The sequence below is a fragment of the Falco punctatus genome (genome assembly GCF_963210335.1).
Source record: "Falco punctatus genome assembly, chromosome: 4".
NCBI classification, from domain to species: domain Eukaryota; kingdom Metazoa; phylum Chordata; class Aves; order Falconiformes; family Falconidae; genus Falco; species Falco punctatus.
Window position 1 is genome coordinate 4,642,111 of NC_137583.1, and position 106,819 is coordinate 4,748,929.

Sequence of the window (106,819 nt, forward strand, 5' to 3'; positions counted from 1 at the left end):
AGGAGTGGTGGCAGTAGCTGGGAAGGATAGGTGGTGTTGGCTCCCCGTGTCGGGGACAGATAGGGAGAGGTCTCCTTTCACCAGGTGGGGACTGCCGTTTACATGGGCCGCCTGACCTCAGTCTTTTGAACATTGTCCTGCCATTGCTCCTGCTCCACCAGATGCAGAGCTGGAAGCATCAACATTAGCGCAGAGGTCGCTGTGATGCAGTTACTGTGTGACAGAAGGTGTGAAAGCCAGCGTCGCTGCAGCGAGGCTCCAATCCATCCCTTCCCGCTTTGTAGGCTACAGCGTGGCCAGACGTGCATCTAAAACCTCTGGCTGCCGAGTCTCATGGCTAAGGCAGAGTGAAATACGGGATCATGGAATGTTTGGGGTTGGAAGGGACCTTTACAGGTTATTGAGTCCAACCCCCCTGCAACGAGCAGAGCCACCTTCAACGGGATCACTTTGCTCAGCTGAGCTTGAATGTTTCCAGGGATGGGGCATCCACCACCTCTCTGGGCAACCTGTTCCAGTGTTTCACCACCCTCAGCATAAAAAAAAACCACCTGCTGTCCTTGTGTCTAGTCTTAACCTGCCCACTTCCAGCTTCAAACCATTGCCCCTTCTCCCTAGGGCTGCAGGCCCTGCTCAAATCTCTGTCCCCGTCTCTCTGATAAGCGCCCATTAAGTATTGGAAGACCAGAATCAGGTCTCCCCAGAGCCTCCTCTTCGCCAGGCTGAACAACCCCACCTCTCTCTGCCTTTTTTTCAGAGCAGAGGAGTTCCATCCCTTCGATCATTTTGGTGGCTTCTTTTGATGCAGCCCAGGACACGGTTGGCTTTCTGGCCTGCGAGCGCACATTGCTGGTTCATGCCCAGCTGTTCATCCACCAGTACCCCCAAGTCCTTCCTGGCAGGGCGGCTCTCAGTGGTACCGGGCGTTGCCCTGAGCCTGGTGCAGGACCTTGCACGTGGCCTTCTTGAGCCTCATGAGGTTCACATGGGCCGCTTCTCCAGCCTGTCCAGGTCCCTCTGGACAGCAGCCCATCGCTCAGGCGCATCAGCTGCACCACTCAGCTTCGTGTCATCTGCAAACTTGCTGAGGGTGCACCCGATCCCACTGTCTTATGTCATTGATGAAGCTATTAAACAGTACTGCTCCCAAGAGGGGCCCCTGAGGGACACACTCGTCCCCAGTCTCCATCCGCACACTGAGCTGTTCACCACTGCCTTCAGGATGGCACTGTCCAGCCAATTCCTTATCCACCAAGCAGTCCACGCATCAGATCCACATTTCTCCAATTGATGGAGAAGGATGTTGTGAGAGACAATATCAAAGGCCAAAGAAGCCTGGAGAGATGACACCTGTAGCTCTTCCCTTGCCCACCGAGGTACTCACCCTACCACTGAAGGCCACTGGGTTGTTCAGGGAACATACACCCACCGTGTGCTCTCTCAAGGTTTCCTTTTGCACGTCAAATACTTTAAGAGAATATTTTTTCTGTTTTATTGACTGACTTTGCCCTTTGAGGACCCCAACAGAAAGTATTCCCTTAAGTTTCACGTGAAGGAGAAAGGGAAGAGTGAAGGCTTCATCTTTCCCGTCAAACAAACGTGACTTGTTAGCCCTGGGGTCCCCCAAGGCGCAAACCAGGCTCCAGCCGGGAAGCTGCCCACAGGAGGGGATCTGGCACTTGTCTTGAGGCTGAAATCATTCACTCCTCAGCCTCGTGAGCTGTTGCTAACAGCACCTGAGGAGGTCAGAAATGCCCTGGCTGCGCTCCCCAGGTCACCTGGGGCACTGTGAGCTCCGCGCTGCCCCTGTGACAGTGCCCGGAAAAGAGGGCAGAGCTGCGGGCTCAGCCCCAGGTGGGACCGTGTGCCAGCCCTTGGACGGAGCTGCCCAACGGGGCATGCTCCCCAGCCTGGGAGGGCAGCTGCCCCGGCTGTGCTCCAGCGGCTCTCCCCCTGAGCACCGTTGCCATGCGGCCTGGGCCGGCCGTGAGGTCACAGTGGGGCTGTGAGGTCACGGAGCTCCACGGCGATGCACCAGCTACAAGTACCCATGCCTCAGCCCCCAGCCGCAACTGCACCAGATGCAGCAGCAGCGGTGACAGCAGCACAGGATCATGTGGCTGAAGGGAGCCATGGCCCTCATTCAGCACTGCCTCCTCCTCCTCCTCCTCCTGGAGGCCCTACCTGCCAGGGCTGCACCTTGGCAAGAGCAGGAAGCAGGTAAGCACTCGGCACACTTGCGACCTTTCACGGGCCAGCGGGCTCCTCTCCCCGAGAAGCGTGGATGTGGCTTTTCCCTCGAGCGCTTTAGCGAGGGCTTCCCCTGCGTGTGTGAGAGCTGTGCGGGTACGAAAGCCCCCAGGGGCCCTATGTTGGCCCACGCGCTCCCTGAGGGGTCTTGTTCATGGCATGGCTTGAAGAGCGTGTTAGAGAGCTGCCAGGTGCCGGCCAAGAGGTCACCAGGCCCCTCTGCAGCGCTGGCAATCTCCCCTGGGTCTGGCTCCCACGCTGTTACCTGAGCCCCTTCCGGTGCCTGCGGTTCACTAAGGCAGAAGTGGATGCCAACAGGCAATGGCAACATTTCCCCTCTGTGCTTGCTTCTAGGAGAGGATGTTGCCAAAGTTTATCGAGATGCATGGAAGGCTGTTGGTTTGGAGCCCTTGGGGCATCCTGGAGGTAAGCGCTCAATGTCCCTTTCCTTGAAAGAAGAAACAGTGCCAATGTGACAAGAGCTGACTCATGTGCAATTCTCCTGAAGAGCCTCCCAAGGGTTACACCATTCCGAATTCGTAGCCTGTTGCTGTCCTCGAGCCTGAGAGCCATCCCACGGGTAAATCAGTGGGAGGAAGCTGCATCTACCTTCTAGGCTTCTTTCCGCCTGAAGAGCAAGTTGCTCCGTCCGTGGCCCATGCGCAGACATGGAGGAGAGCAGAGAGGGAACGGGCCGGGCTCAGAGATGCGCCCTGTGGAGCTTTGCCTTGCAAAGCTGTCTCCTGGCCCCTGGGAGCCTGAGCTGCTCCCAGTGCTGGCTGCCAAGCCAGCGGGCTCGTTGGGGTTGAGCTGGGAGCTGGTGTGAGCTCCAGGGAGTCCTTTGTCCCACCAGCTCCGCACGTGGTACGTTCCGTGCCAGCACGGTGCCAGTGCAGGCGCACGGTAACTCTTGGCACCATGCTCCTGAGCGGAAGGCAGAGATGAGTGCCGTGGAGGAAGCCCACCTTTGAGTGGCACTCGCTGCCACTCTGATCTGAAGAAGTAACTTGAACTGTGTCACGGCAGCCGTTCTGTCCTGTGCTTTTTGCAGCCGTGGCTGTCGGCAAAGGTGCTGCAGATTCCCAGCTGGGTTCCAGGACTGAGCTTCTGGGAGATCGCACCATGGGTACGTCATGGCTTTCTCCTCCCTTTGAGATCCGCCAGCTCAAAGCCCAAAGGTCAGCCCGCTGGGCGCCTCTGCAGCTGTGGGGACAGAGATCTGCACGTGTGTGCCGTCTCCTTGCGCGGTCCCCTTACCGCTTCTGCGATCCAGTTCTGCCATTGTAGACCGCAGTAGATGACGGAAGCTGCTCTGGCTGTTCTGTTACAGGTGTGCCTGTAGGAAGGACTCGTCCAGCTCCTCGGCAGTGGGATGCTGCACGAGGCTGGCATCGCAGGGGTGAGTAGTCTGTCCGTGCTGACCTCACAGGCTAAGCACTGGTTTTCTGTAATTTATTTGGGTGAAACTGAATCGGGTCCTTTCTGTTAAGGTTCTGCAATAGAAAAGTACCGAGCTGAAGGAGAAAACGAGTCCTCGGAGCTAGTTGGGCACCTAAGGCATGTGCTGGAGGAATGGAAGAGAGGACGCGGTGGGTACATTTCACTGTGCCTCAGCTGTGAGACCCGGCAAGTGGAGGCGTGAGGTGCACGTCGGGGCACGCTGTAGCCTGCGCAGTGGGAAGGGATCGCTCAGAGCCTCGCTGCAGCGATGCTGGGTTTCCCACCTTGCAGGTGCTGGTGAGCCACAGAGATGGTGCAGAGCCTCTGCTGCCAGTTGTGCTTCAAGCGGAGGGCCAGGGGCGGCTGCTGCCCCAGTTTTGCCGTTACGGCTCGGAGCTGGTTTGTGCAGGCATCTGCTGGCAGGCAGATTTGAGGGCCTGGCGAGCGCTGAACTTGTGTTCAGCTCACGGGCAGCACTGCTTGCCCACTGGCCCAGTTCCAGGCAGGAGCGAGGTCCCAGGCGACGCCGGCTGCCCTTTCCTCATGCTGGAGGTCGGTGGGGATGCTGGTTCGGCAGGCTTCTTGGGCTGTGCTGCATCTCCCGTCTACCGACCGATAGCTGGGATGGGGCAACCGTGACCGTTGCTGGTGCTTACAGGGAAGGGCGGAGGAGCCCTTCTCGAAAGGGCTGTTTCCCTGGCCGGACTGGCTGCAGCTTCTTCCCGTCCTCTTTGAAGGAAGGCATTTTGCATCGCTTTACGCGCTGCCAAAAGTGCAATGCAAACCAAAAGATGGCCTGCAATTTCCTGGTCCCCCAGCAGGTCAGGCGTGGCTGTTGCTTGGAGTAGGAACCAGGCGCAGGCTCCTCCCCCAGTGCCCACTCTGGCAAGTCACAGCAGCAGCCAAAGCTGAAAGTGTTTTGGGTTCCAGGCATCGGGACCAGTTCCGCAGATATGGGAAATGTGCCAAATGTCCCTCCCGCCCTAGCTGCATCCCCGAGCTTGCTGTGACCGCCGAGAGGCACAGGAGCAGCACAGAGCGGGATCCCTCCCTGAGCCGAGGTCCACAGCGATGCCCTGACTCCCAGACTAGGCAGAGGCTTAGGGGGAACCTCCCCGTCCTCCTGTGTCCTCTGTGCCTGAGACTCGCTGAGGCTTTACCTGCCCTCTCTGCTTTTTGGCAGTGCCGTCAAAGCCTGGAGAAGACCAGCACAGCAAGATAAATCAGGCTCATGAACCGGGCTCAGGTACGGAGCAGTCTTGCTGGGGTCCCCAAGTGGGAGACACATCCTGAAACCTGGGAGGTGCTGCAGGCGGTGCCTGTGCTGGAGCAAAGGCACTAGGGGGAGGGCAAGGCTTCAGTGCCACTTGAGAAGGCCTGAGTCTGTCCCCTCGGGGTGTGGGAACTGTCTCACGGGGAGGGAGAGTTGGGGTGGCACTGCCTGCTGCAGGGACGGTTTCTGTCCGTGTCCCTCCAAGGGTCAAGCAGCTGCGCCCCCCCTGTGCTCCCCTTCTGGCCTTCTGGGTTTGGTTGGGTGGGACACCCTGCCCCAAAGGGTGGGAACGTGCCTCCAGGCACCAGTACTGGGGGGAAACAGAGAATGTCCTGGCCGGATCAATCGTGCTGCACGCTTACCAGTGGTGCGCAGGACGGGCTAACGTTCCTAATTGCTCCTGCAGACATGATCAGCGAGAGAACCACAGAGTTTTATGATCCCCCGAGCACCTCAAATGTTCCGGGTCCCAGAGATCCTGGGAAGTACTCTATTAAAGGTGCAGTAGCAGCTATTATTTCTCTGCAAGTTCAGTTTTTATTGGGCTGTGTCTGGATCTGCTGGCGAAGGAAGAAGAAAGAGTGAGTACATTTCCCTCCGTCCTCTTCCTCTGATGGCTGCTCAGAGCCACGAAGCATTTCTAGTCAGGCTGCTGCAGAGTGGCAGCCTGGTGGCTGCCCAAAAGCAAGGGCAGGACGAGAAAGAGCGGGGCAAGAGATTGCCCCAGCCAGGGAGGCGCCCAGTAGCGCTGGCTGATGGCCACCAAACCTGCCCTGAGGAGTCCCCCTGCTCGGGGCTGCCATGCGGTGCGGGTGTCCACGTCGGCCAAGGCGTGCCAGCGGCTCTGCCCGTGCTGGGGAGCCTTGCCAGCTCTGGGCCGTGCTGTGGGGGACAGTCCGTGCGCCCCCTCTGCAGCTGAGCGCCTCAGCGGCCTCCTCTCTCCACAGGCCCGGCGCTGGCACTTCAAGAATCCAGCAGGAAACCCATGGCTCTCGCTTGCACCCGGACAGCCAGAGCAGCCACCCTGGCAGCCCTCAGAGCTGGACCCAAAGACAGCAGAGGACACTGCCACCTAAACAAGGAGCGTGCTCAGCCTCTCCATGGCCCGGGTGCCCCCCGAGCCCGTTCACAGCCACCCTGGAGCAGAGGAGACAGACCAGCATCCTCCAGCCCCCCACCAAACAGGAATGGCCCTCACAGCCCCCGAGCCCGTTCCCAGACTCCGCACATCAGAGGAACCAGGAAAGTGTCTCTCAGCTGCAGCAGTACCCACGTCCTCCAAGCCCTCCACCGCTACCGACACCTCCGAGCCCTCCGAGCCCACTACCGAGAACTCCGAACCCTCTGAACCCACCGCCACTACTGAGACCTCCGAGCCCTCCAAGCACCCTGCTGCTACCGAGCCCTCCAAGCCCTGCGAGCCCCTTACCGCTACCGAGCCCTCCGAGCCCCTCACTGCTACCGACACCTTCGAGCACTCCGAGTCCACCACCGTTACCGAGCCCTCCAAGCCCTGCAAGCCCCCTGCCACTACCGAGCCCTCCGAGCCCCTCACTGCTACAGAGATTTTCGAGCACTCCGAGTCCACCACCGCTACCGAGCCCTCCGAGCCCCTCACTGCTACCGACAACTTCGAGCACTCCGAGTCCACCACCGCTACCGAGCCCTCCGAGCCCTGCGAGCCCCCTGCAACTACCGAGCCCTCCGAGCCCCTCACTGCTACCGAGACCTCCGAGCACTGTAAGCCCTCCACTACTACCGAGCCCTCCGAGCCCCTCTCTGCTACCGAGACCTCCGAGCTCTCCGAGCCCCCCGCTGCTACCGAGCACCCACCACTTTTGAGCCCTCCAAGGCCTCCGACCTCCCACTGCTGCCAAGCCCTCTGAGAACCCTGAGGGCCCTGAGCCTCCTGAGACCCCTGAGCTCACTGCTCCAGCTGCACAGCAGGGGCTGAAGGCAGCCACACCAGGGTAGGAGTTGGGGGTGCACTGACAGAGCACCAACCGACAGCTTCGCGGCTCAGCCACTGAACACAAAAGACAGTGTGACACAGAGCTGTCACACAAGTGTCCAGGGGGTACCAACAGCAAACCAAGCGAGGCACCAGCACCGTCTGGGCTCCACGGCTGGGCGCAGCCGTGGATGCCCACTATGTCGGCAGGCAGGAGCTGGGAACGGGATCATGGGGAAAGCCCCAATGGCGGCACTACGCGCTCTGCTCCACAGCTCACCACGTATCAACGCATCCCTGACTGCCAACCTGCTGCAAACAGGTCATTAGCCTGAGGGGCAGGTCCTGTGCCTTTCTCCTACAACGCAAGGCACCCTCTGATGCCATCCGGGCTGCTCCTGAAGTGATTAAAGAGCTGGGAGAACAGGAAGCATGGTCAGGTCTCCTTCTCAATACAGTTCTCCTGCGTGGATCGCAGAGAAACCTCATGGCAAGTGGTGACTAGCGGTAGATGACAGAGCCCTGAGCACTGCCGCTGAACAGCGCCCTGCGGCTGCTCCCGGTCCGAGTGGTAGAGTCCCTTGTGTCAACGAAGAAGCCCTGCCAGGAGTGGTGGCAGTAGCTGGGAAGGATAGGTGGTGTTGGCTCCCCGTGTCGGGGACAGATAGGGAGAGGTCTCCTTTCACCAGGCGGGGACTGCCGTTTACATGGACCGCCTGACCTCAGTCTTTTGAACATTGTCCTGCCATTGCTCCTGCTTCACCAGGTGCAGAGCTGGAAGCATCAACATTAGCACAGAGGTCGCTGTGATGCAGTTACTGTGTGACAGAAGTTGTGAAAGCCAGCGTCGCTGCAGCGAGGCTCCAATCCATCCCTTCCCGCTTTGTAGGCTACAGCGTGGCCAGACGTGCATCTAAAACCTCTGGCTGCCGAGTCTCATGGCTAAGGCAGAGTGAAATACGGGATCATGGAATGTTTGGGTTGGAAGGGACCTTTACAGGTCATTGAGTCCAACCCCCATGCAATGAGCGGAGCCATCTTCAATGGGATCACTTGTTGGGGTCTGCAGCGGGTCTACAGACAAATTAGTTGACTTCAAAGGCTTAGTCGTGTACCTTGAAGACAGCCACAAATTGCCAGGTACGTAAACAGGATGTGAAGAACCGTAACTCAGAACCACAGCACACGGGCACCTACAGCAACAGCAAATAGCAAGCAAGAAGAAGAACACAAAAACCTTTCAGGGTCTGACACATGTACTGTCTAAGATATATAAATAATTTGTATAAGCAATAAAGGCCATTTTGTCCGATCCCAGCCATGCAGCCATAGTGTTTTTTCAGTCTGCCTCGACTTGGATCACCACAATCACTTTGCTCAGCTGAGCTTGAATGTTTCCTGGGATGGGGCATCCACCACCTCTCTGGGCAACCTGTTCCAGTGTTTCACCACCCTCAGCATAAAAAAAAACCACCTGCTGTCCTTGTGTCTAGTCTTAATCTGCCCACTTCCAGCTTCAAACCATTGCCCCTTCTCCCTAGGGCTGCAGCTTTACTTGCTGCTGCTGAGGTTTAGAAAAGCATGACAGCCACGTGGGCTACAACAAGCTGAGGAGGTACATGAAGGTGTCTCAGAGTGAGCTACAGTAGCAAGGCGACTTTCACTACACTGTGAAACTCTGCAGCCAACCCGTGGCTCTTCCTATATATTTATTCCAGCAGGAACCCACGGTTTCTTCTTCTAAGAGGAAAACAGAAACTGGGTATACTTGAGTAATACCAAGTATCGGTAGGCATGGCATGGGAGGGCAGCGGCAGCCTTGTACCTTTTCTCAGCACTTTTTTGCTCAGCTCAAGTCCCCATCACTGATGGCAGGCTTTCTCTACTACCTACACCAGACCACTCTCAAAAGGTAATAGACGCTTCACTGTTAGATTATAGTGACCTTTTTTTTTTCAGGAGGATAGACGAAGTCCATATCCTCTTCTCTGTGACAGGATTTTATGATCATTTGTTGTCCCTAAGGCCCTAAAGTCTACAGCAGGCTGCAGGCCAGACCAGATGTGCCCATAGCACAGCCACCACAGAACAGCCCAGGTTCTGGACATAACCCTGGGAGCATAAAACTCTGTGAAACCAGTTTCCTTAAGCCAGCCTGGGAAGGAGAGCGAGACAGCCCCCACAGAGCTCCTGGCCACCAAACCAGGTCACTCCCAGCTTCTGAGCATTTCATTTTCTCTTGGGCAGCCAGACACTACCATGCAGCTTACAACAGAGGGTCCCCAGCAGTCCCCCATATTCCGTGCAAACAAAATAATGTGAGCAAAGGAGAACAAAGCCCTCTGGCTGCCTTTGCCTGCAGACATGTTAAGCAGCGCTGGTCCCAGTGTCAATGCCTGTGAGGAATGCCCCTTGGCACTGGTCGCCACTTGGCCATCGAGCTTTTGATTGCAACTCTTTCAGCACGACCATCCAGCAAATTGCTTATACACCACATCACTGATCTACATTTGGATGACTGGATCTGTAGTCTCAATTTGCATCGTATCATAAATTTGCTACCATGACTTTTGTCTCTATCTTCACTATTTTTGATATGGAAAGCTATCGTGCTTCAACATTCCTCGTGTTTAAGTATGTTTAAGTATGAAACTACATGTTTAAGTAGTTTCACCATCATGGAACATCAGAACTAAGAAGACATTTTCTATTCTATGGAAGTTTGAGAAGCTGATGAAAGGCTTTTGCCTAATATCCTCATTCTACCAAAGAATTAATGTGCAACAGATTACTTGAAGAGATTTAATAAACTGGGACAATACTGGCTGGTCTGACAGGCCAGTTTCTTTCATATGGTACATTAGTCAGAGTTCGGTTTCTGTCTTCTGGAAGTTGATTTTGCTTGCAATTCAGACTCTGGGACCCATCTTCAAATGTATCTGCACTAGTGGATACTGGACCTTTAAAGAGCCCAATCGCATGAACAGCCTGGAAAGAGTCCCCTGGAAGAACAAGGCCATTATCTGATTCAGTTTCAAACTGGAGCCCCATTATAAAAAAGTATTACTCTTTGGAACATAGTCTGTCCTCCTAGAGGTGCTTTTTACCATTTTCAACATGAGATAAATGATCTGGAAGACCAAGAGCATGGTAAACAGGCCAAAATTTGAGAGTTAATACGTTGTTGGTTATTTATTATAACAATTATATTATGCCTGTGCTTTCAAGGATGCAGCAATTAATAAATGTCCCTTAACACACGACCCCAGTGTTATCCACAATATTGCCAAAACCATTCCAGTTACACTTTGTCTTGACAAGCAAAATGGCATAAGGAGAAAACATTTCCTTTGTCTTAGGGAAATAGAGCTATCAGTTGAGAAATAACATCAGTACTCTATACCAGCTCGATTGTAATTCATCTATTTTCTCACTTTTATGGTGTATTTGGGGTCTAATTTTGAAGGATTCCAAGAAGTTTAGAGAAGGCAGAGTTCCGTATTGTCTGTATTTTTTCCTTGTTATAAGTATGTGCTTTTATTCTATGAGACTTAGGTCATCTTCTCAAATTTGCTGCTGACTTATGCTTGTTGCCTTGCTTTTTGAATTTGTAAAGAGAAGATTAAAACTTGGCAGAACTTTTAAAAGTATCTTTCAGCCAAAAGTATGGGTTCAGCTATTCAAGTACATCTTGTGAAGTTATAGTAATTGAAAAGTTTATTATTTGTTTGAGTCTGATTTTTTTTAATCAAAATATTTCAGTTTGTTTAAAATGCTGAAAAATGTATTTGAACCCCAAACTGTCTTCAAAAAAGTTTTTTTTCAGAGTGGCTAGTGAACCAAAAATGTCATTATTTGCTTAGCTCTGTATCTTCTACTATGTTGTAAGGTTTCCTAATCCATTTGCCTTGAAAAAAACTGCTGGCAGAAAACTGGAGCTCCGAGAACGTCCAAAATCCAGCACTGGTCATTCTCTTGCATATCTTGGGCCTAACTTGCACACCTAGTTGTACTCACAATACATATTTATAAGTGAAGTTGGTTAGTTCTGGCCAAAGTCTACACCTACTAACTAATTATTGGTTAGTTGCTTTCTCACTTCGATTTAAAGGTACAGTTCATTTTAAATTTACTGAGCATGCTCCCCGAGTTCGAGGGCGGGGGGGCATTTGTTATCTACCACTTCCACAATTATTTTATCCTAGTGTCCTTGAGTCTTATCACTTCAGTAGTTTTTCTTTCAGCAGTTAGCACATCCTTTGCCAGAAGGCTACTGATTTACATTCTTGTGGAGCCCATCTGCACCTGTACTGATTGTCCCTTCTGAAGTGCTGAGCGGCCCGAGCCTCAGACCTTCTCTCGCAGCCAGTGAGGCTCCTGCCTGTCTCTTGATGGTTCCTGTTATCTATACACCTCCTGCCTGTAGAGTTTTAGGTTTTTCACTGTATTTTCTCGCATCACCCGCCTCCTCTGCCCCCTCCGGGTGGCGCCGGGGAAGTGGGGGGCTGCTCAGCTCATGGCAGCGCCTCGCTGCCGCTCCTTCCCGCCCGCGCTTCTCCCCGGCTCCAGCGCCAGCGCCCGCCGCGGGCTGCGATCCCTCGGGGGCACAGGCCTCCCCTCCGGGGGCTGCAGGGCAATCCCCCGCCCGCAGCTCCCTACTTCCCTGCCCTCCGTGCTCGCAGGGCTCTGCCTCACATTTTTTTCCCTCACAACTCTTGTCTCCGTGGTGTTTCACCCTTCCTGAAGCAGGTTTTCCCCAGGTTGCTGCGGCCGAGGGGCTGGGCCGGGCCCTGTGGCGGGCGGCTGCTGGGCGGGACTCGCCTCACAGGGACCTCACATCAACTTTTGTCTGGAACTCTGATAAACAGACGACATTACTCCTCAGAGAAAAAGAGTGCTTCTCAGTACACTTCTGTACATTTATCCTTGGTGTGATAGATACTGCTGCTATTAATGGACCATTTTTCATTATGGTTTATTGATTTAGGTGTATGACTGCATAAGAAATGCTTTTTTGTATGTATTCAGGCAGGATTAGTAAAGTACACTTAGATATTAGCTCTTGGCTTGAAACTAGCTGATTTTTCTGGTGTGCCTGAATTTAGGGATCATGTTCCTTGGGGAAATCCAGACCTGACATAATCAGCAGGTGTTCTGTTGCTCAGCTCGGTAACAGCACAGTTTCACCTTAATTTTCCTCATTCTGCTGCTGACATGCCATGTCTCTGCACCTACCCACAGCTTGTTGATTTATTTTATAATAAGAATCGTATTTTCCTGTCCAATTTTTTTTTTTTTGTGTGTGTGTGTGTGGAATCGCTTTGAGGCCCTTGATATAAAATCACGGCAATAGCTGATGCAAAAACTGAACACTGGGGTCGAGTCTTTCTAAATCCCACGTCAGACCCACGGCCCTTCCCGAGACACCTCGGATCCCCTACCAAACGCCCGCTTGGTCTTGCACCATCCTCGGTGCCCACGTATAACATGGCGGCAAAAACTTTTCCCGCAGCCGTTACAGCACAACCCTGGATTCTTCCACAGGCGAGAGCTGTCCCCACCCCTCGCCCTGCCGCCCGCTCAGGAGCTCCGCAGGGCCCCCTCGCCCCACCCCCCACAGGGCCCCGCCCCCCCGGGCAGCAGCGCTCCGCCCCCGCAGAGGCTCCGCACGGGCCCCGCCGCCCGGCCGGCTCTGGGGGCGGCCGCCAACGCCACGGCCCGCCCGGCCCTCCGTGTGTCACCGGCCAGCGGCGGGGCGGGGCCGGGCCGTGGGGTTGGCGGTGCCGGCCCGCCGGGCCTGCGGTTCGCTGCGCGGAGTGCCCTGCCGTGGTCAGCGCGGCCGCGGAAGGCGGGGGGATGTGAGTACCGCCGGGCCAGGGGGGTTGCTTGCTTGGTGGGAGGCGGTTCTCGAGGCGGCGGGCAGGGCCTGTCCGAGGCCTGCCGGACTCAGGTGCCCGCGGCCCGCCCCTTCCTACGGGCAGGGCCGCCGGGTGCGCCCACGGAGCCCCAGGGACAGCGGCAGCGCCGCTTCGCCGCCGCGGGCCCAGCCTCCCTCTGCCCGCGTCGGCATCGGCCGGCTTGGGCCACCTGAGAGCAGCGGCGGAAAGCCAGGGGGAGCCGCCGCGCTGCCGGCAGGCCGGCCGCCTCCCACTGGGGCTTCCCTTTGTCAGCCGGGGAGGGGGTCGGGAACGTCCCCTGCCCGCGGGGCCGCGGCCCGGTGGTAGGCGGGGGGAGGAAGGGGCCGGGGGCGCGTAGCGGCCCGTGCGTGGACGCGGGAAGGGGCCGAGGAGCCGGGCTCGGGCTTCGGGAGGCGTGCGAGCTGCAGGGCTCTGGAGAAAAACCTCTTTTGTTTTCGTGTTTGGTTAATGTGTTCCGTTTTGTTTTTAACGAGATTTTAAAAGGGTGTTTTTGAGCATGTTTACGCTGGCAGTAAGGGTGTTTCTGTCAGTATTGTTCACCTGACAAAGGGCCCTTCTGTCTTGCTCAGTGAGCATGGAAATCTTTTGCAAAGTTCAGCTAATTCCGAGGGAGGGAGAGCGGGCAGGGCAGGGCGGCCTCAGCTGCTGGGACAGGCTGAGCGGTCAGCGCGCAGGTGTTCCTGGGGTGCTGGCGTGTGCCTCTGTGAGCGCAGGGCATGGCGCTGGCAGCCCCTTCCTTTAACGGCTTGTCAAAGAGGGCTCTGAGCTGGCTGTGCCTTCTCTCCTCGTGTTTGGAGAATACAAGACTTTGGGCTGGGGGTAAAGAGAAACATCGGTTAAGGGTCACTGGCATGAGTTCTAGAGCTGAGACCCTGTCCTGTGGTTGCACTCTACATAAATACAAAATTCTTTACTGGTGCTGAGCTGGTCACAAAAGGATCTCTTGCTCCTAGGAAGGGATCCTAGAAATCTTTCCAATCTAGTGGTGTTAAAGTGTCGTGTCTATGAGCAGCGTACTTTGTTTTTTTCAATTGTGTTTTGATACAGACTTTAAAATGTGGGTCTAGTAACACATTTGTTGAAGGTGATGTTTGTAAAACTGGATTCACTTTCTAAGGTAGAGGTGCTGCTTGATGAACTTGGACACATGAGGGGAGTGAATCCCATGTTTCCATTAATTAAAGTCTGCGATGATCTTTATGTGCATAACTCACTAGTATGTTCTTCAGCCTTCAGTTACTCTTTTTTTTCCCCCCACTACTGGTCAGGTCAAGAGTTTAACTGTAATGGTTGGAAGTGAGGGATGTTACTCTCCCTGACCCTGCTGCTGAGGAGCAGTTAACCAAATTTTTCCTTCAGTAACCATTGGAGATAGCATCCTTGGGAACCATTCCTAATACAAAGTTGGTATTAATAAGGATTCTAATTTTTAATTTAGGTTTGCAGTGAAGAAAAAAAAATCAGCTTTGTAAACAGTTGCTAAAAATGGTGACTAGTTTCTTTTTGGCTTTTCAAGGCCTCACAGAACTGAGTTGTATGAGGATCCTCCATCGGCATGCTGGCCTATCGTATATTCTCCAGACTACAACATCACGTTTATGGGACTTGAGAAACTGCATCCATTCGATGCAGGGAAATGGGGAAAAGTAATCAACTTCTTGAAAGGTAAAATAACAGAAGATACCTCTCTGACCAACATTTGCACAAAAGCTAATAGGAATTATGTAATTAGTGCAGACATTAATAATTGCCACTATAATAGTGACTTTACATCTTCATTGCTCATTCTGTAGATTTAAGCCATGTCCTTTAATCATATCTGGAGTGCTTTAGTATTCTTATATATTTGCAGACTTAAATATTAACAAGTTAAATTGATTGTGGGATTTCTGAGGTTGTTTGGATGTTGTGTTACACGGTGGTGAAGATCTTGTCTGTGAAGGATTTAAATGATGAAATTATAATGTTAGAGCAAACATACCACACCAGGGCTTTTTAATACAAAGTTTTGTTTCACAGTCCTTTGAAAATGTATTTTGTAGCGTGCTCCATTAAATGAACCCACAATTTTGGTTTCAGCTTTGTCATGCTGTTTATGAAGACTAAAATGTGATTCAAAATTCAAGTTCATGAAATTATTTTTCTCCCCAGAGGCAGAATAGTACTGGTCAGAGTAACTAGTTTGTTTCATTTAGATCTGGCCCAGAGTTTTACAAGACTGAGTAAAAAGGAGGAGGGAAAAATATGAGCATAGCGATGTTTTAGACCATCTTGAAATATTTCTGGTCTTTGTGATTTGAATGAAAGCATGAAGTAAGCAGAATTTCATTGCTTGGCCTTTACAAGAAACATTCATACAGGACATCTGAGAATTATTTCCACCTCTGAAGTAAGCACCAGAATCTTGACTTGCAGCCTAGCCTGTTAGGTGCAGAATGCTAGAGCCTTATGGACGTAGCACAGGGTGCCATGTTTTAATACTTAACAGGTTTTTAATGATTCAGAGACTTTCAGTTCTAAATTGATGTATGAGAGCAATATTTCCTTTTAAGTTTCCTCTTGAGGATAGCTGCTGTTTGCAGTTACAGTTTTTTCTTTCTTTAGAGGACCAAGCCTGGCTCTAAAACAGGACGTGGACTTCAGTTTTGTATCAGTGAATGGAAAATCCTTCCTGTGTTGGCTGCAAGCTTACAAATGGTATAGCTTGCAAGATCTGAATTGCAGTTTGGGAGTACTTTGCATAGCTTGCTATAGCCTTGTGCTGCCATTGCTTAACACCTGGTGTAACAAGAGCAGGGTCATTCCTTGTGGCTTGTGAAACTACAGGTGTTAAGTAACTCAGTTATTCAACTTGGACTGCAGACAGTGTGTTGGCGGCAAATGGCACTTTCCAGGCTGAAAGATAAGTGCAGCTTGTATAAATCCATTCTTTATCAACCTTATGATATTACTCTGATAATGTTTGGGAAGAGCTTTGAAACGCCTCTGGTGACAGGCAGAACACTTTGTGATGGTGCTCATTGCTGTTGGAAGATAAAGGCAGAAACACATTAAGGAAATACAAATGTAAGAACCAAGATTGGGATCAGGGCCTATAAAATCTTGGAATCTCTTCTTCTAAAGTTTAAGCTTGTGATCAAGTTAAAAAAAAAAAAAAGGGCTTTTTCTCTGGCCAAGGCAAAGGTGGTCCAAGAGCCAGGCCTCTTCCATTTATGTGGTTGATGACTCCTTCAACTGATGGTCTTTTGCAGTTGGAAGTATTGCCCTTCTGGCTTTAGGCTGTCTTGTGTTAATTTAGCCAAGGCTAAACAAATTCTAACACTCCATTTAGTAGCTGAGTTTTGGATCTTCCCTGTCAACCTTAATTAAGTCTTGGGTTCGATGACTGTTTTCTTAACTAATCAAAACCTTTGCCTTTCTGCTCCTGCTTGGTGTCATCTTTTCCTCTAGCTCTTTTCTGTGTGGTGTCCACTCTTTACTCTCTTTCACAAAAAAATCAGTTTTCCCAATTGTTTTACTCTCCTTGCTTTGTGAAGGAGAGAGAAGCCACAGGATACCTTAAGGTGCTCTTGGTTTTCTCTGGCTCTTTGACAACTCTTGGCAACAGCTGACGTACACTGTTCCCTATCATCTTCTAGCAAATTACCAGTGAAAGTCTTTCTACAGTTACCTTCTCCTTCGTCAAGAATGAAACTGTTAGCAGTTTGGCTTTCTGTCTGACACCAGTGAATGAAATGTTTCTCAAGGCTCAGTCAGGAGAGATGTAAGCCTGCCAAAACAAATATTGTTGCAGGTACCATTCTTGTATAACACTTCAGAACAAAATCTCTCACATTTGTGAGTTGCTTTCTTCCTCCTCCAAGTATAAAGTTAGAAAAAAGTTACGGTCTTAGAAGACTGCAGCCATGCAGCAGTTAAATATCAAAATTTGTCTGGGAAGATCAGCATGATGCCTTGTATTTGTTGTTTGTAGTGATCATATGCACTGCTTGGCTTTTGTAGTTGACCCTAATTTGAACTTTCTGGCGAGTATGCCCAGATGTATGTGTTCAAATGTATTGTCTATAATCACATTCTGAATTCTTGGAGTGATATTTTGTACCTTGTTCTTATAAAACTAGGTTTTAAAATAAACTACCTTTTGCTCTCTAAGGGGAAGAAATAATTGCTGTCATTAGTATTTCTTGAAATCAAATGGAGGTAGGGGTGTGACAGAAATACCCTAATTAAGCATGTTTGCTTCTATGAACATCCAAGCAATTATTTTGTTTGGGTTTGGTTTTTTTTTTTTTAATTCTACTCTGATGTAGGGAATTAAGTACTAGTGTCATCTGTGGAATTTCTTAAAGCATGTTTAAAAATGATGAGTATTTGATGGTATGAGCACCAACGTTTCCCCAGTATGTCATGCCCTAGACTGTAAGGAGTCTTGTGATTCTTTTGTGTCTGTCCATCTGCTGTGACTACCTGTCTCTTCTTTCAGTTTAAACAAGAAGTTACCATGTTTACAGAAAGCTTTCAGAGTGTATCAGAATTTAGGATATACATGCTACTTTAATAGCTTAATATGTATAGAGGATATGTATTTGGGAAATTAGTAAACTCTGAGTAAACAAATTCATCTGTAATGTAAAGCACTGAAACAACTTTTATCACGTAAAGGTCAAAGCAGCTTCTTTGGCAGGGTGGAATATGGGAAGTTAAGCAGTGGTATACAATGCCAATTGTTATTTCTCTCCTGTTTCAGAAGAAAAACTAATTGCAGATGACTTGATTGTACAGGCACGGGAAGCTACTGATGAAGATCTCTTGGTTGTTCACACAAGGCGCTACCTTAATAAATTAAAGGTGCTGTACATATTAAAGTGTTTTTCAAGCAAACTGTCTGGAATTAGTGTCAAAGGCAACAGATATCCTACTGGATTTGTTATAGAGTCAAGATTACAGATTATGGGATGGTGTATTTTGATATCGATAACATTGTCATTGAGAATACTGAAAGAAAAACATAGAAATGGTAGGCAATTCATAGTGTAGAGGGTCTACCATGCTCCACAGGTGACCTGAAATGATATTTCAGGAAGGTTAAATGAACATAAGGAAGATTTTAATGTTTGAGATGTAGATAATATTCTCCTTTGTACCAGGGTTTTAGTTTCAAAAATGTAAATCTTGATTCACTCTGGTAAAATGCAGTTCTGCAATTGAAAAAACATTGGAGAGCACTAAAAAGGAGTACTTAATCTGATGTTTTATAAAGCAAGTATTGTTTTATGGGTTTGGGCTTTATGTAATCTCAAAGGAGCATCTGTGCAGGGATTCTGTTGTGCGGGGAAGTACTGGCTTCATACTTAGACACTGCCAGTGTAGGGGAGTGTGGAGAGAGTAGAAGGATCAGTGTAGGGGCATAACCTTGCATGTTACCTGTGTGTGAAGGTTTCCAATACCAGTTCATACAGGATTACATATTCACAGGGGATAAAGAGCTTTCATTGGCTATTTCTAAATGAAACATCCATTTGTTAAACTTCAGTGTAACTTTAAAACATAAACATGTGAGATCTCTGTTTCTGAATATATTCAGTTGTCTGTAGGTGGAATTGGATGATAGATGAGCACAGGTGATGTTGCTTTTATTTTGAAACTCTATTTAGAGGGCAGAGAAGGGATTTGTGTGAAAAATAGTCTTCCAGTTCATATTCAGAATAAGTTATTTTGAGTCACCTTTGCCCTTCCACAGTGAAAGAGTCCTTGTACTTCTATTTCTGGAATATTTTATTTTTGTGTGTAAGAGACCTATTATTTGTGTGAACTTTTTACACTCTTACTCTTTTTCTGACTTCTCTTATGGTTCCTCATTCAGTGCTATAAAGTTAGTGCAATTTCGTACATCCTTAGATGTGAACTTATTGCAGCTATTCTTGATACTGAGCTTTTAATTCCACAGAGCCACCCACCTCTTTTTACTGAATCACTTCTTTGAAGCAGGGTGTAGTAATGTGCATAGCTCACTTTGGAATACCATAATAATATTTTTAGTACCTGCAGGATGGCTTCATAGGGAATTGTCTATATAGTTTGTGTCTTGGTGCATTCAGATGTGTTTAATTGTGTATCTCCCCTTCCCCTTTTCTTGAGAGAGTATTTCCTGCAACTGCAAAAACCGGAGGATGTTGTACTAGTCACGCCAGTAAATTCCTGCCAAGAAGCGAAGATAAAAATCCTTAGTTGCAAATGAAAAATAATGTGGCTTGACATGAAAAGGCTGTGGGTACCATCCATGTTGCCTCATCCGAAGTCGTCTTTGTTATTTGTTTTGGTTTTCTTTTAAATCCAGAAAAATACAAATTTACCAATAAATGGCATAGTTCTGTGTTAGATCAGCTCTGAAGACAACAAAGGTGCTTGTGTTTCTGGGAATGCCTAGGTCTCTTAAAATAATTAATTACTTGAGTATTCTCCATTTAAAATTTGAGCATGAATTTGGTAGGAAATTCCATACGCTTGTAAGAAGAGGTGGTGTGTAGTATCTTAGCAGCAGCAGCAGCTGGCTGGGGGCTGGCTGAAGAGAAACAGAAGGGTGTGCACAAAGTAGATCAAACTGTACTGGAAATCAGTCCTGTGTTGGAAGGAAGATCTCCTGTTTCCCTGCTATAGGTAATATGACTAGTCCTTACAACAAAATTTGACCTTTTGAATTGAGGTGATTCCCCCTCAGTTATTCCTTTGAAGAATCTGGATCTCTAAGGAAATGACTGGACTTTGGATAATATGCTTGCAGTACTTTCCCACTTTCCTGCCTTTTTCTAGTGTTATGTAAAATAATGAATTTCCAGCGTATCAAAGTTCTGAAACTTTTAAGGAGATAGGCAGTGAGGTTAAAGCTAGTTTCAGACCATGTGATCAATCAATTAAGTTTTTACATTTTAATGTTTTATAGATTTGAAAATTATGTGGGTTTACAAATAAAAAGTTAATCATTTTAATATAAGTGTAATTTTTTATGCCTAGTGAACAGTGGAGTGATGTGATTATAGGGAATATTTTCTGGTGCTTGTGTGCTTTGACACTTGCCCGGTCATGTGAGCACATCTGCCAAGAGACCAGAGGTCCCTGCCTGTTTGTCACAATGTGGTACTGGCAGCCTGCCTGGGAAGGTGTTAGGGCTCTCAGGAATGAAGGAAGTAGAAGCAGGCTAGTAAATTAGTTGGTTCAGCCTGTGATACTTGTGACTTTCAGGTGTGCAGCCAGCACAGAATGCATCCTGGGCTGTGTGCATTGCAATAGTAACCACAGGTGGCTTGGCAGCTGGAAACATGGTTTTGGTTTGGATAAGATGGGCATCTTCAGAAGCGCTTAAACTTTTTCTGTCCAGTTCCTCAGTTCATGCAGTTCTTGTGCTGTTGTTTGTTGTCTCTGTTTCCTCCCTACATTGTTTTTTCCTTGCTCAATTTTTTTCAAACGTCATTAATGACAGGTTTATTAGGCAAGCGGTGCTTTGCTGTAAAACATTAATTTAAAAGGTCATGAGGGCAGATACATGTATTTGATCCTTTTAACCTAAATTTTCATGTAACTGTTAATGTGTCAGTAAAGGTCTTTAAGAATATACAAAAATATTTTGTCAAGATAATAATATTTGAGTATATTTGGAGAAAACACTGAACAAGAATAGTCACAGGGTACAAGTCTGACATGTTTCAGTATTTAAACAGCTGTGCAAATGCTGTAGGGCATTCTTTGCAGCTAAAGCAACTAGCAAACCTCTCTCTTAAGAATAAGGTCGCATTTGGTTAACAGTTGTTTGTTTCTTTTTAGTGTTATCAACTCTTTGGTTGGGAGACTGATGCACCAAAATTTTTTGTCTGCTTCATTTTCTTGGGTGTGTCACCTGGTTGTCATCAGCTTCTACTAATCTTAGTGCGTTCATAACTTGCCCTGGAAATTTTTGTGGAAATTACAAGCTTCCTACTCTCCTTTATGATTTTATCTTACGTTAATTCAAGCTAAAACCATACTTTCTTTATATGAAGATAGACTCAGGCAAGCTTCTAAATATATAATCATGTTAATTGCTTGGTGTTAGACTTCTAGGTCTGTGAATTTTCCCTTGAAGCTGGAACTAGCTGCAGGAGCATATCAAAGATTTAAACACAGTGTAAATCTAGATACTAAAGAACAAAATTTCATTATTTTCTTTTTTAAAAAAATTGAGAGGTTGGCTATTTTATAATATTGAAATGAAATGAATGCATAACAAAAGGCAACACACCAGAGGTTGGTTTTGATCATTAATGTGCTGCTTGTATTAACTCAGAATGTATCAGCACAAAAGCCAACTACTTTAGCTTTATCTTCCTAATAATAGTTTTTCAGTTTAACTTTTAGGCCTTGAACACTAACAATTTGAAATAATTTGTCAGGTCATTTAACCTCACTAAAAAGAGTTCTCATAGTTAAGGAATTAAAGTTAATAGTAGTAATACTTTATAAGTAAAGTCCTGCTAGAATAGCCTCATTAAATGTGTATGTTGTTACAGAGTTTGGGTTTAAGCAAGGAAAATTAAGAATACTTGAAGTTGTTTGGGTTTTTTTGGTTTTGTTTCGTTGTGGTTTTGGGGTAACATCTTGGTTTAGTGTTACACTTCGACACAATTAATGATACTGCCTAGTAGTTAATACAGTACAAGGCATGTGTTAAAGCAAAATGTACCTGGTAAAGGGTTAACCTGACTTCTTCATTCCTTCTAAGAAATAAGGGAGTGAATTTTTTTTGAAAACTGAAACTTAAATTCATACATTGAATTATTTATCCAGAACACAGGAGGGTGAATAATTTAAAAAGTCTTATGATATTAGCAAATGAAATGAAGAAGTTAAATGGAGTTGATAACTAAAAAGAGTAAGTGAAGGCATGTTATCGAATAGTGTTTATCTGTGATTATTTTTCTTCCCTGAATCCAGACCAAGTTTTAATTTCTGTTAAGTTAAATAATTATATGTCTACAAAACTGTCTTAAGAGATTCAGTAATTTGATGATGGCTGAGAGCAAGTATCTACCAAAAGAAATAGTAACTGATATTTTTCTGGTATATGCAATTAGAATACAAAAAATGATTGTAAATAAAAAAAAATGAAGGGTTTGTTCTCTTTCAAGGAATTACATAAACACAGTAAAGGACCAAGTCTGTAGCAGTGAATGTCTTTGGGCTTGGTACTGTTCTGTAAATGTTCTCAGCTGTAAAGAGATGGCTTTGCTTACTCTTCTACCATGTGTGGTTTTCTTGCTTTCACTTAAAAACCTGCAGCAGCTTATGTGTTAATTTGGGTCTTTGTTGTTTCCCCTTCTTCCTGTTGAGATTAAATTTTTTTTAAAACTGTTAAAACTTTCTGAAATTTTGTTTTTGTTTGATTATTGTTTGCATTTGAGGTCAAAATTTATTTTATCCAAATGTGACCTTTCCAATTCCATTTTAGAACAACAGGATTGAATCTAGGGTTTTTTTTTCATTGTGCTTGTTTAAAAGTGAAAAGATACTATAAAAGGACCTTTATCAAGGTTGACTGTATTACAAAATATTTAAAGTGCTTTGTTAATGATGTAGAGCTGATAGTATGGTAACAGAATAATGTCTTTACAAATATAAAAGTAGTAAGAGCTTAAAATGAACTGTTGACAAAATATGGTTAGTAATTAAGAACATTATGAATGATGCCGCCCCTCCACCCCACCCAACAGTATTTTGTACTTGAAACTTTGATAACAGGGAAGCCAAAGTATCTTAAGGTATTTTTCGAATATCAGAGGACTCTGAAATTGGCATGTGATTGTTGTTGGTTAAAATTGACCACTTGTACATCCTGTCATTTGTAAACAGACAGCTAGTGGTAATCAGGCAATGAATGTACTGAATCTAGTTAAATTTCCTAGTGTTGAAGAAAATAGGATCTATTCAGAATCCTTGTACAGGGTGTCAAATTCTCTGTACCTGAATGTTTCAGTATTGGTTGAAGAGGTATATTCTTGTTTGTGAGTTATGTTTTGATATATATTTAGAAGTGTTATCGCTGGTAGCAATGTTTGTAGAAGTTCTTTGAATAATCTCTATGTGTTTGCAAAAAAAGCATTTACATATTGCAAATATTTTGTGTTTTAACCTTCAAATTGTGTCCTTGATGATACGACTTCTTAACAAAACGTTTCCTTGAAACATTTTCCAGAAGTTTTTAATATGCTAAATAAATTTTAATCAGTTCTCAATGCTAAAATTGGCACTGTGTGTTCACTAAAGTATTTGAACTTCTTAGTTGAGTTGTCTGTTTTTCCTTTCTCCTTGGTGTATCCTTTTGACTTGACACAGGAAAAGATATTTTAGGTTTGAACAATGTATCAAGCGTAGCTTGCTGTTAGTACTGCTGAAGGACGCTTTACAGTTCTTCCTCCCAATCCTAGGGGTATTAGATTTTCTGAAGTACTAGCTTGCTGAAAAATTGCTGATTTCTTACCACTTGATGCTAAAATCTGAAAAACTTAGTGGTGGTGATTGAAAGGGATGGTTCTCGTAGTTAACGACTCGAGGGCAAACCTATTTGGAAGTTACTAATAAGGACTGTTGTGGTCACCTCTATCTAAAAATATTAAAAATCTTGCTAAGGACCAGTGAGCTCCTTTTCAGGAAATAGCAACCGATGAAAGATCTAAACATTGTCATTAAATTAGGCTACATTAATTGGAACCTTTTTCCCTTCCTTGTAGTGGTCATTTGTTGTGGCTACAATCACAGAAATTCCACCAGTTGCCTTTCTTCCCAATTTCGTTGTTCAAAGAAAAGTTTTGAAGCCTCTACGAACCCAGACAGGAGGAACAATAATGGTAAGGTGCTCTTGATTCACTTCGTTCATATTTAAACTTGTTGATCAAAACTATAAACCTGTGAGTTGTAATATTTTGTATAGCTCAAAGGCTTCAGCCCTGGAGGCCTGTCAAGGGAAGTGAGCTAGTGTGCAGTCCTAAACATGAGCAAAGTTTGCTGCTTGTTAGCCACTGCCAAGGTGAAGGACATACTCGGTTTAATGGTCTGTAATTTGCAGAAGCGTAAGAGACAATGAGGGGCGGCTTGGGCAAGCAGTGATAGGTATGGCAGGACTTTGGCAAATGCAGAAACTGAATTAGTTTTGCACAGCATTCAAATACAGGCAAATTCTAGGAATGGGAAGCTTCAAAACTGGTAATATAGAACCAATTTGTAAAGCACGTATTTACCAAACCGCTCAATACTGTCTGGGAAGAGATGCATGGTTTGGTGCTCTTGAGGCTAGGTGAGTGTTTATATTTAAAAATCATGCCACCTTGCTCATTTTAATGATTAAAGTTAAGTTCATCTATTTTTTTCTATTGTAAACACTACATAAGCAGCTCAGCTGAACTCAAATGAGATGTAGCCCATTTCACCTTATCAGAATTGTTTTCTAATTTAGTTATATTAGTGCTGTGGTCAGAAGAGCTGTGCAAGTGTTGCCAGACATTTAATTTTGCATGAGGATTGCCATTAGAGATACTGAGGAAGTAGGAGGAAAGAAAATGGGTAATAGATGGAGCCAAGAAGGAGAAGATGCCTTCATAATTGTAAGCTGGTAATTAATGGAACCTTTTCTGCCCTTTTTATCATTCATTGTGGTACTAGAGCTAGAGTTCAGAAACAATACAGCGTGATGCTGCAGGAAGGTGGTAGCAGTTCTGATCTCTCTTCGCAGGCACTGAGCTGTAAATGTTATGTAAATGGAAGACAAAGAAACCTATCTGAAATCATTAATATTATGGTGCAAATAGATCTTTGCTGCATTTTAGCTCTTCTTCCTGAAGGGAGCTGTTACAGTGGGTGCATGTGAAAAGGATGGAAGCCCATGTTGCTTTTTTGGTATCTGTTTGAAGCCAGTTATTGAAGAACAGTATTCTGTGAGTTGGCAAACCTTTCAGAGCAGGTCTGTGCCAGATGTGAGAATACAATTTCTTGCATCCACTAGATATTAAAGGTGAGCGAGACTGGGAAGGCATAAATGAATAGTAATGGCATTATTTTCAGAAATAGGCTAATAGGTAGCTTCCCATTTCTGTCAACAGAAATGTAGGTACTTAGTCATCTGCACTGGAATCAAGGTTTCATATTTTTAAATGCTTACCTTCGTGGATGTATCAAGAATTTATTAAAGATAATAACGCAGAGTTCTTCTGTGACTAGTGCATAAAATGCAGCACAGCGTGGTTTTCAGAAACAAGGAAAAGGTTGAATCTGAGTCTGACCTATTAGAATGATGTGAGTGAGCCCAAACGTTTAGTGAAGCAGTTCTCCATGTTTTCTTTAATTTTGTGGGGCTGCCATGAGATTAACTGTTGTTACTATCGTTTGTGTGTATAACTGGATTTGGGCACTGTTAAGTTTCAGCCCTCTTGGGTTTTACTATGTGAAATGAAAATAGAGAGCCAGTTGTTAGTAGTTTATTTTATTTTTTCTAAGGCAAGATGAAGTAGACTGCTTTTCTGTTGTATTTACTTTTTCAATGATAGAGCTACTCAGTGTCTGATTCTTTATAGGGAAAAAAAGGCAGTTTCTTTCAGTATTGTAGTACTCTGTTGTTAAATCTGTGTCCCATCCAGCTGATGTGTTTACAAGTGCCTATGGAAAAGTAACTCTGCCAGTTGTGGGGGTTTTGTTACCGAAAGGTAGTAGAGAAGGGAATAGAATGGACTGGACAACTTGTGACTGGTTATCTACTGTTAAGATTCAGAAACATCTTTTAACAGTGCCATTTAATTGTTTTAAGCATGTCATTGTAACTCCCTGTGTAATATCCAAAATTCTGGTCACAGGTATTTAAAAATCTGGAGCTCTTAAAGAGTACGTCCTCATGGTAGAGCTGTGTTGCAGACTGGTGCATTTTATTGTTTGTAATGGGGAATGTTATGTTTACATGAAGTAGTTCTTTGTGACAGTGTGAAGTACTCAGGGTAGCTGCAAAATATGCATGTGTTCAGAAAAATCCTGTTTATGATGGGAAGCGTAGGTGAGAATTTTAATAGTAGCAAAGGAAGATTTCTAGCAAGCTTTTGAACACGGGGATAGTAGAGGGAAAGATGAAAAAGTCACTTTCTTGATGCTGAAATTGTAATGAAATGAGTATGCTGCTTATTGCTCTGAGCTGTTAAATGAAAATGGCCAGTGGTTTCTTCCTAGATCATTAGAACAATAGTAAATCCTGTGACATTTACCATGTTCAAGTATCCTTACAGGTTGCTGAGTCTGGTTTTAATTCAGGCTTGTGAGTGGCAAGTGTCTTTTTATAAAATAAAAATTGTATATATCTTGCCCAACTTGGACTCCTTCTCCATCTATTGTTGTTCTTGCCTCTTAAATCCTATTTGCTAGTTCTGCTTTAATTCTCTTGTGTTGCTTTGTCTTCATGGATGTACATGTTATTTAAAGTCAGAGAATAGTGAGGTAAGGAAATACATGGAAGTATTTGTACGGTGTAACAATGTCTGCTTTTGTTGAAGCCTAAAAGCCTGCATAAGCATGAGAAAACCAGATAAACTACTGAAAATGTTAAAACAACCTTTAAGGACAGTTTAAGTATATGAGTTTGCAAAGAGCATGCTAGGTTCTGGATAAATCTTTAGATTTACTGGGTTATGGTAATAGACTAGATAACAAAAAGCACTAACCACTTTAGTAGGTGTTAACTGGCAAAACCAGAGATAATAAAGCAGAACACAGTGAGTCTCCCTAATGCAAACTTGAATAAACCACCTGGAATACTTTCTCTTGGCAGTTTATCAGCAGGAGCTGGAGACACCAGCAAAACCAGTTTGGTGCTGCCTCCGTAGTCCTCTTGTTTTCAGTGGACTACTGGGAAGTTCGGGGCTGGTTTGACTTGTTTTTTTAAAAACAAACAAAACCACACCAAACCAAGCCTGATGTTACAGACTGGATAGCAGCAGAGAGAAAGAATTCTGGTTTCATGTGGTTCATGTAGTTCAGGGTGCTTAAAAATTCTTGGTTGTCACTCACAGCCAAAGAAGCAGCTCCGTTCTGTCTCCATTTAGTCCTTCAGCATCACTTCAGACTCTGGTCAGTCCTCTCTTCTATGCTGTATTTCTGACTGCAGTCAGTAGTGGTTATTGAGATATACAGGGTTTTGGTCTGCAAGGTCCTGTCCGAATAGGAATGTGCATAGTCTTATTATAGCTACCCTGTCTGTCTCTGCAATAGTTATGAGGAATGAAGGAAATGGTAGAAAAGTAATTGGGAAGGGTCTAGAGTTTCCTAGTATTGTAACTCGTATTTCTAGAGGGTTGGTCTTTACAGTACCTGTGTATGAAATTTAAAAAACTCTATTTCAACTTGGTTCTAACTAGTCAATGCTCTCTTATAGTTTTGTGATGTTTTTCATTGTGCTTGTGTTATGTTTAATTCATAAATGTTTGTTCACTAGTATTATAAATGTGGTCATGTAACAGAGAGAGACAATAGTGGTCTGTTATGTCTGTGTATCATGCCTCCTAAAATATGGATGACATCACTGATCACTTTTGGATTGATCTTGATGCCACACACTGTTATTTTTTCCTTTTTTATTTTTCATTATGGGATAATGGATACGTACTTTACAAGCAGTTTTGATTCATTAGATAATAACACTTGTGCAGTACAAGTCAGAAGTACAATCTTCTGCTATTCCTGATGGTCCCATTTATCATGAAAATTCCTGTTGAGTTTCTGTGCTTTTTAATGATTCTTTAGTGATATGGTGTTGTGGCTTAATCCTGGCTGGTAATTAAATACCACACAGCCGCTTGCTCACTTCCCCCTCACCCAGAGGGATGGGGAGGAGAACTGGAATGTAAAACTTGAGGGTTGAGCTAAGAACAGTTTAGTAATTGAAATAGAGTAAAAATGAAAGAACAATAATAACAACGATGACAATAACAATTAGAATGAAAAGGCGGAGGGAAAGAATAAAATCGAGAGGGAGAGGAGGAAGGAAAACCGATGCCCAGCCAGTCCCCGAGCAGCGACCCCCGCCCCGGCCACCCCCAGGTACCTATGCCAGGCTGCTGTCCCATGGTATGGAATGCTGCTTGGGCTGGTTGGGGTCAGCTGGCCTGGCCGTGTCCCCTCCCAGTTCCTAGTGCCCCTCCAGCCTTTTTGCTGGCATAGCTCCTAAGAAGATAATTAACTCCATCCCAGCTGCAACCAGGACATGTGGGAAGATTTGATTATTGGTGAGGAATTTCTAGGAAGTATACTAAATCACAGATAATATGTTTTCTTTTCTTGTATGATGTGTAATACGTTATTTCCATGATTATGGAAAAGAATAATCTGTTTTTCCTTTTTTTTTTTAGTTGCATCTCTAGTAATATCTTTTTTTTTTTTTTAACATGACACGTAGGGAATACTGCAGTGAAGCACTTGGTTGACTCTTCCTGGCCAAAATAGGTTAGGTTCTTCAATTAAAATTTAATCATTTAAGCCCTGTGTATTTCTTCTCTGTCAATACCTTCCCTTCCCTGAATGTCACCTGAGGTCAAAGAAAAGATACAGGCACAATTTTTCTGTATCGGGGGGGGAAAAGGATCGGTAATATTCTATACTAAGCATGTTATATATTTTTCAAAGTAAGTCACAGGACACTTCATACTGTAGTGTTTTTCTGTCCCCTCTCCCAGCTTGAAACTATGTTAATCTGTATTTTCAGGATTTCTACTTAAGTGTTTCTCCTGTTTTTACATGAACAGGAAGGATATTAGGAGATTCTTGCTAATTTTTTACTTGTACCAACAATTGTACTTGCCCTTTTTCCTTTGTCTGCTAGAGGTCGATGTTCATCTCTGTAAAGTGCAGTTGTAGATCTGTTCAACTGCCGGAGAACTAAATGCAGATGAAATATCAAAATTTTTTTCAACCAATTAGGCTGAGGATAGTTTTGTATGGTTTGTATTCAGCAATCTGATTCAATGACTTGCAGCGGTAAACCACACAAAAATTCAGTGGGCATATTCAAATGCCAAGTGTTCCATTTTGGAGGGGGGGGAAGCAGACAGTGTTAAATGCTTGCCTCGTTAATTCATGAAGTTCTCACTGTAATTTTCTGAAGGCAGGAAAACTTGCTGTTGATAGAGGCTGGGCGATCAATGTGGGTAAGTACAAATAGTAGTGCCTTAAATGATACTTGAAATAGCGTGTTTAAAATCATGTTATTTCCATTTAGCATGATGTGTAATCTGTTTATAATAATAAAAAGTGACTGGGTTGTGTTTAACTAAAATCAGCTCTCAAGCAAAAAACATGGAATATGTACTGGATTTGTTTTCTCATGCACAGTCACCCATACTGAGATTTTATAATCAAATAAAATTTTTTTTGAAAGAAAAAAAAGTTACCCAATAGTGATACAATATCATATATAAGGAAAAGTGTTTGGATCAAAGTAGTGGGGAAAAAATGAAGAAAAAAATGTTTAGATTAAATGTAAATATTTCAATAACTATATTATTGTAATTATTAAATTATAAAATAATTTTCATAGAACTTCTCGTCAGCTAATTTATTTATTACTCCAGATCAAAGGATTGGTCCATAGGCTGGAGAGTGGGGCTGAACCTGTTAGTGTCTATTTTTGGCTGTGCACTTTTTCCTGATAAAGACTTGATTGAACAAATTATGAAGAATATAGTGAATGTGAATCTGCTGTGCTGCTCATTAACACACAGCAGTGCAAAATCAGCAAACTGTTGAAGCAATATTTTGTGTCATTTAAGACTTGACTTGTTGTTTTCATACAGCTCAAATTCTGGGATTTTTCCATTTTTTGTTACACACATCTTTTACAAAATTAATATCCAATATTAAAAATTAAAAGGACATTTAAAAAAAACCTAAAAGCCTGTCATATTTACTGGTATGTAAACTGAGCTTGTTAAGTTTCTTCCTTAGATATTTGTAGTGGGTTTCTCAGTAAAAATTTCTGATTTATTATATAAAAAAAATGTTTTGGGAGGGGGAGGTCTAAGTACTTTTTTTGTTAGGCGTATGTCTGTGTTTTAAATAGGAATTCTTAAAGTTTCTTCTGGTCTGAGTGTTTGCAGAAGGCAATGGCATGTGCAGATAATGACAACACCAGACTACTTGGTTTGGGTTTTTTTTGATCTGGTGTTCAGTACAGACAGGAACTTTGTACAACTCCAGCATGCCTGGGGGAAGCTGAACTTCCAAAGCGTTGTTACAGGGTACCATGTGTGACATGTACAGCTCTCAGTTCTTAGGGTGGTTGCTAGATGAAAGGGACAGTTCCCTTTAAGCTGGGCATCTGCAGATCCTTTGCCTGATGGTCTGATAGGCTATACTTAAGAAGATACGTACAGAAACAGAGTGAGGTGTTTTGTGTTGCTAGGTAAGGGTTTAACAGCTCTAGGTGTGGTATTTGCTAAGGGGGGAAAAAAAAAGTGCCAGACACGCAAGTGATCTCTGTCTCTGTGCAAAGACTGTCTATGTTTAGTATCTAGATTTTCACGTCTTCAACGTTTTTATGTTTAGGGGGTGGTTTTCATCATTGTTCAAGTGACAAAGGTGGAGGATTTTGTGCATATGCTGATATCACACTGGCTATAAAGGTAAGAAGTATTCTTAAACCAGTATTTTCTACTGTTTGTGCAAACAGAAAAAAATCCACATACTAATCTGCATCTTAATAGGAGAAAATAAAGCCATCTATAGATTGGTAGGAATAGGACAGTGGTGTGGTACTTGATGCTGTAGAACATAATGCATATGCAGTATTGTTAAGTGGAAGGGAAGAGTTGCAGGGGTCAGAATTATGAATGCAAATGAGAGCCACTACAGTTGCATTAGTAATGTCGCCTTGCAAAAAACCCACTCAAAATCAAACCAGATTGACTTTTAATATCCTCAGTGATAATTATCCTAGCTTTACAGTTGAACGTGAAAATTCCACAGTAGTTTCAATGGTTACAATCAAGATGAATGCAGAGACAGAAATCCTCTCCCTGAATCAAGCTGCACTGTGCAGTGCTCAGAGTGGTTCAAATTCATGAATAAAAATGTGAGTGTATCCATAATAATCACTCAATGTGAGTGAATACATTTGGTATTTAGCTGTTGAGAGGCTGAAGCAAGAGCCTTCTGCAATTTGGGCTTATTTTTATCAAATGTACTGTGGTATATTTGTATACTAGAATATTTATAAAGTATCAGTAATAATCAAACATTAAAAAGCTGTAATGATTGCAGCACACTAGATGACATAACATCTAATTTCTGTTCCTGGTAATTTGCAGAAAAGTAATCCACAGTGTTCTATTTTCCCTACCATTAAAACGCAGACTAAGAAATTATAGTGGGTGACAGTTCATACAAAATCTATATTAAAGATAGTAGCTTGTCCAAGTTAAGATTCAAAGAATTAAAATATGTTTTTTTCGTCGCAGATGTGGAATAAGAAACGAATTATGTTACTAAAAGTGGCTTTAATGCGTACAATCCCTACAGCAGCTTTTCCTAAATGGTGGATTTTATGCTTATTCAGTTGGATGCAATCACAGTGGACTGTTTCTCCCTTCCTGCACTTGTGCTGTCGTTTGTGTCTCATGAAGTTAGCTCTTTGCTGGTTTGGGGGTCTGTGCAGCTCTTGCTTCACCCTGTCCCAAGCCACAGTTGTTGCTGTTGCTTTCTCAATGCTGTCACTGGTTCTGCTGCAGCCTCTGACAGCACCAATGCCACAGTCAGCTTTATAATCCCTAGTTGGACCTGTCCTTTTCTGTCTGACTGGTGTGGGATGCTGAGATGTGCCGGCCACACTTGCGTAGAGCCAGTATGGCTACAACAGGGCTCCTTACCCTGGGCTCTGTTGTGTGACTCAGTGCCATTGGGCTTATGCCTCATTTGTGGAGCCTGTTATACAAATTAGCGTGGAATTCTGTAGAAGGATAGGTCCTTGATCCTATGTTGTGTCTGATACTTTGTGGGAGAAAGAGAAGGTAAGTGTCTTTATTCCCTCTCTTCACCGACTTTCTCTGCCGGTAAGCAGATAGACCTGCACAGATGACTGAAATGCATTTTTCATGCATATCATCTGGTGGAAATGTATAGGGTTTTTTACTGTATAACCACAAAAATTGTCTTTTTATGTCAAATAACTAGAGCTTTTGTAATTAAATATATTAGAATAATTTAGCCATTTATTTGGTGAATGAAATGAATAGACATGCACTACATCCAAATCAGAACAGTAATATGCTGTGCAAGCTTCAAGCCTGCAGTTTAATCTGGCATTTAACTTTGTAACTTTCTCCATCTTTTTATTTGTTTCTATATCCAGTTCCTATTTGAAAGAGTACAAGGGGTGTCTAAAGCCACAATTATTGATCTGGATGCTCATCAGGTGAGTAGCTTACCTATATTTCAAGCAAAACGTCTGCAGAATAGAAGTGTATGGCAAGTACCATTTTCTTCTAATAGTCGTATAAACTGTCAACTGACAGAATACGAAGGTAGTCCTGGATGATGGAAACTGTGAACAGTTCAGTTTAATTACTTTATGGTCCAAAAGGCTGTTAAACCAGTTTAATGAAATTAAACTGAGTTCTAGCGCCATCATGTGGCTGGATGTAAAAATATTACATACACAATCTCCAGTCAATCCCAGAAGAAACAAGAATCTCTTAAGACGGAATTGTGGTTGGTTAGTTCAGCATGCGTGATCGTTGCAGCAACCTTTGCAGGGATGAATTTGACTTTCGGAGTTTTAATGGAAAGTCTGGCTTCAAGCTAGTGAAGTAAAGAATACATCACTCTTCACCTGGTAAAGTGACTTATTGTGGTCACTTTATTTTGGTAGGATTTCCAAAATAAATCCTGAAAGGAGGGAAGTAGTATTTTTAGAAAAGCAGTTAATGCACCATAACTATGTCCTGTCTGAAGTGTTGAAGATAATTTACTATGTGTAAATTAACCATTTTTAAGAAGCTCCATGGCAGTGAGGAAGCCTAATGGCTGCAAGGTTTTCATCTTCTATCGTTTCTCTTATCTGCAAGTTAAAGCATCTGCAAGTTAAAGCATCATAAAATTACCATGAAATAAGGACATAGATTATGCAACAGAAAGATGTTTGTGTTCATGATTCCCTTCAGCAGTCTCTGTCAGGCTGTGGATTTTTTTGGGGTGATTTTCTGTTTTTTAAAAACTTCTTGGAATGTATTTTGGTTTTGAGGTATCTGCTGCTAATCTGTCTGCACTAAACACCCCTTTGTTTCCCTTGTTTGGGGAGTGAGAGGTCTGTGACATGGTAGCTCAGCAGATCCTTTTAAATGCACAGATACTCTCATCTTGTAAACATTCCAGTTCTTAGTGCCTTGGCACTTTCACCTCTCATAAGAAAATGGTTCGCCCAGAGGCTCTCATTTTCCTAGATTTCTGTTCCTGAACTGTTTATTTGTGGGCTAAAGGTGCTGAAGAATTAACTAGGAGTTGCAGTTTTTTAGCATTAAATTAAATTAAAAAATGCAATTCTGGTGCTTCCCATTCCCTTTCACACACATTGGCTACCTTTAGCTCAGTAATTCTTACTTTCTTTCTCCTTTTTTTTGGTTTTTTTTTGTTTTTTGTTTTGTTTCCAGGAGGGGAAGACATGAATTATGTAACTGAATTACAGAAGATGTATCTGTGGAAATGTCTGTTTCTACAGTTTGAATGAAATTCTTTTGGGGCTAGGGGCTGTAGTCCTGTATGATACACTGATTTCCACAAAATTATCTTAGTGATTGCTGTGAAAGGATTATTTTTATACTAGTGGACAAAAGTCTAAATGAGAGCCAAAAGAATACTGTTTCAATTCAGAAATGTGGGGCGGGTGAAATACATAGAATCTGAATTTTCACTTGAGCATTCATCTTTACAACCAGTAGGGTCTTTTTGTAGGGAATTCCTGAAGTTAAACTATATGTAAAACTGTGGGTCTTTAATGTTTGTAATTTTCCCAGGGATTACTTATCTCACCAAGGCTTGAATTATCAGAAGAGCTGTAGTCTGCTGTATTTATTTATTAATCCTTGTATAAGAATATGAGTATCTCTGCAGCAGTTGAAAGTGACTTTTTTTTTTTTTTTTGGACAGTTGGAAGATGAGAGATCTGTTAGATGCTCACAGTTGCTGTTGTGATGCTGCTGAAAACAATTAGCTTGTAATTTTTTATTATTTCCTTGCCTGTGCAATGAGATCTGTGACAGTTGCCTTCACAGAGATACAAAGATGTTGATCTTGGTAATACTAGCAGTCTTCAGAGTGGTGTTTGTCAAAGCCCCCAAAACTTTATACTTCAAAATAACTTTCAAAGGTATAAATAAGAGAATGACACAGTAGTTTTAAGTATTAGATTTTTGTAGTCTTAATTACTCTAGGATTTGCAGATTATTTAATTCTTTGTTGGTATGATAGGTATAGCTGACTGTAAATTTCCTTCAGGGAAATGGCCATGAGAGGGACTTCATGGATGATCCTCGAGTATATATTATGGACGTGTACAATAGATATATTTATCCAGGGGATGGATTTGCTAAACGTAAGTATAACTGAAATGGATATTCCAAAATGGGAAAGACACTGTGGTGTTAAGTAACTTTATCTACTAATAAGCTTCCTTGCAACAATGTTAGCTAGATTTTTTTAAAATTTCATATTGAACATACGATTTTCAATGATCGCTCTGATATGTCACAATAGTATCACTGTAGTGTTTTCCTTCACCTCTGGAATGAATTTCTGGAATGCAAGATGTGGGTGTTGCAAAAGCTCATGCCACCCTTAGAACAGTGAGTTAAATAATCCTTTTGATTTGAAGATAACTCTTAGAACTTAATCTTTCCCTTACACTAAATTTATAAAAGAATTCACTAAGGATTAGGTAATACTGTGTAAAGAGGTTTCATGTTCTTTTGAAAGTTACAAGTGCATGCAGAAAACAGGATGCATCTGAACGTGAAACAAGTTGGGAAGTAAAAGGAAGTCATACAAATGTGGAGAGCTGGTGCTTGATTTTTTTGTTATTTATCCCTATTCTGATGTGCCTGTTGTGTCTGGTGACCTGTCACAATTGGTGGGGTTTTGGTTAACAGTTATATTGCAATACAGAAGCCCAAAGCTTATTTGATCTTTTCTGTTACGCTGTCATTTATTACAGCCTTAAACTATGATTCAGTTCACAAATTATTGGGGGAGATACTCCTCTGATGTTGAATTTCTTCAGTTACAGTGTCTTTCTGAAAAGCCTACTTGATTTGGATTCTTGGCAAGAATTAGGTGCAGTGCACTGTACCTCTTTTATTTTTTGACTAGTAAAGATTTTGAAAATTGTAGTGTATGTATTTCAGGGTATTAAACTAAAAAAATGACCATTTAAAGCACATCATGTCTGTAAGACTTAATTGCAAGCAAATGAAGATAGGGTTTTTTTTCTTAAGCATCCCTTTATTCTTACATCAAATAGCAACGTTTTGAACAGATGGATTAAGACCAAAGCAGAGTATGCCCTTGTTAGCAAATCCGAAATACTGAGCTCCCCTCTCCAGTGGAGCTGGGAATACTAGCATTCCCTTTCTGCAGATGGAGCATGAGATGCAGAAGGCTGTGGCCAAAGGCGTATGAATGTGTAGTTCCTTGTAGTTTGCATAAGGGTGTCTAAATAATAGGAGTGCCTAAATCCTCTAAATTCTTTCCTGGTAGGTGACCAGACAAAGAGGAGGTCAGACAGGGCATCTTCTTGAAGGGAGGTAGAAACTGAGAGTTTGAATCCTTAGAGTAAATTCTCACTGATCACTGTCACGCTGGACTTCCTACTCATTTTCTCCATGTTTTATTACAAGAGTCTCTTCTGTACGTGGTGGTTTTTTTTTTCCACATACACTTCATCAGAAAACAAAGAAAAGACAACTAGCTAACATTGCCTAATGCTTAGCCGTAAGCATATTGACTTTCTAAGGGGATGTAGTTTGGAATTGCATAGAATTTTAGGAAGAGAAAGGAGAAGATGGATGGAGAAAAGGACTAGTTCATTGAAAAGGGAGCATAAAAACTTCACAGCTGCAACTCAAAGTTCAGGCCTTAAAGCGTTGCTGTTGGTCAGTGTCATTTTGCAGTTTTCAAAGCTGTATAAGAACATCCACTAATCTGCAAGAGATGGACAAAAGGCTATTGAATGCAAAAGCTGTGTTCATTCTAACCTACAGATCCATCTTTGTGTACATTGGTATTCCCTGATCTGAATAGTAACTAATCACTGTAATTCTGTGTTTTGTGGTGGAGATGAAGACAAGAGACCTGCAGAGGCATGGAATCTTATTCGCATCTCAACTTGTTAATGGTTTCATCAGAACAGTACTTACTTGTTCCCCACACTGACGTGTTTACCTCCTCTTCTAAAGCACTATCCAGCTAGCTGATTCTGACACTGAAGAGGGTCTAAGGGCTGTTCAGAAGAGCACAGCTGTGCAGACCTATGTGAACATTTATACAACAATAAGAAGTTAATTTAGGAAAAATATCGTAAAGAAACAAAAATCTTTGAAGCTAACGTTGATGCAGTAAAATAAAGGAAAGTAAAAGAATGCTTCGTTAATGTTGAACAAGGATGGAAAGCAGAAAAAAAACCCTACCCAGCAATCATGAGGATAAATAAGTATCATTGTGTTGTTGAAAGCATTCATGCACACTTTGTGCATGCTGAATCCACACTTAAGATGTAAGACTCCCAGGTCATTTAATTCAAGTCATAGGGTATGGTGAGGTTAGAAGTCATACCGTGAAACACCTCTGACATAATTTGATTAATTCAGATTTGGAGTTACACATAGCTCCATAAAAGCGCCCCAAACTAGGCTGCATAACCTTGGGTTTCTTTCCTCTACTTTCTCAGCCCTCCTGTTCTACTTCTAATGCTTTATTGAAAGCATTAGAAATAATTTGATTTAAATTAAGAATAGATATTTGCTCTTCTGGTAGGATTACAGGGTAAGAACACTAAATTGAAACTGCTTGGGGCAAAGCTGAAGCTTGTTACACATTCATAAAGCAGTTCACATAAATTCATGATCCCTTGCTGTGAAGTTTTGAGTGTTGTGATAAGAATAAAACATCTTAATTTCTCAGTAATATTTATCTTGGGTTTTTGTCCCCCAACTGTTTCCTTTTCAGTAGCAATTCAGTGTTTTCTTCTGCTTATGCTTTTTTAGGTTACTTTTAAGTTGTTAATTTTCTTTGTTTTCTTTTCTGATTGGTAAATAGACAAGTAGGTCAATGTAGGTCAGCTGCTTTTCAATAACATTTTCCACTTGTGTACCAGAGATTGTTTTTCTTGTGCCCCACCCCACCCCCCACCCCGGCCTGCATCTAATTGTTTCTCTTCAATGGAAAATGGAGTTTTTTCAAGGTCGTTGTGCTTATGTTTGCTGGGAAAACAAGTAGTTGAATAATTTTCATAAAGTTCTGTGAAAATGCAGTGTATTTACAAAATTTCCAGAAACATTGTCTTTCCGTGTTGCTTACCTAAATGTTGCATTTTCTTTCAAACCAATGCTTTGTTTATTGAGTAATGTGGAAATGTACTCTTTTTTTTAATTTATTTATTTTTATTTTTAGGTGCTATAAAACGCAAGGTGGAATTAGAATGGGGTACAGAGGACACAGAGTATCTTCAGAAGGTACATACTCACGTGGAAGGAGCATTAAATGAATTGAAACCTGACATCATTGTTTATAATGCCGGGACTGATATTCTGGATGGCGATCCGTTGGGAGGACTTGCTGTTTCCCCTCAGGTTTGTGCAATACTAAAATACCTACAGACTTTCAGTTCTCAGTAGATGCTGAAGGCAGTCCTCAGAGTGACTTGTAGCAATTTTTTAGATGAAGGTAAGGTGCCTACTTTACCCTAAACCAGAGCATTTTCCTGTTACAGATACATCTCCCTTGCTCTCTCACTATATGTTTTGTTGTCTCTTCCTGACTCTAAATATTTTTGTTCTTCAGGTGCCTGTTACAGTATTATTAATCATCTCTCTAAAATATGCTGATCTTGAACATCCAGACAGTAACCAGAGGGACATATAGTTTCACACCTCACCTGCCTTTATTTTTTCCGTTTGGTTTGTTCTTTCTTTTCTCCTCGCATAACTCATATTGCAGTATGGTTTTTTGTCACCTGCCCCCAGTATCTATCTTACACTTAATTTTCTCTGTAGCACTCCCAGCTGTTTTAAACTGCTCTTCTGGTATCGTCTAGTTCTAGCAGTTTTGTGCAGCTTGTCTGTGTATTCTTAGCAAATGAAGAGATTTTTTTTTTTCCCTTTCCATGTTCTTTTCTGTACAGAAGTTGTTACCCTTGTTCAGTTTACCTTCTCTCCCCAGTTTGGTACCAGATTTAAATTTTTATTTGTTCTGTTTAAATTCACAGAAGTCTTCACCTTCCAGATATAACAGATCTGCTTTTCTCAAAATAAAGAAAAATTTACTTTATCTCATACTTCCTTCATTTTTGTTTTTTTTTTTAATGATTCCTTCTCTGATAGTTCTTCAGTGCTGTCTCTCTCCTGTTTGCACATTTGGTTCTCTTTTAGTGTCCACCAGTTCAATATAGAAAAGTGCTTTCTTGATTTGTGAGCTCTTAGATTCCCTTCTATCCAAGTCATCACTTGATCTGTTCGGTTTTTGTTCTGTTTTGCCATACTTCAGTTGTCTTGCACAGAGCTCTAGTTACTTGCTGGTTTTTATTGGCTTCCTGATGTATTTTCTCATTCTTGCTGTCTCTCTCACTGAGCAGCCTTTTCATTGCTGACTGCCTTGCAAACTCCTTGAGGAGCCCAAGGTGGAGTGACTTGGGAGCTGCTCTGAATCTCCAGGTTTGGTTTCCTCACGGTGTAGAAGGCTCTCTAAGGAGGAAGGAAGAGCTGAGGTGCTTGGACTTGTTTGGTTTTGACCTTGGAGAGGATATGACCTGAGGTGTAAGATCTGAGATCCTCATTTGGAGGAACGGAGCTTTTTGGAAAGCAGTGGCCATCAAGAAAAATGGAGGCTTAGTGATGGATGGAGAATACTTTAAAAAAATATTTATAAAAGAGATTAAAAATTCTGCCTTTGAGAAGGAGCAGTGTTAATTGCCAAGGAAAATGAGTTGCTGTAGCTTGATGGGTGCCGTGTGGAGAAAGACAGATGGGGAAGGAAAGCTGAGATGACTCTCCTGGTCATAAGTAGAGATGAAAAGGTAGAGCACCTTTTCTCTGCACAGCCTGATGGAGAAAAGGTTTCTGTAGCTCAGGCCTTTTCCTGAATTGAGGGCAGTGTTGTCTCTCTGATCTTGTTGGCTTAGGTGGTGAATGGTGTGTTTCACCAAGCTTGAAATCCCAGGCTACTGGGAATGCCAAAACTGAAGGTATTGAGTCTGGATGATTCGTCTGTTCAAGGCTGATGAGTCCAGTCTTCAGTTGTACGGTGCAGATGTTATTCATCTTTTGAAATCTTGCTGCAGAGTTAATTCTACTGAAAAGTATGCTTCCTCTGAGTGCTGTGAGTGATAGTTTCTTGGTGCTTGAGGCTATAGCCAGGAAGCTTCAGGTATAACAGGCAAGCCCATCTTACCTTTGTTTGTAAGTGGGAACTGTCTCAGGCTGTAGTCTTCAGTTGATGTATTTTTTCCCCTGGTAACATGCAAATGGTGGAATAAGCCCGTATCTTTTTCCCTTAGTTCTTCAGGCTCAGCCACTAGCGGTGCTGGAGCAGGGATTGGGACCATTAGGCTCCTCTGAATAGTGGCTGCTTGCAGTTCTTGTGTGGTATAAGGTTCGCTGCATCCAGTCATGGTTCCCTAGGGATGTACAGCTCCTTCTGTAATTCTGTTACTTCCTTTAAGGATTTGTTTCTAGCATAATTCTTCAGTTTCCTTTGTCTTTTCAGTTATTATTCCTTGCTCCCATTGTCCTTTTACAGGGTTGTGTCAAACTGTACAAAACCCATTACTGTTGTATGGTTTTACAAAGTATTTTTTCAGCTACATTTGAACTTCATTCTTTCCTTTTACCATTTGTTTGTGGTCTAATTTCTTTTTAATGGCAGGGTAATATTTCTTGATGTATTTACAGTCTTCCTGTAACCAGTCTGAGTAGTGCATATTCATTTTATAGCACTTTTGCTGCTGTTCCCTTAATTTTCTGTATTTGATGGCCTTTTAATCCCTTTTTCCGTTCTCCAGCTTTTGCAGTTATTTAAATTTTGAGCTGTCCGTTGTAAGCTGTGTCTATGATGTTAGGGGTTTTTTCCCTTTTTTGAGGAGTTGTAATGGATTATTTATGCATTCTATGTATCTCTGACACTCTGCTTTTACTACTTAATGCAAAAGTAGATTGTAATTCTCTTCTCACTTATTTCTGAATTCCTTCTCTTTTCCCACACATGTACGTACTTGAAACCCAGGAGAATCAAACTCTTGTTATACGTGTTCAGTGACAGTACAGTACCTCTTGGTCAGTATCTTTGTTATTTTTTTAGTTTCATACCCTTCTCTGTTAGTAAGAAATTATTTAGAATTTATTTTCCTTTTTAAGGATTTACCATTATGTACATTTTGCAACTCCTTCTTCAGCCATAGATTTTTCTAGTATTAACTATAGGCTTTTACGAAAAGAAACTGGAAGCCTGTAATTCAGCTGGTGATTGTGAACATGTAAAATCTGATTTGAATTTTTGGTGGTTCTGTAGGTTTGTGAAATCTTGATCATCAAGTTGCTAAATTTTTGTCATTATGCTATGCATAATGAGCACAAACTGAAGTACTTAAAATTCAGACATTCTTACTCTCACCCTGTAAAATAGACTGAACATTTCTAAACTTTGTAGTCACTTTAGACTTTATGGCCTTTCGGCTGGAACTCTTCTAGGAATTAATACTAAAAACTTTCATCTGTTGTGTCCTCTAAAACCAAGATAAGGAAATTTTTTATTTGCTGTTTTTCCCTTTTTAAAATGTTATGCATGTAAACCAGCTAACAGGACTCTTAAATGAATTTTTTTTATTCCTGTTGTAAAATGTAAGGCTTAATCACTTATCAGACACCCAGTACTAGATATCCATAAGTCATAGGCTAGAACTAAAATACCATATTCATAGCATTTTTTTTCTTTTAACTGTTGTAAACTTGCAGGGAATTGTGAAGAGAGATGAAGTAGTGTTCAAGGCTGCCAGAAGCCGCAGAATCCCAATCCTGATGGTGACATCTGGAGGCTACCAGAAGAGGACAGCGCGGATTATTGCCGATTCCATCCTCAATTTGCACAACCTGGGCCTTATTGACAAAGAGCAGGCAACCTGTGGAGTTCAAAGTCCCAAGTTGGAACAGATGATTAGAGACTCTGCTAAAGACTTAACCAACTTGTCGCTGCAATGACAAGTTACTAAATTTTAGGAAAGAACTTCCTGTTTTAGGAGCAGGAAGTCTCCACATCATTATCAGGGTTAATATAATGTATTCCAGAAGACTCAACTTGCCTGTAAAATAATACAGTAGAGGTAATATGCAGTCACAGAGTAAGTGTGTCTAACTTCTGAAGCTATCTTGAGCAAAGGCAACAAGTCCTTATAAGCTAATTGAGACATATACTCGTGTACTATCTTTAAGTTTATAATATTACTGTAGAAAGCTTTAATTGCTTCTCTTATTGTTATGAGTAGTCATATTACGTTGAAAGAACTATGCAGTTGGTATCCAAACACTGTCCCAGACCTATTTCAGATGATGCAGTTCAGACTGTGGTGGGAGAAATATGGGCTAAACCGACTGGCTTTTTTTTTTTTTTAGATACTGCATTTTATTTATTGCTTTTTTAATTGAAATATTATAAAACAAGTTCTGTGCAGGCTTCTGTGCTCTTTAATACTGAAGTGCAATACTATACAAAATCTGTTCAGTTAGTAGGCTTTTAAGCCATAGACTATTAGAACAAAAGCTCATTAATTTATATTTTATTCCTGTTGTTGATAGTGACTTAAATCCTAGTTATAAACACCTTGCAAAATAGAATATGAAATGCCTTTGGCTCCATATGCAAATGAGCCATAAGGGCTCAGCGTTGATGGTCTGTTTTCGGCCTCTCTTGAGGCCTGCATATAAAAGGCAATAGTTACTATGCATCTTAAATCACAGAGTAAAGTAACTACAATAACAATAAAACAAATTTTAGAATTCTTGCAGAAAATATTATGTAGAAACATGCGTAATCTTTTATTGTTGCCAGCATGTCATGTATAAAACAGTGAATGAGTACATTTTGATTTTTCTTTTTCCTCAACTATTGCTGTGGTTTTTCATTTGCTCAGAGAGTAATCGTACTCATAGTTGCATCGTAGTTGGTAACCAAATTGTTTATATTTACACATAAAAATACAGTGAAATTTCTACACTTAAGTTAACGTGCTAACTTCATACAGGAGCTTTTAGGAGGATTTCAGAACTAAGGAGTTTATTCAAAAGGGAATTCAGTACCTTAACTGTAAAGTTTGATTTTATTTAAATTGGTATATTTTGCATTAGGTACTGTTTGTAGCATTGGGTTGTAAACATACTAAACTGTATATTTTGCAAGAGCTTTTTTCACTTGCAAGCATTCACTGATTTGTAGTACAAGTTGCACATTGTGTTCAGTTTGAGTCTTTCTGTGAAGGGACACTAATATTTTCCTTGTAATAGAATCAGTGTGTAAGCTATTTAAGGAATGTTTAATTAGAATACTTACCTCACTTAATGTTAATTTCTAGATTGATAGGGTTTGTTAATTGTAAGAACTTGCACAATTGCTGTAAATATCTGCTTTAAAAAAATTTGACATATTGCACTAATCTTGAGTTGCAACACTGTTATTAAAAAGCACTTTTAAATTTCTTACTAGAAGGACCATCAGAATACAACTAATGTTGAGATTTATTTTTTCTATACTGTCTGATGTTACTGAAAGATGTTGTTATTCTTTCATATAATTTTTTATAAAATTATAAATTACATTTCTATAAATTAAACCCCTGTCCTAGTACCATATGGTCTTTTCCAAAACGTTTTCTGTTTGTGTTAACACATTTATATTTTCCCGTGGTCGAGATTAAAATGATGTTGAACTGTGCTGACTGACTTTTCTTTTCACTTCACATGTATCTTGGCTATCAAAAACTTTGCATGGAACAGTTTATTGAAAAGACAAGACAACATGTTTTTCATACTTAAAAAATAAACTGAAACTGCAGAGAGTCTTAAGCATGAAATAGTACAAGGTCTGTCAACAGTGGATGACTTCTCAGAGTTAATGTGTGTCATGATCTCTTGAAGTGGGCTTGGAAGTTTTATATCCAGGTACTTTTAAGATCAAGGTAAGGGGTTAAAGTCACTTTCTAATTCCAAGTTACCTTGAAAATAACTCCTATTTTAAGTATTAAAACTGTAAACTAAGCTTCTGTTAAGGCTGCAGTGTGCTTTGTTAGAGGTCCTTTTATAAATGACTGTCTTTTCAAAGAACTAAATGTTTGCAGAAGAGCCTGTTGGCTTTCAGACTCGTGTGTAAAATTTGTGATTGGTAAACAATGGACATATTGACTGCGTTTTCATTACAAAACCAGAATTGGTAAACAAGTCTATATTTTGTAATGAACTTAATATTCATGTGCATAATGAACATGCAACTCCTTCATATTTTTCAAAAATTCCAGTTTAGTGTAATATTTGACTTGGTTGTTAAAAGCAGAAGTTTAATTTCTCCACATTAAGAAACTAGTCCATGAAAAATGTCTCCTGTTTTTTGAAAAAGCAGTGAAACTGTTTTTAAGTTGGATTTAGACAACAGATACTATATTGTTATTAGTTAATACCCTATTATCATTAGGCAGAGTTCACTGAAAACTTCATTGTGGAAACCTTATCTTGACCTACCACCATCAAAACCTTTTAACTTTGACAAAAGCTTTTGTGGAACATAGGGAGTTCAAAGTAGCAAGTCTGCTAGGAGAATGCCATGCAGTTGCAGATTTTATGGGGGAAAAGTGTGGAGCTTTTTGCTTCTGTTTGTTTTGGGTTTTCTTAATTGCAGTTGTGACTATAAAATTCTCCCGTAATACAAAAAGCTATCTTGAAGAAAGACCTAGGAGGTCTTGTCTTTCATAACAAGACATTAGTTTTGACTCAAGTTATGTAAGAAGGAAGTAGTGAGGATTGTTCAATAGCTTATAGTTAATGCATGGACGTGCATTTCTTGCTAGTCATCCATGTGTGAAATTATTTAAAAAAAATAAACTGACGAGTTGGTGTTTTCATCTATTTGACAGTTGGCGCGTCGAGCGCCAGCCCCCCTTGCCTATCTGGCAGTCAATGCACTGTATAGAACTTGGCATTAAAAACACCGGGTGTTGTGGTTGTAGTCTTTTAGATGGTAATATCAGTCTCTTTCACATTGAAGGTATGACTTGTTTGTTTGACTTTGATTTTATTTTAAACACTGCATGGTGAACTCCCAGACTTGTATCATGAATACAAGGAAGAATTTGAGAAATGCTGTAGGCAGACAGCTGGGATTTAAAAAAAAAAAAAAAATTGTACAAAAATTAATTGGTAGACAGCTTATTGTTTGGGGGGTAGGTAATGCTTATGTTTGGTGAATAGGAAATGTTCATGCTCCTGGGTTCTCTACTCCTTGCTGCTCCTCACAGCTTGAGGAACCTAATGACCCTGAAACCATTCCCTGCTACCCTCTGGTCTTGCTACCAAGAGTAATTTGTTGAACAGTGTTTCTGCCTCTTGCACATACAATAGGGCCCACAATGCTTGTCAGTGCTGGCTGCACATGTGTGTTGTGGTCTGTGAAGTGACACTTGGGAATTTCTTGTACTTAAAAAAATCGTACGACATGTTTGTACTCTACATGCAACATAGCTGCTTTGGGGATAACGCTGACAGATCCAGAAGTCAGGAAGTTAGTAATTGTGGATCTCAACGTCACTCACCCTGTGCTGCTGGGGCTGGAGGAGCTTGCCAAGTTCAGAAAGCTGCAGGGTGTAAGGTCTTGGTGCTGTGCCAGTTTCTGAATAACTGAAAACATTCTTCTTTCAAGGTAACAGCTGTCCCTTGGTGAAGAAGAAAGTTCCCTCACTCCCTTCACCTGGCGGAAGGTCATCTCCCTTACACACCCGGGCTGATCCTGAACGCGCATGCAGAGGGGAACCTGGTCCCAGGTGATGCTCTGTCCTGAGCCTGACTTGGATTTAACACGGGCTTTGTATTCCCCACCATTATGGAGGCAAGCTTGCAAACCGTTTGGTATGTGCCAGCCTTTGGCTTGGACTTCAAGTAGGTGTGATTTTTCAGGTTTTTTTAGTCTTTCTTTGCTCATGATGCTTTTGGTAATCTCTTAGATTTCCCATCCAGTGCTCATCCAACTTTCCCTACTTAAGCTTATCCTTTACACAGGCCGTTTTGCTACAGCCAGTCACTTTTTACCAAAGATAAATAGAATTAATTCCTTCTAAAAAGAGATGATGTTTTAGTAGGCTGTATGAAGCATGTTCCTGTTACTAGGTCTGACGCTCTCCGGGGCTGGCGGTGGCGGTGAGCACGGGAGGGTGGCTGTGCTCAGTGCTGCCAGATGCCAGCATGTCCTGACCTGCAGATGGGCCTTAGCACAAAGCCAGTGACCCCTGCCCTGCCTGCCTGCAGTATTTTCAGCGTGCAAGAATGCAACGTGCTGCATATAGTGCTGACTCCCTGAAACTCAATACAGAATTCTGTGGCAAGGCAAAAATGCCGTTTGATTGAGTAGGTTGGATACGTAGGAAATAACTGTGGTGGGGCCGTGGTTCTGACTGACCAGCCTGGTGCAGTTCTGACCTCCCTCCCAACAGCTTACCTGAGGTTAAACCTCTGGTTGGAGATGAATTAAGTACAAAAATTACGAAAAGATTGCCAGGCACATCTTGTATTACCGTTCCTGCGGTATTATGTTTTGCCAGTGCAGCGGTTTGTGGAGCCATGGCACACTTCCATAAATCATTTCTTCCTTCAAAAGTAACATTACAGACAATAAGTTAGACGACTTTGTTGTCAGATAGAAGGCTGGTTACATATTTCACTAATAAGATCCAAACCCTTGTTTTATTTTGCAGTTGAGAGTAGATGTCCTTTGAGCTTGACTGGGACTGCTTATTTTTATTCTGGAAATGCATGTTTGATTTGTTTACAAAAAAAAAGGGAAAAAATGTGTTTAAGGCCAACCTAAAACAATGTATCTAGTCTTTATAGTGTCTTAAACTTAATCCTTGATAGAGTTACAATAGATTGCAATGCTTTGTAAATAAAGGAGATATCTTCTTGCTCTTTGCTTTTGACACTTAAGAAAAACAGTAATTAATCCTGTTAGCCAAAAGGTTGTTATTTTTGCTGTGATTTTTTTGCCCTTGTATTTGCTACAGGTACAGAAGAGGGCAAAATAGACTTTAGATCTGTTTAGGTCTGTAGCAGAGATGAGACAAGGAAACTGATAATTTTCTGAATGAAAAGCTGCAGCCTGCTCTCCGGTTCCCGTGCATCGGATGCTGGAGCTGCAGCCCGTGAGAGCTCTTGCTGCTTTTTGTGTGAACCAAGTATAATTTTCCCTGGTATATGCAGGTATCAGCATATTTATTTGCTTCTTCTAGCTATTGTATGCTACCTTCTCTCTTCATTGTTTGCTAATTTTCCTGGGACAAACATCCACCAAGCGTGTCACCAAGAACACTTCACTTTTGTGTGCTGTGAGCAGGACTTGCTTTGGGTGCCTGCTGTTCTCAGCTTCCCGCTGATGAATTTTCATTTCATAGAGGCCTCCAGCCACTTAGAAATTCTCATTGTAAGGGCTTAGTGGCATTTGGGCTTGCTCGTTTTGCTCCACAGCTACACCAGGGTTTGAGTCTTGCTTAGCATACGAGATTCTCAGGAATGGGGGTGTTGGGGCAGGGCAGGCTCTGCCTGAGGATCGGAGCCAGTGGCAGGGACACACAGTGACTTCTGTTGAATGTTGTTGGTGGTTTAGGATAAGCAGCTCCACATGGTCCCAGATCAGAAAGAGATGTTTGATTGCTGCCTGAGTAGAAGTAATTAATAATAGGTTGTTCAAGAATGGAAACTGAATCAGACTTTAATTTGATAACTTTACAAATCAAAACATGTTGACAAATACCAGAAGTAGATGAGGGCTTTTTTGTGGGGGGTGTGCAAAAGCCTGGTGTCTGGTGGTTCTTAATTTCGAGACACTATGATTGTCTTGGAGTAATATTGAAAATTAGATGAGTTAGTCCTCGTCAAGACTACATCCTGTGACAATCATGGAAGTGCAGGCTAGTGGAGAGCAGAGGGGAGAGGGCATAGCTGCAGGTGATCCGATGCAGCTGCTGCCATCATTCTCCATGTCATGATAGCACTGCTTTGACTTAGCAGAGGAAATAATGGCATCATAGAAGCAGCCCTGCTTGTTGCTCTGTGGACATAAGCGAGAGAGTGATGTTCTGAAGCAGGTAACTGGTTCTAAAAATTCTAATTCCAATTTGCTTACCTTTCCTAGAACAGTTCAAATGTAATTATTTGAGCATTGTGAGATTCAAGTGCTCTTTAAAAAAAAAAAAGTGTTAATTCATACAGATTCTGTAAGAAGTTTTAAAAATGGCATCATAAGTAATGGCCGCAGCTCAGCTATGGCCTAACGGGGAGCTTGAGCAGAGGCTGTAGCTCAGGCATGCCAAGGAGCGATGTGAGCTGTGTCTGGCTGCCTGAGGCAGCTCCAGCAGTGGCCCGTAGGAAGGGCTGGTTGGTAGCACCTTTGAACACCAGGCACCTGGTTCTGACCTCAGTAATATCTTGTCTCCATTTTCAGGTAGCCCTGTGAGATCACACAACACACTGCTTTAACTGAGTTTATAAGAATTTCCTAAAATACTGTTAGGGGAAGTCCTTAGATTATTGGAGTTGCAAGCAGAAGTATTGATGAAATCTTTTCTGGACAAATTGTTTCAGCTTCATGGTATGCTGTCTCTGAAATGTATTCTGAGATTAATTGTATTTACCTTGGCTACTATTTCGCAAAGTCACCCTTTGTTAATTAAAAAAACCCAACAACAAAATCCACCCACCCAGAACCCCCAAACAAAACCACAAGCCAAAAAAAACCACAAGCCAAAAAAACAAAAATCCAAACCCCAAACTTATGGGCAACTTTGTATTAACAGTGCTAAATGTATCACAGGAGGTATGAGAAGGTTTTTTACTTAGGCATGCAATTAAATAATACACTTAAAGCTATTGATAACATGTTAAAAGCAGAGAACAAAATTCTACAAACAGAAATGAGATGTATTTGCAGCTCAAAGAAATATCCTGTGATGAGACTATGAATGCAGACTAGAGCTTGATATCCTGCTATTGGACAGATTTGGCAACCAATAAGTACCGAATATCAATTATTTTTGGTGGTAAAAAATCTAAACAAGACTATGAAACAAAGAAGTTTGAAAAGGCAAAAAAACAAACCTGGGCTTTCATTCTTTCTAGTATGCAGTATCATCAGCTCTGTAGATGATGATAATCTCATCTCTCTCTTCCCTTCCCCCTGCACCTCCCCAACACTGTTACTGTTTCTGGATGTAAACATGATGTCACAAACATGCAATTTTGGAGTGGAAGCCATAGTAAAACAGCCGTGTTTTGATTTCTGGAGGTAAAATCACCCTTGATTTGCTCACAGGTGATGCCTTCAGATTCCTCCTTAGCTTACATACACTGATTTATAAACATGTCAAGTCGTAACTCAAGTAATAGGCAAACCAACCCATGTATCTCAAGGCAACTTTCCTTGTGATTTCATAGAATTATAGAGTGATTTGGGCTGGAAGGGACCTTAAAGATCATCTAGTCTTCTATTTACTGTTGATAGTATTAGAAAGCTTTAAGAGTTCCTAGGTAAAAATTATGTTTTTAATGCTATTAGCAAGTTGGAAACACCTTGAGTGTTTCAAGCTTAGCTCTTTAACTGATCTGTAGAGTAGATGAATGTTTTACCCAATCCTTAATTAAGCACAAGTTTTACAAATAACACAGTAAAAACTGTATGATGACAGAAAAATAAGTACAATGTGCAGTGGCTACATTAATAGGCAAGAGAAGTCTTTTGTATTTTCTCTAGCCTGCATTCATTTACTCCTTAGGGAGCAGGATATTGAAGCAAACCTGGTGTGATAGAGCTATAGAGGTTCCATGGTCTTATCAAGATTTCACACTGTTTGTTGCAATTAGTTACAAGACCATATGCTGATAAATTAATTTGAAAACTGTATGTAACTGTAACTATGAACACAACTCCATATAATTCCTAATGCTTCATCAGCTGTATCTGCTGCTAGGGACAATTTTCCCTATATTGATATAAAAATCCAGTAAGCTACTAAATGCTCTATAGTCTGGTTCATTTGGTTAATCAAAATATGAACCGTATTTCTATGCTGTCTAACTAGAAAAACTAGTTCAAAGAAGGATATGCGGTGGAAAAACAAGAGCTGTCTGAAGAAAGATGACATTTTTCTGAATGTACAGTTTGCAAAGCTGTAAGACAAGGATGAAAAGCAAAACTTGATTTAATGCTATTTTACAACTCTTTCCAGAATTCTTGCTTTCTCGCAGAAGCTGTGTGTTGGTAGCAGTTATAGCATGCTGTCTCTAGATGTTGAGAATCCGTGCATGGCTATATGGAAAGGACTTGATCGTTAATGAAGCTACAGTACATTTCCTGAAGTGCTACAGCAGGAGAGAACTTCTGCTAAATTTTACACGGCAAGCAGCGTAAGGCCCACTTCCCCACTCAGTATGCAAAGAATCTTGGTGACCTAGTCCCGAAAGCAGGCTCTTTTTTTAGAGAGCAGTTTCTCCTGTATCCATTCATTCATGTGTTATGCCACTCGTGGAATTTGAGTTCTGGGATACCATAAATAATGGTCAGAATGGAACAGCAGCCATAAAGTAGAGTCTCCTACTGTACTGATGCATCAGACTACCTCACTATTTTTTTGTGAATTAATCTGGTTTTATACCGTATTACTAGACAGATGCTTTCTTACCAGCCAGAAGGCAGTGGAGCTATCAGTCTGAATGCTGGAGCTCGGGGAACAGTGTTGAGGGGACTGAACGTATTTCAGGTTGTGCTAGAGTAAATAGACAGCTCAGTTCGCTGCAGTACAAAAACAGTGATGGTTACTAACAACTCTCCCAACAGTAACAGTACTTTAAGCAACAGTGAACTGTCTGAGCTAGCAATTAAGATATTTTGTTGGATTTGCAGAAAGAAAGACTAAGTAGCATCATTTTACAGAAAATATTGGTTTATTGAGAAAGAGGTAGCACAAATAACCAATTGGCCTTTTCATTTCAGTGCTGCTTGTTTAATACGTGCAAACTGTTGTTTGTCCTGTGTGCTGGTGAAAATGTTGCTTGCACAGAGCAGCAGCATAGGCAAAGCGGGAATGTGAAAGGCGAGAGCAGCAATGCGAGTGTGCAGCCTCCCGTGCCAGCACCCTGGTTGAATTAAAGGGTTTCACGAAGTGCGGCGGCAGCAGTGCTGATGAAGTGCAGACGTGGTTTGTTAGAGCTGGCTGCATATGCTTGAGAACAATATTAAGAATTCAAAAAGTCTACCTTCTTTTGGCCTCAGAAAAGTAAACCTGTATGTCTGAACGTTAACAAGTTATAACAGAGATTAGTCCTTCATGGTGTAGTCACAGTAATTCTATCTTATTTTTAAACACCTGAGGCTCTTGATGTAATGGGTCTACACAGCTTGAGAAGTAAAGCTGAGTCACCAAATGAAGAATGCAATAAACTGCATTCAAAACAATTGCCATCTGGCTTTTTTTATATTCTTCCTCATTAAAACTGGAGGGCTGATTTTTTCCAAATGCTGCAATGAAAATGGGGCATTCCAGTGTTGTAGCATGGATGCTTTAATGTTGTTCACAACTAGAGAATTATACAGGCTGTCTACCTTTCATAATCTTAAGCAGATAACTTGAGGAAATTTAAAAGAAGTATTTCCAGGGTACAGGTAAAACAAAAGACTTTTAAAGTAGTGTTGGTTGTTTTTTGTTTTTTTTTTTCCCATGGAGATGACCAATCCTTACTTAAGCCCCACCTAACATTGTTTAAATCAAATAACTACATGGTGGACTGTTATATGAATGATTTGTTATTAAAGTCAACTTTCTTTTTCTTTTTTTTTTTTTTTTTTTAATAAAAAGATGGGGGCAAGAGATGATAGTTGTTAAGAAGCATGGTATATAAGCTTTAGTTGACATACAAGTCCTTTCCCAGCTAAGGACAAGGAATGTTTCAACTTAATGTGGACAGTATAAACCTATGAAGAATTGTCAAGGTCAGCAGTAATGAAGCTGGTCCTGATTTATTGTGTATTTCTACAAGGACAGTGTTCAGAGGGCTGGATTTGATTTAGTTTTTTTCACCACTGAGGTATCACCAGGGGGAAAAACACCAACCCCACAACTCAACAAATGACCATGTGATGAAATCAATAGTGCTCACACAACAGAGAGAGACTTCTTGTTTCTTTTTTTGAGGCGTGCTCAAGGACCTTGAAATTTTACAGGCTGTGGGAAATTCAGTCTTTTAGCGCATCTCAGTGAGATGCTAAGGTGCACGCCACTTCCATACTGGGTGATGTTACTGTCCTTGCAAAACGCACGGACCTCTTCTCCTTACCGCTGTGCACACAGCATGTGAGGAGAGCGCCCAGTGGTGACTGGGAGGTGGACGGCATCTCTTGGGGACACACAATACGGCTCTTTGGGAGATATTTGGAAATGTGGAAGCAGACTTTTTTTTTTTTAAATGCTCAGCAGTGTTTTAAATAAGTGTACAGGGAGTCATGGGGTCACTTTAGACATCAGGGACAATTCAAGGTTTGATGCAGCAGTAAATTTTGATGGTAGTTCACCTTGGGGCAAAGAAGAATAACACTGTTTCTCACCCTTGACCTGCGAGTGCTCATCAGTGCTGCCTGGAGGTGGAAGGTCCATCCATGGTCCTCCACACAGGTGAGGCAAGATCCAGAGACTGACAGCTACTGAAGCATATTTTAGACTTGAGGTTGGTTGTTTAAATGCTTAGAAATGTTTTAATTTTTGTTTGTTTTTAATATTTTCCTTCCATAGTTGGTAGCAGCTTGAGTTTACCAAACTGGACTCTTGGTGTATCTAATACTGAGGTCTCTGCTTGTGTTTCACCTCTCTCTTCCTCTCTGTAGCTGTTTTGCAGTTCATCTGCTTAAAAGGAGATGGGAAAGATTTTTGCAAATCGAAAGGCTGGCTCAGTTCTTCCTTTGACTATTTGGAAGAATTCCATTGAGAATAAGAGCGTAGATCTGAAGAAAATTAAGCTGCTTTCATAATGATACTTCCCCTGCTTCTATGGAAAGGATTTGTTTTCTTTTGCGCACTATATGGGTGGTTTTCAAGCTGTTCTTCAGTGGGAGGAGGGGAGGGTGCAATCTCTGTGTCATCAACCAGAAGTCACGTTATTTTTGGTGACTTAATATATAAATGGAAGAGTACTATGTGTGGAAGTTTCTCTTGGAAAGTTCCTGTGTGCTACCAGGTCTGTGGTACTCTGCTCAGCTTTGAGTTCCTCTGCTGCACATAATCTGTGTGTTAGATGAATAAATCAGCGCACAATTCTTTCAAAAGATATAATTATTAGTCTTCAGCTCTTTATAAATAGTGTGAAAATATGACTAGTAACGTGGAGTATCACAAAAATGATAGAAAAGGTATAGGCATTGCAGGGGCTGAGAAGTTTGAGTGTGACAGCTGGCAAGGATTTGTCCTGTCAATAAGAGAGCTTTTTGAGGGAGAGTGGTGGGGCCACAAATCCTAGACATTAATTATTTTTTTTTTTGCCAGAGGTCTTTCCAGAGGAGGATTGATCTCACCTGTATAAATAATGTACAAATTTCAACAAGGTATTTTAGTGTTAAAATGACAGGAGGCATGAAGTGTCATCTTCGTGAAGTGTCATTTAGTGTCATCTATGTACATTTATTTGAATAGTTTCTTATTAAACATAGAGCTGTGTAGCAGATTACCAAGATGCACAAGACTCTTTCAGTATTTCTTTACAAACGTAAGCAGAGGTAGCAAGGCTTTGGTTAAGTTTTGACTGCGTGGAAGCTGAGGAAGCTGTCGTTGCTGCTGGTATGTGTACATATATTTATTTTGCACTATGTGATGACTGTGTAACAAGCTGCTGCTGCCACCAAGGATTGTATAACTCCTCCTCCCTTGCAAAGAGGGGCCGGCTGGGAAACTCTTGAGCTGGCCTTTTTGTTACCAAGATAACCTCCTACACAGCGATCCCAAGGCCAGCTCACAGCTGTAAATTACTAACGTGTAAGCAAGCCACTGAATTTAGATATTAATATAGGCTTCTTTCTTCTCCAGGTTTCAAGAACTCGCCTTGTTTTTTGCCAGTTCAAGGACCTGTGGTGGAAAACAATAGCCGTTATTGTCATGAAGATAAAATCTGAGAGAAGGTGTCTGATGGGAGTAGAGCTCCTCATTAAGTATGTGATGGTTGAGTTGTAGTCTAATTATCTTTTCCATCTGTTATCTAATAGAATTTTGTAGTGCTGGGATTTAAGGTTTGTCAATTTTTGCTATCTTTCATTCTGAAGCTGGACATCTCTGCCAAGGCCAACAATGGAATGAGTGCATTGAGATAATAAATCTTCAGCGAACAGACAAAGTTATTTATTTTGGATGAAGGAGGCTACATGAAGAACTGGGGTATGTTTTAGGTTGACTGGTTACTGGAGGTGGGAGTGCTTTAAGAGTTGAATGCAATTATAATAAGCTTTAGTTGTGGGAACATTTGAGACTAAAACATGAAAGAATGCAGACCTTTCAAAATATGGTATGTGAGAAAAATGTATGATTTAGTGTTTCCATTTCCATAGAGGAAATAGCAATACTTTGCTTGAACAAAATGATAAACTTCCTTTAAACTTAGTCATACGATGATTGGAGAAATAAATTCCCTTAACTTTTGTAAAGCAGTCAAGAGAAACGTTAGGTGTCTTAAAGTAACCTGCTATCTACAAGGACTTGGTTATATTAGTCAACAAGTGGAAGATTGCTTTTTCCCTCTCTTTAAGATGTTTTATAACAGCCCTAGAAAAAGAAAGAGAAGTGTTTATCAGAATCTGAATTGGGTTTGTCGTCACTGCACCGTCAGACCAATTGTAAACATCACTTATTCCTTGACAAAACCACGCTTATTCCTTCAAGCAATAGAGATAACTGGGGGGCAGTGCTCTATCATCAGTGTTTCTGCATTCGAGCTTTTTGACAGCATATGGTTTTTGGAATGTATGTTCTTCAGCATAGAACACACCTTTCCAACTGCATCTTGTACCGCAGGAAAAAGCCTTGGTACATCTTGGTACTTATTACAATAAAATGCATCTGTGTAGCATTAAAAATAGATAAAACCAGGAAAAGCTTTTGGTGTGTGTCACAGAGAATAGTGCAGAATCATGACTGGGTGCAATAAGGATTTAGAATATATACAGCTAAACATCTATAATGATCATTGCTGCCTTCATGTCTCCTGTCATTTTTACTATTTGAGCCAGAGTTTTAAAAAAAATCTTTTGGTGCTGCATAGGGTGTTCAAAATTTTGAGAGTGGGTACAAAGTGAGTTTGTAGGCCACTCCGGTGCTCAGTGCTGGAGATCGCTGAGTCTTGGTGCGCTGCTCAGGAGTGGCATCTGCAGCGCTGGTGTCCGCCAAGATGGAAGCAGCCAATTCTCTGAGCATACAAGCAAGATTCATGCTTATAGTAATCTGCCGGGAGTTAATATGACTGGTCTCAGGCAGGATTCCGCCTGGTGTTGTACGAGGGATGGTTCGGTCCAGTTTGATTTTGAATTTGGGAGACTTAGTTACATCATGTCGAAGCAAATGTGCTATTTCCAGTGACACACCTAAAACCTGCTCCCACAGAAGTGTTCCCTGTTCCTCAGCTCAGTGGGGTTATCTCTGTGTTGAGAGTCAAAAATGTCTTTGTTATGGCAGGAGCAGTCAAAGTTTATAGGATTGAGCCTGTCAGAAGCGTACAGTCTTGGCCCGGCATCGCTTCACAGCACAGATGTTGCAGGTCTATTGAACAGGTAGAATTACGTAAGAGGCATATTATTAAAAGTAAGGTATTTACCTTTTATTGCATTTAAAACAAATTAAGTACTTTGTAATTAAAAAACCAAAAGCGCTCAGTTTAACAAGTGTTGAGCTACTGTGTAAATCTTTTCATGAGCTGCTTCTTGGTCCATCTTATTATGCAACGTAGTTGTGCGCCCTGGCTTGCTTCCAGCAAACGGCCTCTCTGGCCCCATGGCAATCTCACTGCCATCCCTTATTCAGTCTTTTCCCCCCAGGGAGGAGTCTGGAAAGCCACGGTAATAGGGAAGATGTTTACAATAAACTAATGGGAACCCCAGCTGGTTTGATAGGTTGCGTAATGATGGGGAGGAAAATCCAGTGCCTTGAAGAGAAGCAACACCAATTACCCTCTTTATGGTAACACATTAGAAGATGTGTTTGCGTCTGTGTGCGTGGTCATATTTAAACCCTCCGATCTGTCTTTTCTAAGCTCCTTGCTTATTGCAGAAGGGCCTAGCGGTTTTTTATTCTAACGGGAGGAAATATCTCTTGAATGCATGTTGAATTTGGAAGGCTGATTTGGCTCAATTAAAATGTGATTAGGCTTTCTGTCTCCATTGTAGAGGCTGTAAGGGCTCTGGAGAAACATTTAACGTTGAAGGCTGGCCTGCTGGTTTTGGCTGCAATGTAGATAGAAATATGCAATGCTCTTAAGAAATTTCAGGACTCCCACTAGGTCAAAAATTTTTCTCTCAACTATAGCATTTCATTAAGTTCCCTAGTAACATGTCTCCATGTATCATGATCATTATTGCTTGGAAATCCACCAACTTTGCAATGAACTGCGAGTATTTATTTATATGTGCTGAATGGCATTCTCTTAGGAGAGAGGTCTGATTAAAATAATTACTATCCCTTCTGGTTGCAGACTGCGTTTGTGTTACATACTGTTGTTTTACTGTATGGTACATGCTTTGAATGAGATCAATGTAGTTACAGGAGCGTTTACCTGGTCTAATTATTAATTACAACATTTTAAATCAAACTGACCTGGTGTAATATGTTCAGATTCCAGTCACTTAAATCTGGGCTAAAGCAGTAATTAGCTGCACTTTCAGAAGTGTACTTGGAGTAATTCAGAATATTATATAGGAGACCTTAAAAATCCTGAGCTAGTCATCTTGGTATAACTGTAGAAATTGGGAACTCTGTGATAACAGCTCACTTCAGTATATCTAATCTTTAGATCTTTGTAGTAACTGTATCTAGCTAGACTTTTTATGGACTGTCACTTTTCTGGGTGAAAATACAGAGCTTGACTTAATCAAAGTTAAGATTTGCAGTGCAGTGGTTCTCTGGTCTAATGCTTAACTCTCACAATAGACCTTTCCTGGCTTTGGCATGGTGTCTTTGAGCAAGTTAAGTAGTAGTCCAACAAATTATTTAATTAATAATTTTCAACTGAAAGAACAGTGTGATTTGCATATGGAACCAAAAAGCTGCTCTTTTGTTACCGCTCCATTCTAACAATGTTGATAATACAGTGATTTTGTAGTAAAATGACGCACTAATGTTCCATGGAGTCTCAGTGTATTCAGTATTTTTGATCCTATGGTGTACTGGATCCCCTACAGACACCCCTTCTTATCTAGGATGTGCATGATTCAAGCTGATTTCGTGACTCTTCACAGCGAGTGGATTGATGTCCATTTTTAAAAATGCAAAATATGGGATGCAGAGATGGATACTGTGGGCTTCCCAGCAGCTTCTCCATGTGGCCCCATATGTTGTCCATGCCCTTCCTAATATCCTGCCTATTCTGTCCTTGCATAAGTGCTACGGTAGCCCTGGGAGGTGTCTCTGTGTCTTCATGACTTAAAGAAATAAAAGGTCCTAAACCATCCTAAACTTTGCAAGTAGGGCATCAGTTAAGTGTTGGCTGGGACCCAAGTTCCTGTAAATATTTGGTCACGCTGGGCTCCTTTGGTTCCTCATTCCCATTGAATCAAAGGCATGTTAAGCACCTTAAGCACCCCAGTGGTTTTACAGAACTCATCTGATGCAAGTTGCCAAAGGCTACGCAGAAGTTTCCTGCAGAGTGAAGAGTGGACTGCTGGGCTCCTAACTCCATGTCCAGTGCTTTAACCACTAGAGGACACTGCCTCATTATTATTAGGGAGATTAATCATTACACATCTAAAATGCCACATTACAGGGGTTGTCTTTCTGTTGGCTTAAATGCCAAATTACAAGGGTTGTCTTTCTCTTGGGTTAAATTAATCCCAGATACGGTGCAAAATAAATAAATAAACTGTAACTATCCACAGTGCTGTCATATGCTCAGATTCTGCTTTGGGCTGAGTCGGTGCCCAAGGACAGATGGCTATGCTGCCCTTCCTCGGATGGAAGCAAATACCTGATCTTATTGCCCAGTGCCTCAAAGAAAGCAGAGCAACACTAGAAGACTGCAATATTAAGAGCCATGTGTTGGTTGGGTGAGCTCATCTGTGAGCTATCGGTCAGGCTCACACTTATTGTTACGGTTTCTTTTGTAACAAGTGTTGGCCTTTGCTCTGAAGCCCGCTGACAAGGGCTGTCCAAGAAGGGAGGTCCCATGCCTGTCCTGTGCGCAGCTCCACAGGGAGGCAGGGGGCAGCTGGCTGGGAGGGAGTGTGAAAGACCTGTCTTCCTGGTTTGGGATTCTCCCGAAAGGGTAGAGTGGTGATGGCAGAGTCAGTGTGATGTTCTCATGTTCTACCAGCCCATGATGCTCTTGGGCTCTGGCTGCAGCAGAATGAGGAGGCCAGTGAGTGAATTGTGCTCTGGACTTGAGTGCAGGTCTGGCATGCGAAGGCATCGGGAGGAGAGCTCTGCTCCTTCCGGGAAGAGAAGGAATGAAGTACAACTCTTTTTCTGTCTTCATCTCAGAGGAGCTTTAAATGTACACTGATCATCAAAAAGCATTTTTTCTTTAGTTGGATCCAAACAGGAGAATATGGAGATGCTTCAGGGTAAATTGATAGAATTTGCTGCTGCTTTTGCTGATCAGAGTATTTAATTGTAACTTAGTGTCATGTTGGTAGCAGGAGTATACCTAGATTTTTTAAGTATTGTGATTACATTTACAGAGTGACTATAATCATGACGAGTATCTGAATGTAGTAGTAGATATTCTTGTGCTAAATCCCACAACTCATTTCCATTGCATCGTGAATGTACTGAGTCGGGAAGTCGTCCCTCATGAATCAGATAAATGCACCTTCTTGAAGAGCTGCTTATTTTCTTGTACCTTGTGCATCACATGCCCCCACGGATCCGAAAGAGGTAATTTGCTGGGTTAAGTTACAGAACTGGCTCTGTTAAGTTGCTGTGAATCACTGAGGTGTCTAAGAGTGAATTCAGCTTTGATAAAGTGGTGTTATAACCATGAGGAGATATGCTAGTCTTGAAGTATTCATCAGTCAGTTCCTATGCCGTGTCAATACTGGTGTACCCATGTGTGTTGTATGAAAACTACTTTTATCTGCAGCACATCTTGCTGGTTTTCAGCAGCTCCCTCTGTGATGAATATTTATGCTGGTGTCCGCTTCCCATAAATACAAGCTTCCCCAAATACCCCTTTTATGTGGAAAATCTGGTGCTGTTACATTAATAATGGAGATGCAAAGAACCTCATGGAACTTGAAAGAGAGTAAAAATAGTAAATTCTCTACAGGTAGATGAATGTTGCAGTAAACACCACTGGCAGGGTCTTTATCTGGAAGGCAAACTGGCACATTTTTCACTTCCTAGGAAGCATTTCAGTACTTTAGACAAAGCATCTATGCAGATTTCTTGCTAAATGCTGCCAGCAAGCACTATTTCACTTAAAAATGTATGACAGCTTTATTAATGTCCATTCTTATAATTGCAGTAAACTCTTTTCTTGTACACTGCATGCCTTTTCTGTTCTTTTGAGAATCGTCTTAGTGCAAAGGTTCTTGACAGCCAGATGGGAAACATATTTTTTGACTGACAGATGCCTGAGATTTGCAGCCCTAAAGTTTCTGGTAAAACTAGGGGGGAGCTCAGAACACAATGCCACTCGGAAAAAGGGAACGTGGAGAATGGGTAGCTAAATTGTTTTGTGTATGTGAATATAGAGAGCTTGATCACTTTGATACAGCTGGAGGCCCAAATCAATTAGATAAGCAATGATAAATGTAAATTGCTTTGTTTTCATTTTATTAGGAGAGCATTTGGGTTTGCCTTTACAGCTTGCTATAGGACTGCATCAAACTCTTCTGTGTCAAACCAGAAAATGGGTGATTTTTGCTGAGTCTAGCATTCGCTGCCAGTTTACCTCTAGTTGCACCTCTCGGGCCTGTCTACACGTGCAAACACTTATTTGTGTTTTTGAACTTGAGCTGGCTCCTCTCTCTGGGGATGTTGCTTACAGCCTGAGCAAGTGCAGCTCCCCAGCTGCTAACACAATCTCTGTGCAGTTTGAATAATATTTAGTGCCGTATCTGCTCTCATTTAAGTGCAGCTAATGCAAGGGGAGTTAACTTGAGTGCAGCAAACTCGAGTTAAATCTGTGAGGAAAACAGCCTTATATGGATATGTTCAATAGGTTCTGCATACGTTCACAAAATTAAAAGAAAACCAATAAAATCGCCCCACAAACACAAATGGGCAAATTGCCCAGATCAGCACAATTTAACGGATGAGCTGTAAAATGCCGACATGCCACCCCTGAAGCAAAGCAAGCGAAGTGAGGGATGCCCTCGGCCAGGCCATGGTGCAGCAGCTGGGCTGCTCAGGGAGCACCCTCCCCCACCACTGGCCAGCCTCCAGCACGAGGGTCCCCTGGCACAGGTACCCCCAGCACAGGGTCCTGCCACGCAGCCCCAGGGCTGGGGAGGGTCTGACTTCACGGTTAAGAGACTCTTTCCCTTTATGCTCCCTCTCAAAGCAGTTTCTTCATGGTTCTCTCTTTTTCTGTGTAACCGAACATTTTCTTGCCCCAATTTGAGTCGAGGAAATGCGTCATTCTCTTAACCACAGCCCTGGCTTCTCTCACGTACATTTTACCAAGGGATGCCAGCCCGCTGCAGATGAGCAAACCGGGTGGATGCAGCATGTAAGTGAAAATCCCCTATGCCATGTGTGACAAAAACTTGTAAGGCAAATTTAATAATCTTCTTGTCTACAAGCAGTGTCCTTCATAACAGCACTATCAGCAGTGAATGCTTTAAAAAGCATGTCAATGATTTGATGCGTTATGGTTCACCGAAGTCTTATTATTTCTTTCTGTTCTTTAAGCAGACACTGTCACCAAGTCACTGGCTAATGGCCTCAGCACTGTAACATTTGCGTCTTTTAACCAAGGTCCGTTGTCGTCAGTGTTAACAAAGATGGTTATAGGTGTGTCAGAGTTCGGTGGTGGGCTGGGTAGCACAGAAACACCCAAGGTTGGGCAGTTCTGCTCGGGATGCCAGCGAGAGTTGGCTGGGTCATGCCTTGGTACCTGACGGACCCCCATACATGAGAGCCAAACCAAGGAGAGTCTTCAGGGCTTTGGTCTATCCAGTTTTTCCAATGGATGTTTCACCTGCATTCCTGTGGTGAGGGATGGCTGAGCAGCGTTGTGGGTGAGGTGTCCAGCAGAAAACCCCATGGCAGCAGCACCATTTCTTGGAAAGACCAGATACACAGTGTCTGCTCTTTTACTCCCTGCACAGTCAGCTGTTGTCTGGGGTTGAAAAAAGCCAAATTCTTAGTTCTAAATGCTCAGCAGTTCACCTGTTGTTGGTGTGTTCAGATGTCTTAGTGGAGCTCAGTGTCCTGCCTGCTCTTGGCTCCCTTTGGAGATCAGCCCTGGTAGGACAGTATGTTGGCTCTGTTTGGGCTTGAGTTGCAGCCCACAGGCAGTGAGCACGGGGCTCCCACCACCTGAAGGTGTTTAGGCAGTGGAATTGGGGAGCAGGTGGACAGGCCAGGAAAAGGAAGTTGTCAACGGGGTCTCTGGGCAAGAGCTGTCACAGAAAATTTGTTCTGGACAACTCCATAGCCAGAGCCAGATTTCAGCAGTGGTGTAACCTTTGATACCAAGAATTACTGCCCTGTCTGGTTGAGAGTATTGAAGTAGCTCAAAGCAGGTGGGGACAGAGAGAGAAAAGAGCCTGGATGATTTTTAAAATGTTTTGTTAGTGAAACTCTGTGATGTTTGCTGTTATTTGCATTGTCTCTTTTGAATTTCACCCTGTTGCGGAGTCAGATTATCTAAAGGAATTAAACTCTGATTAAATTCCATGTTAAAATGAGTAAACGTATTGGATCCTTTAGCACTAAATCATAGTGATATTATATTAGACACTGAAAAGGTAATAAAAAACTACTGGCTTAGTAATATTTTAGAAATTATTTTAGGTGCCTGTCTCTTAGTGTCTTCTGAAATGTACTTTTAAAGTGATTTATCCATGCATTTATAAATTTCTCTTTTGCTTGGAATACAGCAGATCTAGGTCTTTGATATTTAGATCCTCGTAATTGTTCTTGGAATTTTTCTTTGGATGAAGATTTTGGCATGGATGATACTTTGTGAAACAGTCCTGTATCTGGATCTCATTCATCACAGATCTTGAAAAGAAATGTCTCTTGGCTTTCAGATAGGGCCGTGGAGTTTGTTTCAAAGGATGAATTTGATCTATGAAGTATATATATATATTTAAATATAGGTTCCTTTAAATATGCAGAGCTTATGTAAGGATCAGAATTGTATATATTCCATTAACGGTAAGTGTAAACTTTAAATGTGTTATAGGCAATGGAATATGCACCTTTATATTAAGCTGGGTTTAAATGTGACAACATTTGACAAACAAAAGTATTTTCTTGAATGAATTCTGTTCTGATCAGCCATTATGAATGGAAACCAAAGTTATTCCTGGTGGGTTTTTTGTTCTGTTGTTTTGATTTTTTGTTTGGGTTTTTTTGTCAGCTTGCATGTGCTATTTCTCCTTACAGTGTTTTGCACTGGGGTGTTCAGCAGCTGCCCCGCAGAGAGCATTGAGCAGACCCTGTCTGGATCTGGGATCCTGGCATTTGGACTAAGTGGTGGGCAAGAGTGAACTGCAAAGGCAGTCTGTGCCAGCTCACAAATTGCCAAAGTGCAGCAAAAAAAAAAAAAAAGTAGTGAGGGTGGGGGGAGGGCAAAGAGGGGTCCTGGACTATGCTGTGTAATTGGGGGGGGGGTTCTGTCTCTGATCTTGATGCCTCTAGTTCTGAAAAGCTGTTTGAGCTGTGCTCTCTCCTGCCGCCCTTCAATAGAACTACTTCTAGTGTATAAAATTAAGCTCATACATTATCATGTCAGGATCAGGGCTTATCACTTCAACTAGAGTGTGGTTATTGGGGCCAATATTTGCTTTAGATGGGTCACTGGAATTATAAAGTAGAGTATTGGGTTGTATTAAAGCAACTGAACTCATATTAGCAAAGCCTGGCAGTTCTGATGTGGAGCCTTTAGATTTACATGGTCTTTTGGGCCTGACCTAAATAACAAGCGCTTAGGGAGAAGGAATGAATTAAGTCTTGTCTCCGTACAGACTAAATCCCTGGCCTCTGTTGAGCATACCATTAACAGAGCCAGCAATGGTCGTGTCTTTCCTTGAGACGATCATAAATTGCATTTATTAATGGCAGATTATATAATTTTCAGCCAAGTCTTTATCAGCACTTAGGCCAGACACCAGATAAACAGTTGGCTGCAATTCTGCCCTCTTATAAAATGGTACATGAAACTTGAACTCAGTTTTGCAGTTTAAACACTCTTAAAAAATGAGCTGGTTACTTAGCGGTGTAAACCGGTGATGCTGCCTGAAGCCAAAGCAAGCCCACTGCAATACATCCAGTGAGGATCCAGCCCTTTTCTCTGGGTGGGAGAGCCCTGGCTCCTGCCGTGGCCCCCACCGTGCTTGCGGAAGGGAGGGTGAGGATGAACGATACTGGGGAGGCTGCCCGAAGCCCATGTGTGAGGTCGACAGCACAGGCAAGAGGGCCCCCATCCCTGGCACACTGGGTGCATCCCTGCTCCGCATCGCCGGGGCTTGGTTATGCCTCTCACTCATATTCTTTGAGATTAATTTCTCTTCATGCCTGGCTCACAGGTTCCCCTCAGAAGGATGGGCTGTTTGCTGCCAGTTGCACTAAGGAAAATTTCCCACTGCTGGGAGGAGATTCCCCACTTGTGACCTGCCCGTGTGGTGGAAGGGGTGGATGAGCACAAGACCGCATGTGCCGGAGCTCCCAGGGACTATGTGCTCAAATTAAAGCAAAGTGACAACACATGTAGTGTCAGTGTTTGTAAGGGAGACTAGAGCAGCTCCAGCGACGTTAGCAAGTGCAGCCTTCGTGTTGTTTTTCTACATACTTTTTTCAAGCCTTTGAAATACTTTTTGACATCTGCTCTTCATTACACAACAATATAGCTGTCCTCTTAGGAAGAGACATATTTTATTATTCATTTCAAAGTTAACAAACACGTTTTAAAGTGCCCGCAATAACTGTGAGGGATTTGCTTTCAGGTGATTTGGCTGTACAGCTCAGTCCAACTACAACACTGTTCTCTGTTCCACATCTGCATTTACCTTGGTCACAACTAAACCCAGGTTTTTATCAGAGTTCCTGGGTTTGTTTTTTATTAAAGAAATGCTTCGACTTTGGATGGATGGGTGACATGAAACTCTAGCAGGAAATCTGAACTTTGCGGTACTTCATGTGCTGAGTTCATCAGCAGAAGCATTTTGTTTGTTCTTTGCAGGAACAACATGGTTGTGTAGGGGCTTTTCTGTTTCCCATCAAAGGTATCATGTCTAGTTTTCTTCTTTTACACCCAACTTGAAATATATGTAAACTTTGAAGAGTTTTTAAGCAAAAGTAATATGTAAGAATTTTAAAGCAGGCTGTATGGAAAAGCTGACCTCTGTTTCTCCTTTCATGCCACATCGCATTTGCTGTATTTCTTTCTCAGAAATGCCAGAGCTGAGTGTAGGAGTTGGGCTGCTTTCAGAAAGTAAGGATGCTTGGAAGGAGAGGCCAAGGGTGCAGTGGCTGCAAGGATGAGCATGCACAAATATCTTGACTTGTGTCTTCAGTAATTACTGCTATGCCACCGGCACTTTCACGTTGGGGAATGTGTTGCACGCACCTGTTGTTGTTTTCTGTGACTTGCACAGGAACCCCAAGTCTGTTGGGAGTCAGAAATGCAAAGCGGGGAGAGATCTCAGGCTGAGGGATGCTCTGAAGGATGAAGAGGGGTCTCTGAGGTCAGTAGGTCCTGCTTCTGTAAGAGAAAGTTGGGGTTTTTTTTGTTTTGGTTCTGTATGTTTTAGGAAATTGCTACACTTTTAGTGAACCAAGAAGGGGAAACACTTTTTTTCAACAGAAAATACTTGTCCTCTTGGCATTTCAGTTTTTTGAATCTTACAGTTCCTCACTTTTGGTTTTGTGCATGTAGGAAGAGATTGTCTGATCTCTGGGAGAGATGAGATTTTAACTTCTAAGATACTAATTCTGGTTTTAGCGGTGCTAAAAGTTTATTAAGAAAAAGCTCTATTTATTAGCAATAATGTAGTTTCCTAAAGCACATAACTTCTTTTGATCAGGTTAGCTAACCTGGAGCTGTGCATGGGAGTTGATGAGGGTGGAGCTGAGAAGTTAACACAGATTTTTCTATATCCCTGACAACTTCTGAAAGTGTGATCCCAGGGCTTCCAACCTGGGTTTCTCTGTCTTTTTGGAAGAGAAAAAGAAATCAAAGGAGCAAGAACAAAAAGACCGGGGGTTACCTGTAAAGATATATGGAGGACAATCTGTAGCTAACCAACATCCTGCAAACTTCAAAAACCTGAACAGCAGTGTAAATGTCTCTTAGATTTGCATGAGACATCTTGATTTTCAGCCGTGCGTGGAGTCTGAGCCTTATTCTATATTCCTGACCAGAGAGCAGGAATTGCATATTTGTATCCATAACGTGTGTGTTCTGTTTCTCATTCTGGAGAGCAGCCAGGTGAAGTGTTGGAGCTGGGGACTTGCTGCAGGCTGTTGGTATTCTGCGATACAGGGAAACAGCCGAGGTGAGTTTTCCAAAAACTGTTGTTAATTGGAGGTACAGCAGTCGGCTCATAGCTCAGATACAGAAGACACCCAATAGATCTGTTCCCTCTTGTCTTTTCCAGTGTAAAGCAAATGTCAGAAAAACAAAGAGAAAGCTCCCGTCCTCACAGGGCAGAAGAGCTTTAGCTATAAAGCCTGTGGCTTCCATCCAAAGCACTTTGATAAAATGAGAGACAGTGTGGCCCTGGACTTTTTTTCCTTCTCTCAGGGTTGCAAATCTGTATTCTCAAAATACCTGAAGGTTATCTTCCAGGCACAGGCCTCTGTGTTTGCTCCGTGAAGCAGGGCTACCGCTGTCTGCTCACACTGATTTACTTTCTGAGAGTTTTGGTGTCATGACCCTAACGCATCCAACAGAAAATGAGAGCAGTTTAAATTTAGAGCACAGCAGGGTGCAGCTGGGATAATGCAGGACAGTGACCAGAGCATCGAGGCTACAAACTAGCTCAGTTTGACTTGTTCCCAATATTTGAATAGATCTTGCTTTGTTTTATTGTGTTGACTGCTGCAGTTCTGGAAGAAAGCTTGATCTCTGGACTCATTCAGATCCAGAGTGGCTCTGAGAGCGGTGGGCTCAGAAGAGCTCTGATCTGGGCAGCCCTTATGGGTGGACTTTTTGGCTGCATCCCAACCTGCCTGCGTGCGGGGAGGCACCTCCTTGTTCAGCCTGACAGGGGGACTCCAGGGACCTATCTTGCCTTGTTTTCCTTTTTTCAGATACTGTTTCTGGTCTCCATCGAAGCACAATCCTAATGCCAGATAGTGCTACGGCCGAGCATGACAGGTTGCCTGCAGCCAGAGCCCCGCTCCAGCCTGTACTCCTCCGTGTGCTGCTTCTCCGTTCAGGTATGAAATGGTTTGGTACAGTTTGCTTCAGATGTGAGAGACACAGCGGTGTCACTTTAGGCCTTATCACTGAAGCTTTCGTATTGCTGTGACCGATGCCAGAGTTATGGCTGCAGGCTACAGCATTGCATCGAACCGCTTTTAAAGACCCCAGCACTTCTACAATTTCAAGGGTTGATATAGCCTGTTTTATAACCATTTACAGAAATCCTTTAGACACTGTGGTAGTCTGGGGAAATAACTCCACAGTCTTGAGTTTTTAATGTATTCTCATTAAGCAGCTCATTCTGATGATGATGAGAACATACAACAGGTTTAGTTTTTTCCCCGAATAAAAACAGGCAGTTGAGTTTCTGGGGAAAAGAACTATGTCAAACACGCTGCTCATGAGTCATGGAGGGGAGGGAGGAAAGGAGAAAGATTTGCCATTGACTAATTTAAGGGATGCTCTAATCGGCTCCAACATTTAAACAAGCTCCTTTTCATACATATATTGGGCCATTTTCAGTACTAAATGGCTCCATTAAATGGTTTTCCAGGTCTTACACTGGCCAGACAGCTACTAAAGTCAATGGGAGTTTAGCCTCTGTAAGGAATGGAGCATCAGTTCTTCTGCCAGGTGAAATATATCATTCAAAAGCTAAACTCTTGTTCAGAGAATCCAACAAGCTAATGTAAACAAGGATATAAAGCTTCTCAAATCCTGCTGAGCTGTTTTTTGCAGAGGTAATGTCTTTTACAGCACTAAAATAAGTTCCATGGGAAAGCGAGCCAGGAATCGTGTCGCTGCTGCATCTCCAGCTGGAGAAGTGGGGATGGCTCAACAGGGACAGCCCTGAAATGGAGTGACAGAAAGCGAGAGCAATGCCCCAGCTCTAGAAGAGGGAGGGAGTTCTTCCAGAAGCAAAGCAAGATAGTGTCTTTGAGAGCTTCCTGGAGCCTGCTGTGCTTAAAGCTTGTCTCTAGAGACTCACAGGTTACCTTGTCAGAAATGCCCTATACATGAAGAATTTTTGCAAACAAAAGAACAAAAATCCTCAAAAATATCTTGAAAAGGACTGGACTTGCTAAGGCTGTAGGTTATTTGGTTGTGATCAGGTATGATCTCCAATCAGAAAAGAGCCTCTCCAGCAGGCTGGTTCTTGCTAGGGTATCTTAGTGCTTTCTGGAGTAAAGATTAAGAATTATTCTTGATTCTTAATTTACATCATGCTCTTAATAATCTATTTTTTCCTGCAGGAATATAAAAATATTTTTTGGTTTCACAGAAATGTAAAAATAGTTTGAGAATTAAACACTGAACTGGTGGGGGAAAAGGGGGGTTTTCCTTACTGTGAAAAATATTTTTTTTATGTTCCCATTTCTTAGAAAACACAAAGATAGTGGCTAAACCCATCTATTTCAAAGATTATTCTTTTTTTCATGGATAGTTTGTGTTTTCAGGAAACAAAAACAACCCAGGAACACGTTTCTTGAGATGTAAATGATCTTGGAATGTGTTGCTGTTAGTGAAGCTACACACACAGAAAACAATAATTTGATTAAAAGCTACTGAGTTGTGATAGGGATGTGTCCTGAAACCAGCAGTGCAGGGTGTGAGGGGCCTGGCTCTGGCCAGGACATGCACTTGTGAAATGCAGGGTGCATTCCAGTCTCCCTGTGTGACTCCCGGAAGGTAAATAGAAGGTAACAGCCAGTGTTTGCCCTGCCATGGGCTGGAACTTGCTCACACTCTCATCAGGATATTTATTTTTTTCTTTTCCTCTGTCAGCACAGGTTTCAAACCAGTTACAGAAGATGATTGATCATATTACTTTTTGGAAGAGAAAACGTTATTGATTCAAAGACAGGCTTCCCTGCACAAATGGTTACTAAAGAAAAAGGACATGAATATTTCCTTTTCAGCTAATGACTTAAGGGCACCAATTCACTTCACTTTGCCATACACTTAACCTGCGCTGCTGTCTACTGGCATGTCCCTGTCATCTTGTGTGTTCCCGAAAAGAGTACGACTGGCACGGCAAGGCAAATAAACACACCTGCCACTCTTAAATGAATATAATTAATGGTACTGCAATCAATGCACCGTAGGGGTTTGCAAGCAAAGGCAGCCCAGAGGGCTTTGTTCTCCTTTGCTCACATTATTTTGTTTGCACGGAATATGGGGGACTGCTGGGGACCCTCTGTTGTAAGCTGCATGGTAGTGTCTGGCTGCCCAAGAGAAAATGAAATGCTCAGAAGCTGGGAGTGACCTGGTTTGGTGGCCAGGAGCTCTGTGGGGGCTATCTCGCTTTCCTTCCCAGGCTGGCTTAAGGAAACTGGTTTCACAGAGTTTTATGCTCCCAGGGTTATGTCCAGAACCTGGGCTGTTCTGTGGTGGCTGTGCTATGGGCACATCTGGTCTGGCCTGCAGCCTGCTGTAGACTTTAGGGCCTTAGGGACAACAAATGATCATAAAATCCTGTCACAGAGAAGAGGATATGGACTACGTCTATCCTCCTGAAAAAAAAAGGTCACTATAATCTAACAGTGAAGCGTCTATTACCTTTTGAGAGTGGTCTGGTGTAGGTAGTAGAGAAACCCTGCCATCAGTGATGGGGACTTGAGCTGAGCAAAAAAGTGCTGAGAAAAAGTACAAGGCTGCCGCTGCCCTCCCATGCCATGCCTACCGATACTTGGTATTACTCAAGTATACCCAGTTTCTGTTTTCCTCTTAGAAGAAGAAACCGTGGGTTCCTGCTGGAATAAATATATAGGAAGAGCCACGGGTTGGCTGCAGAGTTTCACAGTGTAGTGAAAGTCGCCTTGCTACTGTAGCTCACTCTGAGACACCTTCATGTACCTCCTCAGCTTGTTGTAGCCCACGTGGCTGTCATGTTTTTCTAAACCTCAGCAGCAGCAAGTAAAGCTGCAGCCCTAGGGAGAAGGGGCAATGGTTTGAAGCTGGAAGTGGGCAGATTAAGACTAGACACAAGGACAGCAGGTGGGGTTTTTTTATGCTGAGGGTGGTGAAACACTGGAACAAGTTGCCCAGAGAGGTGGTGGATGCCCCATCCCTGGAAACATTCAAGCTCAGCTGAGCAAAGTGATTGTGGTGATCCAGGTCGAGGCGGACTGAAAAAACACTATGGCTGCATGGCTGGGATCGGACAAAATGGCCTTTATTGCTTATACAAATTATTTATATATCTTAGACAGTACATGTGTCAGACCCTGAAAGGTTTTTGTGTTCTTCTTCTTGCTTGCTATTTGCTGTTGCTGTAGGTGCCCGTGTGCTGTGGTTCTGAGTTACGGTTCTTCACATCCTGTTTACGTACCTGGCAATTTGTGGCTGTCTTCAAGGTACACGACTAAGCCTTTGAAGTCAACTAATTTGTCTGTAGACCCGCTGCAGACCCCAACAAGTGATCCCATTGAAGATGGCTCCGCTCATTGCAGGGGGGTTGGACTCAATGACCTGTAAAGGTCCCTTCCAACCCCAAACATTCCATGATCCCGTATTTCACTCTGCCTTAGCCATGAGACGCGGCAGCCAGAGGTTTTAGATGCACGTCTGGCCACGCTGTAGCCTACAAAGCGGGAAGGGATGGATTGGAGCCTCGCTGCAGCGACGCTGGCTTTCACACCTTCTGTCTCACAGTAACTGCATCACAGCGACCTCTGCGCTAATGTTGATGCTTCCAGCTCTGGTGTAGGTAGTAGAGACAGCCTGCCATCAGTGATGGGGACCTGAGCTGAGCAAAAAAGTGCTGAGAAAAGGTACAAGGCTGCCGCTGCCCTCCCATGCCATGCCTACTGATACTTGGTATTACTCAAGTATACCCAGTTTCTGTTTTCCTCTTAGAAGAAGAAACCGTGGGTTCCTGCTGGAATAAATATATAGGAAGAGCCACGGGTTGGCTGCAGAGTTTCACAGTGTAGTGAAAGTCGCCTTGCTACTGTAGCTCACTCTGAGACACCTTCATGTACCTCCTCAGCTTGTTGTAGCCCACGTGGCTGTCATGCTTTTCTAAACCTCAGCAGCAGCAAGTAAAGCTAGGGCCTTGTAGTAGACCCTGCTGTGGTAATAGCACATCGGGTTTTCATCTAAAAGAGGGCACACTGAGACTAGACATGAGGACAGCAGTTTATTTTTTTATGCTGAGGGGGGTAAAACACATTGGGGCTTTCCCCACGCGCCCGTGCCCAGCTCCTGCCTGCCGACATAGTGGGCATCCACGGCTGCGCCCAGGCGTGGAGCCCAGACGGTGCTGGTGCCTCGCTTGGTTTGCTGTTGGTACCCCCTGGACACTTGTGTGACAGCCCTGTGTCACACTGTCTTTGGCGGGCAGCGGCTGAGCCCCGAAGCTGTCGGCTGGGGCTCTGTCAGTGCGCCCCCAACTCCTACCCTGCTGTGCGGCTGGAGCAGTGAGCTCAGGGGTGTGTGGGAGTCGTCAGGAGGCTCAGAGGGCTTGAAATCCTTGGGGGTTGAGGTCCTTGGAGGGCTGGGGAGCGATGCGGGGCTCTGGGGCTGTGGAGGCTCCTGCGGTTCGTAGATACTCTCCTGGCTCCTCTGCATCATGGTACCTGGGTATGGGCTTGAGCAAGGCGAGTAGTTTGGTGTTTCAGGTGGCACTGGCATCTGCTGGCGTGGGATCCAGATCTCAGAGGTGCGGGGGCACCTGCTCTGACTGCTCAGGCACTGGTAGAAGCAGCTCTTTATATGCTGGAGTCTTGAAGCGCCAGCGCCGGGCCTGTGGAGAGAGGAGGCCGCTGAGGCGCTCAGCTGCAGAGGGGGCGCACGGACTGTCCCCCACAGCACGGCCCAGAGCTGGCAAGGCTCCCCAGCACGGGCAGAGCCGCTGGCACGCCTTGGCCAACGTGGACACCCGCACCGCATGGCAGCCCCGAGCAGGGGGACTCCTCAGGGCAGGTTCGGTGGCCATCAGCCAGCGCTACTGGGCGCCTCCCTGGCTGGGGCAATCTCTTGCCCCGCTCTTTCTCGTCCTGCCCTTGCTTTTGGGCAGCCACCAGGCTGCCACTCCGCAGCAGCCTGACTAGAAATGCTTCGTGGCTCTGAGCTGCCATCAGAGGAAGAGGAGGGAGGGAAATGTACTCACGCTTTCTCCTTCCTTCGCCACCAGACCACGACACAGCCCAACACAATTGCAACTTGCAGAAAAACGACAGCTGCTACTGCAGCTATAGTGTACAACTTTCCAGGATCTCTGGGACCGGAAACAGCTGGGGGGCTCAGTGGATTGTAAAGCTCTGTGGGTCTCTCGGTGACATCATCTGCAGGAGCAATTAGGAACGTTAGCCCGTCCTGCGCGCCACTGGTAAGCGTGCAGCACGATTGATCCGGCCAGGACATTCTCTGTTTCCCCCCAGTACTGGTGCCTGGAGGCACGTTCCCACCCTTTGGGGCAGGGTGTCCCACCCAACCAAACCCAGAAGGCCAGAAGGGGAGCACAGGGGGGGCGCAGCTGCTTGACCCTTCGAGGGACACGGACAGAAACCGTCCCTGCAGCAGGCAGTGCCACCCCAGCTCTCCCTCCCCGTGAGACAGTTCCCACACCCCGAGGGGACAGACTCAGGCCTTCTCAAGTGGCACTGAAGCCTTGCCCTCCCCCTAGTGCCTTTGCTCCAGCACAGGCACCGCCTGCAGCACCTCCCAGGTTTCAGGATGTGTCTCCCACTTGGGGACCCCAGCAAGACTGCTCCGTACCTGAGCCCCGTTCATAAGCCTGATTTATCTTGCTGTGGTGGTCTTCTCCAGGCTTTGACGGCACTGCCAAAAAGCAGAGAGGGCAGGTAAAGCCTCAGCGAGTCTCAGGCACAGAGGACACAGGAGGACGGGGAGGTTCCCCCTAAGCCTCTGCCTAGTCTGGGAGTCAGGGCATCGCTGTGGACCTCGGCTCAGGGAGGGATCCCGCTCTGTGCTGCTCCTGTGCCTCTCGGCGGTCACAGCAAGCTCGGGGATGCAGCTAGGGTGGGAGGGACATTTGGCACATTTCCCATATCTGCGGAACTGGTCCCGATGCCTGGAACCCAAAACACTTTCAGCTTTGGCTGCTGCTGTGACTTGCCAGAGTGGGCACTGGGGGAGGAGCCTGCGCCTGGTTCCTACTCCAAGCAACAGCCACGCCTGACCTGCTGGGGGACCAGGAAATTGCAGGCCATCTTTTGGTTTGCATTGCACTTTTGGCAGCGCGTAAAGCGATGCAAAATGCCTTCCTTCAAAGAGGACGGGAAGAAGCTGCAGCCAGTCCGGCCAGGGAAACAGCCCTTTCGAGAAGGGCTCCTTCGCCCTTCCCTGTAAGCACCAGCAACGGTCACGGTTGCCCCATCCCAGCTATCGGTCGGTAGACGGGAGATGCAGCACAGCCCAAGAAGCCTGCCGAACCAGCATCCCCACCGACCTCCAGCATGAGGAAAGGGCAGCCGGCGTCGCCTGGGACCTCGCTCCTGCCTGGAACTGGGCCAGTGGGCAAGCAGTGCTGCCCGTGAGCTGAACACAAGTTCAGCGCTCGCCAGGCCCTCAAATCTGCCTGCCAGCAGACGCCTGCACAAACCAGCTCCGAGCCGTAACGGCAAAACTGGGGCAGCAGCCGCCCCTGGCCCTCCGCTTGAAGCACAACTGGCAGCAGAGGCTCTGCACCATCTCTGTGGCTCAGCTGCCAAATTTCACAGCTAAGGCAGAGTGAAATGTGCCCACTGTGTCCTCTCTCCTGTTCCTCCAACATCTGCCTTAAGAACTCAGATGACTCCCAGGGACAGCAGACAGCTTTGCAAGGCAAAGCTCCACAGGGCGCATCTCTGAGCCCAGCCCGTTCCCTCTCTGCTCTCCTCCATGTCTGCGCATGGGCCACGGACGGAGCAACTTGCTCTTCAGGCGGAAAGAAGCCTAGAAGGTAGATGCAGCTTCCTCCCACTGATTTACCCGTGGGATGGCTCTCAGGCTCGAGGACAGCAACAGGCTACGAATTCGGGATGGTGTAACCCTTGGGAGGCTCTTCAGGAGAATTGCACATGAGTCAGCTCTTGTCACATTGGCACTGTTTCTTCTTTCAAGGAAAGGGACATTGAGCGCTTACCTCCAGGATGCCCCAAGGGCTCCAAACCAACAGCCTGCCATGCATCTCGATAAACTTTGGCAACATCCTCACCGAGAAGCAAGCACAGAGGGGAAATGTTGCCATTGCCTGTTGGCATCCGCTTCTGCCTTAGTGAACCGCAGGCACCGGAAGGGGCTCAGGTAACAGCGTGGGAGCCAGACCCAGGGGAGATTGCCAGCGCTGCAGAGGGGCCTGGTGACCTCTTGGCCGGCACCTGGCAGCTCTCTAACACGCTCTTCAAGCCATGCCATGAACAAGACCCCTCAGGGAGCGCATGGGCCAACATAGGGCCCCTGGGGGCTTTCGTACCCGCACAGCTCTCACACACGCAGGGGAAGCCCTCGCTAAAGCGCTCGAGGGAAAAGCCACATCCACGCTTCTCGGGGAGAGGAGCCCGCTGGCCCGTGAAAGGTCGCAAGTGTGCCGAGTGCTTACCTGCTTCCTGCTCTTGCCAAGGTGCAGCCCTGGCAGGTAGGGCCTCCAGGAGGAGGAGGAGGAGGAGGCAGTGCTGAATGAGGGCCATGGCTCCCTTCAGCCACATGATCCTGTGCTGCTGTCACCGCTGCTGCTGCATCTGGTGCAGTTGCGGCTGGGGGCTGAGGCATGGGTACTTGTAGCTGGTGCATCGCCGTGGAGCTCCGTGACCTCACAGCCCCACTGTGACCTCACGGCCGGCCCAGGCCGCGTGGCAACGGTGCTCAGGGGGAGAGCCGCTGGAGCACAGCCGGGGCAGCTGCCCTCCCAGGCTGGGGAGCACGCCCCGTCGGGCAGCTCCGTCCAAGGGCTGGCACACGGTCCCACCTGGGGCTGAGCCCGCAGCTCTGCCCTCTTTTCCGGGCACTGTCACAGGGGCAGCGCGGAGCTCACAGTGCCCCAGATGACCTGGGGAGCGCAGCCAGGGCATTTCTGACCTCCTCAGGTGCTGTTAGCAACAGCTCACGAGGCTGAGGAGTGAATGATTTCAGCCTCAAGACAAGTGCCAGATCCCCTCCTGTGGGCAGCTTCCCGGCTGGAGCCCGGTTTGGTGCCTTGGGGGACCCCAGGGCTAACAAGTCACGTTTGTTTGACGGGAAAGATGAAGGCTTCACTCTTCCCTTTCTCCTTCACGTGAAACTTAAGGGAATACTTTCTGTTGGGGTCCTCAAAGGGCAAAGTCAGTCAATAAAACAGAAAAAATATTCTCTTAAAGTATTTGACGTGCAAAAGGAAACCTTGAGAGAGCACACGGTGGGTGTATGTTCCCTGAACAACCCAGTGGCCTTCAGTGGTAGGGTGAGTACCTCGGTGGGCAAGGGAAGAGCTACAGGTGTCATCTCTCCAGGCTTCTTTGGCCTTTGATATTGTCTCTCACAACATCCTTCTCCATCAATTGGAGAAATGCGGATCTGATGCGTGGACTGCTTGGTGGATAAGGAATTGGCTGGACAGTGCCATCCTGACGGCAGTGATGAACAGCTCAGTGTGCGGACGGAGACTGGGGATGAGTGTGTCCCTCAGGGGCCCCTCTTGGGAGCAGTACTGTTTAATAGCTTCATCAATGACATAAGACAGTGGGATCGGGTGCACCCTCAGCAAGTTTGCAGATGACACCAAGCTGAGTGGTGCAGCTGATGCGCCTGAGCGATGGGCTGCTGTCCAGAGGGACCTGGACAAGCTGGAGAAGCGGCCCATGTGAACCTCATGAGGCTCAAGAAGGCCACGTGCAAGGTCCTGCACCAGGCTCAGGGCAACGCCCGGTACCACTGAGAGCCGCCCTGCCAGGAAGGACTTGGGGGTACTGGTGGAAGAACAGCTGGGCATGAACCAGCAATGTGCGCTCGCAGGCCAGAAAGCCAACCGTGTCCTGGGCTGCATCAAAAGAAGCCACCAAAATGATCGAAGGGATGGAACTCCTCTGCTCTGAAAAAAAGGCAGAGAGAGGTGGGGTTGTTCAGCCTGGCAAAGAGAAGGCTCTGGGGAGACCTGATTCTGGTCTTCCAATACTCAATGGGCGCTTATCAGAGAGACGGGGACAGAGATTTGGGCAGGGCCTGCAGCCCTAGGGAGAAGGGGCAATGGTTTGAAGCTGGAAGTGGGCAGGTTAAGACTAGACACAAGGACAGCAGGTGGGGTTTTTTTATGCTGAGGGTGGTGAAACACTGGAACAAGTTGCCCAGAGAGGTGGTGGATGCCCCATCCCTGGAAACATTCAAGCTCAGCTGAGCAAAGTGATTGTGGTGATCCAGGTCGAGGCGGACTGAAAAAACACTATGGCTGCATGGCTGGGATCGGACAAAATGGCCTTTATTGCTTATACAAATTATTTATATATCTTAGACAGTACATGTGTCAGACCCTGAAAGGTTTTTGTGTTCTTCTTCTTGCTTGCTATTTGCTGTTGCTGTAGGTGCCCGTGTGCTGTGGTTCTGAGTTACGGTTCTTCACATCCTGTTTACGTACCTGGCAATTTGTGGCTGTCTTCAAGGTACACGACTAAGCCTTTGAAGTCAACTAATTTGTCTGTAGACCTGCTGCAGACCCCAACAAGTGATCCCATTGAAGATGGCTCCGCTCATTGCAGGGGGGTTGGACTCAATGACCTGTAAAGGTCCCTTCCAACCCCAAACATTCCATGATCCCGTATTTCACTCTGCCTTAGCCATGAGACGCGGCAGCCAGAGGTTTTAGATGCACGTCTGGCCACGCTGTAGCCTACAAAGCGGGAAGGGATGGATTGGAGCCTCGCTGCAGCGACGCTGGCTTTCACACCTTCTGTCTCACAGTAACTGCATCACAGCGACCTCTGCGCTAATGTTGATGCTTCCAGCTCTGGTGTAGGTAGTAGAGACAGCCTGCCATCAGTGATGGGGACCTGAGCTGAGCAAAAAAGTGCTGAGAAAAGGTACAAGGCTGCCGCTGCCCTCCCATGCCATGCCTACTGATACTTGGTATTACTCAAGTATACCCAGTTTCTGTTTTCCTCTTAGAAGAAGAAACCGTGGGTTCCTGCTGGAATAAATATATAGGAAGAGCCACGGGTTGGCTGCAGAGTTTCACAGTGTAGTGAAAGTCGCCTTGCTACTGTAGCTCACTCTGAGACACCTTCATGTACCTCCTCAGCTTGTTGTAGCCCACGTGGCTGTCATGCTTTTCTAAACCTCAGCAGCAGCAAGTAAAGCTAGGGCCTTGTAGTAGACCCTGCTGTGGTAATAGCACATCGGGTTTTCATCTAAAAGAGGGCACACTGAGACTAGACATGAGGACAGCAGTTTATTTTTTTATGCTGAGGGGGGTAAAACACATTGGGGCTTTCCCCACGCGCCCGTGCCCAGCTCCTGCCTGCCGACATAGCGGGCATCCACGGCTGCGCCCAGGCGTGGAGCCCAGACGGTGCTGGTGCCTCGCTTGGTTTGCTGTTGGTACCCCCTGGACACTTGTGTGACAGCCCTGTGTCACACTGTCTTTGGCGGGCAGCGGCTGAGCCCCGAAGCTGTCGGCTGGGGCTCTGTCAGTGCGCCCCCAACTCCTACCCTGCTGTGCGGCTGGAGCAGTGAGCTCAGGGGTGTGTGGGAGTCGTCAGGAGGCTCAGAGGGCTTGAAATCCTTGGGGGTTGAGGTCCTTGGAGGGCTGGGGAGCGATGCGGGGCTCTGGGGCTGTGGAGGCTCCTGCGGTTCGTAGATACTCTCCTGGCTCCTCTGCATCATGGTACCTGGGTATGGGCTTGAGCAAGGCGAGTAGTTTGGTGTTTCAGGTGGCACTGGCATCTGCTGGCGTGGGATCCAGATCTCAGAGGTGCGGGGGCACCTGCTCTGACTGCTCAGGCACTGGTAGAAGCAGCTCTTTATATGCTGGCGTCTTGAAGCGCCAGCGCCGGGCCTGTGGAGAGAGGAGGCCGCTGAGGCGCTCAGCTGCAGAGGGGGCGCACGGACTGTCCCCCACAGCACGGCCCAGAGCTGGCAAGGCTCCCCAGCACGGGCAGAGCCGCTGGCACGCCTTGGCCGACGTGGACACCCGCACCGCATGGCAGCCCCGAGCAGGGGGACTCCTCAGGGCAGGTTCGGTGGCCATCAGCCAGCGCTACTGGGCGCCTCCCTGGCTGGGGCAATCTCTTGCCCCGCTCTTTCTCGTCCTGCCCTTGCTTTTGGGCAGCCACCAGGCTGCCACTCCGCAGCAGCCTGACTAGAAATGCTTCGTGGCTCTGAGCTGCCATCAGAGGAAGAGGAGGGAGGGAAATGTACTCACGCTTTCTCCTTCCTTCGCCACCAGACCACGACACAGCCCAACACAATTGCAACTTGCAGAAAAACGACAGCTGCTACTGCAGCTATAGTGTACAACTTTCCAGGATCTCTGGGACCGGAAACAGCTGGGGGGCTCAGTGGATTGTAAAGCTCTGTGGGTCTCTCGGTGACATCATCTGCAGGAGCAATTAGGAACGTTAGCCCGTCCTGCGCGCCACTGGTAAGCGTGCAGCACGATTGATCCGGCCAGGACATTCTCTGTTTCCCCCCAGTACTGGTGCCTGGAGGCACGTTCCCACCCTTTGGGGCAGGGTGTCCCACCCAACCAAACCCAGAAGGCCAGAAGGGGAGCACAGGGGGGGCGCAGCTGCTTGACCCTTGGAGGGACACGGACAGAAACCGTCCCTGCAGCAGGCAGTGCCACCCCAGCTCTCCCTCCCCGTGAGACAGTTCCCACACCCCGAGGGGACAGACTCAGGCCTTCTCAAGTGGCACTGAAGCCTTGCCCTCCCCCTAGTGCCTTTGCTCCAGCACAGGCACCGCCTGCAGCACCTCCCAGGTTTCAGGATGTGTCTCCCACTTGGGGACCCCAGCAAGACTGCTCCGTACCTGAGCCCCGTTCATGAGCCTGATTTATCTTGCTGTGCTGGTCTTCTCCAGGCTTTGACGGCACTGCCAAAAAGCAGAGAGGGCAGGTAAAGCCTCAGCGAGTCTCAGGCACAGAGGACACAGGAGGACGGGGAGGTTCCCCCTAAGCCTCTGCCTAGTCTGGGAGTCAGGGCATCGCTGTGGACCTCGGCTCAGGGAGGGATCCCGCTCTGTGCTGCTCCTGTGCCTCTCGGCGGTCACAGCAAGCTCGGGGATGCAGCTAGGGCGGGAGGGACATTTGGCACATTTCCCATATCTGCGGAACATGGTCCCGATGTCTGGAACCCAAAACACTTTCAGCTTTGGCTGCTGCTGTGACTTGCCAGAGTGGGCACTGGGGGAGGAGCCTGCGCCTGGTTCCTACTCCAAGCAACAGCCACGCCTGACCTGCTGGGGGACCAGGAAATTGCAGGCCATCTTTTGGTTTGCATTGCACTTTTGGCAGCGCGTAAAGCGATGCAAAATGCCTTCCTTCAAAGAGGACGGGAAGAAGCTGCAGCCAGTCCGGCCAGGGAAACAGCCCTTTCGAGAAGGGCTCCTTCGCCCTTCCCTGTAAGCACCAGCAACGGTCACGGTTGCCCCATCCCAGCTATCGGTCGGTAGACGGGAGATGCAGCACAGCCCAAGAAGCCTGCCGAACCAGCATCCCCACCGACCTCCAGCATGAGGAAAGGGCAGCCGGCGTCGCCTGGGACCTCGCTCCTGCCTGGAACTGGGCCAGTGGGCAAGCAGTGCTGCCCGTGAGCTGAACACAAGTTCAGCGCTCGCCAGGCCCTCAAATCTGCCTGCCAGCAGACGCCTGCACAAACCAGCTCCGAGCCGTAACGGCAAAACTGGGGCAGCAGCCGCCCCTGGCCCTCCGCTTGAAGCACAACTGGCAGCAGAGGCTCTGCACCATCTCTGTGGCTCAGCTGCCAAATTTCACAGCTAAGGCAGAGTGAAATGTGCCCACTGTGTCCTCTCTCCTGTTCCTCCAACATCTGCCTTAAGAACTCAGATGACTCCCAGGGACAGCAGACAGCTTTGCAAGGCAAAGCTCCACAGGGCGCATCTCTGAGCCCAGCCCGTTCCCTCTCTGCTCTCCTCCATGTCTGCGCATGGGCCACGGACGGAGCAACTTGCTCTTCAGGCGGAAAGAAGCCTAGAAGGTAGATGCAGCTTCCTCCCACTGATTTACGCGTGGGATGGCTCTCAGGCTCGAGGACAGCAACAGGCTACGAATTCGGGATGGTGTAACCCTTGGGAGGCTCTTCAGGAGAATTGCACATGAGTCAGCTCTTGTCACATTGGCACTGTTTCTTCTTTCAAGGAAAGGGACATTGAGCGCTTACCTCCAGGATGCCCCAAGGGCTCCAAACCAACAGCCTGCCATGCATCTCGATAAACTTTGGCAACATCCTCACCGAGAAGCAAGCACAGAGGGGAAATGTTGCCATTGCCTGTTGGCATCCGCTTCTGCCTTAGTGAACCGCAGGCACCGGAAGGGGCTCAGGTAACAGCGTGGGAGCCAGACCCAGGGGAGATTGCCAGCGCTGCAGAGGGGCCTGGTGACCTCTTGGCCGGCACCTGGCAGCTCTCTAACACGCTCTTCAAGCCATGCCATGAACAAGACCCCTCAGGGAGCGCATGGGCCAACATAGGGCCCCTGGGGGCTTTCGTACCCGCACAGCTCTCACACACGCAGGGGAAGCCCTCGCTAAAGCGCTCGAGGGAAAAGCCACATCCACGCTTCTCGGGGAGAGGAGCCCGCTGGCCCGTGAAAGGTCGCAAGTGTGCCGAGTGCTTACCTGCTTCCTGCTCTTGCCAAGGTGCAGCCCTGGCAGGTAGGGCCTCCAGGAGGAGGAGGAGGAGGAGGCAGTGCTGAATGAGGGCCATGGCTCCCTTCAGCCACATGATCCTGTGCTGCTGTCACCGCTGCTGCTGCATCTGGTGCAGTTGCGGCTGGGGGCTGAGGCATGGGTACTTGTAGCTGGTGCATCGCCGTGGAGCTCCGTGACCTCACAGCCCCACTGTGACCTCACGGCCGGCCCAGGCCGCGTGGCAACGGTGCTCAGGGGGAGAGCCGCTGGAGCACAGCCGGGGCAGCTGCCCTCCCAGGCTGGGGAGCACGCCCCGTCGGGCAGCTCCGTCCAAGGGCTGGCACACGGTCCCACCTGGGGCTGAGCCCGCAGCTCTGCCCTCTTTTCCGGGCACTGTCACAGGGGCAGCGCGGAGCTCACAGTGCCCCAGATGACCTGGGGAGCGCAGCCAGGGCCTTTCTGACCTCCTCAGGTGCTGTTAGCAACAGCTCACGAGGCTGAGGAGTGAATGATTTCAGCCTCAAGACAAGTGCCAGATCCCCTCCTGTGGGCAGCTTCCCGGCTGGAGCCCGGTTTGGTGCCTTGGGGGACCCCAGGGCTAACAGGTCACGTTTGTTTGACGGGAAAGATGAAGCCTTCACTCTTCCCTTTCTCCTTCACGTGAAACTTAAGGGAATACTTTCTGTTGGGGTCCTCAAAGGGCAAAGTCAGTCAATAAAACAGAAAAAATATTCTCTTAAAGTATTTGACATGCAAAAGGAAACCTTGAGAGAGCACACGGTGGGTGTATGTTCCCTGAACAACCCAGTGGCCTTCAGTGGTAGGGTGAGTACCTCGGTGGGCAAGGGAAGAGCTACAGGTGTCATCTCTCCAGGCTTCTTTGGCCTTTGATATTGTCTCTCACAACATCCTTCTCCATCAATTGGAGAAATGTGGATCTGATGCGTGGACTGCTTGGTGGATAAGGAATTGGCTGGACAGTGCCATCCTGACGGAGTGATGAACAGCTCAGTGTGTGGACGGAGACTGGTGACGAGTGGTGTCCCTCAGGGGCCCCTCTTGGGAGCAGTACTGTTTAATAGCTTCATCAATGACATAAGACAGTGGGATCGGGTGCACCCTCAGCAAGTTTGCAGATGACACCAAGCTGAGTGGTGCAGCTGATGCGCCTGAGCGATGGGCTGCTGTCCAGAGGGACCTGAACAAGCTGGAGAAGCGGCCCATGTGAACCTCATGAGGCTCAAGAAGGCCACGTGCAAGGTCCTGCACCAGGCTCAGGGCAACGCCCGGTACCACTGAGAGCCGCCCTGCCAGGAAGGACTTGGGGGTACTGGTGGATGAACAGCTGGGCATGAACCAGCAATGTGCGCTCGCAGGCCAGAAAGCCAACCGTGTCCTGGGCTGCATCAAAAGAAGCCACCAAAATGATCGAAGGGATGGAACTCCTCTGCTCTGAAAAAAAGGCAGAGAGAGGTGGGGTTGTTCAGCCTGGCAAAGAGAAGGCTCTGGGGAGACCTGATTCTGGTCTTCCAATACTCAATGGGCGCTTATCAGAGAGACGGGGACAGAGATTTGGGCAGGGCCTGCAGCCCTAGGGAGAAGGGGCAATGGTTTGAAGCTGGAAGTGGGCAGGTTAAGACTAGACACAAGGACAGCAGGTGGGGTTTTTTTATGCTGAGGGTGGTGAAACACTGGAACAAGTTGCCCAGAGAGGTGGTGGATGCCCCATCCCTGGAAACATTCAAGCTCAGCTGAGCAAAGTGATTGTGGTGATCCAGGTCGAGGCGGACTGAAAAAACACTATGGCTGCATGGCTGGGATCGGACAAAATGGCCTTTATTGCTTATACAAATTATTTATATATCTTAGACAGTACATGTGTCAGACCCTGAAAGGTTTTTGTGTTCTTCTTCTTGCTTGCTATTTGCTGTTGCTGTAGGTGCCCGTGTGCTGTGGTTCTGAGTTACGGTTCTTCACATCCTGTTTACGTACCTGGCAATTTGTGGCTGTCTTCAAGGTACACGACTAAGCCTTTGAAGTCAACTAATTTGTCTGTAGACCTGCTGCAGACCCCAACAAGTGATCCCATTGAAGATGGCTCCGCTCATTGCAGGGGGGTTGGACTCAATGACCTGTAAAGGTCCCTTCCAACCCCAAACATTCCATGATCCCGTATTTCACTCTGCCTTAGCCATGAGACGCGGCAGCCAGAGGTTTTAGATGCACGTCTGGCCACGCTGTAGCCTACAAAGCGGGAAGGGATGGATTGGAGCCTCGCTGCAGCGACGCTGGCTTTCACACCTTCTGTCTCACAGTAACTGCATCACAGCGACCTCTGCGCTAATGTTGATGCTTCCAGCTCTGGTGTAGGTAGTAGAGACAGCCTGCCATCAGTGATGGGGACCTGAGCTGAGCAAAAAAGTGCTGAGAAAAGGTACAAGGCTGCCGCTGCCCTCCCATGCCATGCCTACTGATACTTGGTATTACTCAAGTATACCCAGTTTCTGTTTTCCTCTTAGAAGAAGAAACCGTGGGTTCCTGCTGGAATAAATATATAGGAAGAGCCACGGGTTGGCTGCAGAGTTTCACAGTGTAGTGAAAGTCGCCTTGCTACTGTAGCTCACTCTGAGACACCTTCATGTACCTCCTCAGCTTGTTGTAGCCCACGTGGCTGTCATGCTTTTCTAAACCTCAGCAGCAGCAAGTAAAGCTAGGGCCTTGTAGTAGACCCTGCTGTGGTAATAGCACATCGGGTTTTCATCTAAAAGAGGGCACACTGAGACTAGACATGAGGACAGCAGTTTATTTTTTTATGCTGAGGGGGGTAAAACACATTGGGGCTTTCCCCACGCGCCCGTGCCCAGCTCCTGCCTGCCGACATAGTGGGCATCCACGGCTGCGCCCAGGCGTGGAGCCCAGACGGTGCTGGTGCCTCGCTTGGTTTGCTGTTGGTACCCCCTGGACACTTGTGTGACAGCCCTGTGTCACACTGTCTTTGGCGGGCAGCGGCTGAGCCCCGAAGCTGTCGGCTGGGGCTCTGTCAGTGCGCCCCCAACTCCTACCCTGCTGTGCGGCTGGAGCAGTGAGCTCAGGGGTGTGTGGGAGTCGTCAGGAGGCTCAGAGGGCTTGAAATCCTTGGGGGTTGAGGTCCTTGGAGGGCTGGGGAGCGATGCGGGGCTCTGGGGCTGTGGAGGCTCCTGCGGTTCGTAGATACTCTCCTGGCTCCTCTGCATCATGGTACCTGGGTACGGGCTTGAGCAAGGCGAGTAGTTTGGTGTTTCAGGTGGCACTGGCATCTGCTGGCGTGGGATCCAGATCTCAGAGGTGCGGGGGCACCTGCTCTGACTGCTCAGGCACTGGTAGAAGCAGCTCTTTATATGCTGGAGTCTTGAAGCGCCAGCGCCGGGCCTGTGGAGAGAGGAGGCCGCTGAGGCGCTCAGCTGCAGAGGGGGCGCACGGACTGTCCCCCACAGCACGGCCCAGAGCTGGCAAGGCTCCCCAGCACGGGCAGAGCCGCTGGCACGCCTTGGCCGACGTGGACACCCGCACCGCATGGCAGCCCCGAGCAGGGGGACTCCTCAGGGCAGGTTCGGTGGCCATCAGCCAGCGCTACTGGGCGCCTCCCTGGCTGGGGCAATCTCTTGCCCCGCTCTTTCTCGTCCTGCCCTTGCTTTTGGGCAGCCACCAGGCTGCCACTCCGCAGCAGCCTGACTAGAAATGCTTCGTGGCTCTGAGCTGCCATCAGAGGAAGAGGAGGGAGGGAAATGTACTCACGCTTTCTCCTTCCTTCGCCACCAGACCACGACACAGCCCAACACAATTGCAACTTGCAGAAAAACGACAGCTGCTACTGCAGCTATAGTGTACAACTTTCCAGGATCTCTGGGACCGGAAACAGCTGGGGGGCTCAGTGGATTGTAAAGCTCTGTGGGTCTCTCGGTGACATCATCTGCAGGAGCAATTAGGAACGTTAGCCCGTCCTGCGCGCCACTGGTAAGCGTGCAGCACGATTGATCCGGCCAGGACATTCTCTGTTTCCCCCCAGTACTGGTGCCTGGAGGCACGTTCCCACCCTTTGGGGCAGGGTGTCCCACCCAACCAAACCCAGAAGGCCAGAAGGGGAGCACAGGGGGGGCGCAGCTGCTTGACCCTTCGAGGGACACGGACAGAAACCGTCCCTGCAGCAGGCAGTGCCACCCCAGCTCTCCCTCCCCGTGAGACAGTTCCCACACCCCGAGGGGACAGACTCAGGCCTTCTCAAGTGGCACTGAAGCCTTGCCCTCCCCCTAGTGCCTTTGCTCCAGCACAGGCACCGCCTGCAGCACCTCCCAGGTTTCAGGATGTGTCTCCCACTTGGGGACCCCAGCAAGACTGCTCCGTACCTGAGCCCCGTTCATAAGCCTGATTTATCTTGCTGTGGTGGTCTTCTCCAGGCTTTGACGGCACTGCCAAAAAGCAGAGAGGGCAGGTAAAGCCTCAGCGAGTCTCAGGCACAGAGGACACAGGAGGACGGGGAGGTTCCCCCTAAGCCTCTGCCTAGTCTGGGAGTCAGGGCATCGCTGTGGACCTCGGCTCAGGGAGGGATCCCGCTCTGTGCTGCTCCTGTGCCTCTCGGCGGTCACAGCAAGCTCGGGGATGCAGCTAGGGCGGGAGGGACATTTGGCACATTTCCCATATCTGCGGAACTGGTCCCGATGCCTGGAACCCAAAACACTTTCAGCTTTGGCTGCTGCTGTGACTTGCCAGAGTGGGCACTGGGGGAGGAGCCTGCGCCTGGTTCCTACTCCAAGCAACAGCCACGCCTGACCTGCTGGGGGACCAGGAAATTGCAGGCCATCTTTTGGTTTGCATTGCACTTTTGGCAGCGCGTAAAGCGATGCAAAATGCCTTCCTTCAAAGAGGACGGGAAGAAGCTGCAGCCAGTCCGGCCAGGGAAACAGCCCTTTCGAGAAGGGCTCCTTCGCCCTTCCCTGTAAGCACCAGCAACGGTCACGGTTGCCCCATCCCAGCTATCGGTCGGTAGACGGGAGATGCAGCACAGCCCAAGAAGCCTGCCGAACCAGCATCCCCACCGACCTCCAGCATGAGGAAAGGGCAGCCGGCATCGCCTGGGACCTCGCTCCTGCCTGGAACTGGGCCAGTGGGCAAGCAGTGCTGCCCGTGAGCTGAACACAAGTTCAGCGCTCGCCAGGCCCTCAAATCTGCCTGCTAGCAGACGCCTGCACAAACCAGCTCCGAGCCGTAACGGCAAAACTGGGGCAGCAGCCGCCCCTGGCCCTCCGCTTGAAGCACAACTGGCAGCAGAGGCTCTGCACCATCTCTGTGGCTCAGCTGCCAAATTTCACAGCTAAGGCAGAGTGAAATGTGCCCACTGTGTCCTCTCTCCTGTTCCTCCAACATCTGCCTTAAGAACTCAGATGACTCCCAGGGACAGCAGACAGCTTTGCAAGGCAAAGCTCCACAGGGCGCATCTCTGAGCCCAGCCCATTCCCTCTCTGCTCTCCTCCATGTCTGCGCATGGGCCACGGACGGAGCAACTTGCTCTTCAGGCGGAAAGAAGCCTAGAAGGTAGATGCAGCTTCCTCCCACTGATTTACCCGTGGGATGGCTCTCAGGCTCGAGGACAGCAACAGGCTACGAATTCGGGATGGTGTAACCCTTGGGAGGCTCTTCAGGAGAATTGCACATGAGTCAGCTCTTGTCACATTGGCACTGTTTCTTCTTTCAAGGAAAGGGACATTGAGCGCTTACCTCCAGGATGCCCCAAGGGCTCCAAACCAACAGCCTGCCATGCATCTCGATAAACTTTGGCAACATCCTCACCGAGAAGCAAGCACAGAGGGGAAATGTTGCCATTGCCTGTTGGCATCCGCTTCTGCCTTAGTGAACCGCAGGCACCGGAAGGGGCTCAGGTAACAGCGTGGGAGCCAGACCCAGGGGAGATTGCCAGCGCTGCAGAGGGGCCTGGTGACCTCTTGGCCGGCACCTGGCAGCTCTCTAACACGCTCTTCAAGCCATGCCATGAACAAGACCCCTCAGGGAGCGCATGGGCCAACATAGGGCCCCTGGGGGCTTTCGTACCCGCACAGCTCTCACACACGCAGGGGAAGCCCTCGCTAAAGCGCTCGAGGGAAAAGCCACATCCACGCTTCTCGGGGAGAGGAGCCCGCTGGCCCGTGAAAGGTCGCAAGTGTGCCGAGTGCTTACCTGCTTCCTGCTCTTGCCAAGGTGCAGCCCTGGCAGGTAGGGCCTCCAGGAGGAGGAGGAGGAGGAGGCAGTGCTGAATGAGGGCCATGGCTCCCTTCAGCCACATGATCCTGTGCTGCTGTCACCGCTGCTGCTGCATCTGGTGCAGTTGCGGCTGGGGGCTGAGGCATGGGTACTTGTAGCTGGTGCATCGCCGTGGAGCTCCGTGACCTCACAGCCCCACTGTGACCTCACGGCCGGCCCAGGCCGCGTGGCAACGGTGCTCAGGGGGAGAGCCGCTGGAGCACAGCCGGGGCAGCTGCCCTCCCAGGCTGGGGAGCACGCCCCGTCGGGCAGCTCCGTCCAAGGGCTGGCACACGGTCCCACCTGGGGCTGAGCCCGCAGCTCTGCCCTCTTTTCCGGGCACTGTCACAGGGGCAGCGCGGAGCTCACAGTGCCCCAGATGACCTGGGGAGCGCAGCCAGGGCATTTCTGACCTCCTCAGGTGCTGTTAGCAACAGCTCACGAGGCTGAGGAGTGAATGATTTCAGCCTCAAGACAAGTGCCAGATCCCCTCCTGTGGGCAGCTTCCCGGCTGGAGCCCGGTTTGGTGCCTTGGGGGACCCCAGGGCTAACAAGTCACGTTTGTTTGACGGGAAAGATGAAGCCTTCACTCTTCCCTTTCTCCTTCACGTGAAACTTAAGGGAATACTTTCTGTTGGGGTCCTCAAAGGGCAAAGTCAGTCAATAAAACAGAAAAAATATTCTCTTAAAGTATTTGACGTGCAAAAGGAAACCTTGAGAGAGCACACGGTGGGTGTATGTTCCCTGAACAACCCAGTGGCCTTCAGTGGTAGGGTGAGTACCTCGGTGGGCAAGGGAAGAGCTACAGGTGTCATCTCTCCAGGCTTCTTTGGCCTTTGATATTGTCTCTCACAACATCCTTCTCCATCAATTGGAGAAATGTGGATCTGATGCGTGGACTGCTTGGTGGATAAGGAATTGGCTGGACAGTGCCATCCTGACGGCAGTGATGAACAGCTCAGTGTGCGGACGGAGACTGGGGATGAGTGTGTCCCTCAGGGGCCCCTCTTGGGAGCAGTACTGTTTAATAGCTTCATCAATGACATAAGACAGTGGGATCGGGTGCACCCTCAGCAAGTTTGCAGATGACACCAAGCTGAGTGGTGCAGCTGATGCGCCTGAGCGATGGGCTGCTGTCCAGAGGGACCTGGACAAGCTGGAGAAGCGGCCCATGTGAACCTCATGAGGCTCAAGAAGGCCACGTGCAAGGTCCTGCACCAGGCTCAGGGCAACGCCCGGTACCACTGAGAGCCGCCCTGCCAGGAAGGACTTGGGGGTACTGGTGGAAGAACAGCTGGGCATGAACCAGCAATGTGCGCTCGCAGGCCAGAAAGCCAACCGTGTCCTGGGCTGCATCAAAAGAAGCCACCAAAATGATCGAAGGGATGGAACTCCTCTGCTCTGAAAAAAAGGCAGAGAGAGGTGGGGTTGTTCAGCCTGGCAAAGAGAAGGCTCTGGGGAGACCTGATTCTGGTCTTCCAATACTCAATGGGCGCTTATCAGAGAGACGGGGACAGAGATTTGGGCAGGGCCTGCAGCCCTAGGGAGAAGGGGCAATGGTTTGAAGCTGGAAGTGGGCAGGTTAAGACTAGACACAAGGACAGCAGGTGGGGTTTTTTTATGCTGAGGGTGGTGAAACACTGGAACAAGTTGCCCAGAGAGGTGGTGGATGCCCCATCCCTGGAAACATTCAAGCTCAGCTGAGCAAAGTGATTGTGGTGATCCAGGTCGAGGCGGACTGAAAAAACACTATGGCTGCATGGCTGGGATCGGACAAAATGGCCTTTATTGCTTATACAAATTATTTATATATCTTAGACAGTACATGTGTCAGACCCTGAAAGGTTTTTGTGTTCTTCTTCTTGCTTGCTATTTGCTGTTGCTGTAGGTGCCCGTGTGCTGTGGTTCTGAGTTACGGTTCTTCACATCCTGTTTACGTACCTGGCAATTTGTGGCTGTCTTCAAGGTACACGACTAAGCCTTTGAAGTCAACTAATTTGTCTGTAGACCTGCTGCAGACCCCAACAAGTGATCCCATTGAAGATGGCTCCGCTCATTGCAGGGGGGTTGGACTCAATGACCTGTAAAGGTCCCTTCCAACCCCAAACATTCCATGATCCCGTATTTCACTCTGCCTTAGCCATGAGACGCGGCAGCCAGAGGTTTTAGATGCACGTCTGGCCACGCTGTAGCCTACAAAGCGGGAAGGGATGGATTGGAGCCTCGCTGCAGCGACGCTGGCTTTCACACCTTCTGTCTCACAGTAACTGCATCACAGCGACCTCTGCGCTAATGTTGATGCTTCCAGCTCTGGTGTAGGTAGTAGAGACAGCCTGCCATCAGTGATGGGGACCTGAGCTGAGCAAAAAAGTGCTGAGAAAAGGTACAAGGCTGCCGCTGCCCTCCCATGCCATGCCTACTGATACTTGGTATTACTCAAGTATACCCAGTTTCTGTTTTCCTCTTAGAAGAAGAAACCGTGGGTTCCTGCTGGAATAAATATATAGGAAGAGCCACGGGTTGGCTGCAGAGTTTCACAGTGTAGTGAAAGTCGCCTTGCTACTGTAGCTCACTCTGAGACACCTTCATGTACCTCCTCAGCTTGTTGTAGCCCACGTGGCTGTCATGCTTTTCTAAACCTCAGCAGCAGCAAGTAAAGCTAGGGCCTTGTAGTAGACCCTGCTGTGGTAATAGCACATCGGGTTTTCATCTAAAAGAGGGCACACTGAGACTAGACATGAGGACAGCAGTTTATTTTTTTATGCTGAGGGGGGTAAAACACATTGGGGCTTTCCCCACGCGCCCGTGCCCAGCTCCTGCCTGCCGACATAGTGGGCATCCACGGCTGCGCCCAGGCGTGGAGCCCAGACGGTGCTGGTGCCTCGCTTGGTTTGCTGTTGGTACCCCCTGGACACTTGTGTGACAGCCCTGTGTCACACTGTCTTTGGCGGGCAGCGGCTGAGCCCCGAAGCTGTCGGCTGGGGCTCTGTCAGTGCGCCCCCAACTCCTACCCTGCTGTGCGGCTGGAGCAGTGAGCTCAGGGGTGTGTGGGAGTCGTCAGGAGGCTCAGAGGGCTTGAAATCCTTGGGGGTTGAGGTCCTTGGAGGGCTGGGGAGCGATGCGGGGCTCTGGGGCTGTGGAGGCTCCTGCGGTTCGTAGATACTCTCCTGGCTCCTCTGCATCATGGTACCTGGGTACGGGCTTGAGCAAGGCGAGTAGTTTGGTGTTTCAGGTGGCACTGGCATCTGCTGGCGTGGGATCCAGATCTCAGAGGTGCGGGGGCACCTGCTCTGACTGCTCAGGCACTGGTAGAAGCAGCTCTTTATATGCTGGAGTCTTGAAGCGCCAGCGCCGGGCCTGTGGAGAGAGGAGGCCGCTGAGGCGCTCAGCTGCAGAGGGGGCGCACGGACTGTCCCCCACAGCACGGCCCAGAGCTGGCAAGGCTCCTCAGCACGGGCAGAGCCGCTGGCACGCCTTGGCCGACGTGGACACCCGCACCGCATGGCAGCCCCGAGCAGGGGGACTCCTCAGGGCAGGTTCGGTGGCCATCAGCCAGCGCTACTGGGCGCCTCCCTGGCTGGGGCAATCTCTTGCCCCGCTCTTTCTCGTCCTGCCCTTGCTTTTGGGCAGCCACCAGGCTGCCACTCCGCAGCAGCCTGACTAGAAATGCTTCGTGGCTCTGAGCTGCCATCAGAGGAAGAGGAGGGAGGGAAATGTACTCACGCTTTCTCCTTCCTTCGCCACCAGACCACGACACAGCCCAACACAATTGCAACTTGCAGAAAAACGACAGCTGCTACTGCAGCTATAGTGTACAACTTTCCAGGATCTCTGGGACCGGAAACAGCTGGGGGGCTCAGTGGATTGTAAAGCTCTGTGGGTCTCTCGGTGACATCATCTGCAGGAGCAATTAGGAACGTTAGCCCGTCCTGCGCGCCACTGGTAAGCGTGCAGCACGATTGATCCGGCCAGGACATTCTCTGTTTCCCCCCAGTACTGGTGCCTGGAGGCACGTTCCCACCCTTTGGGGCAGGGTGTCCCACCCAACCAAACCCAGAAGGCCAGAAGGGGAGCACAGGGGGGGCGCAGCTGCTTGACCCTTCGAGGGACACGGACAGAAACCGTCCCTGCAGCAGGCAGTGCCACCCCAGCTCTCCCTCCCCGTGAGACAGTTCCCACACCCCGAGGGGACAGACTCAGGCCTTCTCAAGTGGCACTGAAGCCTTGCCCTCCCCCTAGTGCCTTTGCTCCAGCACAGGCACCGCCTGCAGCACCTCCCAGGTTTCAGGATGTGTCTCCCACTTGGGGACCCCAGCAAGACTGCTCCGTACCTGAGCCCCGTTCATAAGCCTGATTTATCTTGCTGTGGTGGTCTTCTCCAGGCTTTGACGGCACTGCCAAAAAGCAGAGAGGGCAGGTAAAGCCTCAGCGAGTCTCAGGCACAGAGGACACAGGAGGACGGGGAGGTTCCCCCTAAGCCTCTGCCTAGTCTGGGAGTCAGGGCATCGCTGTGGACCTCGGCTCAGGGAGGGATCCCGCTCTGTGCTGCTCCTGTGCCTCTCGGCGGTCACAGCAAGCTCGGGGATGCAGCTAGGGCGGGAGGGACATTTGGCACATTTCCCATATCTGCGGAACATGGTCCCGATGCCTGGAACCCAAAACACTTTCAGCTTTGGCTGCTGCTGTGACTTGCCAGAGTGGGCACTGGGGGAGGAGCCTGCGCCTGGTTCCTACTCCAAGCAACAGCCACGCCTGACCTGCTGGGGGACCAGGAAATTGCAGGCCATCTTTTGGTTTGCATTGCACTTTTGGCAGCGCGTAAAGCGATGCAAAATGCCTTCCTTCAAAGAGGACGGGAAGAAGCTGCAGCCAGTCCGGCCAGGGAAACAGCCCTTTCGAGAAGGGCTCCTTCGCCCTTCCCTGTAAGCACCAGCAACGGTCACGGTTGCCCCATCCCAGCTATCGGTCGGTAGACGGGAGATGCAGCACAGCCCAAGAAGCCTGCCGAACCAGCATCCCCACCGACCTCCAGCATGAGGAAAGGGCAGCCGGCGTCGCCTGGGACCTCGCTCCTGCCTGGAACTGGGCCAGTGGGCAAGCAGTGCTGCCCGTGAGCTGAACACAAGTTCAGCGCTCGCCAGGCCCTCAAATCTGCCTGCTAGCAGACGCCTGCACAAACCAGCTCCGAGCCGTAACGGCAAAACTGGGGCAGCAGCCGCCCCTGGCCCTCCGCTTGAAGCACAACTGGCAGCAGAGGCTCTGCACCATCTCTGTGGCTCAGCTGCCAAATTTCACAGCTAAGGCAGAGTGAAATGTGCCCACTGTGTCCTCTCTCCTGTTCCTCCAACATCTGCCTTAAGAACTCAGATGACTCCCAGGGACAGCAGACAGCTTTGCAAGGCAAAGCTCCACAGGGCGCATCTCTGAGCCCAGCCCGTTCCCTCTCTGCTCTCCTCCATGTCTGCGCATGGGCCACGGACGGAGCAACTTGCTCTTCAGGCGGAAAGAAGCCTAGAAGGTAGATGCAGCTTCCTCCCACTGATTTACCCGTGGGATGGCTCTCAGGCTCGAGGACAGCAACAGGCTACGAATTCGGGATGGTGTAACCCTTGGGAGGCTCTTCAGGAGAATTGCACATGAGTCAGCTCTTGTCACATTGGCACTGTTTCTTCTTTCAAGGAAAGGGACATTGAGCGCTTACCTCCAGGATGCCCCAAGGGCTCCAAACCAACAGCCTGCCATGCATCTCGATAAACTTTGGCAACATCCTCACCGAGAAGCAAGCACAGAGGGGAAATGTTGCCATTGCCTGTTGGCATCCGCTTCTGCCTTAGTGAACCGCAGGCACCGGAAGGGGCTCAGGTAACAGCGTGGGAGCCAGACCCAGGGGAGATTGCCAGCGCTGCAGAGGGGCCTGGTGACCTCTTGGCCGGCACCTGGCAGCTCTCTAACACGCTCTTCAAGCCATGCCATGAACAAGACCCCTCAGGGAGCGCGTGGGCCAACATAGGGCCCCTGGGGGCTTTCGTACCCGCACAGCTCTCACACACGCAGGGGAAGCCCTCGCTAAAGCGCTCGAGGGAAAAGCCACATCCACGCTTCTCGGGGAGAGGAGCCCGCTGGCCCGTGAAAGGTCGCAAGTGTGCCGAGTGCTTACCTGCTTCCTGCTCTTGCCAAGGTGCAGCCCTGGCAGGTAGGGCCTCCAGGAGGAGGAGGAGGAGGAGGCAGTGCTGAATGAGGGCCATGGCTCCCTTCAGCCACATGATCCTGTGCTGCTGTCACCGCTGCTGCTGCATCTGGTGCAGTTGCGGCTGGGGGCTGAGGCATGGGTACTTGTAGCTGGTGCATCGCCGTGGAGCTCCGTGACCTCACAGCCCCACTGTGACCTCACGGCCGGCCCAGGCCGCGTGGCAACGGTGCTCAGGGGGAGAGCCGCTGGAGCACAGCCGGGGCAGCTGCCCTCCCAGGCTGGGGAGCACGCCCCGTCGGGCAGCTCCGTCCAAGGGCTGGCACACGGTCCCACCTGGGGCTGAGCCCGCAGCTCTGCCCTCTTTTCCGGGCACTGTCACAGGGGCAGCGCGGAGCTCACAGTGCCCCAGATGACCTGGGGAGCGCAGCCAGGGCATTTCTGACCTCCTCAGGTGCTGTTAGCAACAGCTCACGAGGCTGAGGAGTGAATGATTTCAGCCTCAAGACAAGTGCCAGATCCCCTCCTGTGGGCAGCTTCCCGGCTGGAGCCCGGTTTGGTGCCTTGGGGGACCCCAGGGCTAACAAGTCACGTTTGTTTGACGGGAAAGATGAAGGCTTCACTCTTCCCTTTCTCCTTCACGTGAAACTTAAGGGAATACTTTCTGTTGGGGTCCTCAAAGGGCAAAGTCAGTCAATAAAACAGAAAAAATATTCTCTTAAAGTATTTGACGTGCAAAAGGAAACCTTGAGAGAGCACACGGTGGGTGTATGTTCCCTGAACAACCCAGTGGCCTTCAGTGGTAGGGTGAGTACCTCGGTGGGCAAGGGAAGAGCTACAGGTGTCATCTCTCCAGGCTTCTTTGGCCTTTGATATTGTCTCTCACAACATCCTTCTCCATCAATTGGAGAAATGTGGATCTGATGCGTGGACTGCTTGGTGGATAAGGAATTGGCTGGACAGTGCCATCCTGACGGCAGTGATGAACAGCTCAGTGTGCGGACGGAGACTGGGGATGAGTGTGTCCCTCAGGGGCCCCTCTTGGGAGCAGTACTGTTTAATAGCTTCATCAATGACATAAGACAGTGGGATCGGGTGCACCCTCAGCAAGTTTGCAGATGACACCAAGCTGAGTGGTGCAGCTGATGCGCCTGAGCGATGGGCTGCTGTCCAGAGGGACCTGAACAAGCTGGAGAAGCGGCCCATGTGAACCTCATGAGGCTCAAGAAGGCCACGTGCAAGGTCCTGCACCAGGCTCAGGGCAACGCCCGGTACCACTGAGAGCCGCCCTGCCAGGAAGGACTTGGGGGTACTGGTGGATGAACAGCTGGGCATGAACCAGCAATGTGCGCTCGCAGGCCAGAAAGCCAACCGTGTCCTGGGCTGCATCAAAAGAAGCCACCAAAATGATCGAAGGGATGGAACTCCTCTGCTCTGAAAAAAAGGCAGAGAGAGGTGGGGTTGTTCAGCCTGGCAAAGAGAAGGCTCTGGGGAGACCTGATTCTGGTCTTCCAATACTCAATGGGCGCTTATCAGAGAGACGGGGACAGAGATTTGGGCAGGGCCTGCAGCCCTAGGGAGAAGGGGCAATGGTTTGAAGCTGGAAGTGGGCAGGTTAAGACTAGACACAAGGACAGCAGGTGGGGTTTTTTTATGCTGAGGGTGGTGAAACACTGGAACAAGTTGCCCAGAGAGGTGGTGGATGCCCCATCCCTGGAAACATTCAAGCTCAGCTGAGCAAAGTGATTGTGGTGATCCAGGTCGAGGCGGACTGAAAAAACACTATGGCTGCATGGCTGGGATCGGACAAAATGGCCTTTATTGCTTATACAAATTATTTATATATCTTAGACAGTACATGTGTCAGACCCTGAAAGGTTTTTGTGTTCTTCTTCTTGCTTGCTATTTGCTGTTGCTGTAGGTGCCCGTGTGCTGTGGTTCTGAGTTACGGTTCTTCACATCCTGTTTACGTACCTGGCAATTTGTGGCTGTCTTCAAGGTACACGACTAAGCCTTTGAAGTCAACTAATTTGTCTGTAGACCTGCTGCAGACCCCAACAAGTGATCCCATTGAAGATGGCTCCGCTCATTGCAGGGGGGTTGGACTCAATGACCTGTAAAGGTCCCTTCCAACCCCAAACATTCCATGATCCCGTATTTCACTCTGCCTTAGCCATGAGACGCGGCAGCCAGAGGTTTTAGATGCACGTCTGGCCACGCTGTAGCCTACAAAGCGGGAAGGGATGGATTGGAGCCTCGCTGCAGCGACGCTGGCTTTCACACCTTCTGTCTCACAGTAACTGCATCACAGCGACCTCTGCGCTAATGTTGATGCTTCCAGCTCTGGTGTAGGTAGTAGAGACAGCCTGCCATCAGTGATGGGGACCTGAGCTGAGCAAAAAAGTGCTGAGAAAAGGTACAAGGCTGCCGCTGCCCTCCCATGCCATGCCTACTGATACTTGGTATTACTCAAGTATACCCAGTTTCTGTTTTCCTCTTAGAAGAAGAAACCGTGGGTTCCTGCTGGAATAAATATATAGGAAGAGCCACGGGTTGGCTGCAGAGTTTCACAGTGTAGTGAAAGTCGCCTTGCTACTGTAGCTCACTCTGAGACACCTTCATGTACCTCCTCAGCTTGTTGTAGCCCACGTGGCTGTCATGCTTTTCTAAACCTCAGCAGCAGCAAGTAAAGCTAGGGCCTTGTAGTAGACCCTGCTGTGGTAATAGCACATCGGGTTTTCATCTAAAAGAGGGCACACTGAGACTAGACATGAGGACAGCAGTTTATTTTTTTATGCTGAGGGGGGTAAAACACATTGGGGCTTTCCCCACGCGCCCGTGCCCAGCTCCTGCCTGCCGACATAGTGGGCATCCACGGCTGCGCCCAGGCGTGGAGCCCAGACGGTGCTGGTGCCTCGCTTGGTTTGCTGTTGGTACCCCCTGGACACTTGTGTGACAGCCCTGTGTCACACTGTCTTTGGCGGGCAGCGGCTGAGCCCCGAAGCTGTCGGCTGGGGCTCTGTCAGTGCGCCCCCAACTCCTACCCTGCTGTGCGGCTGGAGCAGTGAGCTCAGGGGTGTGTGGGAGTCGTCAGGAGGCTCAGAGGGCTTGAAATCCTTGGGGGTTGAGGTCCTTGGAGGGCTGGGGAGCGATGCGGGGCTCTGGGGCTGTGGAGGCTCCTGCGGTTCGTAGATACTCTCCTGGCTCCTCTGCATCATGGTACCTGGGTATGGGCTTGAGCAAGGCGAGTAGTTTGGTGTTTCAGGTGGCACTGGCATCTGCTGGCGTGGGATCCAGATCTCAGAGGTGCGGGGGCACCTGCTCTGACTGCTCAGGCACTGGTAGAAGCAGCTCTTTATATGCTGGCGTCTTGAAGCGCCAGCGCCGGGCCTGTGGAGAGAGGAGGCCGCTGAGGCGCTCAGCTGCAGAGGGGGCGCACGGACTGTCCCCCACAGCACGGCCCAGAGCTGGCAAGGCTCCCCAGCACGGGCAGAGCCGCTGGCACGCCTTGGCCAACGTGGACACCCGCACCGCATGGCAGCCCCGAGCAGGGGGACTCCTCAGGGCAGGTTCGGTGGCCATCAGCCAGCGCTACTGGGCGCCTCCCTGGCTGGGGCAATCTCTTGCCCCGCTCTTTCTCGTCCTGCCCTTGCTTTTGGGCAGCCACCAGGCTGCCACTCCGCAGCAGCCTGACTAGAAATGCTTCGTGGCTCTGAGCTGCCATCAGAGGAAGAGGAGGGAGGGAAATGTACTCACGCTTTCTCCTTCCTTCGCCACCAGACCACGACACAGCCCAACACAATTGCAACTTGCAGAAAAACGACAGCTGCTACTGCAGCTATAGTGTACAACTTTCCAGGATCTCTGGGACCGGAAACAGCTGGGGGGCTCAGTGGATTGTAAAGCTCTGTGGGTCTCTCGGTGACATCATCTGCAGGAGCAATTAGGAACGTTAGCCCGTCCTGCGCGCCACTGGTAAGCGTGCAGCACGATTGATCCGGCCAGGACATTCTCTGTTTCCCCCCAGTACTGGTGCCTGGAGGCACGTTCCCACCCTTTGGGGCAGGGTGTCCCACCCAACCAAACCCAGAAGGCCAGAAGGGGAGCACAGGGGGGGCGCAGCTGCTTGACCCTTCGAGGGACACGGACAGAAACCGTCCCTGCAGCAGGCAGTGCCACCCCAGCTCTCCCTCCCCGTGAGACAGTTCCCACACCCCGAGGGGACAGACTCAGGCCTTCTCAAGTGGCACTGAAGCCTTGCCCTCCCCCTAGTGCCTTTGCTCCAGCACAGGCACCGCCTGCAGCACCTCCCAGGTTTCAGGATGTGTCTCCCACTTGGGGACCCCAGCAAGACTGCTCCGTACCTGAGCCCGGTTCATGAGCCTGATTTATCTTGCTGTGCTGGTCTTCTCCAGGCTTTGACGGCACTGCCAAAAAGCAGAGAGGGCAGGTAAAGCCTCAGCGAGTCTCAGGCACAGAGGACACAGGAGGACGGGGAGGTTCCCCCTAAGCCTCTGCCTAGTCTGGGAGTCAGGGCATCGCTGTGGACCTCGGCTCAGGGAGGGATCCCGCTCTGTGCTGCTCCTGTGCCTCTCGGCGGTCACAGCAAGCTCGGGGATGCAGCTAGGGCGGGAGGGACATTTGGCACATTTCCCATATCTGCGGAACATGGTCCCGATGCCTGGAACCCAAAACACTTTCAGCTTTGGCTGCTGCTGTGACTTGCCAGAGTGGGCACTGGGGGAGGAGCCTGCGCCTGGTTCCTACTCCAAGCAACAGCCACGCCTGACCTGCTGGGGGACCAGGAAATTGCAGGCCATCTTTTGGTTTGCATTGCACTTTTGGCAGCGCGTAAAGCGATGCAAAATGCCTTCCTTCAAAGAGGACGGGAAGAAGCTGCAGCCAGTCCGGCCAGGGAAACAGCCCTTTCGAGAAGGGCTCCTCCGCCCTTCCCTGTAAGCACCAGCAACGGTCACGGTTGCCCCATCCCAGCTATCGGTCGGTAGACGGGAGATGCAGCACAGCCCAAGAAGCCTGCCGAACCAGCATCCCCACCGACCTCCAGCATGAGGAAAGGGCAGCCGGCGTCGCCTGGGACCTCGCTCCTGCCTGGAACTGGGCCAGTGGGCAAGCAGTGCTGCCCGTGAGCTGAACACAAGTTCAGCGCTCGCCAGGCCCTCAAATCTGCCTGCTAGCAGACGCCTGCACAAACCAGCTCCGATCCGTAACGGCAAAACTGGGGCAGCAGCCGCCCCTGGCCCTCCGCTTGAAGCACAACTGGCAGCAGAGGCTCTGCACCATCTCTGTGGCTCAGCTGCCAAATTTCACAGCTAAGGCAGAGTGAAATGTGCCCACTGTGTCCTCTCTCCTGTTCCTCCAACATCTGCCTTAAGAACTCAGATGACTCCCAGGGACAGCAGACAGCTTTGCAAGGCAAAGCTCCACAGGGCGCATCTCTGAGCCCAGCCCGTTCCCTCTCTGCTCTCCTCCATGTCTGCGCATGGGCCACGGACGGAGCAACTTGCTCTTCAGGCGGAAAGAAGCCTAGAAGGTAGATGCAGCTTCCTCCCACTGATTTACCCGTGGGATGGCTCTCAGGCTCGAGGTCAGCAACAGGCTACGAATTCGGGATGGTGTAACCCTTGGGAGGCTCTTCAGGAGAATTGCACATGAGTCAGCTCTTGTCACATTGGCACTGTTTCTTCTTTCAAGGAAAGGGACATTGAGCGCTTACCTCCAGGATGCCCCAAGGGCTCCAAACCAACAGCCTGCCACGCATCTCGATAAACTTTGGCAACATCCTCACCGAGAAGCAAGCACAGAGGGGAAATGTTGCCATTGCCTGTTGGCATCCACTTCTGCCTTAGTGAACCGCAGGCACCGGACGGGGCTCAGGTAACAGCGTGGGAGCCAGACCCAGGGGAGATTGCCAGCGCTGCAGAGGGGCCTGGTGACCTCTTGGCCGGCACCTGGCAGCTCTCTAACACGCTCTTCAAGCCATGCCATGAACAAGACCCCTCAGGGAGCGCGTGGGCCAACATAGGGCCCCTGGGGGCTTTCGTACCCGCACAGCTCTCACACACGCAGGGGAAGCCCTCGCTAAAGCGCTCGAGGGAAAAGCCACATCCACGCTTCTCGGGGAGAGGAGCCCGCTGGCCCGTGAAAGGTCGCAAGTGTGCCGAGTGCTTACCTGCTTCCTGCTCTTGCCAAGGTGCAGCCCTGGCAGGTAGGGCCTCCAGGAGGAGGAGGAGGAGGAGGCAGTGCTGAATGAGGGCCATGGCTCCCTTCAGCCACATGATCCTGTGCTGCTGTCACCGCTGCTGCTGCATCTGGTGCAGTTGCGGCTGGGGGCTGAGGCATGGGTACTTGTAGCTGGTGCATCGCCGTGGAGCTCCGTGACCTCACAGCCCCACTGTGACCTCACGGCCGGCCCAGGCCGCGTGGCAACGGTGCTCAGGGGGAGAGCCGCTGGAGCACAGCCGGGGCAGCTGCCCTCCCAGGCTGGGGAGCACGCCCCGTCGGGCAGCTCCGTCCAAGGGCTGGCACACGGTCCCACCTGGGGCTGAGCCCGCAGCTCTGCCCTCTTTTCCGGGCACTTTCACAGGGGCAGCGCGGAGCTCACAGTGCCCCAGATGACCTGGGGAGCGCAGCCAGGGCCTTTCTGACCTCCTCAGGTGCTGTTAGCAACAGCTCACGAGGCTGAGGAGTGAATGATTTCAGCCTCAAGACAAGTGCCAGATCCCCTCCTGTGGGCAGCTTCCCGGCTGGAGCCCGGTTTGGTGCCTTGGGGGACCCCAGGGCTAACAGGTCACGTTTGTTTGACGGGAAAGATGAAGCCTTCACTCTTCCCTTTCTCCTTCACGTGAAACTTAAGGGAATACTTTCTGTTGGGGTCCTCAAAGGGCAAAGTCAGTCAATAAAACAGAAAAAATATTCTCTTAAAGTATTTGACGTGCAAAAGGAAACCTTGAGAGAGCACACGGTGGGTGTATGTTCCCTGAACAACCCAGTGGCCTTCAGTGGTAGGGTGAGTACCTCGGTGGGCAAGGGAAGAGCTACAGGTGTCATCTCTCCAGGCTTCTTTGGCCTTTGATATTGTCTCTCACAACATCCTTCTCCATCAATTGGAGAAATGTGGATCTGATGCGTGGACTGCTTGGTGGATAAGGAATTGGCTGGACAGTGCCATCCTGACGGCAGTGGTGAACAGCTCAGTGTGCGGACGGAGACTGGGGACGAGTGTGTCCCTCAGGGGCCCCTCTTGGGAGCAGTACTGTTTAATAGCTTCATCAATGACATAAGACAGTGGGATCGGGTGCACCCTCAGCAAGTTTGCAGATGACACGAAGCTGAGTGGTGCAGCTGATGCGCCTGAGCGATGGGCTGCTGTCCAGAGGGACCTGGACAGGCTGGAGAAGCGGCCCATGTGAACCTCATGAGGCTCAAGAAGGCCACGTGCAAGGTCCTGCACCAGGCTCAGGGCAACGCCCGGTACCACTGAGAGCCGCCCTGCCAGGAAGGACTTGGGGGTACTGGTGGATGAACAGCTGGGCATGAACCAGCAATGTGCGCTCGCAGGCCAGAAAGCCAACCGTGTCCTGGGCTGCATCAAAAGAAGCCACCAAAATGATCGAAGGGATGGAACTCCTCTGCTCTGAAAAAAAGGCAGAGAGAGGTGGGGTTGTTCAGCCTGGCAAAGAGAAGGCTCTGGGGAGACCTGATTCTGGTCTTCCAATACTCAATGGGCGCTTATCAGAGAGACGGGGACAGAGATTTGGGCAGGGCCTGCAGCCCTAGGGAGAAGGGGCAATGGTTTGAAGCTGGAAGTGGGCAGGTTAAGACTAGACACAAGGACAGCAGGTGGGGTTTTTTTATGCTGAGGGTGGTGAAACACTGGAACAAGTTGCCCAGAGAGGTGGTGGATGCCCCATCCCTGGAAACATTCAAGCTCAGCTGAGCAAAGTGATTGTGGTGATCCAGGTCGAGGCGGACTGAAAAAACACTATGGCTGCATGGCTGGGATCGGACAAAATGGCCTTTATTGCTTATACAAATTATTTATATATCTTAGACAGTACATGTGTCAGACCCTGAAAGGTTTTTGTGTTCTTCTTCTTGCTTGCTATTTGCTGTTGCTGTAGGTGCCCGTGTGCTGTGGTTCTGAGTTACGGTTCTTCACATCCTGTTTACGTACCTGGCAATTTGTGGCTGTCTTCAAGGTACACGACTAAGCCTTTGAAGTCAACTAATTTGTCTGTAGACCCGCTGCAGACCCCAACAAGTGATCCCATTGAAGATGGCTCCGCTCATTGCAGGGGGGTTGGACTCAATGACCTGTAAAGGTCCCTTCCAACCCCAAACATTCCATGATCCCGTATTTCACTCTGCCTTAGCCATGAGACGCGGCAGCCAGAGGTTTTAGATGCACGTCTGGCCACGCTGTAGCCTACAAAGCGGGAAGGGATGGATTGGAGCCTCGCTGCAGCGACGCTGGCTTTCACACCTTCTGTCTCACAGTAACTGCATCACAGCGACCTCTGCGCTAATGTTGATGCTTCCAGCTCTGGTGTAGGTAGTAGAGACAGCCTGCCATCAGTGATGGGGACCTGAGCTGAGCAAAAAAGTGCTGAGAAAAGGTACAAGGCTGCCGCTGCCCTCCCATGCCATGCCTACTGATACTTGGTATTACTCAAGTATACCCAGTTTCTGTTTTCCTCTTAGAAGAAGAAACCGTGGGTTCCTGCTGGAATAAATATATAGGAAGAGCCACGGGTTGGCTGCAGAGTTTCACAGTGTAGTGAAAGTCGCCTTGCTACTGTAGCTCACTCTGAGACACCTTCATGTACCTCCTCAGCTTGTTGTAGCCCACGTGGCTGTCATGCTTTTCTAAACCTCAGCAGCAGCAAGTAAAGCTAGGGCCTTGTAGTAGACCCTGCTGTGGTAATAGCACATCGGGTTTTCATCTAAAAGAGGGCACACTGAGACTAGACATGAGGACAGCAGTTTATTTTTTTATGCTGAGGGGGGTAAAACACATTGGGGCTTTCCCCACGCGCCCGTGCCCAGCTCCTGCCTGCCGACATAGCGGGCATCCACGGCTGCGCCCAGGCGTGGAGCCCAGACGGTGCTGGTGCCTCGCTTGGTTTGCTGTTGGTACCCCCTGGACACTTGTGTGACAGCCCTGTGTCACACTGTCTTTGGCGGGCAGCGGCTGAGCCCCGAAGCTGTCGGCTGGGGCTCTGTCAGTGCGCCCCCAACTCCTACCCTGCTGTGCGGCTGGAGCAGTGAGCTCAGGGGTGTGTGGGAGTCGTCAGGAGGCTCAGAGGGCTTGAAATCCTTGGGGGTTGAGGTCCTTGGAGGGCTGGGGAGCGATGCGGGGCTCTGGGGCTGTGGAGGCTCCTGCGGTTCGTAGATACTCTCCTGGCTCCTCTGCATCATGGTACCTGGGTACGGGCTTGAGCAAGGCGAGTAGTTTGGTGTTTCAGGTGGCACTGGCATCTGCTGGCGTGGGATCCAGATCTCAGAGGTGCGGGGGCACCTGCTCTGACTGCTCAGGCACTGGTAGAAGCAGCTCTTTATATGCTGGAGTCTAGAAGCGCCAGCGCCGGGCCTGTGGAGAGAGGAGGCCGCTGAGGCGCTCAGCTGCAGAGGGGGCGCACGGACTGTCCCCCACAGCACGGCCCAGAGCTGGCAAGGCTCCCCAGCACGGGCAGAGCCGCTGGCACGCCTTGGCCAACGTGGACACCCGCACCGCATGGCAGCCCCGAGCAGGGGGACTCCTCAGGGCAGGTTCGGTGGCCATCAGCCAGCGCTACTGGGCGCCTCCCTGGCTGGGGCAATCTCTTGCCCCGCTCTTTCTCGTCCTGCCCTTGCTTTTGGGCAGCCACCAGGCTGCCACTCCGCAGCAGCCTGACTAGAAATGCTTCGTGGCTCTGAGCTGCCATCAGAGGAAGAGGAGGGAGGGAAATGTACTCACGCTTTCTCCTTCCTTCGCCACCAGACCACGACACAGCCCAACACAATTGCAACTTGCAGAAAAACGACAGCTGCTACTGCAGCTATAGTGTACAACTTTCCAGGATCTCTGGGACCGGAAACAGCTGGGGGGCTCAGTGGATTGTAAAGCTCTGTGGGTCTCTCGGTGACATCATCTGCAGGAGCAATTAGGAACGTTAGCCCGTCCTGCGCGCCACTGGTAAGCGTGCAGCACGATTGATCCGGCCAGGACATTCTCTGTTTCCCCCCAGTACTGGTGCCTGGAGGCACGTTCCCACCCTTTGGGGCAGGGTGTCCCACCCAACCAAACCCAGAAGGCCAGAAGGGGAGCACAGGGGGGGCGCAGCTGCTTGACCCTTCGAGGGACACGGACAGAAACCGTCCCTGCAGCAGGCAGTGCCACCCCAGCTCTCCCTCCCCGTGAGACAGTTCCCACACCCCGAGGGGACAGACTCAGGCCTTCTCAAGTGGCACTGAAGCCTTGCCCTCCCCCTAGTGCCTTTGCTCCAGCACAGGCACCGCCTGCAGCACCTCCCAGGTTTCAGGATGTGTCTCCCACTTGGGGACCCCAGCAAGACTGCTCCGTACCTGAGCCCCGTTCATAAGCCTGATTTATCTTGCTGTGGTGGTCTTCTCCAGGCTTTGACGGCACTGCCAAAAAGCAGAGAGGGCAGGTAAAGCCTCAGCGAGTCTCAGGCACAGAGGACACAGGAGGACGGGGAGGTTCCCCCTAAGCCTCTGCCTAGTCTGGGAGTCAGGGCATCGCTGTGGACCTCGGCTCAGGGAGGGATCCCGCTCTGTGCTGCTCCTGTGCCTCTCGGCGGTCACAGCAAGCTCGGGGATGCAGCTAGGGCGGGAGGGACATTTGGCACATTTCCCATATCTGCGGAACATGGTCCCGATGCCTGGAACCCAAAACACTTTCAGCTTTGGCTGCTGCTGTGACTTGCCAGAGTGGGCACTGGGGGAGGAGCCTGCGCCTGGTTCCTACTCCAAGCAACAGCCACGCCTGACCTGCTGGGGGACCAGGAAATTGCAGGCCATCTTTTGGTTTGCATTGCACTTTTGGCAGCGCGTAAAGCGATGCAAAATGCCTTCCTTCAAAGAGGACGGGAAGAAGCTGCAGCCAGTCCGGCCAGGGAAACAGCCCTTTCGAGAAGGGCTCCTTCGCCCTTCCCTGTAAGCACCAGCAACGGTCACGGTTGCCCCATCCCAGCTATCGGTCGGTAGACGGGAGATGCAGCACAGCCCAAGAAGCCTGCCGAACCAGCATCCCCACCGACCTCCAGCATGAGGAAAGGGCAGCCGGCGTCGCCTGGGACCTCGCTCCTGCCTGGAACTGGGCCAGTGGGCAAGCAGTGCTGCCCGTGAGCTGAACACAAGTTCAGCGCTCGCCAGGCCCTCAAATCTGCCTGCTAGCAGACGCCTGCACAAACCAGCTCCGATCCGTAACGGCAAAACTGGGGCAGCAGCCGCCCCTGGCCCTCCGCTTGAAGCACAACTGGCAGCAGAGGCTCTGCACCATCTCTGTGGCTCAGCTGCCAAATTTCACAGCTAAGGCAGAGTGAAATGTGCCCACTGTGTCCTCTCTCCTGTTCCTCCAACATCTGCCTTAAGAACTCAGATGACTCCCAGGGACAGCAGACAGCTTTGCAAGGCAAAGCTCCACAGGGCGCATCTCTGAGCCCAGCCCGTTCCCTCTCTGCTCTCCTCCATGTCTGCGCATGGGCCACGGACGGAGCAACTTGCTCTTCAGGCGGAAAGAAGCCTAGAAGGTAGATGCAGCTTCCTCCCACTGATTTACCCGTGGGATGGCTCTCAGGCTCGAGGACAGCAACAGGCTACGAATTCGGGATGGTGTAACCCTTGGGAGGCTCTTCAGGAGAATTGCACATGAGTCAGCTCTTGTCACATTGGCACTGTTTCTTCTTTCAAGGAAAGGGACATTGAGCGCTTACCTCCAGGATGCCCCAAGGGCTCCAAACCAACAGCCTGCCATGCATCTCGATAAACTTTGGCAACATCCTCACCGAGAAGCAAGCACAGAGGGGAAATGTTGCCATTGCCTGTTGGCATCCGCTTCTGCCTTAGTGAACCGCAGGCACCGGAAGGGGCTCAGGTAACAGCGTGGGAGCCAGACCCAGGGGAGATTGCCAGCGCTGCAGAGGGGCCTGGTGACCTCTTGGCCGGCACCTGGCAGCTCTCTAACACGCTCTTCAAGCCATGCCATGAACAAGACCCCTCAGGGAGCGCGTGGGCCAACATAGGGCCCCTGGGGGCTTTCGTACCCGCACAGCTCTCACACACGCAGGGGAAGCCCTCGCTAAAGCGCTCGAGGGAAAAGCCACATCCACGCTTCTCGGGGAGAGGAGCCCGCTGGCCCGTGAAAGGTCGCAAGTGTGCCGAGTGCTTACCTGCTTCCTGCTCTTGCCAAGGTGCAGCCCTGGCAGGTAGGGCCTCCAGGAGGAGGAGGAGGAGGAGGCAGTGCTGAATGAGGGCCATGGCTCCCTTCAGCCACATGATCCTGTGCTGCTGTCACCGCTGCTGCTGCATCTGGTGCAGTTGCGGCTGGGGGCTGAGGCATGGGTACTTGTAGCTGGTGCATCGCCGTGGAGCTCCGTGACCTCACAGCCCCACTGTGACCTCACGGCCGGCCCAGGCCGCGTGGCAACGGTGCTCAGGGGGAGAGCCGCTGGAGCACAGCCGGGGCAGCTGCCCTCCCAGGCTGGGGAGCACGCCCCGTCGGGCAGCTCCGTCCAAGGGCTGGCACACGGTCCCACCTGGGGCTGAGCCCGCAGCTCTGCCCTCTTTTCCGGGCACTGTCACAGGGGCAGCGCGGAGCTCACAGTGCCCCAGATGACCTGGGGAGCGCAGCCAGGGCATTTCTGACCTCCTCAGGTGCTGTTAGCAACAGCTCACGAGGCTGAGGAGTGAATGATTTCAGCCTCAAGACAAGTGCCAGATCCCCTCCTGTGGGCAGCTTCCCGGCTGGAGCCCGGTTTGGTGCCTTGGGGGACCCCAGGGCTAACAAGTCACGTTTGTTTGACGGGAAAGATGAAGGCTTCACTCTTCCCTTTCTCCTTCACGTGAAACTTAAGGGAATACTTTCTGTTGGGGTCCTCAAAGGGCAAAGTCAGTCAATAAAACAGAAAAAATATTCTCTTAAAGTATTTGACGTGCAAAAGGAAACCTTGAGAGAGCACACGGTGGGTGTATGTTCCCTGAACAACCCAGTGGCCTTCAGTGGTAGGGTGAGTACCTCGGTGGGCAAGGGAAGAGCTACAGGTGTCATCTCTCCAGGCTTCTTTGGCCTTTGATATTGTCTCTCACAACATCCTTCTCCATCAATTGGAGAAATGTGGATCTGATGCGTGGACTGCTTGGTGGATAAGGAATTGGCTGGACAGTGCCATCCTGACGGCAGTGATGAACAGCTCAGTGTGCGGACGGAGACTGGGGATGAGTGTGTCCCTCAGGGGCCCCTCTTGGGAGCAGTACTGTTTAATAGCTTCATCAATGACATAAGACAGTGGGATCGGGTGCACCCTCAGCAAGTTTGCAGATGACACCAAGCTGAGTGGTGCAGCTGATGCGCCTGAGCGATGGGCTGCTGTCCAGAGGGACCTGAACAAGCTGGAGAAGCGGCCCATGTGAACCTCATGAGGCTCAAGAAGGCCACGTGCAAGGTCCTGCACCAGGCTCAGGGCAACGCCCGGTACCACTGAGAGCCGCCCTGCCAGGAAGGACTTGGGGGTACTGGTGGATGAACAGCTGGGCATGAACCAGCAATGTGCGCTCGCAGGCCAGAAAGCCAACCGTGTCCTGGGCTGCATCAAAAGAAGCCACCAAAATGATCGAAGGGATGGAACTCCTCTGCTCTGAAAAAAAGGCAGAGAGAGGTGGGGTTGTTCAGCCTGGCAAAGAGAAGGCTCTGGGGAGACCTGATTCTGGTCTTCCAATACTCAATGGGCGCTTATCAGAGAGACGGGGACAGAGATTTGGGCAGGGCCTGCAGCCCTAGGGAGAAGGGGCAATGGTTTGAAGCTGGAAGTGGGCAGGTTAAGACTAGACACAAGGACAGCAGGTGGGGTTTTTTTATGCTGAGGGTGGTGAAACACTGGAACAAGTTGCCCAGAGAGGTGGTGGATGCCCCATCCCTGGAAACATTCAAGCTCAGCTGAGCAAAGTGATTGTGGTGATCCAGGTCGAGGCGGACTGAAAAAACACTATGGCTGCATGGCTGGGATCGGACAAAATGGCCTTTATTGCTTATACAAATTATTTATATATCTTAGACAGTACATGTGTCAGACCCTGAAAGGTTTTTGTGTTCTTCTTCTTGCTTGCTATTTGCTGTTGCTGTAGGTGCCCGTGTGCTGTGGTTCTGAGTTACGGTTCTTCACATCCTGTTTACGTACCTGGCAATTTGTGGCTG

General features: G+C 47.8%; 4 protein-coding genes across 9 annotated transcripts in view; 3 read left to right on the forward strand and 1 right to left on the reverse strand.

Moving 5' to 3' along the window:
* Positions 1–409: 409 nt before the first annotated feature.
* LOC308063748 (uncharacterized protein) lies at positions 410–7,154 on the forward strand. Its single transcript, XM_080387106.1, has 7 exons — positions 410–2,676; positions 3,302–3,376; positions 3,581–3,649; positions 3,741–3,839; positions 4,874–4,936; positions 5,370–5,544; positions 5,911–7,154. The coding sequence occupies exons 1-7, from the start codon at positions 2,559–2,561 to the stop codon at positions 6,803–6,805; spliced, it is 1,494 nt and encodes a 497-aa protein (XP_080243232.1). The 5' UTR covers positions 410–2,558; the 3' UTR covers positions 6,806–7,154.
* Positions 7,155–11,082: 3,928 nt separating this feature from the next.
* On the forward strand, positions 11,083–43,060 carry HDAC11 (histone deacetylase 11). 4 transcript variants are annotated; one of them, XM_080387107.1, is made up of 10 exons: positions 11,090–12,772; positions 14,349–14,497; positions 17,580–17,680; positions 23,590–23,706; positions 28,989–29,031; positions 30,428–30,504; positions 32,229–32,291; positions 34,370–34,466; positions 37,538–37,716; positions 41,092–43,060. In XM_080387107.1, exons 1-10 carry the CDS (start codon positions 12,402–12,404, stop codon positions 41,332–41,334), a joined length of 1,440 nt encoding a protein of 479 aa, XP_080243233.1. In that variant the 5' UTR covers positions 11,090–12,401; the 3' UTR covers positions 41,335–43,060. The 4 variants fall into 4 exon arrangements, with proteins under 4 accessions (XP_080243235.1, XP_080243234.1, XP_080243236.1 ...); XM_080387109.1 differs by lacking the exon at positions 23,590–23,706 and having other exon boundaries at positions 11,083–12,772; XM_080387108.1 differs by lacking the exon at positions 17,580–17,680 and having other exon boundaries at positions 11,087–12,772; positions 28,993–29,031.
* Positions 43,061–43,202: 142 nt separating this feature from the next.
* Positions 43,203–69,314, forward strand: LOC308063754 (uncharacterized protein). 2 transcript variants are annotated; one of them, XM_080387118.1, is made up of 5 exons: positions 43,203–46,526; positions 53,445–53,566; positions 65,211–65,281; positions 66,039–66,167; positions 66,707–69,314. In XM_080387118.1, the coding sequence occupies exons 1-5, from the start codon at positions 46,509–46,511 to the stop codon at positions 66,748–66,750; spliced, it is 384 nt and encodes a 127-aa protein (XP_080243244.1). In that variant the 5' UTR covers positions 43,203–46,508; the 3' UTR covers positions 66,751–69,314. The 2 variants fall into 2 exon arrangements, with proteins under 2 accessions (XP_080243244.1, XP_080243243.1); XM_080387117.1 differs by having other exon boundaries at positions 67,939–69,314.
* A 31,095-nt stretch (positions 69,315–100,409) lies between these two features.
* Positions 100,410–106,819, reverse strand: part of LOC308062952 (uncharacterized protein) — a 7,466-nt gene continuing 1,056 nt past the window's right edge. Inside the window, exons 1-4 of one of the 2 annotated variants that reach the window (XR_013927763.1) lie at positions 104,189–106,819; positions 102,973–103,035; positions 102,365–102,539; positions 100,410–101,998 (exon numbers count right to left, since the gene is read on the reverse strand). The exon at positions 104,189–106,819 is cut by the window's right edge and continues 1,056 nt beyond it. Coding sequence is in view for 1 of the 2 variants with exons in the window: in XM_080385266.1 (XP_080241392.1) it covers positions 101,575–101,998; positions 102,365–102,539; positions 102,973–103,035; positions 104,343–104,460 (780 nt within the window). In the remaining variant the exon portion in view is untranslated. The remainder of the gene's footprint in view (positions 101,999–102,364; positions 102,540–102,972; positions 103,036–104,188) is intronic. The other variant, XM_080385266.1, reaches the window with a different exon arrangement.

Bases quoted from the DNA above. Each gene is read 5' to 3' on its own strand.
- LOC308063748 (XM_080387106.1), top strand. From the start codon at position 2,559: ATGCCAACAGGCAATGGCAACATTTCCCCTCTGTGCTTGCTTCTAGGA. The intron at 2,677-3,301 runs GTAAGCGCTCAA...TGCTTTTTGCAG, and splicing joins GCCCTTGGGGCATCCTGGAG to CCGTGGCTGTCGGCAAAGGT. The intron at 5,545-5,910 runs GTGAGTACATTT...CTCTCTCCACAG, and splicing joins TGGCGAAGGAAGAAGAAAGA to GCCCGGCGCTGGCACTTCAA.
- HDAC11 (XM_080387107.1), top strand. From the start codon at position 12,402: ATGGCGGCAAAAACTTTTCCCGCAGCCGTTACAGCACAACCCTGGATT. The intron at 32,292-34,369 runs GTGAGTAGCTTA...AATTTCCTTCAG, and splicing joins TTGATCTGGATGCTCATCAG to GGAAATGGCCATGAGAGGGA. The intron at 37,717-41,091 runs GTTTGTGCAATA...GTAAACTTGCAG, and splicing joins GACTTGCTGTTTCCCCTCAG to GGAATTGTGAAGAGAGATGA.
- LOC308063754 (XM_080387117.1), top strand. The intron at 53,567-65,210 runs GTATGTGATGGT...TCTGGAGAGCAG, and splicing joins GGAGTAGAGCTCCTCATTAA to CCAGGTGAAGTGTTGGAGCT. The intron at 65,282-66,038 runs GTGAGTTTTCCA...TCCTTTTTTCAG, and splicing joins GATACAGGGAAACAGCCGAG to ATACTGTTTCTGGTCTCCAT.